The sequence below is a fragment of the Crinia signifera genome, unplaced genomic scaffold (genome assembly GCF_055691185.1).
Source record: "Crinia signifera unplaced genomic scaffold, ASM5569118v1 HAP2_SCAFFOLD_255, whole genome shotgun sequence".
Lineage (NCBI taxonomy): Eukaryota > Metazoa > Chordata > Amphibia > Anura > Myobatrachidae > Crinia > Crinia signifera.
In genome coordinates, this window is record NW_028142148.1 from 7271 (window position 1) to 151449 (window position 144179).

The window sequence follows — 144179 nt, forward strand, 5'->3', positions numbered from 1 at the left end:
GAGTGAGAAGAGATGCAGGTATAGATGTCAGGTGAGTAAGAGAGATGAGATGTAGGGAAGTGAGTGAGAAGAGATGCGGGCATAGATGGTAGGTGAGTAAGAGAGCTGAGATGTAGGGAAGTGAGTGAGAAGAGATGCGGGTATAGATGGTAGGTGAGTAAGAGAGCTGAGATGTAGGGAAGTGAGTGAGAAGAGATGCGGGTATAGATGGTAGGTGAGTAAGAGAGCTGAGATGTAGGGAAGTGAGTGAGAAGAGATGCTGGTATAGATGGCAGGTGAGTAAGATAGATGAGATGTAGGGAAGTGAGTGAGAAGAGATGCGGGTATAGATGGTAGGTGAGTAAGAGAGCTGAGATGTAGGGAAGTGAGTGAGAAGAGATGCTGGTATAGATGGCAGGTGAGTAAGATAGATGAGATGTAGGGAAGTGAGTGAGAAGAGATGCTGGTATAGATGGCAGGTGAGTAAGATAGATGAGATGTAGGGAAGTGAGTGAGAAGAGATGCGGGTATAGATGGTAGGTGAGTAAGAGAGCTGAGATGTAGGGAAGTGAGTGAGAAGAGATGCGGGTATAGATGGTAGGTGAGTAAGAGAGCTGAGATGTAGGGAAGTGAGTGAGAAGAGATGCTGGTATAGATGGCAGGTGAGTAAGATAGATGAGATGTAGGGAAGTGAGTGAGAAGAGATGCGGGTATAGATGGTAGGTGAGTAAGAGAGCTGAGATGTAGGGAAGTGAGTGAGAAGAGATGCAGGTATAGATGGCAGGAGAGTAAGAGAGCTGAGATGTAGGGAAGTGAGAGAGAAGAGATGAAGGTATAGATGGTAGGTGAGTAAGAGAGCTGAGATATAAGGACGTGAATGAGAAGAGATGTAGGGAAGTAAGTGAGAAGAGATGCGGGTATAGATGGTAGGTGAGTAAGAGAGCTGAGATGTAGGGAAGTGAGTGAGAAGAGATGCAGGTATAGATGGTAGGTGAGTAAGAGAGCTGAGATGTAGGGAAGTGAGTGAGAATAGATGCAGGTATAGATGGTAGGTGAGTAAGAGAGCTGAGATGTAGGGAGGTGAGTGAGAAGAGATGCGGGTATAGATGGTAGGTGAGTAAGAGAGATGAGATGTAGGGAAGTGAGTGAGAAGAGATGCGGGTATAGATGGTAGGTGAGTAAGAGAGCTGAGATGTAGGGAAGTGAGTGAGAAGAGATGTGGGTATAGATGGTAGGTGAGTAAGAGAGCTGAGATGTAGGGAAGTGAGTGAGAAGAGATGCGGGTATAGATGGTAGGTGAGTAAGAGAGCTGAGATGTAGGGAAGTGAGTGAGAATAGATGCGGGTATAGATGGTAGGTGAGTAAGAGAGCTGAGATGTAGGGAAGTGAGTGAGAAGAGATGCGGGTATAGATGGTAGGTGAGTAAGAGAGCTGAGATGTAGGGAAGTGAGTGAGAAGAGATACGGGTATAGATGGCAGGTGAGTAAGAGCTGAGATGTACGGAAGTGAGATAGAAGAGATGCAGATATAGATGGTAGGTGAGTAAGAGAGCTGAGATGTAGGGAAGTGAGTGAGAAGAGATGCAGGTATGGATGGTAGGTGAGTAAGAGAGCTGAGATGTAGGGAAGTGAGTGAGAAGAGATGCGGGTATGGATGGTAGGTGAGTAAGAGAGCTGAGATGTAGGGAAGTGAGTGAGAAGAGATGCAGGTATAGATGGTAGGTGAGTAAGAGAGCTGAGATGTAGGGAAGTGAGTGAGAAGAGATGCAGGTATAGATGGTAGGTGAGTAAGAGAGCTGAGATGTAGGGAAGTGAGTGAGAAGAGATGCGGGTATAGATGGTAGGTGAGTAAGAGAGCTGAGATGTAGGGAAGTGAGTGAGAAGAGATGCGGGTATAAATGGTAGGTGAGTAAGAGAGCTGAGATGTAGGGAAGTGAGTGAGAAGAGATGCTGGTATAGATGTCAGGTGAGTAAGAGAGATGAGATGTAGGGAAGTGAGTGAGAAGAGATGCGGGCATAGATGGTAGGTGAGTAAGAGAGCTGAGATGTAGGGAAGTGAGTGAGAAGAGATGCGGGTATAGATGGTAGGTGAGTAAGAGAGCTGAGATGTAGGGAAGTGAGTGAGAAGAGATGCTGGTATAGATGGCAGGTGAGTAAGATAGATGAGATGTAGGGAAGTGAGTGAGAAGAGATGCGGGTATAGATGGTAGGTGAGTAAGAGAGCTGAGATGTAGGGAAGTGAGTGAGAAGAGATGCTGGTATAGATGGCAGGTGAGTAAGATAGATGAGATGTAGGGAAGTGAGTGAGAAGAGATGCTGGTATAGATGGCAGGTGAGTAAGATAGATGAGATGTAGGGAAGTGAGTGAGAAGAGATGCGGGTATAGATGGTAGGTGAGTAAGAGAGCTGAGATGTAGGGAAGTGAGTGAGAAGAGATGCGGGTATAGATGGTAGGTGAGTAAGAGAGCTGAGATGTAGGGAAGTGAGTGAGAAGAGATGCTGGTATAGATGGCAGGTGAGTAAGATAGATGAGATGTAGGGAAGTGAGTGAGAAGAGATGCGGGTATAGATGGTAGGTGAGTAAGAGAGCTGAGATGTAGGGAAGTGAGTGAGAAGAGATGCAGGTATAGATGGCAGGAGAGTAAGAGAGCTGAGATGTAGGGAAGTGAGAGAGAAGAGATGAAGGTATAGATGGTAGGTGAGTAAGAGAGCTGAGATATAAGGACGTGAATGAGAAGAGATGTAGGGAAGTAAGTGAGAAGAGATGCGGGTATAGATGGTAGGTGAGTAAGAGAGCTGAGATGTAGGGAAGTGAGTGAGAAGAGATGCAGGTATAGATGGTAGGTGAGTAAGAGAGCTGAGATGTAGGGAAGTGAGTGAGAATAGATGCAGGTATAGATGGTAGGTGAGTAAGAGAGCTGAGATGTAGGGAGGTGAGTGAGAAGAGATGCGGGTATAGATGGTAGGTGAGTAAGAGAGATGAGATGTAGGGAAGTGAGTGAGAAGAGATGTGGGTATAGATGGTAGGTGAGTAAGAGAGCTGAGATGTAGGGAAGTGAGTGAGAAGAGATGTGGGTATAGATGGTAGGTGAGTAAGAGAGCTGAGATGTAGGGAAGTGAGTGAGAAGAGATGCGGGTATAGATGGTAGGTGAGTAAGAGAGCTGAGATGTAGGGAAGTAAGTGAGAAGAGATGCGGGTATAGATGGTAGGTGAGTAAGAGAGCTGAGATGTAGGGAAGTGAGTGAGAAGAGATGCAGGTATAGATGGTAGGTGAGTAAGAGAGCTGAGATGTAGGGAAGTGAGTGAGAATAGATGCAGGTATAGATGGTAGGTGAGTAAGAGAGCTGAGATGTAGGGAGGTGAGTGAGAAGAGATGCGGGTATAGATGGTAGGTGAGTAAGAGAGATGAGATGTAGGGAAGTGAGTGAGAAGAGATGCGGGTATAGATGGTAGGTGAGTAAGAGAGCTGAGATGTAGGGAAGTGAGTGAGAAGAGATGTGGGTATAGATGGTAGGTGAGTAAGAGAGCTGAGATGTAGGGAAGTGAGTGAGAAGAGATGCGGGTATAGATGGTAGGTGAGTAAGAGAGCTGAGATGTAGGGAAGTGAGTGAGAATAGATGCGGGTATAGATGGTAGGTGAGTAAGAGAGCTGAGATGTAGGGAAGTGAGTGAGAAGTGATGCAGGTATAGATGGTAGGTGAGTAAGAGCGGAGATGTAGGGAAGTGAGTGAGAAGAGATGTGGGTATAGATGGTAGGTGAGTAAGAGAGCTGAGATGTAGGGAAGTGAGTGAGAATAGATGCGGGTATAGATGGTAGGTGAGTAAGAGAGCTGAGATGTAGGGAAGTGAGTGAGAAGAGATACAGGTATAGATGGTAGGTGAGTAACAGAGCTGAGATGTAGGGAAGTGAGTGAGAAGAGATGCAGGTATAGATTGTAGGTGAGTAAGAGAGCTGAGATGTAGGGAAGTGAGTGAGAAGAGATGCGGGTATAGATGGTAGGTGAGCAAGAGAGCTGAGACGTAGGGAAGTGAGTGAGAAGAGATGCGGGTATAGATGGTAGGTGAGTAAGAGAGCTGAGATGTAGGGAAGTGAGAGAGAAGAGATGCGGGTATAGATGGTAGGTGAGTAAGAGAGCTGAAATGTAGGGAAGTGAGTGAGAAGAGATGCGGGTATAGATGGTAGGTGAGTAAGATAGCTGAGATGTAGGGAAGTGAGTGAGAAGAGATGCGGGTATAGATGGTAGGTGAGTAAGAGAGCTGAAATGTAGGGAAGTGAGTGAGAAGAGATGCAGGTATAGATGGTAGGTGAGTAAGAGAGCAGAGATGTAGGGAAGTGAGTAAGAAGATATGCGGGTATAGATGGTAGGTGAGTAAGAGAGCTGAGACGTAGGGAAGTGAGAGAAGAGATGCGGGTATAGATGGTAGGTGAGTAAGAGAGCTGAGACGTAGGGAAGTGAGAGAAGAGATGCAGGTATAGATGGTAGGTGAGCAAGAGAGCTGAGACGTAGGGAAGTGAGTGAGAAGAGATGCGGGTATAGATGGTAGGTGAGTAAGAGAGCTGAGATGTAGGGAAGTGAGAGAGAAGAGATGCGGGTATAGATGGTAGGTGAGTAAGAGAGCTGAAATGTAGGGAAGTGAGTGAGAAGAGATGCGGGTATAGATGGTAGGTGAGTAAGATAGCTGAGATGTAGGGAAGTGAGTGAGAAGAGATGCGGGTATAGATGGTAGGTGAGTAAGAGAGCTGAAATGTAGGGAAGTGAGTGAGAAGAGATGCAGGTATAGATGGTAGGTGAGTAAGAGAGCAGAGATGTAGGGAAGTGAGTAAGAAGATATGCGGGTATAGATGGTAGGTGAGTAAGAGAGCTGAGACGTAGGGAAGTGAGAGAAGAGATGCGGGTATAGATGGTAGGTGAGCAAGAGAGCTGAGACGTAGGGAAGTGAGTGAGAAGAGATGCAGGTATAGATGGTAGGTGAGTAAGAGAGCTGAAATGTAGGGAAGTGAGCGAGAAGAGATGCAGGTATAGATGGCAGGTGAGTAAGAGAGCTGAGATGTAGGGAAGTGAGCGAGAAGAGATGCGGGTATAGATGGTAGGTGAGTAAGAGAGCTGAGATGTAGGGAAGTGAGTGAGAAGAGATGCGGGTATAGATGGTAGGTGAGTAAGAGAGCGGAGATGTAGGGAAGCGAGTGAGAAGAGATGTAGGTATAGATGGTAGGTGAGTAAGAGAGATGAGGTGTAGGGAAGTGAGTGAGAAGAGATGCAGGTATAGATGGCAGGTGAGTAAGAGAGCTGAGATGTAGGGAAGTGAGTGAGAATAGATGCAGGTATAGATGGTAGGTGAGTAAGAGAGCTGAAATGTAGGGAAGTGAGTGAGAAGAGATGCGGGTATAGATGGTAGGTGAGTAAAAGAGCTGAGATGTAGGGAAGTGAGTGAGAAGAGATGCGGGTATAGATGGCAGGTGATTAAGAGAGCTGAGATGTAGGGAGGTGAGTGAGAAGAGATGCGGGTATAGATGGTAGGTGAGTAAGAGAGCTGAGATGTAGGGAAGTGAGAGAGAAGAGATGCGGGTATAGATGGTAGGTGAGTAAGAGAGCTGAGATGTAGGGAAGTGAGAGAGAAGAGATGCGGGTATAGATGGTAGGTGAGTAAGAGAGCTGAGATGTAGGGAAGTGAGTGAGAATAGATGCAGGTATAGATGGTAGGTGAGTAAGAGAGCTGAGATGTAGGGAGGTGAGTGAGAAGAGATGCGGGTATAGATGGTAGGTGAGTAAGAGAGATGAGATGTAGGGAAGTGAGTGAGAAGAGATGCGGGTATAGATGGTAGGTGAGTAAGAGAGCTGAGATGTAGGGAAGTGAGTGAGAAGAGATGCGGGTATAGATGGTAGGTGAGTAAGAGAGCTGAGATGTAGGGAAGTGAGTGAGAATAGATGCGGGTATAGATGGTAGGTGAGTAAGAGAGCTGAGATGTAGGGAAGTGAGTGAGAATAGATGCGGGTATAGATGGTAGGTGAGTAAGAGAGCTGTAATTAAAAGGCAAGAAGGGAACTTGGAGAACAGGAGGGAGGAGGGCCCTGCTCTAAGGAGCTTACAATCTAGAGGGAGGGGGAGACAGACAGGTGACACGAGGTGCAGGTAAGGAGACCTGAGGCAAGAAGTGAGGATGGTAGGGATGGTCAGGACATGAGGCAGCAGGTAAGGAGCATGGACAATGTAGTCCTCTACAGTTACATCTGCCCCCTGCAGTACAGCCTGGTGTTATCTAGGTGCTTAGTTACATCTACCCCGTGCAGTACAGCCTGGTGTTACCCAGGTGGGTTTGCTGCTGCCTTTTACAGGATACTCAACCTTTACAAACAAACAACAACAGTAATACACAATAAGGCAGCGGTATGAAGCACATATACATGTAAATGCTTTTTATTTTATTTTATATACTTGAAATGAATAACATATATTCCACAATAATCAACGGCCGGTGTCATATTAAAATTCAATAGAGCAGTGTAGTCATAATTCTCATTTATATTAATGACATAACCACATTCAGAAAATGATAACACATTAGTAGCCCACAAGGCAGGTTATTAGCTGCTGAGCCAGTGCTGTGAGGCTGTGTGCACACGGTGCGATATTAAGCACATATCGCTGAGCGACCACATTGCCAGTGATGTCATGTGCTGCGGGAGATAAATCCTTAATGGTCGCAGGAGCAGGCGCCTCCGATTATGGCTAAAAATTGCTAGTCGCTGGGGCAAAATGCACTGTGCACCACCTGACTACACCTGCGCACCACCTGACTACACCTGTGCACCACTGGCGCATCACCTGTCCGGGCACACCGCCCCCCTCACCTCTCTGCTCCGGCGATCATACACTGGAGCTCCCCTGCCACCATTAGTTGCGGGGAGTAGGCGGCAGGCTCGGTGATGTTCGGGGAGGCTCGGGAGCGGTCAGGAGCCTGCCGCCTGTGGTCAATGCTGACTGAGACAGGGGAACTCCGGCGTACAAACTCCGGAGGTGAGGGGAGGGCTCTGCTCACGTTCTGTGGTGGGTTTTGCTGGGGCAGGATAAACCTGCGCTGGTAGATTTATCCTGCCCCAGCAAAACACACCACTCAAGGGGTTAATACTTCAGTGTATAGCGCTCTGCCTTTGGGAGGTAATAGCTCGGTGCAGACTCCCAGCTGCGGGTGCGTTCCTCAATGCAGCCTGGTGTGGAAATCTGCCCCATAGCGCTGCCTTATAGTGTTTTACTGCTCAGTGTTGACTACTCCTGCGTGTAGCCCACACCTAAGTCTCTGCACATGTTACATCTGCCCCCCTGCAGTGCAGCATGGTGTTACCCAGGTGCTAAGCTACTGGCTACTCCTGCGTGTAGCTCACACCTAACTCTCTGCACATGTTACATCTGCCCCCTGCAGTGCAGCATGGTGTTACCCAGGTGCTAAGCTACTGGCTACTCCTGCGTGTAGCTCACACCTAACTCTCTGCACATGTTACATCTGCCCCCCATACCTCCCAGCATGCCCCTCTCCAGGAGGGACACAATGCTCTGCTCCTGGGCTTTCCACTTAATGCATGATTCTCTTCATCTGTGTTGAACAGGTTAATTGATAAGAAAGGTGCTTCCACGCTGGTGATGGCAATCCTACATTACCAGGGAAGTGCAGGAGCAGAGCAATGTGTCCCTTGTGTTGGGAGGTATGGCCCCCTGCAGTGCAGCATGGTGTTACCCAGGTACTCAGTTACTGTCTGCTTCTGCATGTAGCCCAAACATAACTCTCTGCACATGTTACATCTGCCCCTGCAGTGCAGCATGGTGTTACCCAGGTACTCAGTTACTGTCTGCTTCTGCATGTAGCCCAAACATAACTCTCTGCACATGTTACATCTGCCCCTGCAGTGCAGCATGGTGTTACCCAGGTACTCAGTTACTGTCTGCTTCTGCATGTAGCCCAAACATAACTCTCTGCACATGTTACATCTGCCCCTGCAGTGCAGCATGGTGTTACCCAGGTACTCAGTTACTGTCTGCTTCTGCATGTAGCCCACACATACTGGACAGCTTTACTCTCACACTGTAATGTAGCTCTGAACTGGTACACACCCCTCCCACACCTAACTAACACATTTTACTTCTACCCCCTGCAGTGCAGCAAGGTTTTAAGGCTCCCATACAGTAGGACAAGTCGGACCTAGGACCTTATTCTAGACCATATGCTCACCTGCGGATTTGCACAATAGAGCGATGATCTGTGACTGTGCGTACATGTATATTGGTGCGAGCAGGCATGGCGTCATCCGGCTCACACCTAGCAGGGTGCCCAGCATTTCATGGTAATGTGGCGATGGTGCGGAGGGTGGGCAGCGGATGTCAGCTTTCTTCCCATACAGGGAGCATGCATAGAGGTGTGACTGGATCTGTATGGTAAACACCCATTCGCGCGGGCAGTGCGTACATGACACACAAAGCTGGGAATTTCGCAGCATGTCTCCCAGAATAAGGTCCCTAATTTCCCCTGCAGCTCCCCGGGAGAGGTCAAATATGATTAGGCACTTGATGTGCCATTTTATCACAGGAGGCGGGAGTCGGGTGGGGGGACTGCGAGAGGGTGGGGGGACTGCAAGAGAATAAAATATTACCCACTGAGCTCATTCACCCAATCAGCGGCTGGCTATTCATTTGCATGTACTTTGCGTCCCCAATTCCGGCTCCCCCCCCCCCCGCCTCTTTGTGTCCCCAATCCACCCCCCCCCCACCGCCTCTTTGTGTCCCCAATCCACCCCCCCCCCCACCGCCTCTTTGTGTCCCCAATCAGCCCCCCACCGCCTCTTCGTGTCCCCAATCCCGGCTCCCCCCACGGCCTCTCTGTGTCCTTATTCCCGGCTCCCCCCAGGGCCGGGAATTGGGACACAAAAGGCAGCTGGGGGAGGTCCAACCTCCTGACTCCGATTTGATGCGCACGGGACCGCGCATCGGGTCGGACAGGATGTCACACACATGAGATTTGTTCTGATTTATCGTCTCAGGTCAAATCTCACTTATGTATGGGGGACTTTACTCGAGTGCTCAGTTACTGCCTCTTTCACTTCACCTCAGAATCAGCCCCATTGTCTGTATGCATATAATAGAGGGCTGGATATTATGTTGGTACTGGGTGGGCAGCTAAGGGCACTGAGTAATAGGGAGTTTTCCTTCTTTTAAGGCAGAAGCGTCCGCTGGATATAGAGGAGTTGGCGAGGACACTGCCGGGGAGACAAGAGACGGAGCATGGTGTTCAGGTATAACAGTACGGGCGCTCTTCACAACGGCGTAGGGGGCTGCGCCCCCTTAATTTGTTTGTATTGTGAGAAATATGGTTAGAATTGTATGAAAGATGCCTGTATTGCAACTTGAGTTATAGGTGAAATGTGTTAAATAGAGAGCATATGATTTGGAAGGGGGGTGTATTGTTTTGTTTGTACTTGTGTACTAGCACGGCGCCCCGATAATTAGTCGCCTGATTTTTTAATCGCATTGCATGCCATACACCCGATGGCATGCGATGCAATGCGATTTTAACGCATATACGATATAAAATTGTATAAGCACCCTAATGGGTGCTTTTAAGCACCCTAATGGGTGCTTACAATGCTTAAATGCACCCCCATGCCACCCCCCAAGTATAAACATAAACCCGAAGCGTGGCGAGCGGCGGCGGTACACGTCCTACGACCTTTTCATACCCCCACTATCCACGTCGGCGTGGAGTTGATTTTATAAAGTGTGGCGAGCGCAGCGAGCCACCGAGCCTGAAGCGTGGTGAGTGGACGCGGATACCTGTGAAGGTATCCATGTCGTCTCGCTGCGCTCGCCATGCTTCGGGCCCGGTGGCTCGCTGCGCTCGCCACACTTTATAAAATCAACTCCACGCCGACGTGGATAGTGGGGGTATAAAAAGGTCGTAGGACGCGCACCGCCTCCCCTCGCGGGCTCGCTTGTATGCCATTTACAATGGCATACAATTTTAAAATTGTATGCCATTGTAGAACATCGGCCGATATCGCATCGCATGCAATATGGTCTGCGATGCGATGGGCTCCGTGTTAGTACACAAGTACCGTTTTGTTTAATTAAAAAGCGGTTACAGAGTAAAATGTACATTGATAGTGTGGAGGGTACAGTGACATTTGTGGGTGTGGGGGGGGATGTGTGTGTTGTTTAGGTGTGTAATAGTATAGTAGGGTGTTTTTGAGTCAGCGGCTCCCCACTGGCGGATGTCACGACACAGGAAAACAGTAGGCTGGGTAGTTATAGGGGTGTGTGGGCATAAGGGGGACTAAAGAGGAGGGTTGGGGACACTGTGCAGCTTCTGCCAGTGGGTGAGGTTCCAGCGTGGCAGCACAGGAGTACAGGACGGTGGCCCTGAGTCAGTGTCTCCTCTTACTGGATGGGAGTTAGGGTGCATGAGAGCAGGAGGCTGGGCGGTAAAGCATGATAGGGGAATGTGGGCAACACAGGGTGAGCGGGTCCACACTGGCGGAAGTTACGGGGCAGGAGAACAGGAGGCAGGGCAGTGATAGAGGTGTGTGGGCATGAGGGGTAGTAAAGGTTTTTGGCTGTTGCAGAGTAGGTATGGCCATTGGTGCAGACGCCATCGATGGTTGGCATTGATGGTGATTTTGCACCCTGCCATCGATAGTAGTAAAATATTACTTGGATAACCATCGATTGTTGTAGCTATCGATGGTCATCCATTATATCTGACTGAATAGGCCGTGGGTTAATCAGAACTCGGTGGCGGGACTTCCGGGTGTGGGGGGCGGAGCTATGCTCCGTGTCCCGGCACCTTAAAAAAAATTTGAAACTTGATCGGTTCTCCTTTGCCATCGATGTAGGGCAACCATCTGGTCCTCCCACATAGATGGCAAAAGTATTCAACATCGGCCATAAACCATTGAGGTGTGAATTGTGGGAGGTGGGGGTCGCGGGGGTCCGCGAATCGCAGGAGGGGTGCCGTGAAACACACAGGGGGGAACCGAATCGCGGGAAGGGGGTCGAGTGGGTCCGCGAATTGCGGGAGGGTGGGTTGTGGGGGTCCGTGAATCGAGGGAGGGGGGGGGGGCGCGAATTGCTGGAGGGGGGGTGCTGGTTAGTGGACATTACACTGTATAATATTATACATGTACGTGGCGGTTAGCGGATATTACTGTGTATAATATTATACATGTATGTGCCGGTTAGGGGACATTACTGTGTATAATATTATACATGTATGTGCCGGTTAGTGGACATTACACTGTATAATATTATACATGTATGTGGCGGTTAGGGGACATTACAGTGTATAATATTATACATGTATGTGCCGGTTAGCGGACATTACTGTGTATAATATTATACATGTATGTGCCGGTTAGTGGACATTACTGTGTATAATATTATACATGTATGTGCCGGTTAGGGGACATTACTGTGTATAATATTATACATGTATGTGGCGGTTAGGGGACATTACTGTGTATAATATTATACATGTATGTGCCGGTTAGGGGACATTACTGTGTATAATATTATACATGTATGTGCCGGTTAGGGGACATTACTGTGTATAATATTATACATGTATGTGCCGGTTAGTGGACATTACAGTGTATAATATTATACATGTTTGTGTCGGTTAGTGGACATTACTGTGTATAATATTATACATGTATGTGCCGGTTAGTGGACATTACACTGTATAATATTATACATGTATGTGCCGGTTAGTGGACATTACACTGTATAATATTATACATGTACGTGGCGGTTAGCGGACATTACTGTGTATAATATTATACATGTATGTGCCGGTTAGTGGACATTACTGTGTATAATATTATACATGTATGTGGCGGTTAGTGGACATTACTGTGTATAATATTATACATGTATGTGGCGGTTAGCGGACATTACTGTGTATAATATTATACATGTACGTGGCGGTTAGCGGACATTACTGTGTATAATATTATACATGTATGTGCCGGTTAGTGGACATTACTGTGTATAATATTATACATGTATGTGGCGGTTAGTGGACATTACAGTGTATAATATTATACATGTATGTGCCGGTTAGTGGACATTACAGTGTATAATATTATACATGTATGTGCCGGTTAGCGGACATTACTGTGTATAATATTATACATGTACGTGGCGGTTAGCGGACATTACTGTGTATAATATTATACATGTATGTGGCGGTTAGCGGACATTACACTGTATAATATTATACATGTATGTGCCGGTTAGCGGACATTACACTGTATAATATTATACATGTATGTGCCGGTTAGTGGACATTACACTGTATAATATTATACATGTATGTGCCGGTTAGTGGACATTACCGTGTATAATATTATAAATGTATGTGCCGGTTAGTGGACATTACTCTGTATAATGTTATACATGTATGTGCCGGTTAGTGGACATTACCGTGTATAATATTATACATGTATGTGCCGGTTAGTGGACATTACTCTGTATAATATTATACATGTATGTGCCGGTTAGCGGACATTACTCTGTATAATATTATACATGTATGTGCCGGTTAGCGGACATTACTGTGTATAATATTATACATGTATGTGCCGGTTAGCGGACATTACTGTGTATAATATTATACATGTATGTGCCGGCTAGCGGACATTACTGTGTATAATATTATACATGTATGTGGCGGTTAGTGGACATTACAGTGTATAATATTATACATGTATGTGCCGGTTAGTGGACATTACAGTGTATAATATTATACATGTATGTGCCGGTTAGTGGACATTACAGTGTATAATATTATACATGTATGTGCCTGTTAGTGGACATTACTGTGTATAATATTATACATGTATGTGGCGATTAGTGGACATTACTGTGTATAATATTATACATGTATGTGGCGGTTAGTGGACATTACTGTGTATAATATTATACATGTATGTGGCGGTTAGTGGACATTACTGTGTATAATATTATACATGTATGTGCCTGTTAGTGGACATTACTGTGTATAATATTATACATGTATGTGCCGGTTAGTGGACATTACTGTGTATAATATTATACATGTATGTTCCGGTTAGTGGACATTACTGTGTATAATATTATACATGTATGTGGCGGTTAGTGGACATTACTGTGTATAATATTATACATGTATGTGCCGGTTAGCGGACATTACTGTGTATAATATTATACATATATGTGGCGGTTAGGGGACATTACTGTGTATAATATTATACATGTATGTGCCGGTTAGTGGACATTACACTGTATAATATTATACATGTATGTGGCGGTTAGCGGACATTACTGTGTATAATATTTTACATGTATGTGGCGGTTAGCGGACATTACTGTGTATAATATTATACATGTATGTGGCGGTTAGCGGACATTACTGTGTATAATATTATACATGTATGTGCCGGTTAGTGGACATTACACTGTATAATATTATACATGTATGTGGCGGTTAGCGGACATTACTGTGTATAATATTATACATGTATGTGCTGGTTAGCGGACATTACAGTGTATAATATTATACATGTATGTGGCGGTTAGTGGACATTACTGTGTATAATATTATACATGTATGTGCTGGTTAGCGGACATTACTGTGTATAATATTATACATGTATGTGCCGGTTAGCGGACATTACTGTGTATAATATTATACATGTATGTGCTGGTTAGCGGACATTACTGTGTATAATATTATACATGTATGTGGCGGTTAGCGGACATTACTGTGTATAATATTATACATGTATGTGCCGGTTAGTGGACATTACAGTGTATACTATTATACATGTATGTGCCGGTTAGTGGACATTACACTGTATAATATTATACATGTATGTGGCGGTTAGTGGACATTACTGTGTATAATATTATACATGTATGTGCCGGTTAGTGGACATTACTGTGTATAATATTATACATGTATGTGCCGGTTAGTGGACATTACAGTGTATAATATTATACATGTATGTGGCGGTTAGTGGACATTACAGTGTATAATATTATACATGTATGTGCCGGTTAGTGGACATTACAGTGTATAATATTATACATGTATGTGGCGGTTAGCGGACATTACTGTGTATAATATTATACATGTATGTGGCGGTTAGCGGACATTACTGTGTATAATATTATACATGTATGTGCCGGTTAGTGGACATTACTGTGTATAATATTATACATGTATGTGCCGGTTAGGGGACATTACAGTGTATAATATTATACATGTATGTGGCGGTTAGCGGACATTACTGTGTATAATATTATACACGTATGTGGCGGTTAGCGGACATTACTGTGTATAATATTATACATGTATGTGCCGGTTAGGGGACATTAAACCTCTGAGCGTTTGATGCTCCCGCCATACTTTTACCCCTAAAGAGACTAAGAAACCCCACCCCCTTAAACGTCCTCCATCCCTCCCTTCCCTTTCCACCTGCTCACCTTTTTCCTGGAATAACCAAACAGTCATTTATTTATGGCGAATTAAAGGTCACATTTATTAATCAGATTGCCAATATAATCTTAATCACTTAGGTGGCAAAGAAAGCACTGCGGTCCACCAGCCCTCGAACGTAACTGAATCAAGCCGACCGTGGGGGGGAGCCCATGGACCCTTTCTCGCAACTGAAACCGGTAACCGACCTGGGTCCCCAGCTTGCCCCCCTAACGCAAGGCCTTTGGAGATCTGCACCCCCTTTATTGGGTGCCTCCGCTTCCTGGCGCCACACTTTGGCTGGCCCGCAGGTACTTCCGCCAACGCTAGGTTCTCAGAACCGTAGCCCGCCACCTTACCATGACCTTCCCTCACCCTATGACTCAAACCTTCATAACGACCCTCTGCACACAAATTACATAAAATTACCAACCACAGGAGACCCTCCGCTCAGGCAGGGTGTTAGCTATGCATCAATTCCTTTCTCCCAGACCTGATGTACTTGTAGCTAGCTGAGCACCACCTCCCGATGCATTTTATCTCTTTCTCCGAACACCCTGCTTCGAACGCTGTGGTGGCTGCGCCAATTCTAAAAGAGTGCGTACCATACTCCTTTTCCTGCCAACCGTTAGCCTTCACACATCACTTAAGCAGGATTTTAAATTGGTATACCGTGAGTGGGGACTCATCCGCGTGCGCCAAAAAGCCTCAGACCCTCCGTTACCCTCGTTGGCTCTGAGCGCCAAGTATTCTTTTACCAACCTAACGGGGCAGGTCTCTGGGTTGCTTCCTTCCTGCAATGCCACCCATTTTCCTTTGCCTTGTTGGTCTGTCTTAGACCTGTGTCGCTTGCAGGCCACCATCGTTCCGCTCACTGATACATTGCCCGCCAACATACCTGACCCCTTGCAAGCTTTTGATGCAGCCACCAGCTCGCTAACCCTAAATGCCCCATGGAATGCCATTGCGAATGCTGCCATGACCAATGCTGTTTCAAACACCCCTTTGCACATGTCTTTTGCTGCCGCCATGAGCTGCCCCAGCATTGTCTCTGTAATGGGCCGGCTAGTATCAGGTTCCGTTGGGCTCCGCCTGCCCCAACCTTTCATCATTCAGCTGATGGTAAAGCTCTTTGTAATGTCCTCCTCCCCTGCTACTTTTGTAAAGAAAGCAATGGCTGCCAGGGGTACCCTCGCTTGCGCCCTAGACTTCTCGTCTTTGTACATTCCCCACAGGAATTCTTTTTGCGCTTCGCTTTCCCGCTTACCCTCCTTTGCTGCTGTTTTCTTATGTTTCCCCCATTCCTCCCAAGCTGCCCTGTAGCTTCTCCATGTCACAGGCGCTATCGAGTCTTTCACCAGCTTGTTCCCGCCATCTTGACAACCTGCCATAAATGAGGTGGACATGTTAAACCTTGCAGCTGCGCATGAGGTGCCGCTTCCCACTTTCCCCTTGAGAGGGCATCCGCTATGGTGTTATCTACCCCTGGGATGCGCTTGGCGCGAAAGTTAATGTTGTGCCGCAGGCAAACCAATACCAAATGCCTTATCAGGTTGATCGCTGGTGGGGAGGAGGCACTCTGCCTGTTGACTGCCTGGACCACCCCCAGGTTGTCACACCAGAAGGATATTTCCTTGTTGGCTAACCTGTTACCCCACAACTCCAACACTACTATGATCGGGAACAGCTCTAGCAGCAGCATGTTCCTGGTCAGCCCTGCTCCGACCCAGCTCTGCGGCCACTGGGATGCGCACCATTCTCCCTCGAGATATGCCCCGAATCCCCAAAAACCCTGCTGCGTCGGTGTACAGCTGCAGCCTCTTGCTCGACACAGGCGGTGCCGGCAAGATGCGAATACCATTGAATACCCTTAGAAATGTCTCCCACATCAACATGTCTTCTCTGATTTCTGTTGTCAGCTTAATCAGATGACGCAGCTTACTTACCCCTGCTGTGGCCCTTTCCAGTTTCTGGCAGAAGATTCTGCCCATAGGGATAACCCTGCATGTGAAATTCAGTGACCCCCACAACGATTGGAGCTGTTTTAGTGTAATCTTGTTCGCTCTGGCATGCTCCCCAATCTGCCTCCTAATGCCAGCAACCTTGTCCTCTGGTAATCTACACAGCCTGTTGGTGGTATCTATTTCAATTCCCAGATACGGCAGTTTGTTCATAGGCCCGTCTGTTTTTTCCCGTTGCTATGGGAACCCCAAAAGTGTGGAACAGCGCCTGCGTGGATTTTAACAGCCGCTCGCATGTATCAGTGTTCACCTGGCTGACCATTAGAAAGCCATCCAGATAGTGCGCAATTGTCCTGCAGCCCGTCCCTGCCTCAACGCACCAGTGCAGGAACGTGCTGAATTTTTTTTTATTTTAAGAATGCACATGAAATGGCGCAACCCATGGGTAAGCATAGAGCCACATAGTAACTGCCCTTGAACTTAAGTCCCATGAATCCGTGACTATGTAGGTGAAGGGGGAGGAGCCTAAATGCTGATTAGATACTATCTTCCCCAATTGGGCCCCTACCCCGCAGCTGCGCACTATTCTGAGCGCATCTTCAAAAGACTGGTAAGCGACGCTGCACTGTTGCTTTTCCAAGGCGTCATTCGCTGATTTTCCTGCTGGGTAAGACATGTGATGGATGAGCCTGAATTTCCCGTGACCTGGCCATTTGGCATGCGCTTTGGACTCCCTGGGCTAACTCATCTCCGGCTGACCTGCAGCTTCTCCGTGCCGCTGTCACTAATGCTTTCTTCGCTATGGCGAATGTAAGACTCTTGCTACTTTATGCACCTACTAACACAACATGGGGGGAAATGTATGGGCCATTGGAACCTGGTTATACCATCAGTTTGCCACCACAATAGAACTCATTCCTGTCAAGAAAGAGTACATTTGCATACTACGCTTTCGGCATTTCCGTAGCTCAGCGTCCGTCCAGGTCATCAGCCTTCCGATCATTAGGCATCTGCAGGTGGAAGAGGAAGGGTTGCACTGCGAGGTGACATAAAACATGTTAGTTTGTACTGTGTGTAAATACGTTGCACCATGCAGCCTCCCAAAACATGAGCAATAATCCTATAATGCCACCTCCATGCATTCTCCTTTTTTCGTTTCCTACCCTGCCTCTATCCGTATACAAGTGACTGAATAGCTACCCCCATGGAAATTTGTAACGTTCCATTAAACCCCGTTGGCATTAGACATTTCACTAAGCTTGTTCAGTAAATAGTGCATTACCTTTGTTCTACATGACCATGACCGAGAACTTGTACTAAGCTTCCAAAGAAGGGGCTGTTATCCCTTGTATTAGCATAAAGGTTGTAAGATATTGCCACCACATTGCTGGCAGGTGCCTGCGCATAGTTCTCCTTGTACCCTTCTGATTCCTATACATAATGTGATCTACACCCTGCTCATGCTATTGCACCTATGACTCTTTTCCACCCATGTTACACAAAATGATTTTGCTGTGATTATTCTGCTTTGCTTATTCCATTTCCGAATTTCCAGCACATTCCACCTAATTGGCAAGCTAATGCGCACTGAGCGGTTACCTGCCCTGTGTAGTTATGCGTCCATCCATTTATTTATAATGCATAATCTGTTAAAGGGCCCATCTACTTTGCACCCAGCGTCAGCAGAATTACTTCCCTGCTAAGGCCAAGCATGTAACCCTTAAAAACTTAACTTACAAACTTAGTTGCTGTGAGAACTATGGTTCCACCCCTGTGCCCTAATTATATTCATTACTTCTTATACAATTGCATGAATTGACTTCACAAAATTCTAACATTAACGGATTTTGTATAAAGCAGCGGATTACCCAGCGCTTTTCAGGAAGTAACGTAAGGTTGTTCTGGCCTGCCAAAGATATAACAGTCTAATGAAGTAAAATGCTTATCATGCACAAACGTAATAAATTCAATTATTGATATCCTGTATACTATTATTATTGTACATACTAATTTGTATGCGACACCATATTATATTACTGACTGCAGCTTAATCTAACCTGATACAATATATCACTCCCCCATTCAGCAACATCTTTTTAATACTGTCTATTATACCCCTATGATGCCTTGCACGCTGAAAATTGCACCATATAATTAATTTTCTCTTTCAATGGTCCTGGTGACACAGCTCAACATTGGGATGTAGGAGGGTCCGTAGGAGCCAGGCACCTATCCTAAAGCTTTAGAGGGTAGGCTGCTCCCCTTCTGCATCCCAGACTCTTCAGTTCGTGTTAGGTGCCCACTGGAGTGGGTGCTATTCTAAAGGGCTGCGGGAGCAGCCGAAGGATTAGAGTAGTTAGGGTTTTTTATTATTTTATTAACTTTTCACTCTAGCTAGGTAGGCACAGTGTGAGGATTCTCATTAGTGAATCCTCACACTGCTAGCGCAGCAGGAGCTGACAGAAGCGGGTCCTGTCAGCTCGCTGTGCACAGGGGAGACGCTGTCTGGCCTCCCTGTGCAGCGCTTACAGCTTCTTTTAAGAAGCTGCCTGGGCTCCGGAGCGCTCTGAAACCGGCTTCACGCTAGGTGGGGATCATGGGGGACAGGTGCTCCGTGATGGCGGCAGCCAATTTCTGCGGAGCTTACACACTGAGCTCCTATATGAGAGGACAGCAGTGTGTTACAGGCATGTTCCAAGTGGTCCCCAGCTGAGGGGGAGATACTGGAACTAGGAGATCCTACTAAGGGAGCGGCTGTCTGGGGGTGGTGGGCGCCAAAAGTCACGGACCCCGCAGCAGCAGGGACTTGGTCTCTTCCCTCACTCTGTTTTGGCGCCATTCGGAACGCTTGCAGCGGAGCTGAGCTGGCTGACAGATCCTGACAGAGTGATTGGATTTCCTGGGCATCGCTTTCCCCATTCTGAAGACTACAGACAGCTAAGTGACTGAGTACATTGGCTCTGTGTAAACGCCTGTACATTTTGCGCTGTGACTGTGTTATTTGTGAACATCATGTCTGTGCATCAGTCTGTGGTTTTGGGGGAGGGAGCCCCAGATACATTGAGCGCTTGCAGTGTTTGTACACTGAAATTTATCCCTGAGCAGATGGCCAAGGGGGGCTTGTGTATTGCTTGCGCTGCTGTGAAACCCATGGGGAGTGAACCCCAGAGGGTAGAGCAATTGGAACCCGCGTGGGCCAGTGCCCTGGGCAGGTCTGTAAATGCTTTAGTGCAATTTCTGGACAGACAGAGTGATGTCTTGGTAGATACTCAGAGACCTATGTCATCATCTCAGCAGTCCTCTGGCTCCTTGCCTCTTACCCAGGCAGACCCTGCTTTCCTACAGGTGATGCAGGATACTGCTAAGGGGATTAACAGGTTTAGTGAATTGCTAGACAAGATTGATGTTGATGCTGTGGGGACCCCTAAAAGGTCTTACTCAGTGCCTTTAATGGTTGATGAGGAAGAGGGAGCATATGCAGACATTCCCTGGGAGCAGGGTGATGATTCTGAGGATTCCTCAGCCGCAGGGGTGGAGGATTTGATTACTGCTGTTAAACAGGCTTTAAATTTGTCTGTGGAAGATAAAACTCCTGCAAAAGGTGTATTTAAACGGCAGCGTAAGGAAGCTGTTACCTTCCCTTCAGATGAAGGTTTACAGGATTTATTGGAAGGGGCTTGGAAAACGCCCGCTAAAAGGCTGCAGATGCCTAAGAGATTCTTAAGTCTGTACCCCATGCCTGAGTCTCATGCGGATCTCTGGGAGAAAGTTCCAGTGGTTGATGCTTCTGTGGCACAGTTGTCAAAAGCTACTGTTTTACCAGTGCAAGGGGGAGCAGCTTTTAAGGACCCTGTAGACAAAAAGCTGGAGGGTAACCTAAAAGCAATATTTGAAGGGGTGGTATACACCCTACGTCCTCTGATTGCTTCAGCCTGGGTCTCTAAGGCCATGATTGTATGGGCCAATGATTTGTGCACTATTTTACATGCTGACCCTTGTGTGTTATTGCTTGCGGAGAAGCTGAAAGCAGCAGCAGAGTATGTGCTAGAGGCTGAGGAGGAAGCTCTCAAAATGGCTGCCAGAGTTTCCACAGTGTCTGTCAATGCCAGGAGAGTGCTCTGGCTTAAGGCTTGGGAGGCAGATAACGGGTCTAAGAAGGCCTTAGAAGCATTAGCTTTTAAAGGAAAGCTGTTATTTGGCTCTGAACTGGAGAAGATTATTAAACAGGCCACAGGTGGCAAAAGTACTTTCCTGCCTGCCCCTGCAGCCAAGCAGACATCAAGATTTTCTGCTTTCAGGCCGTCCTTTCGGCCCTCCTCTAGAGGAGGTGTGTCCTTTCGAGGACAGTCTTTTAGGGGAAAGTTTCAGTCCTCCAGGGGTAAGGCCCCAAAGTCAAAATTTGGTTCCTTTCATAAGAAACCAAACACCAAAGGAGAGGACAAACCCTCCGCATGACTGCCAGGGGATTTGCCCGGCGGTGGTCAAGGTGGGGGGGGGGGGCGTCTGTCACAGTTCAGGGACGCATGGGCATTGTTAGACCAGGATTCCTGGGTATTAGATATTATATCCCAGGGTTACAGAATTCCCTTCAAAGGTCTTCCTCCGAGAAGATTCATTCCCACCCCACTACCAAAGGAGGCTCGGCTCCGTGCGGCTCTCTTGGGAGCGGCTCACTCTCTTTTAGAGAAGGGTGTGGTGATCCCGGTCCCCAGAGCGGAGTGGAAAAGAGGCTTTTATTCCACTCTGTTTCTGGTGCCCAAACCAGACGGGTCTTTCAGACCGATTCTGAATTTAAAGTCACTAAATGTCCATTTGTGGGTAGACCATTTCAAAATGGAGTCTCTACGGTCAGTGCTTCTAAGCCTGGACCAGGGAGAATTTTTGGCGTCCATGGATGTCCAGGACGCGTACCTTCATGTCCCTATACACCCAGAACATCAGGCTCTGTTGAGGTTTGCGATAGGAGACCTGCACTTGCAATTCCAGGCGTTGCCCTTCGGACTGGCCACAGCGCCAAGGGTATTCACCAAGATAATGTCTGTAATGGCGGCTGTGCTTCGACTGAGGGGAATCACGGTGATCCCATATTTGGACGACCTGCTGTTCAAAGCGGAGTCAGCAGACATGTTGCAGAGTCACTTGGCAGAAGCCATCAATTTTTTGCAGGCTCACGGCTGGCTTTTAAACTTACAAAAGTCTCAGTTGGTGCCGTCACAGAGACTCCAATTCCTGGGAGTGGTTCTGGATACCCACCTACATCGGGTATTTTTACCAGAGGCAAAGGCCAGGGATCTGGCTGCCTTGGTCCAGGAGATTCTCGGCTCTCGGAGCACATCAGTATGGAGGTGCCTCAAGCTGCTGGGGAAGATGGTGGCGTCTTTCGAGACGTTGCAGTTCGCCAGGTTCCACTCTCGAGTATTCCAGTGGAACATTTTGACGACTTGGTCAGGAAACACGCAAACCATGAAGTCGGTACAGATAGTGTTGTCTTCAGAAACTCGATCCTCCCTGAAATGGTGTACAGAGGTGTATTCCCTTCAGTGGGGTCGGTCCCTGCAGTCCTGGAGCTGGCTGGTAGTCACTACCGATGCCAGTCTCAGGGGCTGGGGGGCAGTAGTCTTGGACCTGCGTCTGCAAGGCTTGTGGACCCCAGAGGAGTCTGCCTTACCGATCAACATCTTGGAACTGAGAGCTGTGTGGAAGGTGATTTCTCTGACGGGAGAAAGGTTACAGAGGCTCCCTTTAAGGATTCAGACCGACAACGCCACAGCTGTAGCATATCTGAATCACCAGGGAGGCACACGCAGCAAGCTGGCTATGTGGGAGGTGTCCCGAATCTTCTTGTGGGCGGAACAGAATGTTCCAGCATTATCAGCAATATTCATACCAGGAGTGGGGAATATAGAGGCCGACTTCCTGAGCAGGGAGGAGCTGATGGAAGGGGAATGGAGCCTGAACCCACAAGTATTTCACCAGATTACAATGAGGTGGGGAACCCCGGATGTGGACCTGATGGCATCCAGGTTCAACCATCAGGTACCCAGGTTTTATGCCAGGACGAGGGATCCACGGGCAGAAGCAGTGGATGCCATGACTATACCCTGGGAGGGGAATCTTCTTTATGTTTTTCCACCAGTTCCAATGCTGGCAAGAGTGTTGAAAAAGATACAGGCCCAGACAATTTCAGTAATTTTAGTGGCCCCAGATTGGCCAAGGAGGTCCTGGAACTCGAGGCTTCAGAGATTGTCTGTGGACTCGTGGCGTCTACCTCTGAGGTCAGACCTTCTAAGACAAGGACCGATCAACCATCTGGATTCAGCTCTATTAATTTTGACGGCCTGGTTGTTGAAACCGCCATTTTGAGGAATAAAGGATTCTCAGAGGCGGTGGTTAACACAATGATTAAAGCCAGAAAGTCAGTGTCTTCGGCAAATTATTATAGAGTCTGGAAGACCTATATTCGATGGTGTGAAAGACAGAAGTCACACACATCACGCTTTAAATTGGCAAAATTGTTGGAGTTTTTGCAGGATGGCTTTTCCTCTGGGTTAAGCCTTCAGTCACTCAAAGTACAGATCTCGGCCTTGTCAATTTACTTCCAAAGAAGGATTGCATTATTACCGGAAGTACAGACCTTCCTGCAGGGGGTGTCCCGATTGAAACCTCCCTACAAACAACCAGTAGCACCATGGGATTTATCTCTGGTTTTGGAGTGTCTTCAGAAGGCACCTTTTGAACCATTAAGGTCGGCTGACCTTAAATTCCTTACATGGAAACTGGTATTTTTGTTGGCAGTGGCGTCAGCAAAAAGAGTATCGGAGTTGGGAGCATTGTCATGCAAGTCTCCCTTCCTTATATTTCATGATGATAGGGCTGTCCTTCGGACAGTACCCCAATTTTTACCAAAAGTAGTCTCTGCTTTTCATCTAAATCAGGAGATAGTTCTGCCTGTGTTTCAACCCCAGAGGGTTCAAGGAAAAGGGACAAATTGAGGAATTTGGATGTTGTGCGCGCCTTGCGCGTTTATGTGGACAGAGTTAAGAGTGTCAGAAAGACTGACACCTTGTTAGTTTTGTATGACATACACAAAATTGGTTGGCCTGCTTCTAAGCAGACCATTGCTAGGTGGTTGCGCTCTGTTATAGCGTTTGCATATACTAAAGTTGGTAGGCCTGTACCGGCCAGGATTAATGCGCATACCACCAGGTTGGTTGCCACCTCTTGGGCGGTTCGACATGGGGCAACAGCTGAGCAGGTTTGCAGGGCTGCCACTTGGTCATCTGTTCATACCTTTGCCAAATTCTATAGGTTCCATGAGTTCGCGTCGGAGGACGCATCATTCGGGCGAGCAGTGATGAGAGCTGCAGACCTGAGCGTACCCACCCAAAGGACCGGCTCTGGAACGTCCCAATGTTGAGCTGTGTCACCAGGACCATTGAAAGAGAAAAAGGGATTTTTGTAAGAACTTACCGTTCGAATCCCTTTCTCTGATATGGTCCTGGTGACACAGCGATCCCTCCCTTACGCTCAGTAAGTATGCCAGGTTCATGATGTTTCATGTTATATGGTTAAAAGTTATTTTTGAAAAATGTGCATATAATTTGTGCAGGCGTTTGTACTGAGTTAATGTATTCCAGTGGCTTTGAAAGATTGAACTGAAGAGTCTGGGATGCAGAAGGGGAGGAGCCTACCCTCTAAAGCTTTAGGATAGGTGCCTGGCTCCTACGGACCCTCCTACATTCCAATGTTGAGCTGTGTCACCAGGACCATATCAGAGAAAGGGATTCGAACGGTAAGTTCTTACAAAAATCCCTTTTTCCTGCATTATATTAACTTTAAAAAAACAAACAAACATGCGTTCCCATATTTGCATATCTAAACATATGCTTTGTCATATCCTAATAACACTGCTATGCAATATTGTATTATGTTACCGAAAACTGTATGTTATTCCCCAGGGCCTAGTACATATGATATGAAACAACTCAGCTCTACAAATGCTCATCTATAATCACACATTTCATGTATTTCATAATATTGCCCGAATTCTGCATTTGTTTATCATTGCTAGGCAGCCTGCTGACTCCATTGTATGCTCTGCCTGGTGGGAGGAGTAGATGAATGGATTGTAGTGAAAGGAGATCTTTATTAGGTGCTTTTATTCCTTAGGGCAGTGGTTCCCAAACTGTGTGCCGTGGCTCCCAGGTGTGCCGCGGAGCACTTGCAGGGGTGCCCTGGGTTGGTGGTCCAGGACAAATTCAAATGATATATGGTCAAAGTAATAAGGAAAATCAGTACTTGTGACTTCCAATTATAACATGTGGATAAACAGAAGTGAATCATGTTCCTCATTTCTCACATAACTGGACCTAAGGAGGACATATAAGCGCAACTTATTTAATTTAATATTTTTTTCTGAAGTTCTTGGTATCTCATTTTTTGCCTAGGGGTGCCATGAAAAATAATCTGATACTCTAGGGTGCCGTGATCCAAAAAAGTTTGGGAACCACTGCCTTAGGGGAAAGTCGCCCTGCATAATATAAAACATGTGATACAATTCTATCTACATTAAAGATTGAATTCATAAAATTACAGAGACATTGGGAGTTTGTAACAGCAGATTGCAGCAGGGTAGCAGGGTGCAGAATATGGAATTAAGTAAAAGAATAAGAAGGAATACTTACAAAAAATATTCCTAGATACTTATCAGAATATTTCTGTATCATTCCTCTGCTGCTTCCTGGATGTTCTTGCTGGACAATCCTTTGTGCATCACCAGTTGCTATTTCTGATGCTCCCCCCATACCTGTCCTATATGGGTATACGCCCCCGGGGAGGGGCCTCCTCCCAATAGCTCTATCCTACCTTCCCCCTACTTTACTCCCCCTATCTCTTCCCTGCTATCTTCTTGCCCCCTTCCTAATACCAGCAAGACAATGGGGCACACCTCCTGGCTTTGGGAGCCCAGACTAATAGTTTATGGTCTCTCCCGGCTAGTCGCTGCTCGCTCCTATTACAGTGTATAATATTATACATGTATGTGCCGGTTAGCGGACATTACAATGTATAAGCTTATTGAAGATTTATTTGTATGCCTTTCAGCGAATTTATGAAATAAACATTTTTATTTAACAAATGACCAGCGCATCGTGTAGTTTTTATGACGTGTCATTGGGAGCAGTAGAACGCGCTGATGTGGGGAACTTATATATCGCTATCCCAGCAGTTTACATGTTGTATAAAACACACAGACGCTGCTTCTTCGCATCATCGTTTACATCAAGTTCCTGCAGCTGAGGATTCAAGATGCACAGAACAGACTGATTCCACACAGCAGCCACAAGTGTAAGCGGGGCAATGTCACAGGGTGGGTGGAAAAGGGAAGTTATGTGATGATGAGAGGGGGGCAGTTATGTGATGTAGTGGGCGGAGGGGGTCAGTTATGTGACAGGATGGGCGGAAGGGGGGTAGTTATGTGATGCAGTGGGTGGAAAGGGGCAGTTTTGTGATGTAGTGGGTGGAGGGGGGCAGTTATGTGACAGGATGGGCGAAAGGTGGGTAGTTATGTGACAGGGTGGGCGGAGGGGGCAGTTATGTGACAGGGTGGGTGGAGGGGGTCATTTATGTGACGGGGTGGGCGGAAGGGGCAGTTATGTGACGGGGTGGGTGGAGGGGGCAGTTGTGTGACGGGTTTGGCGGAGGGGGCAGTTATGGGACTGGGTGGAGGGGGGCAGTAATGTGAGATAGTGGGTTGAGGAAGTTATGTGATGTTGTGAGATGAGAGGGGCAGTAATGTGACAGTGGGTGGAGAGAGGGACAGTTATGTGATGTGGAGGGGGGCAGTTATGTGATGTAGGGGGGGGCTTTTAAGTGACAGGGTGGGCAAAGGGGGGCAGTTATGTGACGGTGGGCTGAAGGGGCAGTTATGTGACAGTGGGTGGAGAGAGGGACAGTTATGTGATGTAGTGGGTGGAGGGGGGGCTTTTAAGTGACAGGGTGGGCAAAGGGGGGCAGTTATGTGACAGGGTGGGCTGAAGGGGCAGTTATGTGACAGGGTGGGAGGAGCGGGTCAGTTATGTGACGGTGGGCTGAAGGGCAATTCTGTGACGGGCGGAGAGGGGCAGTTATGTGGCGGGGTGGGTGGTGGGGTAGGGCAGTTATATCATAGGGTGGGTGTAGTTATGTTACAGGGTGGGCGGAGGGGGGCAGTTATGTGGCGGGGGGGGTGGTGGGGTAGGGCAGTTATATCATAGGGTGGGTGTAGTTATGTTACAGGGTGGGAGGAGGGGGGCAGTTATATCATAGGGTGGGTGTAGTTATGTTACAGGGTATGTTACAGGGTGGGCGGAGGGGGGCAGTTATGTGGCCGGGGGGTTGTGGGGTAGGGCAGTTATATCACAGGGTGGGTGTAGTTATGTTACAGGGTGGGCGGAGGGGGGCAGTTATGTGGCGGGGGGGGTGGTGGGGTAGGGCAGTTATATCATAGGGTGGGTGTAGTTATGTTACAGGGTGGGCGGAGGGGGGCAGTTATGTGACAGGTTGGGCTGAGAGGGGCAGTCAGTGCTTAGTTAGTGTGCACCAGGATTCGGGGAGTGACAGCGGATGGTGTGAGTGCAGGAGACAGTTGGGAGGGTGGTGGAGACTGTGATAATTAACTGTCCACACAACGCTAATATGTTGTATTATCACTGCAGCCTTCTTGCCCCTGTGGATCCCAAGATGTCCGGCTTATGTTACCCGCAAGCGAGGAAAGTGTCTCCCCAGACCCACTAAGAGATGTCGGCCACAGGGTGAGATGTCCATGTATTCCTGCTGTGTATATGAGACCCGGGGAATCCTGTGAGATGCCTGCGCCCATCTGGGCGTCTTTGTCCTCTAGGGATTTAGGAGCCCATTTATCATATTATATTTGCGTCAGATTCCCCGAAAACCCTAGTTTATGGGGAATCTCTGATACCCTGTCCCACTCACCGCCGCATCCCCCATAGGTATCTGTGTACCAATACCGGGAAGCATCAGGACCTGGGGCTACCATTGCAGTCTATGGGCTACTTACTGCAGAACCCCGGGCACCCGGCCTTTCGGAGCCCCAGTCCCTATGTCACCATTCAAGGCCTGAGAAACACTTACCATCCATCTCAGAGACTCTCTCCTGTGGTGTTGTGCCGGCTGCATGCGACAGCTCCGCAGTGTCATCCCGGTGGGTGTCGTGGACGCAGCCTCTCTGCCGGCGCTCTCCAGTATGTGTTTGCTCAGATAAGTTACAGGCCTATTCCAATTCCCAGCATGGGCGCAGCCATATTGGTTTTACCCACATGATATTTCTCAGTCAAGCCTGAACAAGCCATTCTGACATCACCCTGCAACAACCAATCCACTGCACTCCCTATAAATATGCTGAAGCTGGGCAATGGTGTTCTTAGGGTAACAGCGTCTCCAGTTGCTCCTGAGTGATTCCTACTTTCTACAGTACTTTCAGCCTGACGTCCTCCTGTGTCCAGACAGGGAATTGCCTTGGTCTCATCCAGGTTTATTGTGTCTAACATCGGTTCCTGTTCACCATCGTGATACCATCGCTCATAAGCCTTCACTGCTCAGTTCTATTGCTAGTTGCTCTTGTACCCTGTAGCCACCTGCTCATAGTGTCATCATCGATATTACCACCATCAGTGCATAACATCGGTTGTAGCCATCATCGGTGGACCTCTCATGTGTCTGAATTAGTGGTACTTGCTTGAGCCTTATACTTATCTGTGTTTCCTCTGTGTATCCTCCACCATCGAGGGCCAACATCGTTGAGGACGATTCCTATCTCCAACATTGTATTCATCATCTCACTTACCTGTTCCCTCCTGGTTCCAGTCCTCCATTGATTCCATCCGAGCTCCTGGCAGTCACACCTTCTCCAGTTCTCCATTCATGTGGTCCCAGCTTCCATTTCACTCCAGCCCCAGACCAGAGACACCCTGTGCCTGCTTCTTACTGCAGAGCACCGATAGGACCGCATGTGTACATGTGATCCTGGGTAGTAAGATCCTCAGTTGTTACAAAAGAAGAAGAAGGGACTGTTAACAGGAGCGCACAAACAATATTAAAATGTAACTTTTATTTTTCAATATTTTAAGACTCCCTTATAATATATCCTCTGGGGGATAACAGTGAAATCAGTAAGAATTAAAATCACATACATAGGCCCTTATTCTGATCGATGCGGATATTCCCGCTTGCGTACGGGCCGCCGATGTTTATCTTCTGCGCATGTGCAGAGGTCACTCTGCGCATGTGCAGGCGATTTCGCCGCAAGGATTCTCTATACGCCGCACAGGGGGCGTGAGGGGCTACTTATCCTCATTACCCTATGCATACGCCCCGCGTTTCATGGGCGTTCCCATGCAAACGCGGGGCGTATGCATGGTAATGAGGCCGTGACGCGTGGGTACGGGGCGGGCATCTGACATCGCCGGATGTCAGCTGCCCGCCCCCATACAAGATTTCACACGGACAAGTGTCCGTGTGGTCTTGTGTTGCGGGACCTGGTGGAGCGTGCGGCCCTGCATTCGATGTTCGGCGACCATCGAATGCAGGGGCTGCTCCCACCATGGAGGAGGCGTATCCCCGTACAATTTCATGCGGATCGCCACATATCCGCGTACGGACGGCCGTGGCGATCCGTATGGAAGGCGGGGATTCGCCTGCACGGTCGGAGCCGCATATGCGGCTCCGGCCGCACCAACCAGAATAAGGGCCATAGTTACACAGAATGTGTATCATAGTGAAATTAAGAGAAGGAAAATGTGTTAAAATACAAATGTCACTGAAAGATGTCTTAAATTATTCAGCATGGATTGGTGTCAGTAATGGAGTATTTAGTAGATCTGGGCTATTTGTGTAACCTGGATGCAAGGTTTTTGGGGCCTTCTACTGGCTAGATAACCAAGTATAGATCTCACCCCGTATACAGAGGTGTGTTTCGTTTCCTGGTAATCACTGCCCTCTACTTATATATGTCTCAGGACAATATTTGGGGCTTTACTGGTATATAGTAGATCCGGGCTAGTTATTACTGTGCGAGATACTACTGCGGTTTCTCCTGTAACAATAAAGGTTACAGCGCCCAGTAGGTGGCAATAAAGCCTGTATATTCCATATATGGTGTGAGACACACAGGAGTATAAATACCCAGTAGGTGGCAATAAAGCCTGTATATTCCATATATGGTGTGAGACACACAGGAGTATAAATACCCAGTAGGTGGCAATAAAGCCTGTATATTCCATATATGGTGTGAGACACACAGGAGTATAAATACCCAGTAGGTGGCAATAAAGCCTGTATATTCCATATATGGTGTGAGACACACAGGAGTATAAATACCCAGTAGGTGGCAATAAAGCCTGTATATTCCATATATGGTGTGAGACACACAGGAGTATAAATACCCAGTAGGTGGCAATAAAGCCTGTATATTCCATATATGGTGTGAGACACACAGGAGTATAAATACCCAGTAGGTGGCAATAAAGCCTGTATATTCCATATATGGTGTGAGACACACAGGAGTATAAATACCCAGTAGGTGGCAATAAAGCCCCTATATTCCATATATGGTGTGAGACACACAGGAGTATAAATACCCAGTAGGTGGCAATAAAGCCCGTATATTCCATATATGGTGTGAGACACACAGGAGTATAAATACCCAGTAGGTGGCAATAAAGCCCCTATATTCCATATATGGTGTGAGACACACAGGAGTATAAATACCCAGTAGGTGGCAATAAAGCCCGTATATTCCATATATGGTGTGAGACACACAGGAGTATAAATACCCAGTAGGTGGCATTTAAACCCCATATTTGTGTGGTGAATATCCAGTACTGTGGTTTCTCACCAAATGATAATTAGACGGAACCAAACACATACCAGTGTAAGGTCCACAGAAGCTGGAGCATTTAGTAGGTGGCAATAAAAAGCCTCTGTACTGTCCAGTGAATATAAAACACTGGTATCTCACACAGTAATAACTAGCCTGGATCTACTATAACGAAACGAAACACACCTCTGTATACGAGGTGAGATCTATACTTGGTTATCTATCCAGTAGCATCCAAATAGCCCAGATCTACTAAATACTCCATTACTGACACCAATCCATGCTGAATAATTTAAGACATCTTTCAGTGACATTTGTATTTTAACACATTTTCCTTCTCTTTATTTCACTATGATACACATTCTGTGTAACTATGTATGTGACTTTAATTCTTACTGATTTCACTGTTATCTCCTAGAGGATATATTATAAGGGAGTCTTAATATATTGAAAAATAAAAGTTAAATTTGAATATTGTTTGTGCGCTCCCGTTAACAGTCCCTTCTTCTTTTGTAACTCATGATAACCCCTGACTGTTGGGAACTGCACCCCATAACTGATAAAGAATTCACTTTGGGGAGCCAAACCTTTCTCAAATTTCAGTGTGCATATATCTAGCTCCCAAAAAGAGCAACTATCTTTTGTAGTAAGATCCTCCCCAGATAGCACCATATATGGGTTATTTTGTAAATGGACCCCTTTATCACTCACCTGCCCCACCTGCGGGGTGTAGGGTGAGATGCAGTACAGCATGTGTGACCGGGGACTGTGGCTATGTATGTGTAGCTGACACCTGGTTATATATGTAGTTATCCTCCGGTCACCTACATTACAGGTTAAGGGGAAATCCATCTTACACCAGGGTTGCCTACCCTCCGGGATTGGCCGGGAGGGTCACATAAATCGGGTCCACCCCTCCCAACCCCCCGGAAAGGTGGGCAAACCTCCCGGTTTCCCCCGTGCCCACCCATCCTGTTGTTTAAATACTATAACTGGGTGCTTAAATTCTGCAATTTGCGGCTTTTCGGGAGGGGCAGGGCTAAATTACACCATTTTAGCCCCATCCCCTCATCGGAGACCCGCAAATCCCAGTATTTGCTGGACTGGGGCGGATGCTTGATGATGTCGATATCAGGCCCCGCACTTCTGCTGACAGTCTCCTCTCTGAAGAAGAAACGCCTCAGGCTAAGCCATTATTCCTGTTGGATTGTGGAACATTTACATTGGATTATCCCACTTGCACCAGCTCTCCCCAAACCGACACGTGGTCACCACTGGATACATCAATTTGGGATACCATCACCAGGCCTAATTTCGGGAGCCTATCCCTAACGTGAGATATACCATCTGTCTTTCACGAGAGGATACAATAAGCACAAGACCTCCATTTTTTTATTGATACATTTATCTCAATATATGAGACTTATTAAAACTTTTTATGTGATACCCAATTGATCATAATAGATTGTATTTTAAACCAGTAACATAATTACATTTGAGCGCTCCACAAACCCACCGTCTCCTCTCCGGAAGAGGGGACTGTAAAAGTCGGCAACCCTGTCTTATACATGGGAATAACACCGAGGAGGGATATAGATAGTAGGCAGTGTACATGGGAATAACACCGAGGAGGGATATAGATAGTAGGCAGTGTACATGGGAATAACACCGAGGAGGGATATAGATAGTAGGCAGTGTACATGGGAATAACCCCGAGGAGGGATATAGATAGTAGGGAGTGTACATGGGAATAACACAGAGGAGGGATATAGATAGTAGGGAGTGTACATGGGAATAACACGAGGAGTGATATAGATAGTAGGCAGTGTACATGGGAATAACCCCGAGGAGGGATATAGATAGTAGGCAGTGTACATGGGAATAACACAGAGGAGAGATATAGATAGTAGGGAGTGTACATGGGAATAACACAGAGGAGGGATATAGATAGTAGGCAGTGTACATGGGAATAACACCGAGGAGGGATATAGATAGTAGGCAGTGTACATGGGAATAACACAGAGGAGGGATATTAATAGTAGGGAGTGTACATGGGAATAACCCAGAGAAGGGATATAGATAGTAGGGAGTGTACATGGGAATAACACAGAGGAGGGATATAGATAGTAGGCAGTGTATATGGGAACAACACCGAGGAGGGATATAGATAGTAGGCAGTGTATATGGGAATAACACCGAGGCGGTATATAGATAGTAGGCAGTGTACATAGGAATAACGCTGAGGAGGGATATAGATAGTAGGCAGTGTACATGGGAATAACACCGAGGAGTGATATAGATAGTAGGCAGTGTACATGGGAATAACACCGAGGAGTGATATAGATAATAGGCAGTGTACATGGGAATAACACCGAGGAGGGATATAGATAGTAGGGAGTGTACATGGGAATAACGCCGAGGAGGGATATAGATAGTAGGCAGTGTACATGGGAATAACGCCGAGGAGGGATATAGATAGTAGGCAGTGTACATGGGAATAACGCCGAGGAGGGATATAGATAGTAGGAAGTGTACATGGGAATAACACCGAGGAGGGATATAGATAGTAGGGAGTGTAATGGGAATAACACCGAGGAGGGATATAGATAGTAGGCAGTGTACATGGGAATAACGCCGAGGAGGGATATCGATAGTAGGGAGTGTACATGGGAATAACACCGAGGAGGGATATAGATAGTAGGGAGTGTACATGGGAATAACACCGAGGAGGGATATAGATAGTAGGGAGTGTACATGGGAATAACCCAGAGGAGGGATATAGATAGTAGGCAGTGTACATGGGAATAACACGAGGAGGGATATAGATAGTAGGCAGTGTACATGGGAATAACACGAGGAGGGATATAGATAGTAGGCAGTGTACATGGGAATAACCCCGAGGAGGGATATAGATAGTAGGCAGTGTACATGGAAATAACACAGAGGAGGGATATAGATAGTAGGCAGTGTATATGGGAATAACCCCGAGGAGGGATATAGATAGTAGGCAGTGTACATGGGAATAACACAGAGGAGGGATATAGATAGTAGGCAGTGTATATGGGAATAACACCGAGGAGGGATATAGATAGTAGGCAGTGTATATGGGAATAACACCGAGGCGGGATATAGATAGTAGGCAGTGTACATGGGAATAACGCTGAGGAGGGATATAGATAGTAGGCAGTGTACATGGGAATAACACCGAGGAGTGATATAGATAGTAGGCAGTGTACATGGGAATAACACCGAGGAGTGATATAGATAGTAGGCAGTGTACATGGGAATAACGCCGAGGAGGGATATAGATAGTAGGCAGTGTACATGGGAATAACGCCGAGGAGGGATATAGATAGTAGGCAGTGTACATGGGAATAACGCCGAGGAGGGATATAGATAGTAGGGAGTGTACATGGGAATAACACCGAGGAGGGATATAGATAGTAGGGAGTGTACATGGGAATAACCCAGAGGAGGGATATAGATAGTAGGGAGTGTACATGGGAATAACCCCGAGGAGGGATATAGATAGTAGGGAGTGTACATGGGAATAACCCAGAGGAGGGATATAGATAGTAGGCAGTGTACATGGGAATAACCCAGAGGAGGGATATAGATAGTAGGCAGTGTACATGGGAATAACCCCGAGGAGGGATATAGATAGTAGGCAGTGTACATGGGAATAACCCAGAGGAGGGATATAGATAGTAGGCAGTGTACATGGGAATAACACAGAGGAGGGATATAGATAGTAGGCAGTGTACATGGGAATAACACAGAGGAGGGATATAGATAGTAGGCAGTGTACATGGGAATAACCCCGAGGAGGGATATAGATAGTAGGCAGTGTACATGGGAATAACCCCGAGGAGGGATATAGATAGTAGGCAGTGTACATGGGAATAACACGAGGAGGGATATAGATAGTAGGCAGTGTACATGGGAATAACCCCGAGGAGGGATATAGATAGTAGGCAGTGTACATGGGAATAACACCGAGGAGGGATATAGATAGTAGGGAGTGTACATGGGAATAACAGAGGAGGGATATAGATAGTAGGCAGTGTACATGGGAATAACGCCGAGGAGGGATATAGATAGTAGGGAGTGTACATGGGAATAACCCCGAGGAGGGATATAGATAGTAGGGAGTGTACATGGGAATAACCCCGAGGAGGGATATAGATAGTAGGCAGTGTACATGGGAATAACACCGAGGAGGGATATAGATAGTAGGTAGTGTACATGGGAATAACACCGAGGAGGGATATAGATAGTAGGGAGTGTACATGGGAATAACACGAGGAGTGATATAGATAGTAGGCAGTGTACATGGGAATAACACCGAGGAGGGATATAGATAGTAGGGAGTGTACATGGGAATAACACGAGGAGTGATATAGATAGTAGGGAGTGTACATGGGAATAACACCGAGGAGGGATATAGATAGTAGGGAGTTTACATGGAAATAACACCGAGGAGGGATATAGATAGTAGGCAGTGTACATGGGAATAACACTGAGGAGGGATATAGATAGTAGGGAGTGTACATGGGAATAACACGAGGAGTGATATAGATAGTAGGCAGTGTACATGGGAATAACCCCGAGGAGGGATATAGATAGTAGGGAGTGTACATGGGAATAACACCGAGGAGGGATATAGATAGTAGGCAGTGTACATGGAAATAACACAGAGGAGGGATATAGATAGTAGGCAGTGTACATAGGAATAACCCCGAGGAGGGACATAGATAGTAGGCAGTGTACATGGGAATAACCCCGAGGAGGGATATAGATAGTAGGGAGTGTACATGGGAATAACACCGAGGAGGGATATAGATAGTAGGCAGTGTACATGGAAATAACACCGAGGAGGGATATAGATAGTAGGCAGTGTACATGGGAATAACACCGAGGAGGGATATAGATAGTAGGCAGTGTACATGGGAATAACCCCGAGGAGGGATATAGATAGTAGGCAGTGTACATGGGAATAACACCGAGGAGGGATATAGATAGTAGGCAGTGTACATGGGAATAACACGAGGAGGGATATAGATAGTAGGCAGTGTACATGGGAATAACCCCGAGGAGGGATATAGATAGTAGGCAGTGTACATGGGAATAACACAGAGGAGGGATATAGATAGTAGGCAGTGTACATGGGAATAACACCGAGGAGGGATATAGATAGTAGGCAGTGTACATGGAAATAACACCGAGGAGGGATATAGATAGTAGGCAGTGTACATGGGAATAACCCCGAGGATGGATATAGATAGTAGGCAGTGTACATGGGAATAACCCCGAGGAGGGATATAGATAGTAGGCAGTGTACATGGGAATAACCCCGAGGAGGGATATAGATAGTAGGCAGTGTACATGGGAATAACCCTGAGGAGGGATATAGATAGTAGGCAGTGTACATGGGAATAACACGAGGAGGGATATAGATAGTAGGGAGTGTACATGGGAATAACACCGAGGAGGGATATAGATAGTAGGCAGTGTACATGGGAATAACACCGAGGAGGGATATAGATGGTAGGCAGTGTACATGGGAATAACCCCGAGGAGGGATATAGATAGTAGGGAGTGTACATGGGAATAACCCAGAGGAGGGATATAGATAGTAGGCAGTGTACATGGGAATAACCCAGAGGAGGGATATAGATAGTAGGCAGTGTACATGGGAATAACACAGAGGAGGGATATAGATAGTAGGCAGTGTACATGGGAATAACACAGAGGAGGGATATAGATAGTAGGCAGTGTACATGGGAATAACCCCGAGGAGGGATATAGATAGTAGGCAGTGTACATGGGAATAACCCCGAGGAGGGATATAGATAGTAGGCAGTGTACATGGGAATAACACGAGGAGGGATATAGATAGTAGGCAGTGTACATGGGAATAACCCCGAGGAGGGATATAGATAGTAGGCAGTGTACATGGGAATAACACCGAGGAGGGATATAGATAGTAGGGAGTGTACATGGGAATAACACAGAGGAGGGATATAGATAGTAGGCAGTGTACATGGGAATAACGCCGAGGAGGGATATAGATAGTAGGGAGTGTACATGGGAATAACCCCGAGGAGGGATATAGATAGTAGGGAGTGTACATGGGAATAACCCCGAGGAGGGATATAGATAGTAGGCAGTGTACATGGGAATAACACTGAGGAGGGATATAGATAGTAGGTAGTGTACATGGGAATAACACCGAGGAGGGATATAGATAGTAGGGAGTGTACATGGGAATAACACGAGGAGTGATATAGATAGTAGGCAGTGTACATGGGAATAACACCGAGGAGGGATATAGATAGTAGGGAGTGTACATGGGAATAACACGAGGAGTGATATAGATAGTAGGGAGTGTACATGGGAATAACACCGAGGAGGGATATAGATAGTAGGGAGTTTACATGGAAATAACACCGAGGAGGGATATAGATAGTAGGCAGTGTACATGGGAATAACACTGAGGAGGGATATAGATAGTAGGGAGTGTACATGGGAATAACACGAGGAGTGATATAGATAGTAGGCAGTGTACATGGGAATAACCCCGAGGAGGGATATAGATAGTAGGGAGTGTACATGGGAATAACACCGAGGAGGGATATAGATAGTAGGCAGTGTACATGGGAATAACACGAGGAGGGATATAGATAGTAGGGAGTGTACATGGGAATAACACCGAGGAGGGATATAGATAGTAGGCAGTGTACATGGGAATAACACCGAGGAGGGATATAGATGGTAGGCAGTGTACATGGGAATAACCCCGAGGAGGGATATAGATAGTAGGGAGTGTACATGGGAATAACCCAGAGGAGGGATATAGATAGTAGGCAGTGTACATGGGAATAACCCAGAGGAGGGATATAGATAGTAGGGAGTGTACATGGGAATAACACCGAGGAGGGATATAGATAGTAGGGAGTTTACATGGAAATAACACCGAGGAGGGATATAGATAGTAGGCAGTGTACATGGAAATAACACCGAGGAGGGATATAGATAGTAGGCAGTGTACATGGGAATAACCCCGAGGATGGATATAGATAGTAGGCAGTGTACATGGGAATAACCCCGAGGAGGGATATAGATAGTAGGCAGTGTACATGGGAATAACCCCGAGGAGGGATATAGATAGTAGGCAGTGTACATGGGAATAACCCTGAGGAGGGATATAGATAGTAGGCAGTGTACATGGGAATAACACGAGGAGGGATATAGATAGTAGGGAGTGTACATGGGAATAACACCGAGGAGGGATATAGATAGTAGGCAGTGTACATGGGAATAACACCGAGGAGGGATATAGATGGTAGGCAGTGTACATGGGAATAACCCCGAGGAGGGATATAGATAGTAGGGAGTGTACATGGGAATAACCCAGAGGAGGGATATAGATAGTAGGCAGTGTACATGGGAATAACCCAGAGGAGGGATATAGATAGTAGGGAGTGTACATGGGAATAACACCGAGGAGGGATATAGATAGTAGGGAGTTTACATGGAAATAACACCGAGGAGGGATATAGATAGTAGGCAGTGTACATGGAAATAACACAGAGGAGGGATATAGATAGTAGGCAGTGTACATGGGAATAACCCCGAGGATGGATATAGATAGTAGGCAGTGTACATGGGAATAACCCCGAGGAGGGATATAGATAGTAGGCAGTGTACATGGGAATAACCCCGAGGAGGGATATAGATAGTAGGCAGTGTACATGGGAATAACCCTGAGGAGGGATATAGATAGTAGGCAGTGTACATGGGAATAACACGAGGAGGGATATAGATAGTAGGGAGTGTACATGGGAATAACACCGAGGAGGGATATAGATAGTAGGCAGTGTACATGGGAATAACACCGAGGAGGGATATAGATGGTAGGCAGTGTACATGGGAATAACCCCGAGGAGGGATATAGATAGTAGGGAGTGTACATGGGAATAACCCAGAGGAGGGATATAGATAGTAGGCAGTGTACATGGGAATAACCCAGAGGAGGGATATAGATAGTAGGCAGTGTACATGGGAATAACACAGAGGAGGGATATAGATAGTAGGCAGTGTACATGGGAATAACACGAGGAGGGATATAGATAGTAGGCAGTGTACATGGGAATAACCCCGAGGAGGGATATAGATAGTAGGCAGTGTACATGGGAATAACACCGAGGAGGGATATAGATAGTAGGGAGTGTACATGGGAATAACACAGAGGAGGGATATAGATAGTAGGCAGTGTACATGGGAATAACGCCGAGGAGGGATATAGATAGTAGGGAGTGTACATGGGAATAACCCCGAGGAGGGATATAGATAGTAGGGAGTGTACATGGGAATAACCCCGAGGAGGGATATAGATAGTAGGCAGTGTACATGGGAATAACACCGAGGAGGGATATAGATAGTAGGTAGTGTACATGGGAATAACACCGAGGAGGGATATAGATAGTAGGGAGTGTACATGGGAATAACACTGAGGAGGGATATAGATAGTAGGGAGTGTACATGGGAATAACACGAGGAGTGATATAGATAGTAGGCAGTGTACATGGGAATAACCCCGAGGAGGGATATAGATAGTAGGGAGTGTACATGGGAATAACACCGAGGAGGGATATAGATAGTAGGCAGTGTACATGGGAATAACACGAGGAGGGATATAGATAGTAGGGAGTGTACATGGGAATAACACCGAGGAGGGATATAGATAGTAGGCAGTGTACATGGGAATAACACCGAGGAGGGATATAGATGGTAGGCAGTGTACATGGGAATAACCCCGAGGAGGGATATAGATAGTAGGGAGTGTACATGGGAATAACCCAGAGGAGGGATATAGATAGTAGGCAGTGTACATGGGAATAACCCAGAGGAGGGATATAGATAGTAGGGAGTGTACATGGGAATAACACCGAGGAGGGATATAGATAGTAGGGAGTTTACATGGAAATAACACCGAGGAGGGATATAGATAGTAGGCAGTGTACATGGAAATAACACCGAGGAGGGATATAGATAGTAGGCAGTGTACATGGGAATAACCCCGAGGATGGATATAGATAGTAGGCAGTGTACATGGGAATAACCCCGAGGAGGGATATAGATAGTAGGCAGTGTACATGGGAATAACCCCGAGGAGGGATATAGATAGTAGGCAGTGTACATGGGAATAACCCTGAGGAGGGATATAGATAGTAGGCAGTGTACATGGGAATAACACGAGGAGGGATATAGATAGTAGGGAGTGTACATGGGAATAACACCGAGGAGGGATATAGATAGTAGGCAGTGTACATGGGAATAACACCGAGGAGGGATATAGATGGTAGGCAGTGTACATGGGAATAACCCCGAGGAGGGATATAGATAGTAGGGAGTGTACATGGGAATAACCCAGAGGAGGGATATAGATAGTAGGCAGTGTACATGGGAATAACCCAGAGGAGGGATATAGATAGTAGGCAGTGTACATGGGAATAACCCAGAGGAGGGATATAGATAGTAGGCAGTGTACATGGGAATAACACAGAGGAGGGATATAGATAGTAGGCAGTGTACATGGGAATAACCCCGAGGAGGGATATAGATAGTAGGCAGTGTACATGGGAATAACCCCGAGGAGGGATATAGATAGTAGGCAGTGTACATGGGAATAACACGAGGAGGGATATAGATAGTAGGCAGTGTACATGGGAATAACACCGAGGAGGGATATAGATGGTAGGCAGTGTACATGGGAATAACCCCGAGGAGGGATATAGATAGTAGGGAGTGTACATGGGAATAACCCAGAGGAGGGATATAGATAGTAGGCAGTGTACATGGGAATAACCCAGAGGAGGGATATAGATAGTAGGGAGTGTACATGGGAATAACACCGAGGAGGGATATAGATAGTAGGGAGTTTACATGGAAATAACACCGAGGAGGGATATAGATAGTAGGCAGTGTACATGGAAATAACACCGAGGAGGGATATAGATAGTAGGCAGTGTACATGGGAATAACCCCGAGGATGGATATAGATAGTAGGCAGTGTACATGGGAATAACCCCGAGGAGGGATATAGATAGTAGGCAGTGTACATGGGAATAACCCCGAGGAGGGATATAGATAGTAGGCAGTGTACATGGGAATAACCCTGAGGAGGGATATAGATAGTAGGCAGTGTACATGGGAATAACACGAGGAGGGATATAGATAGTAGGGAGTGTACATGGGAATAACACCGAGGAGGGATATAGATAGTAGGCAGTGTACATGGGAATAACACCGAGGAGGGATATAGATGGTAGGCAGTGTACATGGGAATAACCCCGAGGAGGGATATAGATAGTAGGGAGTGTACATGGGAATAACCCAGAGGAGGGATATAGATAGTAGGCAGTGTACATGGGAATAACCCAGAGGAGGGATATAGATAGTAGGGAGTGTACATGGGAATAACACCGAGGAGGGATATAGATAGTAGGGAGTTTACATGGAAATAACACCGAGGAGGGATATAGATAGTAGGCAGTGTACATGGAAATAACACAGAGGAGGGATATAGATAGTAGGCAGTGTACATGGGAATAACCCCGAGGATGGATATAGATAGTAGGCAGTGTACATGGGAATAACCCCGAGGAGGGATATAGATAGTAGGCAGTGTACATGGGAATAACCCCGAGGAGGGATATAGATAGTAGGCAGTGTACATGGGAATAACCCTGAGGAGGGATATAGATAGTAGGCAGTGTACATGGGAATAACACGAGGAGGGATATAGATAGTAGGGAGTGTACATGGGAATAACACCGAGGAGGGATATAGATAGTAGGCAGTGTACATGGGAATAACACCGAGGAGGGATATAGATGGTAGGCAGTGTACATGGGAATAACCCCGAGGAGGGATATAGATAGTAGGGAGTGTACATGGGAATAACCCAGAGGAGGGATATAGATAGTAGGCAGTGTACATGGGAATAACCCAGAGGAGGGATATAGATAGTAGGCAGTGTACATGGGAATAACACAGAGGAGGGATATAGATAGTAGGCAGTGTACATGGGAATAACACGAGGAGGGATATAGATAGTAGGCAGTGTACATGGGAATAACCCCGAGGAGGGATATAGATAGTAGGCAGTGTACATGGGAATAACACCGAGGAGGGATATAGATAGTAGGGAGTGTACATGGGAATAACACAGAGGAGGGATATAGATAGTAGGCAGTGTACATGGGAATAACGCCGAGGAGGGATATAGATAGTAGGGAGTGTACATGGGAATAACCCCGAGGAGGGATATAGATAGTAGGGAGTGTACATGGGAATAACCCCGAGGAGGGATATAGATAGTAGGCAGTGTACATGGGAATAACACCGAGGAGGGATATAGATAGTAGGTAGTGTACATGGGAATAACACCGAGGAGGGATATAGATAGTAGGGAGTGTACATGGGAATAACACTGAGGAGGGATATAGATAGTAGGGAGTGTACATGGGAATAACACGAGGAGTGATATAGATAGTAGGCAGTGTACATGGGAATAACCCCGAGGAGGGATATAGATAGTAGGGAGTGTACATGGGAATAACACCGAGGAGGGATATAGATAGTAGGCAGTGTACATGGGAATAACACGAGGAGGGATATAGATAGTAGGGAGTGTACATGGGAATAACACCGAGGAGGGATATAGATAGTAGGCAGTGTACATGGGAATAACACCGAGGAGGGATATAGATGGTAGGCAGTGTACATGGGAATAACCCCGAGGAGGGATATAGATAGTAGGGAGTGTACATGGGAATAACCCAGAGGAGGGATATAGATAGTAGGCAGTGTACATGGGAATAACCCAGAGGAGGGATATAGATAGTAGGGAGTGTACATGGGAATAACACCGAGGAGGGATATAGATAGTAGGGAGTTTACATGGAAATAACACCGAGGAGGGATATAGATAGTAGGCAGTGTACATGGAAATAACACCGAGGAGGGATATAGATAGTAGGCAGTGTACATGGGAATAACCCCGAGGATGGATATAGATAGTAGGCAGTGTACATGGGAATAACCCCGAGGAGGGATATAGATAGTAGGCAGTGTACATGGGAATAACCCCGAGGAGGGATATAGATAGTAGGCAGTGTACATGGGAATAACCCTGAGGAGGGATATAGATAGTAGGCAGTGTACATGGGAATAACACGAGGAGGGATATAGATAGTAGGGAGTGTACATGGGAATAACACCGAGGAGGGATATAGATAGTAGGCAGTGTACATGGGAATAACACCGAGGAGGGATATAGATGGTAGGCAGTGTACATGGGAATAACCCCGAGGAGGGATATAGATAGTAGGGAGTGTACATGGGAATAACCCAGAGGAGGGATATAGATAGTAGGCAGTGTACATGGGAATAACCCAGAGGAGGGATATAGATAGTAGGCAGTGTACATGGGAATAACACAGAGGAGGGATATAGATAGTAGGCAGTGTACATGGGAATAACACAGAGGAGGGATATAGATAGTAGGCAGTGTACATGGGAATAACCCCGAGGAGGGATATAGATAGTAGGCAGTGTACATGGGAATAACCCCGAGGAGGGATATAGATAGTAGGCAGTGTACATGGGAATAACACGAGGAGGGATATAGATAGTAGGCAGTGTACATGGGAATAACCCCGAGGAGGGATATAGATAGTAGGCAGTGTACATGGGAATAACACCGAGGAGGGATATAGATAGTAGGGAGTGTACATGGGAATAACACAGAGGAGGGATATAGATAGTAGGCAGTGTACATGGGAATAACGCCGAGGAGGGATATAGATAGTAGGGAGTGTACATGGGAATAACCCCGAGGAGGGATATAGATAGTAGGGAGTGTACATGGGAATAACCCCGAGGAGGGATATAGATAGTAGGCAGTGTACATGGGAATAACACCGAGGAGGGATATAGATAGTAGGTAGTGTACATGGGAATAACACCGAGGAGGGATATAGATAGTAGGGAGTGTACATGGGAATAACACGAGGAGTGATATAGATAGTAGGCAGTGTACATGGGAATAACACCGAGGAGGGATATAGATAGTAGGGAGTGTACATGGGAATAACACGAGGAGTGATATAGATAGTAGGGAGTGTACATGGGAATAACACCGAGGAGGGATATAGATAGTAGGGAGTTTACATGGAAATAACACCGAGGAGGGATATAGATAGTAGGCAGTGTACATGGGAATAACACTGAGGAGGGATATAGATAGTAGAGAGTGTATATGGGAATAACACGAGGAGTGATATAGATAGTAGGCAGTGTACATGGGAATAACCCCGAGGAGGGATATAGATAGTAGGGAGTGTACATGGGAATAACACCGAGGAGGGATATAGATAGTAGGCAGTGTACATGGAAATAACATCGAGGAGGGATATAGATAGTAGGCAGTGTACATAGGAATAACCCCGAGGAGGGATATAGATAGTAGGCAGTGTACATGGGAATAACCCCGAGGAGGGATATAGATAGTAGGGAGTGTACATGGGAATAACACCGAGGAGGGATATAGATAGTAGGCAGTGTACATGGAAATAACACCGAGGAGGGATATAGATAGTAGGCAGTGTACATGGGAATAACACTGAGGAGGGATATAGATAGTAGGCAGTGTACATGGGAATAACCCCGAGGAGGGATATAGATAGTAGGCAGTGTACATGGGAATAACACCGAGGAGGGATATAGATAGTAGGCAGTGTACATGGGAATAACACGAGGAGGGATATAGATAGTAGGCAGTGTACATGGGAATAACCCCGAGGAGGGATATAGATAGTAGGCAGTGTACATGGGAATAACACAGAGGAGGGATATAGATAGTAGGCAGTGTACATGGGAATAACACCGAGGAGGGATATAGATAGTAGGCAGTGTACATGGAAATAACACCGAGGAGGGATATAGATAGTAGGCAGCGTACATGGGAATAACCCCGAGGAGGGATATAGATAGTAGGCAGCGTACATGGGAATAACCCCGAGGAGGGATATAGATAGTAGGCAGTGTACATGGGAATAACCCCGAGGAGGGATATAGATAGTAGGCAGTGTACATGGGAATAACCCTGAGGAGGGATATAGATAGTAGGCAGTGTACATGGGAATAACACGAGGAGGGATATAGATAGTAGGGAGTGTACATGGGAATAACACCGAGGAGGGATATAGATGGTAGGCAGTGTACATGGGAATAACACCGAGGAGGGATATAGATGGTAGGCAGTGTACATGGGAATAACCCCGAGGAGGGATATAGATAGTAGGCAGTGTACATGGGAATAACACCGAGGAGGGATATAGATAGTAGGGAGTGTACATGGGAATAACACGAGGAGTGATATAGATAGTAGGCAGTGTACATGGGAATAACACCGAGGAGGGATATAGATAGTAGGCAGTGTACATGGAAATAACACCGAGGAGGGATATAGATAGTAGGCAGCGTACATGGGAATAACCCCGAGGAGGGATATAGATAGTAGGCAGCGTACATTGGAATAACCCCGAGGAGGGATATAGATAGTAGGCAGTGTACATGGGAATAACCCCGAGGAGGGATATAGATAGTAGGCAGTGTACATGGGAATAACCCTGAGGAGGGATATAGATAGTAGGCAGTGTACATGGGAATAACACGAGGAGGGATATAGATAGTAGGGAGTGTACATGGGAATAACACCGAGGAGGGATATAGATGGTAGGCAGTGTACATGGGAATAACACCGAGGAGGGATATAGATGGTAGGCAGTGTACATGGGAATAACCCCGAGGAGGGATATAGATAGTAGGCAGTGTACATGGGAATAACACCGAGGAGGGATATAGATAGTAGGCAGTGTACATGGGAATAACACCGAGGAGGGATATAGATAGTAGGGAGTGTACATGGGAATAACACCGAGGAGGGATATAGATAGTAGGCAGTGTACATGGGAATAACACCGAGGAGGGATATAGATAGTAGGCAGTGTACATGGGAATAACACGAGGAGGGATATAGATAGTAGGCAGTGTACATGGGAATAACACCGAGGAGGGATATAGATAGTAGGCAGTGTACATGGAAATAACACCGAGGAGGGATATAGATAGTAGGCAGTGTACATGGGAATAACCCCGAGGAGGGATATAGATAGTAGGCAGCGTACATGGGAATAACCCCGAGGAGGGATATAGATAGTAGGCAGTGTACATGGGAATAACCCCGAGGAGGGATATAGATAGTAGGCAGTGTACATGGGAATAACCCTGAGGAGGGATATAGATAGTAGGGAGTGTACATGGGAATAACACGAGGAGGGATATAGATAGTAGGGAGTGTACATGGGAATAACACCGAGGAGGGATATAGATGGTAGGCAGTGTACATGGGAATAACACCGAGGAGGGATATAGATGGTAGGCAGTGTACATGGGAATAACCCCGAGGAGGGATATAGATAGTAGGCAGTGTACATGGGAATAACACCGAGGAGGGATATAGATAGTAGGCAGTGTACATGGGAATAACACCGAGGAGGGATATAGATAGTAGGGAGTGTACATGGGAATAACACCGAGGAGGGATATAGATAGTAGGGAGTGTACATGGGAATAACACCGAGGAGGGATATAGATAGTAGGCAGTGTACATGGGAATAACACGAGGAGGGATATAGATAGTAGGCAGCGTACATGGGAATAACACCGAGGAGGGCTATAGATAGTAGGCAGTGTACATGGGAATAACACCGAGGAGGGATATAGATAGTAGGCAGTGTACATGGGAATAACACCGAGGAGGGATATAGATAGTAGGCAGTGTACATGGGAATAACACCGAGGAGGGATATAGATAGTAGGCAGTGTACATGGGAATAACCCCGAGGAGGGATATAGATAGTAGGCAGTGTACATGGGAATAACACAGAGGAGGGATATAGATAGTAGGGAGTGTACATGGGAATAACAGAGGAGGGATATAGATAGTAGGCAGTGTACATGGGAATAACACCGAGGAGGGATGTAGATAGTAGGCAGTGTACATGGGAATAACACCGAGGAGGGATATAGATAGTAGGCAGTGTACATGGGAATAACACAGAGGAGGGATATAGATAGTAGGCAGTGTACATGGGGATAACACCGAGGAGGGATATAGATAGTAGGCAGTGTACATGGGAATAACACAGAGGAGGGATATAGATAGTAGGCAGGGTACATGGGAATAACACCGAGGAGGGATATAGATAGTAGGCAGTGTACATGGGGATAACACCGAGGAGGGATATAGATAGTAGGCAGTGTACATGGGAATAACACAGAGGAGGGATATAGATAGTAGGCAGTGTACATGGGAATAACACCGAGGAGGGATATAGATAGTAGGCAGTGTACATGGGAATAACGCCGAGGAGGGATATAGATAGTAGGCAGTGTACATGGGAATAACACCGAGGAGGGATATAGATAGTAGGCAGTGTACATGGGGATAACACAGAGGAGGGATATAGATAGTAGGCAGTGTACATGGGAATAACACCGAGGAGGGATATAGATAGTAGGCAGTGTACATGGGAATAACGCCGAGGAGGGATATAGATAGTAGGCAGTGTACATGGAAATAACACGAGGAGGGATATAGATAGTAGGGAGTGTACATGGGAATAACACCGAGGAGGGATATAGATAGTAGGGAGTGTACATGGGAATAACACCGAGGAGGGATATAGATAGTAGGGAGTGTACATGGGAATAACACCGAGGAGGGATATAGATAGTAGGCAGTGTACATGGGAATAACACCGAGGAGGGATATAGATAGTAGGCAGTGTACATGGGAATAACGCCGAGGAGGGATATAGATAGTAGGCAGTGTACATGGAAATAACACGAGGAGGGATATAGATAGTAGGGAGTGTACATGGGAATAACACCGAGGAGGGATATAGATAGTAGGGAGTGTACATGGGAATAACACCGAGGAGGGATATAGATAGTAGGGAGTGTACATGGGAATAACACCGAGGAGGGATATAGATAGTAGGCAGTGTACATGGGAATAACGCCGAGGAGGGATATAGATAGTAGGCAGTGTACATGGAAATAACACGAGGAGGGATATAGATAGTAGGGAGTGTACATGGGAATAACACCGAGGAGGGATATAGATAGTAGGGAGTGTACATGGGAATAACACCGAGGAGGGATATAGATAGTAGGGAGTGTACATGGGAATAACACCGAGGAGGGATATAGATAGTAGGCAGTGTACATGGAAATAACACGAGGAGGGATATAGATAGTAGGGAGTGTACATGGGAATAACACCGAGGAGGGATATAGATAGTAGGGAGTGTACATGGAAATAACACGAGGAGGGATATAGATAGTAGGGAGTGTACATGGGAATAACACCGAGGAGGGATATAGATAGTAGGGAGTGTACATGGGAATAACACCGAGGAGGGATATAGATAGTAGGGAGTGTACATGGGAATAACACTGAGGAGGGATATAGATAGTAGGCAGTGTACATGGGAATAACACCGAGGAGGGATATAGATAGTAGGCAGTGTATATGGGAATAACACAGAGGAGGGATATAGATAGTAGGGAGTCTACATGGGAATAACACCGAGGAGGGATATAGATAGTAGGCAGTGTACATGGGAATAACGCCGAGGAGGGATATAGATAGTAGGGAGTGTACATGGGAATAACACAGAGGAGGGATATAGATAGTAGGGAGTGTACATGGGAATAACACCGAGGAGGGATATAGATAGTAGGCAGTGTACATGGGAATAACACCGAGGAGAGCTATAGATAGTAGGGAGTGTACATGGGAATAACACAAAGGAGAGATATAGATAGTAGGCAGTGTACATGGGAATAACGCAGAGGAGGGATATAGATAGTAGGCAGTGTACATGGGAATAACGCAGAGGAGGGATATAGATAGTAGGCAGTGTACATGGGAATAACGCCGAGGAGGGATATAGATAGTAGGCAGTGTACATGGGAATAACACAGAGGAGAGCTATAGATAGTAGGCAGTGTACATGGGAATAACACAGATTAGGGATATAGATAGTAGGCAGTGTACATGGGAATAACACCGAGGAGGGATATAGATAGTAGGCAGTGTACATGGGAATAACACCGAGGAGGGATATAGATAGTAGGCAGTGTACATGGGAATAACACAGAGGAGGGATATAGATAGTAGGGAGTGTACATGGGAATAACACCTAGGAGGGATATAGATAATAGGCAGTGTACATGGGAATAACACAGAGGAGGGATATAGATAGTAGGCAGTGTACATGGGAATAACACCGAGGAGGGATATAGATAGTAGGGAGTGTACATGGGAATAACACAGAGGAGAGCTATAGATAGTAGGCAGTGTACATGGGAATAACACCGAGGAGGGATATAGATAGTAGGGAGTGTACATGGGAATAACGCAGAGGAGGGATATAGATAGTAGGGAGTGTACATGGGAATAACGCCGAGGAGGGATATAGATAGTAGGCAGTGTACATGGGAATAACACCGAGGAGGGATATAGATAGTAGGGAGTGTACATGGGAATAACGCAGAGGAGGGATATAGATAGTAGGGAGTGTACATGGGAATAACACAGAGGAGAGATATAGATAGTAGGCAGTGTACATGGAAATAACACCGAGGAGGGATATAGATAGTAGGCAGTGTACATGGGAATAACACTGAGGAGGGATATAGATAGTAGGCAGTGTACATGGGAATAACCCCGAGGAGGGATATAGATAGTAGGCAGTGTACATGGGAATAACACCGAGGAGGGATATAGATAGTAGGCAGTGTACATGGGAATAACACGAGGAGGGATATAGATAGTAGGCAGTGTACATGGGAATAACCCCGAGGAGGGATATAGATAGTAGGCAGTGTACATGGGAATAACACAGAGGAGGGATATAGATAGTAGGCAGTGTACATGGGAATAACACCGAGGAGGGATATAGATAGTAGGCAGTGTACATGGAAATAACACCGAGGAGGGATATAGATAGTAGGCAGTGTACATGGGAATAACCCCGAGGAGGGATATAGATAGTAGGCAGCGTACATGGGAATAACCCCGAGGAGGGATATAGATAGTAGGCAGTGTACATGGGAATAACCCCGAGGAGGGATATAGATAGTAGGCAGTGTACATGGGAATAACCCTGAGGAGGGATATAGATAGTAGGCAGTGTACATGGGAATAACACGAGGAGGGATATAGATAGTAGGGAGTGTACATGGGAATAACACCGAGGAGGGATATAGATGGTAGGCAGTGTACATGGGAATAACACCGAGGAGGGATATAGATGGTAGGCAGTGTACATGGGAATAACCCCGAGGAGGGATATAGATAGTAGGCAGTGTACATGGGAATAACACCGAGGAGGGATATAGATAGTAGGGAGTGTACATGGGAATAACACGAGGAGTGATATAGATAGTAGGCAGTGTACATGGGAATAACACCGAGGAGGGATATAGATAGTAGGCAGTGTACATGGAAATAACACCGAGGAGGGATATAGATAGTAGGCAGTGTACATGGGAATAACCCCGAGGAGGGATATAGATAGTAGGCAGCGTACATGGGAATAACCCCGAGGAGGGATATAGATAGTAGGCAGTGTACATGGGAATAACCCCGAGGAGGGATATAGATAGTAGGCAGAGTACATGGGAATAACCCTGAGGAGGGATATAGATAGTAGGCAGTGTACATGGGAATAACACGAGGAGGGATATAGATAGTAGGGAGTGTACATGGGAATAACACCGAGGAGGGATATAGATGGTAGGCAGTGTACATGGGAATAACACCGAGGAGGGATATAGATGGTAGGCAGTGTACATGGGAATAACCCCGAGGAGGGATATAGATAGTAGGCAGTGTACATGGGAATAACACCGAGGAGGGATATAGATAGTAGGCAGTGTACATGGGAATAACACCGAGGAGGGATATAGATAGTAGGGAGTGTACATGGGAATAACACCGAGGAGGGATATAGATAGTAGGGAGTGTACATGGGAATAACACCGAGGAGGGATATAGATAGTAGGCAGTGTACATGGGAATAACACGAGGAGGGATATAGATAGTAGGCAGTGTACATGGGAATAACACCGAGGAGGGATATAGATAGTAGGCAGTGTACATGGAAATAACACCGAGGAGGGATATAGATAGTAGGCAGTGTACATGGGAATAACCCCGAGGAGGGATATAGATAGTAGGCAGCGTACATGGGAATAACCCCGAGGAGGGATATAGATAGTAGGCAGTGTACATGGGAATAACCCCGAGGAGGGATATAGATAGTAGGCAGTGTACATGGGAATAACCCTGAGGAGGGATATAGATAGTAGGCAGTGTACATGGGAATAACACGAGGAGGGATATAGATAGTAGGGAGTGTACATGGGAATAACACCGAGGAGGGATATAGATGGTAGGCAGTGTACATGGGAATAACACCGAGGAGGGATATAGATGGTAGGCAGTGTACATGGGAATAACCCCGAGGAGGGATATAGATAGTAGGCAGTGTACATGGGAATAACACCGAGGAGGGATATAGATAGTAGGCAGTGTACATGGGAATAACACCGAGGAGGGATATAGATAGTAGGGAGTGTACATGGGAATAACACCGAGGAGGGATATAGATAGTAGGCAGTGTACATGGGAATAACACGAGGAGGGATATAGATAGTAGGCAGTGTACATGGGAATAACACCGAGGAGGGATATAGATAGTAGGCAGTGTACATGGGAATAACACCGAGGAGGGATATAGATAGTAGGCAGCGTACATGGGAATAACACCGAGGAGGGATATAGATAGTAGGCAGTGTACATGGGAATAACACCGAGGAGGGATATAGATAGTAGGCAGTGTACATGGGAATAACACCGAGGAGGGATATAGATAGTAGGCAGTGTACATGGGAATAACCCCGAGGAGGGATATAGATAGTAGGCAGTGTACATGGGAATAACACCGAGGAGGGATATAGATAGTAGGGAGTGTACATGGGAATAACAGAGGAGGGATATAGATAGTAGGCAGTGTACATGGGAATAACACCGAGGAGGGATGTAGATAGTAGGCAGTGTACATGGGAATAACACCGAGGAGGGATATAGATAGTAGGCAGTGTACATGGGAATAACACAGAGGAGGGATATAGATAGTAGGCAGTGTACATGGGGATAACACCGAGGAGGGATATAGATAGTAGGCAGTGTACATGGGAATAACACAGAGGAGGGATATAGATAGTAGGCAGGGTACATGGGAATAACACCGAGGAGGGATATAGATAGTAGGCAGTGTACATGGGGATAACACCGAGGAGGGATATAGATAGTAGGCAGTGTACATGGGAATAACACAGAGGAGGGATATAGATAGTAGGCAGTGTACATGGGAATAACACCGAGGAGGGATATAGATAGTAGGCAGTGTACATGGGAATAACGCCGAGGAGGGATATAGATAGTAGGCAGTGTACATGGGAATAACACCGAGGAGGGATATAGATAGTAGGCAGTGTACATGGGGATAACACAGAGGAGGGATATAGATAGTAGGCAGTGTACATGGGAATAACACCGAGGAGGGATATAGATAGTAGGCAGTGTACATGGGAATAACGCCGAGGAGGGATATAGATAGTAGGCAGTGTACATGGAAATAACACGAGGAGGGATATAGATAGTAGGGAGTGTACATGGGAATAACACCGAGGAGGGATATAGATAGTAGGGAGTGTACATGGGAATAACACCGAGGAGGGATATAGATAGTAGGGAGTGTACATGGGAATAACACCGAGGAGGGATATAGATAGTAGGCAGTGTACATGGGAATAACACCGAGGAGGGATATAGATAGTAGGCAGTGTACATGGGAATAACGCCGAGGAGGGATATAGATAGTAGGCAGTGTACATGGAAATAACACGAGGAGGGATATAGATAGTAGGGAGTGTACATGGGAATAACACCGAGGAGGGATATAGATAGTAGGGAGTGTACATGGGAATAACACCGAGGAGGGATATAGATAGTAGGGAGTGTACATGGGAATAACACCGAGGAGGGATATAGATAGTAGGCAGTGTACATGGGAATAACGCCGAGGATGGATATAGATAGTAGGCAGTGTACATGGAAATAACACGAGGAGGGATATAGATAGTAGGGAGTGTACATGGGAATAACACCGAGGAGGGATATAGATAGTAGGGAGTGTACATGGGAATAACACCGAGGAGGGATATAGATAGTAGGGAGTGTACATGGGAATAACACCGAGGAGGGATATAGATAGTAGGCAGTGTACATGGAAATAACACGAGGAGGGATATAGATAGTAGGGAGTGTACATGGGAATAACACCGAGGAGGGATATAGATAGTAGGGAGTGTACATGGAAATAACACGAGGAGGGATATAGATAGTAGGGAGTGTACATGGGAATAACACCGAGGAGGGATATAGATAGTAGGGAGTGTACATGGGAATAACACCGAGGAGGGATATAGATAGTAGGGAGTGTACATGGGAATAACACTGAGGAGGGATATAGATAGTAGGCAGTGTACATGGGAATAACACCGAGGAGGGATATAGATAGTAGGCAGTGTATATGGGAATAACACAGAGGAGGGATATAGATAGTAGGGAGTCTACATGGGAATAACTCCGAGGAGGGATATAGATAGTAGGCAGTGTACATGGGAATAACGCCGAGGAGGGATATAGATAGTAGGGAGTGTACATGGGAATAACACAGAGGAGGGATATAGATAGTAGGGAGTGTACATGGGAATAACACCGAGGAGGGATATAGATAGTAGGCAGTGTACATGGGAATAACACCGAGGAGAGCTATAGATAGTAGGGAGTGTACATGGGAATAACACAAAGGAGAGATATAGATAGTAGGCAGTGTACATGGGAATAACGCAGAGGAGGGATATAGATAGTAGGCAGTGTACATGGGAATAACGCAGAGGAGGGATATAGATAGTAGGCAGTGTACATGGGAATAACGCCGAGGAGGGATATAGATAGTAGGCAGTGTACATGGGAATAACACAGAGGAGAGCTATAGATAGTAGGCAGTGTACATGGGAATAACACAGATTAGGGATATAGATAGTAGGCAGTGTACATGGGAATAACACCGAGGAGGGATATAGATAGTAGGCAGTGTACATGGGAATAACACCGAGGAGGGATATAGATAGTAGGCAGTGTACATGGGAATAACACAGAGGAGGGATATAGATAGTAGGGAGTGTACATGGGAATAACACCTAGGAGGGATATAGATAATAGGCAGTGTACATGGGAATAACACAGAGGAGGGATATAGATAGTAGGCAGTGTACATGGGAATAACACCGAGGAGGGATATAGATAGTAGGGAGTGTACATGGGAATAACACAGAGGAGAGCTATAGATAGTAGGCAGTGTACATGGGAATAACACCGAGGAGGGATATAGATAGTAGGGAGTGTACATGGGAATAACGCAGAGGAGGGATATAGATAGTAGGGAGTGTACATGGGAATAACGCCGAGGAGGGATATAGATAGTAGGCAGTGTACATGGGAATAACACCGAGGAGGGATATAGATAGTAGGGAGTGTACATGGGAATAACGCAGAGGAGGGATATAGATAGTAGGGAGTGTACATGGGAATAACACAGAGGAGAGATATAGATAGTAGGCAGTGTACATGGGAATAACACAGAGGAGGGATATAGATAGTAGGGAGTGTACATGGGAATAACACCGAGGAGGGATATAGATAGTAGGGAGTGTACATGGGAATAACACAGAGGAGAGATATAGATAGTAGGCAGTGTACATGGGAATAACACCGAGGAGGGATATAGATAGTAGGGAGTGTACATGGGAATAACACAGAGGAGGGATATAGATAGTAGGGAGTGTACATGGGAATAACACAGAGGAGGGATATAGATAGTAGGGAGTGTACATGGGAATAACACTGAGGAGGGATATAGATAGTAGGCAGTGTACATGGGAATAACACCGAGGAGGGATATAGATAGTAGGCAGTGTATATGGGAATAACACAGAGGAGGGATATAGATAGTAGGCAGTGTATATGGGAATAACACCGAGGAGGGATATAGATAGTAGGGAGTCTACATGGGAATAACACCGAGGAGGGATATAGATAGTAGGCAGTGTACATGGGAATAACGCCGAGGAGGGATATAGATAGTAGGCAGTGTACATGGGAATAACACCGAGGAGGGATATAGATAGTAGGCAGTGTACATGGGAATAACACCGAGGAGGGATATAGATAGTAGGGAGTGTACATGGGAATAACACCGAGGAGGGATATAGATAGTAGGCAGTGTACATGGGAATAACACCGAGGAGGGATATAGATAGTAGGCAGTGTACATGGGAATAACGCAGAGGAGGGATATAGATAGTAGGGAGTGTACATGGGAATAACGCCGAGGAGGGATATAGATAGTAGGCGGTGTACATGGGAATAACACCGAGGAGGGATATAGATAGTAGGCGGTGTACATGGGAATAACGCCGAGGAGGGATATAGATAGTAGGGAGTGTACATGGGAATAACGCCGAGGAGGGATATAGATAGTAGGCAGTGTACATGGGAATAACCCGAGGAGGGATATAGATAGTAGGCAGTGTACATGGGAATAACACCGAGGAGGGATATAGATAGTAGGGAGTGTACATGGGAATAACACAGAGGAGGGATATAGATAGTAGGGAGTGTACATGGGAATAACACTGAGGAGGGATATAGATAGTAGGCAGTGTACATGGGAATAACACCGAGGAGGGATATAGATAGTAGGCAGTGTATATGGGAATAACACAGAGGAGGGATATAGATAGTAGGCAGTGTATATGGGAATAACACCGAGGAGGGATATAGATAGTAGGGAGTCTACATGGGAATAACACCGAGGAGGGATATAGATAGTAGGCAGTGTACATGGGAATAACGCCGAGGAGGGATATAGATAGTAGGCAGTGTACATGGGAATAACACCGAGGAGGGATATAGATAGTAGGCAGTGTACATGGGAATAACACCGAGGAGGGATATAGATAGTAGGGAGTGTACATGGGAATAACACCGAGGAGGGATATAGATAGTAGGCAGTGTACATGGGAATAACACCGAGGAGGGATATAGATAGTAGGCAGTGTACATGGGAATAACGCATAGGAGGGATATAGATAGTAGGGAGTGTACATGGGAATAACGCCGAGGAGGGATATAGATAGTAGGCGGTGTACATGGGAATAACACCGAGGAGGGATATAGATAGTAGGCGGTGTACATGGGAATAACGCCGAGGAGGGATATAGATAGTAGGGAGTGTACATGGGAATAACGCCGAGGAGGGATATAGATAGTAGGCAGTGTACATGGGAATAACCCGAGGAGGGATATAGATAGTAGGCAGTGTACATGGGAATAACACCGAGGAGGGATATAGATAGTAGGGAGTGTACATGGGAATAACACCGAGGAGGGATATAGATAGTAGGCAGTGTACATGGGAATAACACAGAGGAGGGATATAGATAGTAGGCAGTGTACATGGGAATAACACCGAGGAGGGATATAGATAGTAGGCGGTGTACATGGGAATAACACCGAGGAGGGATATAGATAGTAGGCAGTGTACATGGGAATAACACCGAGGAGGGATATAGATAGTAGGGAGTGTACATGGGAATAACACCGAGGAGGGATATAGATAGTAGGCAGTGTACATGGGAATAACACCGAGGAGGGATATAGATAGTAGGCAGTGTATATGGGAATAACACAGAGGAGGGATATAGATAGTAGGCAGTGTATATGGGAATAACACCGAGGAGGGATATAGATAGTAGGGAGTCTACATGGGAATAACACCGAGGAGGGATATAGATAGTAGGCAGTGTACATGGGAATAACGCCGAGGAGGGATATAGATAGTAGGCAGTGTACATGGGAATAACACCGAGGAGGGATATAGATAGTCGGCAGTGTACATGGGAATAACACCGAGGAGGGATATAGATAGTAGGGAGTGTACATGGGAATAACACCGAGGAGGGATATAGATAGTAGGCAGTGTACATGGGAATAACACCGAGGAGGGATATAGATAGTAGGCAGTGTACATGGGAATAACGCAGAGGAGGGATATAGATAGTAGGGAGTGTACATGGGAATAACGCCGAGGAGGGATATAGATAGTAGGCGGTGTACATGGGAATAACACCGAGGAGGGATATAGATAGTAGGCGGTGTACATGGGAATAACGCCGAGGAGGGATATAGATAGTAGGGAGTGTACATGGGAATAACGCCGAGGAGGGATATAGATAGTAGGCAGTGTATATGGGAATAACCCGAGGAGGGATATAGATAGTAGGCAGTGTACATGGGAATAACACCGAGGAGGGATATAGATAGTAGGGAGTGTACATGGGAATAACACCGAGGAGGGATATAGATAGTAGGCAGTGTACATGGGAATAACACCGAGGAGGGATATTGATAGTAGGCAGTGTACATGGGAATAACACCGAGGAGGGATATAGATAGTAGGGAGTGTACATGGGAATAACACCGAGGAGGGATATAGATAGTAGGCGGTGTACATGGGAATAACACCGAGGAGGGATATAGATAGTAGGCAGTGTACATGGGAATAACACCGAGGAGGGATATAGATAGTAGGCAGTGTACATGGGAATAACACCGAGGAGGGATATAGATAGTAGGGAGTGTACATGGGAATAACACCGAGGAGGGATATAGATAGTAGGCAGTGTACATGGGAATAACACAGAGGAGGGATATAGATAGTAGGCAGTGTACATGGGAATAACGCCGAGGAGGGATATAGATAGTAGGGAGTGTACATGGGAATAACACCGAGGAGGGATATAGATAGTAGGGAGTGTACATGGGAATAACACCGAGGAGGGATATAGATAGTAGGCAGTGTACATGGGAATAACACTGAGGAGGGATATAGATAGTAGGCAGTGTACATGGGAATAACACCGAGGAGGGATATAGATAGTAGGCAGTGTACATGGGAATAACACCGAGGAGGGATATAGATAGTAGGCAGTGTACATGGGAATAACACAGAGGAGGGATATAGATAGTAGGCAGTGTACATGGGAATAACGCCGAGGAGGGATATAGATAGTAGGCAGTGTACATGGGAATAACACCGAGGAGGGATATAGATAGTAGGGAGTGTACATGGGAATAACACCGAGGAGGGATATAGATAGTAGGGAGTGTACATGGGAATAACACCGAGGAGGGATATAGATAGTAGGCAGTGTACATGGGAATAACACCGAGGAGGGATATAGATAGTAGGCAGTGTACATGGGAATAACGCCGAGGAGGGATATAGATAGTAGGGAGTGTACATGGGAATAACACCGAGGAGGGATATAGATAGTAGGCAGTGTACATGGGAATAACACCGAGGAGGGATATAGATAGTAGGCAGTGTACATGGGAATAACGCCGAGGAGGGATATAGATAGTAGGCAGTGTACATGGGAATAACACCGAGGAGGGATATAGATAGTAGGCAGTGTACATGGGAATAACACGAGGAGGGATATAGATAGTAGGCAGTGTACATGGGAATAACACAGAGGAGGGATATAGATAGTAGGGAGTGTACATGGGAATAACGCCGAGGAGGGATATAGATAGTAGGCAGTGTACATGGGAATAACACCGAGGAGGGATATAGATAGTAGGCAGTGTACATGGGAATAACAGCGAGGAGGGATATAGATAGTAGGGAGTGTACATGGGAATAACACCGAGGAGAGATATAGATAGTAGGGAGTGTACATGGGAATAACAGCGAGGAGGGATATAGATAGTAGGCAGTGTACATGGGAATAACACCGAGGAGGGATATAGATAGTAGGCAGTGTACATGGGAATAACGCCGAGGAGGGATATAGATAGTAGGCAGTGTACATGGGAATAACGCCGAGGAGGGATATAGATAGTAGGGAGTGTACATGGGAATAACACCGAGGAGGGATATAGATAGTAGGGAGTGTAGAGGTTTATATTGCATTGCTGAGATAGTGCTGCCCTCTTGTCCCTGCTCCAGGATGTGTGGGGTATGAGGCATGATGAAGAGATCGGTGGGATTTGATTGATCTGCAGCCAGTAATTCTCTGTGATACATTTTAGGTTCTGTGAAGAAACATTGGCCTCAGTCTGCAGAGAGGAAGAGGTAATGGCAGCTGTATGTTGTAGCTGTGTGTGTGGTGGTCTGTGCTCGGTGTCTGTCTGTCTTCTCCATACTGTCATCTAGTGAATCCGCAGCTTTAGGGAACATTCGTACAGGGGACAGGCTGCTGCATTGTGGGCCGGATCTAGGTCAGCACAGCCCCGCCAATACGGCCCCTTCTGTATTTAAGGGACAGAACAGCCGCAGTATCCTCCCAGCTGGACAATTAAACTCTGTTAGCAGCTGCGTTATTTGGCCTCTATTGGAGCCAGAGACATTGGCGAAACGCTCCAGTGTGGTCGTCTTTTTTCTTTTACTTTGTTACCTAAATATTATTGGTTTACTGCTTTGCTTCCACTCTTCGGGGAGTATTCAATTTTTTTTTCCTCCACGTGCAGCGAATTCTGCTGGCAGCGTTCGCTGCCAGCCCTCCCTGTCACCCTATTCAATGCCGCAGGGGCTTGCTGCCCCTGACGGCAAATTTTAAATTCGCCACAGGGAGCCGAAGCAGAAGCTGCCCCCCAGGAGAGTTGGCAGGGGACATGGTTAGGGAGCCGCTTCACTGGTCCCGCACGTAACAAGCCGGAACCAGTGTGCGGGGAGAGAAAACAGCCCAATTTGCTGAAAAAAATGGTGAATCGGAAGCATTGAATACTGGCCTTCATATCATAGATAGATACATAGAAGCAGTGGGGAAAGATAGAGCGGACGAAGCGTGGCCAGCGGACGCGGAATACATGTAAAGTAATCTGCGTCCCCTCGTGGGGCGTGCTGCGCTCGCCACGCTTCGGGCTCAGTGGCTCGCTGCGTTCGCCACACTATCTAAAATCAACTCCACGCCGAGGTGGATATGAAAAAGGTCGGAGGACACGTACTGCAGCCCCTCGCGGGCTCGCTGCGGTCGCCACGCTTCGGGTTGCCGTTGATTCTGGGGGTGGCGTTGACAATGGGGGGGTATTTCACATTGTAAGCACCCATCAGGGTGTTTGTACAATTAAAAATGCATTGCATTGTATGCTGCTATATTGCATGCGATGAGATGCTGTACGATCAACATCGGATGCGCCCAGATAATACACAATGACCGATATAAGATACATAGATCAATTTGAAATGGATTGATAGATGAGATAAATATTTACATAGTTACATAGTAGGTGAGGCTGAATAAAGACTTCCGTCCATCTAGTTCAACCTATGTTTATAGTAGCTAATCCCTTGTTGTATAATATGTTCTGATAATTTGAAGACAGATTATGCTTCTCATTTGTACCCATTAATATTTTTAACCAATAAATGTTTATCCAACCTTAATTTAAACGTATTTATAGTGTCTGCCGACACCACCTCTCCAGGAAGAGAGTTCCAAACTTTGGCCCTTATTCTGATCTGTGCGGAAATTCCCGCATTCTTACGGAGCGGTCCGCACGCCACGGCGTTTTGCCGCATGCGGCCATCGTCCGTCGAAACGCCCACGTGTCCTCCGCATTCGGACGGACTCACTCTTTAAGAACAGGGCGTGTTTACGGACGACATACAAAGCATGCGTGTGCGGGAGAAACACTCCGATTCGGCACGGTATTACAGAGTATTACAGGTATGCTCGGGAATACCGCATCCGAACGGGAGCCAAGCGGTGCTACCGCACGTAAGCGGAGTATTTACGCCAAACAACCCACTATGAAGTATCTTCTGCAATACATCACATGACCCACTTATTCAATTACCTATCCTCATAAAAAACTTCTTATTTGGAATTGGAATCAATTAGATGCCAATATATCCTTACAAGCATGCCTAACACATGCATTGCACACATTAACCCTTACAGCAATTGAAGTGCAATGGTTTCAATTAAAGCACTGACAAGCGTCCTATTAGTGAGTAATGAGTAAAGGAGTCGATTCTATTGGGTTCAGGTGTTAATGCTTGTAGTCATTAGGCGTACGTTCGCCTACCGCATGAACGAGTGGTGTCCGCAAAGCAATAGTACACTTGTGGACACCGCACATTTCTTCCCTTTTTGATCGCGTGCATTCGGAGTGGTATCCGAATGTACGCCCCCCAACATAAGTGTACTCCCCCGTGTCCGCCCATGTTTCCGCCCCGTTTTGCCCACTTTGAAACTACGCCCATGTGTCATTCCGCATGACGCCCATAATACGCCCCTATTTCCCGACTGATAGCGGTGAACAGTTTTGGACGGGATTTGGCCGAACTGGTACCGAGTCAAGGCGTGGCACATGCGCGTAGCGTTCTCCACGCATGCGCAGACGCCATAAAGACGCGATCCGTAAGTACGCGGTAAAGTCCGCGTCAATCAGAATAAGGGCCTTTGACTGCTCCGTAAAGAAAGTTTTTCTTCTAGATGAACAAAATATTTTTTCTTCTAATCTAAACTCGTGCCCTCGCGTCCTAGATTCCTGTCTAGCAGAAAAAAGGGTGTTTGACAGTTCCTTATATTGGCCCCTAATATATTTGTACATGTTGAGCATGTCCCCCCTTAATCGTCTCTTCTCTAATGTAAATAGTCCCAGATTGTTTAATCTTTCCTCGTAGCTTAAATATCTTTGTTGCTCTTTGGATGTTTTCTAATTCTATGATGTCCTTTTTATAGTGTGGGGCCCAGAACTGCACTGCGTATTCGAGGTGCGGTCTAACCAATGATTTGTACAGAGGCATAATTACTTTTGAGTCCCTAATTTCCATGCCCCTTTTAAGAATTTTGTTGGCTTTGTTTGTTGCTATATTACATTGAGCACTACACCCCAGTTTGTTGTCTATTTGGACTCCTAGATCCTTTTCAAGTACTGAATTTCCCAATTCCTCCCCGCATAAGGCCCCCATACATTAGGCCGACTTGTCATTAGGACAAGTCTGACCCAATTCTCCTGTGAGGCGCCCGGGAGCTCCCCGGGAGGCTCACACACAATTTGGCACTTGGGGCCTTATTTTGGTTCATTCTTTCTGACAAAATCCTTCTTAGATGGACAAAACCATGTGCACTGCAGGGGGGCAGATGTAACATGTGCAGAGAGAATTAGATTTGGGTGAGTAATTTTGTTTCTGTGCAGGGAAAATACTGATTGCTTTATTTTTACACTGCAATATAGATCTCACTTTGAAGTAAAACCCACCCAAATCTAATTCTCTCTGCACATGTTACATCTGCCCCACCTGCAGTGCACATGGTTTTGTCCATCTAAGAAGGATTTTGTCAGAAAGAATGAACCAAAATAAGGCCCTTGATGAGCCAAATTTGACATGTGATAAATCGCAGGGGGCGGGTGGTGAGGGTCAGGGGGCGGCGGTGCTCTTATCAGGGGGAGCAGTGGGGCGGGCAGCGGGTCCCTGAGTGCTAAGCTGGCGGCGCCGGGGAGTGCTGACCTGGCCGGGCGGTGATGATCATAGATATCAGCACAGCAGCTCTGCGGGACGGGACGCGCAGTGGTGGGTATTAGATTTTAAAATTCCTGTCAAATGACTAGCCGTTCTCTGATTGGCTGGCTGAGCTCAGCCAATCAGAGAACGGCTAGTCATTTGACAGGAATTTTAAAATCTAATACCCACCACTGCGCGTCCCGTCCCGCAGAGCTGCTGTGCTGATATCTATGATCATCACCGCCCGGCCAGGTCAGCACTCCCCAGCGCTCAGGGACCCGCTGCCCGCCCCACTGCTCCCCCAGTGTCTGCATGCATATGCCTGTCAGGTGGGCAGGCATATACATACAGGGAGGTCGGAGGTGATCGTATGTTCTGACCGTCCGACCTCCCTGATCCGGTCCGATGCGCACGGGACCGCGCATCGGATCAGATATCACACACCTGCGATTTTGGGCCGATTTCACCCGATTATCGGCACAAAGTGCCGAAATCAGATGAAAGCGTCCCAAAATCGCATAGTGTATGGGGGCCTTTAGGTTATAACTAGCACACTGGTTATGTCTCCCGAGGTGTATGACCTTACATTTGTTCACATTGAACCTAATCTTCCTCTATTTTGCCCACTCATCTAGATTGTCAAGATCATTTTGAAGCGTGGTGACATCTTCTGATGATTTAATAACTGTCACAATATGCGTGTATTTCAGTTACCTGCTGGTCAATCCTGCTGGCTTTGTCTCATGCTGCTGACAAGCTCTAATGTCACAATATGCGTGTATTTCAGTTACCTGCTGGTCAATCCTGCTGGCTTTGTCTCATGCTGCTGACAAGCTCTGTATAGTTGAACTGTGCTGTGAGATCTGAGCTCAGCTAATTAGTTACACCTGGTGAACCTCTCTTGCTGGGAAACTCTGTGTAAACTGAGCATGCTCAGCCTGTTGATTAATTCACCTGTGAGTTCCCTGTGCTTCCTATAAAAGGCAGTCTCTGGCAGACAGAAGCTGCCAGAGTATAGGTTCACACCAGCTCCAGCGTTCCAGTGCCTTGTACTATTCCAGACTTCTGATTATAGCATCTGACCTCGGCTTGTTCCTGACCATTCTCTTGCCTGATCCTCCGGTACCGTGTCCAGTTATTCCTGTGTATGACCTTGGCTTGTTCTGTGACCATCCTCCTGTCTGCTCCCTGTGTACCGAATCCTGTGCCTTCCTGTGTATGACCCGGCCTGACTCTGACTAATCATTGCTGCATCCATTGGTATCGTTTCTGTCCACCTGTTACTGACCCGGCTTGACGACCACGCTCCATATTTCACAAGCTACCACCACTCATACGGGGAACCTAACCAGGGGGCCGCGACCGACGTGTCGGGTGCCGCAGAAGCCCATATGCCACTTGGAGGGGTCACTGGCAGAAAACCCCCGGCACGGTTAGACTCCGCGCCCCTGTGTCAGGTCTAGCCAAGCCCCGAGTGGTAGTGCACCCCAAGTTTGTGACAATAACTCTGCTCAGTTTTGTGTCGTCTGCAAAAATGGATACATTGCTGAGTAACCCCATCCCAATATCGTTAATAAAAATGTTAAATAAAATGGGCCCAAGAACCGAACCCTGGGGCACTCCGCTTAGTACTGGTATCATATTAGATACGGCACTGTTCACGACCACTCTTTGTTCTCTGTTACACAGCCAGTTCCCTACCCATCTACAGATATTTGCCCCTAGTCCCAGGTCCTCCATTTTATTTATCAACCTCTTGTGTGGTACAGTGTCGAAGGCTTTAGCAAAATCTAGGAAAATCACATCTACAGCATTTCCATTATCGAGGTTTTTGCTAACCTCTTCATAGAAACCTAGTAGATTAGTTTGGCATGAACGATTTTTTACGAACCCATGCTGGTTATAACTGAGTAAACTATGAAGGTCTAAATATTCCTGGATCCCATCTCTTAAAAATCCTTCAAATGGTACTTGTTTCCTAGCACGGCCACAACGATCATGATCGTGGGCATCACGGCCATCGCATGCACTAAAAAATCGGGTGCGATGGTCGCGACGCGATGCCCGCGATTTCCCCATATTGAACATTGTTAAATGCCTCAATTTAGCCGCGATACCCCTGATTTCCCATAGGAAACAATGTTAAATGGGTCAATTTACCCAAATCATCATAGGGAACAATGTTAAATGGGCCATAAAGCCCCTAAAACACCCCTGAACAGTGAAATGTCCCCCCAAAAGTCTTTTACGCCACCCCACGATCAACGCGAACCCGAAGCGTGGCGAGCGCAGCGAGTCCGCGAGGGGCGGCGGTACGCGTCCTCCGACCTTTTCATACCCCCACTATCCACGTCGGCGTGGAGTTGAGAATAGAATAGTGTGGCGAGCGCAGCGAGCCACCGAGCCCGAAGCGTGGCGAGCGGACGCGGATACCTGTGAAGCCCGCGAAGGGACGCGTTTACCTGTGAAGGTATCCGCGTCCCCTCGCGGGGCTCGCTGCGCTCGCCACGCTTCGGGCTCGGTGGCTCGCTACGCTCGCTATTCTATTCTCAACTCCACGCCGACGTGGATAGTGGGGGTATGAAAAGGTCGGAGGACGCGTACCGCCACCCCTCGCGGGCTCGCTGCGCTCGCCACGCTTCGGGTTCGCGTTGATCGTGGGGTGGCGTAAACTACTTTTGGGGGGACATTTCACTGTTCTGGGGTGTTTTTGGGGCTTTCTGGCCCATTTACCATTGTTCCCTATGATGATTTGGTGAAATTGAGGCATTTAACATTGTTCCCTATGGGAAATTGGGGGCATCGCGGGTACATTGAGCCATTTAACATTGTTTCCTATGGGGAAATCGGGGGCATCGCGTCTGGACCATTTAAGCCTTTTTTAGCCGCATAAAATGCATTTCAATGGGAAAATCGGGGGCATCACGTCGGTCGCGTCGTATACCACTAAAAATGACACCCGATGCCCGCGATTGTGGCCGTGCTAGGAAACAAGTACCCTTCAAATATTTTACCCACTATTGATGTTAAACTAACAGGTCTGTAATTAGCGGGATCCTCCTTTTTTCCATTTTTGAATATTGGCACTACCTCTGCTATTCTCCAGTCTTTAGGTACCTTACCTGATGATAGTGAATTATCAAAGATGTAATGCAGAGGGGTCGCTAGTTCCTCCCTTAATTCCATTAGTACCCTAGGATGTATCTCATCTGGCCCTGGTGATTTATTTGTTTTGAGTTTGCTGAGCTTCAATTTTATTTACTCTGTCGTGAAATCAATATTTAGATCCAGCTTGTTCATCCCATTTGTGGTACTTGTGCGTTCCACAGTCTGCTCTCCCTTAGTAAATACTGATGAGAAGAACTCATTTAACAGTTCTGTCTTTTCCTTGTCTTCCGTAAAAATGTTTCCAGTGATATCGGTTAGTGGGCCTATGTTCTCCTTAATTATTCGCTCACTATTTATGTATTTGAAAAAGTTCTTAGGGTTGGTTTTGCTTTCAGTGGCTATGCACTCTTCATAATCCCTTTTAGCTACTTTGATTACCCGTTTACAAGTCTTGTTTGATTCTTTGTAATTGGTGAACGCCTCCTCATTTAAGTTATTTTTTATAGGATTTAAACGCTCTTGTTTTATTGTTGTTAGCTGACCTTACTTTTTTGTCCAACCATGGTGGCTTTTTTTTATTGAATTTACCCTTATTTACTTTGGGAATGTATTTAATAGTTAATGATTCAAGCTCATTTTTTAGAGTATCCCACATTTCCTCTGCATTTTCCCCTCAAAAACAGTTTCCCACACAATTCCTTTTAGGGCTTCTCTGAATAATTCAAAGTTCGCTTTTCTGAAGTTTAGTATTTTTGCTGATCCTTTATGATGTAATTTACTGAAGTTGATTTCCAGTGAAACCATATTGTGGTCACTGTTCCCTATGTGTTCAATTACTTTGGTGTTTGAGACTAGATCTATGTTATTTGTTAATACTAAGTCCAAGAGTGCCTTATTACAAGTTGGTGCTTCTACCGTTTGTGTGATAAACTGGTCTTTAAGTAAGCTTAAGAACCCATTGCTTCTTGCTGATTTACCTGTTTCGTTTTTCCAATCAATATCAGGTAAATTAAAATCCCCCATAATTAATACCTGACCCTGATCTGATGATTGTTTGATTTGGTTTAAAAGAAGAGACTCGTCCCCTTCGTTTATGTTTGGCGGTCTATAGCATACCCCTATTAAAATTTTGTTATTAGGTTTTTTGTTATTGTCGGTTATCTCTGCCCACACGGCCTCCGTGTAGTCTTCCTCTGTATCTGTGCTCATTTCTTTCTTACATGTTATTACATTATTTTGTACATATAGGCACCCCCCCCCCCGCCCTTTCTATTTTCCCTGTCTTTTCTGTAGAGTGTTTATCCCTCCATGTATAATGCCCAGTTGTGCGACTCATTACACCATGTTTCTGTAATACCAATAATGTCATAATCGTCCCTAGTGACCACAGTTTCTAGCTCCCCGATTTTACCTGCTATGCTTCTTGCATTAGCCAGTAAGCATTTTAGTTTATGTTTATTTTTAGTTACGTCCCTAACATTGTGCTTAATTTCTCCCCTAGACTTTGTATTCCTTACGAAATTCCTCGTTCCCACCTCCCCCTCAATAGACTCTCTACAGCCCTCCCAATATATATATATATATATGAGATATATGAGATAGATATATATGAGATAGATAGATAGATATGAGATAGATAGATACATATGAGATAGATAGATATGAGAGAGATAGATAGATAGATAGATAGATAGATAGATAGATAGATAGATAGATAGATAGATAGATATATATGAGATAGATAGATAGATAGATAGATACATATGAGATAGATACATATGAGATAGATAGATAGATATGACATAGATAGATATGACATAGATATGAGATAGATGATAGATATGAGAGAGTTATGACATAGACATGAGATAGATAGATAGATAGATAGATAGATAGATAGATAGATAGATAGATGATAGATATGAGATAGATAGATAGATACATACATATGAGATAGATACATATGAGATAGATAGATAGATATGACATAGATAGATATGACATAGACATGAGATAGATAGATAGATACATATGAGATAGATAGATAGATATGACATAGATAGATATGACATAGATATGAGATAGATGATAGATATGAGATAGATGATAGATATGAGAGAGATATGACATAGAAATGAGATAGATAGATAGATACATATGAGATAGATAGATATGAGATAGATAGATATGACATAGATATGAGATAGATGATAGATATGAGAGAGATATGACATAGACATGATAGATAGATAGATGGTAGGAGGAGGTGACACGTATGATCACTCCTGACTGATGCTGTCTCTGTGTCCTTGTTAGAGATGCAGGTTCCTCACCCACTGATCACAGACAGACGCTGGTTCCATATGTATCGTCCTCATCCTCTGATAATGGGGACACAGGTCCATGGTTGATCTCAGTGTCGGTCTCCCCAGGTTCTCCTCCGGGTGAGTAATGCTGCCGCTCACCCTCAGCGTGAGCCAGTAGAGTATATATATTGCACTATTCAGCTACCTTGTGATTGTCTCTGTGTTTGTGCCTGTGTGTGAGAGAATGAGATGTACTTTCACTTGCTGCCAACAGATGGCAGTATTTCTGAGACACACAAACAGACACTAGACATACATTGTATATACAGGATATATAGATGGTGTGGACTGATCTATCTGACACTGGCTCTGTGATGTTATATATATATATATATATATATATATATATATATATATATATATATATGCCCCTGATGAAAACCAGCAACGGCTTTTGGGTCTGCTGGTAACATGTTATTCTTCTAATATTGGGGCAGATGTATTAAGCCTGGAGAAGAGATACATTGGTGATAAAGTGGAGATAAAGCACCAGCCAATGAACTGTGTTTGAAAATGACTGTTGGGAGCTGATTGGCTGGTGCTTTATCTCCTTTTACCTTATCTCCACTTTATCTCCAGTTTATCTCTTCTCCAAGCTTAATACATCTGCCCCAAAACGCATTATGACGTCACCTCAGTCAACCGGTCCTTTAACCCAGGAGAGGAAGCGCTAGTGCTTGTGCCCACCACAGAAAGCAGATGTATACACAATGGTGGGGACTTATGAGATCATAGAGGCAGTAGGACTTCTCAATTACAGGGTCTGATAGGAGGGGAGAAGGAGGGAGGTACAAATCCACCATGTAAATCTGTTAAAACCCTGGAAGGAACCTGCCAGTCAGCCCTCTTTGGTAGCTAAAAAGGTCCTAGAATGCCAGGTGCCCATTGAAGTCACACTTCCTGAACAGAAACGGAAGTGGTGAACTTTTGAAGCGCTGACAAGATGTGTTTTCTGCCATTCCGGAAAAGACACAGATCATCCAGAGAGCTTATTCCAGTATACAGTGCTCCCATTTGGTTTACATGGTGCCCCAGCAACGTTCCAGAGCTATGAATAAGTTGCTGTGACCCCACAGGGAATATGCGGCTGCATATATAGATGACTGCTCTGACTGGGAGTCACACCTACCAAAGGTATAAGCCATTTTACAGTCTCTATGGGCACACCGGTTTACCGCCAACCCTGAGAAATGTGCCATTGGTATGATTGAGGCCAAGTATTTGGGGTAAATTGAGGACAGGTTAAACCTCAGCCTAGTAAGGTAGAAGCAGTCCTCAACTGGTCTAACCCAAATTGTAAGTCACAGCTTAGGACATTTCTCGGGCTGGTGGGATATTGTCGCAGGTTCATTCGAGATTTTGCCACTAGAGCGGCTCCACTAACTGAATGTCTTATAAAACAGACAAGATAACGTGGTCCAGACCAGTGGAAACGGCGTGGCAGGATTTAGGAGGAGCTTTGTGTACCGAGCCTGTCCTGCAAGCTCCTGTGTTACAGATGGATGTCTCTGGGACAGGATTAGGAGCAGTAGATAGAGAGGAGAAGCCCATCCTCTATCTCAGCCGTCAATGATTGCCCAGAGAGCGCAAGTACTCACCTGTACAGCAGGAGCGCTCGGCCATTAAGTGGGCAGTTGAGTCATTACGGTATTAGTTACTGGGAGGAGAGTTTTTGTTGGTCACAGACCATGCACCCTTACAATGGATGCATTCAAAGAAGTGAATGCTCGTGTGACCCGTTGGTTTTGGCCTTACAGCCATTTAAGTTTGAGGTTCGGCATTGTCTGGGGAAACAGCACCTCAATGCCGATGCCCTTTCCAGGAGGTTTGTAGGTCCTGATCCTCCATACAACCATATGGTGAAGCTAGGGTTGCAGGAAGAAGGCGAGGTGGGCGACCCCTGGAAAGTGGTGGAGGGCTGTGCGCCCACGGGGGAAATCACAAGAGGTGGGCAAGGCAAAGAGCTCACCTAAAAATTGTTTAGCTTCACCAGGGTGGTTGAAGCTAAGGGGGGAGGAGTGTGGCAGAGACAGCATTCCCCCACAGGAGAGGAATGTGGAGGATCCAGACCAGGTTTTGGAGCAGTAACAGAAGCCAGGGGCGAAATGTAATAGGCTGCGATTTTTGGACGAGTTCCAAACTCGCCAGAAATCGCACCTTTAAAAATCGCATTTTTAGACGCTAATTCGCATATGTAATGAGATGCGAATTAGCGGCAAAAAATGCGATTTGCCGCGATTTAGGTCGATTTTTAGTCCTGAAAATGTGCGCATTTTCAGTCCTGAAAATGTGCGCATTTTCATATATGCGATTTTGGTTGTAAAAAAAAAAAGGAAAAAAACGGCGTGCGGTCCCCCCCCTAAGCATAACCAGCCCCGGGCTCAAAAAGCCGGTGCTGGTATAATAAAATCAAAGGAACAATCAAGTTGGGGTTCCCTGGATTTTATAAAACCAGCACCAGGCTCAAGGTCCGGCGCTGGTTCCCAAAATACGGGGGACAAAATGACTAGGGGTCCCCCGTATTTTAAGAACCAGCACCGGACACAACCAGCCAGCAGGGTAATGCCACAGCCGGGGGGAGACTTTTTATACAAGTCCCCCCGGCCAAAGCATTAACCCCCTGGCTGGTCAGCATGGGCAGGGGTCCTGGGGAAGTGGGGACCCCCCCAATGAAGGGGTCCCCCCCCTCCAGGACTTACCAGCCCATGCTGATAGTCCGGGGCTGTCCTCCATGCCCCTGGGCTGTGGGCATGGAGCTGATGCTTTGTGTAAAAAAAAGAATGTAAACTATTGTTTTACACTGGCGAACTATCAGTCCCAGCAAGCCTACCCCGCATGCTGGGACTTGGGGAACCACAAGTCCCAGCATGCGGGGCATTAAAGTGCCCGCTGGCACTTGTAGTTCTGCAGTGTAAAAAATAGTGCACAAAATCACACTGACACCCTGTGAAATAAAACTTTAATACACACAAAACACACTGATACTTACCTACCTTGAGCCCGTAGGTCGGTCCCTGGATCCTGGGTCCGGGCTCCGGGGCTCCAGGGCAGAAGAGTCCGGTTCCGGGGCCTTGGTCCTGGTTCCGGGGCTGGTCCTGGGGTTCCGGGGCTCCTGGCGTGAAGAATCCGGGGTCCGGGATCCGTGGTAGTCCAGAGGGGTACCTAAGGAGGAAAATCCTACTCACCTGCTCCCCGGCGGCGACCTCCGGTGACAGCGCTGCTCCCGAATGGTACCCGGCTTCAAGGACTTTGCCCGGCGCTGAGATGTTTCCTCTTCGCCGTCTGTGAACAGAATGATTTCTCGGCCAATCAGGAGCCGAGAAACTCGGCTCCTGATTGGCCAGAAATCATTCTGAATATAGACGCCGACGGAGTAACATCTCTGCTCTGGATGCGCTGAGATGTTACTTCGTCGGCGTCTGTATTCAGAATGATTTCTGGCCAATCAGGAGCCGACTTTCTCGGCTCCTGATTGGCCGAGAAATCATTCTGTTCAGAGACGGCGAAGAGGAAACATCTCAGCGCCGGGCAAAGTCCTGCAAGCCGGGTACCAGTCGGGAGCAGCGCTGTCACCGGAGGTCGCCGCCGGGGAGCAGGTGAGTAGGATTTGCCTCCTTAGGTACCCCTCTGGACTACCACGGATCCCGGACCCCGGATTCTTCACGCCAGGAGCCCCGGAACCCCAGGACCAGCCCCGGAACCAGGACCAAGGCCCCGGAACCGGACTCTTCTGCCCTGGAGCCCCGGAGGACGAATCCAGGATCCAGGGACCGACCTACGGGCTCAAGGTAGGTAAGTATCAGTGTGTTTTGTGTGTATTAAAGTTTTATTTCACAGGGTGTCAGTGTGATTTTGTGCACTATTTTTTACACTGCAGAACTACAAGTGCCAGCGGGCACTTTAATGCCCCGCATGCTGGGACTTGTGGTTCCCCAAGTCCCAGCATGCGGGGTAGGCTTGCTGGGACTGATAGTTCGCCAGTGTAAAACAATAGTTTACATTCTTTTTTTTACACAAAGCATCAGCTCCATGCCCACAGCCCAGGGGCATGGAGGACAGCCCCGGACTATCAGCATGGGCTGGTTAATGCTTTGGCCGGGGGGACTTGTATAAAAAGTCTCCCCCCGGCTGTGGCATTACCCTGCTGGCTGGTTGTGTCTGGTGCTGGTTCTTAAAATACGGGGGACCCCTAGTCATTTTGTCCCCCGTATTTTGGGAACCAGCGCCGGACCTTGAGCCTGGTGCTGGTTTTATAAAATCCAGGGAACCCCAACTTGATTGTTCCTTTGATTTTATTATACCAGCACCGGCTTTTTGAGCCCGGGGCTGGTTATGCTTAGGGGGGGACCGCACGCCGTTTTTTTTCTTTTTTTTTGTTTTAACTATTTTTTTACAACAGAACCATGCACAGATCTCAATGATCTGTGCATGTTTCTGATAAAAGCGCCAGGCAGAACCTGGTCTATTTTTTTTGCGATTTTTAGAAAGCTTTACTAAAAATCGCAACCCATTAAATATGCGAGTTCTATCCTTTTTAATGGGAAAACATCTGGATGCGATTTTTAGTCTAACTAAAAATCGCACCTTTAAAAAATGCGATTTTTCCCGCAAATCGCACCCTATAAAATATGCGATTTTCGGGAAATGGGCGAAAACGGCATATTTTGCGGTAAAAATCGCAAAAAAAAAAAAACGCACCCTATTACATTTCGCCCCAGGTGTGTAATCAGCAGCACCTGTGCTCTCCTGATATAAGTGTTTCCAGGGCAGAGGGTAAATGCTCTTAATAGTGGATTAGCTGCTGAAGGGATAGGCCGGGGTGCTGTGATTACCTGTATGCTGCTGCCTGTGGAATTCATCTGGTATGCTGTGACCTGCTTAATAAAATTCAAAGTCTTATTTTGAATCCCCTGTTTGTGATCCGGTACTTGTTTCCTAGAACGGCCCCCACGATTTTGATCTTAGGCATCGCAAGGAAAAAAATTGCGTCGGTCGCATCGCATGCGGCCAAAAAATCGCATGCGATGCGACCAACGCGATTACCGTGATTTTACATAGGGAACAATGTTAAATGGCCCAATTGACCCGATTTCACATAGGGAACAATGTTAAATGGCCCACAGACCCCAAATACCCACCCTGAAGTGTGAAATGGCCCCCCAATTGTTAACGGCACCCCACGATCAACGTCAACCTGAAGCGTGGCGAGCGCAGCGGTACGCGTCCTCCGACCTTTTCATACCCCCACTATCCACGTCGGCGTGGAGTTGAGAATAGAAAGTGTGGCGAGCGGACGCGGAACACTCTCACGAAGAGTGGCGAGCGGACACGGATTACTTAACATGTATTCCGCGTCCCCTCATGGGGCTCGCTGCGCTCGCCACGCTTCGGGCTCGTATTCCGCGTCCCCTCGCGGGGCTTGCTGCGCTCGTCACGCTTCGGGCTCGGTGGCTCGCTGCGCTCGCACACTTTCTATTCTCAACTCCACGCCGACGTGGATAGTGGGGGTATGAAAAGGTCGGAGGACGCGTACCGCCGCCGCTCGCCACGCTTCAGGTTGACGTTGATCGTCGGGTGGCGTTAACAATTAGGGGAGCCATTTCACACTTCAGGGTGCCTATTTGGCCTCTGTGGCCCATTTAATATTGTTTCCTATGGAAAATCGGGTCAATTGGGCCATTTAACATTGTTCCCTATGTAAAATCAGTAATCGCGTCGGTCGCATCGCATGCGATTTTTTGGCCACATGCGATGCGACCGACGCGATTTACATTTTACCATGCCTTTCTATGTAAAATCGCGGCCATCGCATCGGTCGCATCGCATGCCATTATAATGGCATGCGATGTACATGCGATGCCCGCGATGGGTGCCGTTCTAGGAAACAAGTACCTGTGATCCTTGTCACTCACAATAGGTGTCATGGTCTAGTCGGCCAATTCTCCAGATATCTCAAGCTGAGAATTGCCACCAGAGACTTATGGATACCCCAGCACGTGCCAGTGCTCAAATTCATAAGCTAATTGCCACCAGCAAAAGGAAATTCAAAAATCACTAAAAATCTGGATATCAGATATTGCTTTTGTCATTTATCTGTATCCAGGCTTACTAATTGCAAACTCACTTACGTAGCGATTGGCCGCACAGGCGAATAGATTTGTTAAGGACACGGAGAATACACTAGAATTAATTATCCAAGGTATGATTACAGAACAATTACAACCAGACTGGAAATACAGTACAAAGAAATCTTCGGAATCGGTTGTGGAGGACTGCACAGGACACGCAGGGTCACTTTCAGCCTTCTCGCTGATCCCCAGGAAGTGTATAGAGAGAGAGAGATACAGTTATACCCTGCACATTTATGCCCCCACCCTTATGGTGTAACCAGCTCACTGCTGGACAATGGACAGTTAGTACCTCCTTACAGACTTTGGGCAACAGACAAGGTAGGGGGTTTAGGCTAGATGACACAGATCTCCATCAGTGATTGCAAAAACCCCCCAAAATAGTGGGTCCCTGGTACCCCTCACTTACAAAAATGGGATGGTGCAATGGTTAGCATTACTGCCTCACAGTGCTGAGGTCATGGGTTCTATCCCCACCATGTGTTATATATACGGGCAGCACGGACGGTGTAATGGTTACATTACTGCCTCACAGCGCTGAGGTCATGGGTTCTATCCCCACCATGTGTTATATATACAGGGCAGTACGGATGGTGTAATGGTTAAATTACTGCCTCACAGCACCGAGGTCATGGGTTCTATCCCCACCATGTGTTATATATACGGGGCAGTACGGATGGTGTAATGGTTACATTACTGCTCACAGCGCTGAGGTCATGGGTTCTATTCCCACCATGTGTTATATATACGGGGCAGTACGGATGGTGTAATGGTTAGCATTGCTGCCTCACAGCGCTGAGGTCGTGGGTTCTATCCCCACCATGTGTTATATATACGGGGCAGTACGGACGGTGTAATGGTTAGCATTACTTCCTCACAGCGCTGAGGTCATGGGTTCTATTCCCACCATGTGTTATATATACACGGGGCAGCACGGACGGTGTAATGGTTACATTACTGCCTCACAGCGCTGAGGTCATGGGTTCTATCCCCACCATGTGTTATATATATACGGGCAGTACGGACGGTGTAATGGTTACATTACTGCCTCACAGCGCTGAGGTCATGGGTTCTATCCCCACCATGTGTTATATATACCGGGCAGTACGGATGGTGTAATGGTTACATTACTGCCTCACAGCACTGAGGTCATGTGTTCTATCCCCACCATGTGTTATATATACGGGCAGCACGGACGGTGTAATGGTTACATTACTGCCTCACAGCGCTGAGGTCATGGGTTCTATCCCACCATGTGTTATATATATACGGGGCAGTACGGACGGTGTAATGGTTACATTACTGCCTCACAGTGCTGAGGTCATGGGTTCTATTCCCCTCATGTGTTATATATACGGGGCAGTACGGACGGTGTAATGGTTAGCATTACTGCCTCACAGCAATGAGGACATGGGTTCTATCCACACCATGTGTTATATATTCGGGGCAGTACGGATGGTGTAAGGTTAGTATTACTGCCTCACAGCGCTGAGGTCATGGGTCATAGTCCCACCATGTGTTATATATACAGGGCAGTACAGATGGTATAATGGTTAGCATTACTGCCTCACAGCGCTGAGGTCATGGGTTCTATCCCCACCATGGCCTTAACTGTGCGGAGTTTGTATATTCTCCCCGTACTTGCGTGGGTTTACTCAGGGAACTCCGGTTTCCTCCTACAATCCAAAGATATACTGGTAGGCTAATTGGCTGTGTGTGCATGTACGTGTGGTAAGGAATATAGATTGTAAGCTCCACTGGGGCAGGGACTGATGTGAATGTTCAACTGTACTCTGTAAAGCGCTGCGGAATATGTGTGCGCTATATAAGAGACTGTTAATAATAATGTAAGCCCCGAAATCAGGGGTTTTGCTAATGTGCTGTTAGTGGGTTTCCCGAAATAAATGATAATCGAGCAGGGTACCCAGTTTATGTCCAAACTCATGCAGAAGCTCTGTGAGAAGATGCAGATGGATCACCTCAGCTTATCACCCCAAAACCAATGGATCGTGACAATAGGTTAGAAACAAACTTAACAAGCTCAGAAGCTGTTACCTATGAGATGGATACCCAGGAGGTAAGTGATCACCTGCCACGTGTGTCTGTAATCTCATAGTCCTTTTATGCTGTAGGAGTGCGGATCCCACAGCTGTGTACACCACCGGCCCCACAGCTGTGTACACCACCGGCCCCACAGCTGGCACTAAGCCCATCGCTCCTATCCTCTCCTGCCGCTGATGTTCTGCTGGGGAAATGTTCACAAGCCCTGTGCATGGAGAGAGGTAATACATAACAGCCCATATGGGGGTCAGGCAGACAGTGGTATATGGGGCACTGGGATAGGAATACATGGAGGGGGGGGGTCAGGCAGACAGTGGTATATGGGGCACTGGGATAGGAATACATGGAGGGGGGGGTCAGGCAGACAGTGGTATATGGGGCACTGGGATAGTAATACATGGAGGGGGGGGGCCAGGCAGACAGTGGTATATGGGGCACTGGGATAGGAATACATGGAGGGGGGGGGGGTGGTCAGGCAGACAGTGGTATATGGGGCACTGGGATAGGAATACATGGAGGGGGGGGTCAGGCAGACAGTGGTATATGGGGCACTGGAATAGGAATACATGGAGGGGGGGTCAGGCAGACAGTGGTATATGGGGCACTGGGATAGGAATACATGGAGGGGGGGTGTCAGGCAGACAGTGGTATATGGGGCACTGGGATAGGAATACATGGAGGGGAGGGGGTCAGGCAGACAGTGGTATATGGGGCACTGGGATAGGAATACATGGAGGGGGGGTCAGGCAGACAGTGGTATATGGGGCACTGGGATAGTAATACATGAAGGGGGGGTCAGGCAGACAGTGGTATATGGGGCACTGGGATAGGAATACATGGAGGGGGGTCAGGCAGACAGTGGTATATGGGGCACTGGGATAGGAATACATGGAGGGGGGTCAGGCAGACAGTGGTATATGGGGCACTGGGATAGGAATACATGGAGGGGGGGGGGGTCAGGCAGACAGTGGTATATGGGGCACTGGGATAGGAATACATGGAGAGGGGGGCCAGGCAGATAGCAGTACATGGGGCACTGGGATAGGAATACATGGAGGGGGGGTGGTCAGGCAGACAGCAGTACATGGGGCACTGGGATAGGAATACATGGAGGGGGGGTGGTCAGGCAGACAGTGGTATATGGGGCACTGGGATAGGAATACATGGAGGGGGGGGGGGCAGGCAGACAGCGGTATATGGGGCACTGGGATAGGAATACATGGAGGGGGGGGCAGACAGCAGTACATGGGGCACTGGGATAGGAATACATGGAGGGGGGGGGTCAGGCAGACAGCAGTACATGGGGCACTGGGATAGGAATACATGGAGGGGGGGGGTCAGGCAGACTGCAGTATATGGGGCACTGGGATAGTAATACATGGAGGGGGGGGTCAGGCAGACAGCAGTACATGGGGCACTGGGATAGGAATACATGGAGGGGGGGGTCAGGCAGACAGCATTATATGGGGCACTGGGATAGTAATACATGGAGAGGGGGGTCAGGCAGACAGCAGTACATGGGGCACTGGGATAGTAATACATGGAGGGGGGGGTCAAGCAGACAGCAGTATATGGGGCACTGGGATAGTAATACATGGAGGGGGGGGGGGTCAGGCAGACTGCAGTATATGGGGCACTGGGATAGTAATACATGGAGGGGGGGTCATGCAGACAGTGGTATATGGGGCACTGGGATAGGAATACATGGGGGGGGGTCAGGCAGACAGTGGTATATGGGGCACTGGGATAGGAATACATGGAGGGGGGGGGGGGTCAGGCAGACAGTGGTATATGGGGCACTGGGATAGTAATACATGGAGGGGGGGGTCAGGCAGACAGCAGTATATGGGGCACTGGGATAGTAATACATGGAGGGGGGGCCAGGCAGACAGTGGTATATGGGGCACTGGGATAGGAATACATGGGGGGGGGGGTCAGGCAGACAGCAGTACATGGGGCACTGGGATAGTAATACATGGAGGGGGGGGTCAGGCAGACAGCAGTGTATGGGGCACTGGGATAGTAATACATGGAGGGGGGGGTCAGGCAGACTGCAGTATATGGGGCACTGGGATAGTAATACATGGAGGGGGGGTCAGGCAGACAGCAGTATATGGGGCACTGGGATAGTAATACATGGAGGGGGGGGTCAGGCAGACTGCAGTATATGGGGCACTGGGATAGTAATACATGGAGGGGGGGGGGGTCAGGCAGACTGCAGTATATGGGGCACTGGGATAGTAATACATGGGGGGGGGGTCAGGCAGACTGCAGTATATGGGGCACTGGGATAGTAATACATGGAGGGGGGGTCAGGCAGACTGCAGTATATGGGGCACTGGGATAGTAATACATGGGGGGGGGTCAGGCAGACTGCAGTATATGGGGCACTGGGATAGTAATACATGGGGGGGGGGTCAGGCAGACTGCAGTATATGGGGCACTGGGATAGTAATACATGGAGGGGGGGGGGGTCAGGCAGATAGCAGTACATGGGGCACTGGGATAGTAATACATGGAGGGGGGGGGGGGTCAGGCAGACTGCAGTATATGGGGCACTGGGATAGTAATACATGGAGGGGGGGGGGGTCAGGCAGACTGCAGTATATGGGGCACTGGGATAGTAATACATGGAGGGGGGGGGTCAGGCAGACTGCAGTATATGGGGCACTGGGATAGTAATACATGGAGAGGGGGGTCAGGCAGACAGTGGTATATGGGGCACTGGGATAGTAATACATGGAGGGGGGGGTCAGGCAGACAGCAGTGTATGGGGCACTGGGATAGTAATACATGGAGGGGGGGGGTCAGGCAGACTGCAGTATATGGGGCACTGGGATAGTAATACATGGAGAGGGGGGTCAGGCAGACAGTGGTATATGGGGCACTGGGATAGTAATACATGGAGGGGGGGGTCAGGCAGACAGCAGTGTATGGGGCACTGGGATAGTAATACATGGAGGGGGGGGGTCAGGCAGACTGCAGTATATGGGGCACTGGGATAGTAATACATGGAGAGGGGGGTCAGGCAGACTGTAGTATATGGGGCACTGGGATAGTAATACATGGAGGGGGGAGGATGGGTCATGCAGACAGCAGTGTATGGGGCACTGGAATAGTAATATATGGGGGAGAGTGGGTTAGGCATACAGCGGTATATTGGGGGTGGGGAGCAGGCAGCAGTATATGGGGCACTGGGATAGTAAAATATGGGGGAGACTGGGTTAGGCACACAGCGGTATATTGGTTGTGGGGGGCAGGTAGACAGTATTATATGCTGTGCTGGAATAGTAATATGTGGGGGGGGGGGGGCAGGGACAGGGACAGTGGTATATAGGCGACTAGGAGGCAGCATCTGGGTTAATGAATATGTGTAGAAATAACTGTGACTTTCTTATATCAGATTTATTTGAGGACGTACAGATCAGCTCCTGGTCTTTTAATCTTGAGGTAAAACTGGTGACACTATCCTGAAAATTAGCCTTTTACTCCTCCCAACCTAATTATCCTTGTCCCTATTCCTCCCAACCTAATTATCCTTGTCCCTATTCCTCCCATCTTCCCCATTCTTGTCCCTATTCCTCCCATCTCCCCCTATTCTTGTCCCTGTTCCTCCAGTCTTCCCCTATCCTTGTCCCTATTCCTCCCATCTCCCCCTATTCTTGTCCCTGTTCCTCCCGCCTCCCCCTATTCTTGTCCCTGTTCCTCCCGTCTTCCCTATTCTTGTCCCTATTCCTCCCATCTCCCCCTATCCTTGTCCCTATTCCTCCCATCTCCCCCTATTCTTGTCCCTGTTCCTCCCGCCTCCCCCTATTCTTGTCCCTGTTCCTCCCGTCTTCCCTTTTCTTGTCCCTGTTCCTCCCATCTTTTCCTATTCTTGTCCATGTTCCTCCCATCTCTCCCTATTCTTGTCCCTGTTCCTCCCGCCTCCCCCTATTCTTGTCCCTGTTCCTCCCATCTCCCTATTCTTGTCCCTGTTCCTCCCATCTTTCCCTATTCTTGTCCCTATTCCTCCCGTCTCCCCCTATTCTTGTCCCTATTCCTCCCATCTCCCTATTCTTGTCCCTGTTCCTCCCATCTCCCCCTATCCTTGTCCCTGTTCCTCCCATCTCCCCCTATCCTTGTCCCTGTTCCTCCCATCTCCCCCTATTCTTGTCCCTGTTCCTCCCATCTCCCCCTATTCTTGTCCCTGTTCCTCCCATCTTTCCCTATTCTTGTCCCTGTTCCTCCCACCTCCCCCTATTCTTGTCCCTGTTCCTCCCGCCTCCCCCTATCCTTGTCCCTGTTCCTCCCATCTCCCCCTATTCTTGTCCCTGTTCCTCCCATCTCCCCCTATTCTTGTCCCTGTTCCTCCCATCTCCCTATTCTTGTCCCTGTTCCTCCCATCTCCCCCTATTCTTGTCCCTGTTCCTCCCGCCTCCCCCTATTCTTGTCCCTGTTTCTCCCATCTCCCTATTCTTGTCCCTGTTCCTCCCATCTTTCCCTATTCTTGTCCCTGTTCCTCCCATCTCCCCCTATCCTTGTCCCTGTTCCTCCCATCTCCCCCTATTCTTGTCCCTGTTCCTCCCATCTCCCCCTATTCTTGTCCCTGTTCCTCCCATCTCCCCCTATTCTTGTCCCTGTTCCTCCCATCTCCCTATTCTTGTCCATGTTCCTCCCATCTTTCCCTATTCTTGTCCCTGTTCCTCCCATCTCCCCCTATCCTTGTCCCTGTTCCTCCCATCTCCCCCTATTCTTGTCCCTGTTCCTCCCATCTCCCCCTATTCTTGTCCCTGTTCCTCCCATCTCCCCCTATCCTTGTCCCTGTTCCTCCCATCTCCCCCTATCCTTGTCCCTGTTCCTCCCATCTCCCCCTATTCTTGTCCCTGTTCCTCCCATCTCCCCCTATTCTTGTCCCTGTTCCTCCCATCTCCCCCTATCCTTGTCCCTGTTCCTCCCATCTCCCCCTATTCTTGTCCCTGTTCCTCCCATCTCCCTATTCTTGTCCCTGTTCCTCCCATCTCCCCCTATTCTTGTCACTGTTCCTCTTGTCTCCCCCATTCTTGACATGAGTTTCTCACCTTTTTGTGTGTCAATAGGGCCCCCAATTACGGTAAAGCGTAACACTGAGCTGTGTTTGGATGCCCCCAGACTTCATAGCCTTGCTGCAATGGCAAGTGCACCACCACTATGTTTGGGGTCACTGTGGGTGAAGTACTGCAGCTTGCACCCCTAAATGCTGTGTTGATGCCTGCAGCTGCCGATCACCCTGCAATCTCATCCTTCTGAGATACAGACACTTTACGCACGCGAGCGCAGTGTGAAAACCTCCCGATTAGCCCCTATCTCCACGATATTTCCTCTGGCTGATGGCTTTCCTTTTGGCTCCTCATTTATTTAGGATCCTGGTCTGCCCCCGGCCTTCTCTCTGGATCACAGCTACCAGTCACAGGATAAGAGCAGGAATCTGAGCCAGCAGACACGGAATGAAGTCCACACAGTGGCCGCATCTAGGAGGCAGATACAATGGCCACCGGCTAGACTCAGCAGAAGCCCCCAAGTGTCTGCACCTAAAGGCAGGGTCAGGAGGCTGCTGGTAATTAGGAGTGCCCATTGCTGGTGTCATTGACAGAATGGAGACTGGCTGTGGCTGTGCTTGTTCCCATTGTCTGCCAATGATGCAACAACGCAGGTCGTACAATGGTCAGAAACATTCGCCACATGGCTCTATGTGGGAGGGGGAGCAGTCTGTATATGTACTGTATGTGCCATATATATTTATATATTATAGAAGGACTCCTCATCCAGCGATGACTCCGGTACGGAGAGTCCTTGTCATGGCTTTAGCGCAGGGCTCACACAGAAGCCTTGTGCAATTCTCCAGCTGCAGCGTGTCAGGAAGAAGTGTGTGAATGGATTCATTATGTTCTGTAGGATCAACAGACAGCCGTACCTCAGGTACATGGGGGGGCACCGGCATCAGCGTGGGGATGGTGTAAGAGGAGTGGGAGTCACTGAATACCATGCTTTGTGTTTAGTGCGCACCCTGGGAAAGCCTCTACCGCCGCCACCAAGGAGCTCGCCGAGCTGTGGAGAGCCATGTCACCTGCGGACAAGCGCCCCTACTGGTGAGAGGAGGGTTCTACATCTTACATGCCCATATAGTCTAATCCGGCTGCTGTTATTGTGCTCGTGGAATAGGATTCTGGTCCAAGGGGCTAATTCAGAGGTGGATGCTGATATAGTTTCTGTGCGAGGACTGCGCATGTGACAGAGACCAGTGCGTGTATTATATTTATTATTATTTACAGTGTCTTATATAGCACAGCAGATTCCGTTACAGCATCTTATATAGCGCAGCAGATTGTTACAGCGTCTTATATAGCGCAGCAGATTTCGTTACAGCGTCTTATATAGCGCAGCAGATTCCGTTACAGTGTCTTATATAGCGCAGCAGATTCCGTTACAGTGTCTTATATAGCGCAGCAGATTCCGTTACAGTGTCTTATATAGCGCAGCAGATTCCGTTACAGTGTCTTATATAGCGCAGCAGATTCCGTTACAGTGTCTTATATAGCGCAACAGATTCCGTTACAGTGTCTTATATAGTGCAGCAGATTCCGTTACAGTGTCTTATATAGCGCAGCAGATTCCGTTACAGTGTCTTATATAGCGCAGCAGATTCCGTTACAGTGTCTTATATAGAGCAGCAGATTCCGTTACAGTGTCTTATATAGCGCAGCAGATTCCGTTACAGTGTCTTATATAGAGCAGCAGATTCCGTTACAGCACCTTATATGGCGCTGCAGATTCCGTTACAGTGTCTTATATAGCGCAGCAGATTCCGTTACAGCGTCTTATATAGCGCAGCAGATTCCGTTACAGTGTCTTATATAGCGCAGCAGATTGTTACAGCGTCTTATATAGCACAGCAGATTCCGTTACAGTGTCTGATATAGCGCAGCAGATTCCGTTACAGTGTCTTATATAGCGCAGCAGATTCCGTTACAGCGTCTTATATAGCGATTCCGTTACAGCGTCTTATATAGCGCAGCAGATTCCGTTACAGTGTCTTATATAGCGCAGAAGATTCTGTTACAGCGTCTTATATAGCGCAGCAGATTCCGTTACAGGTTCTTATATAGCGCAGCAGATTCCGTTACATTGTCTTATATAGCGCAGCAGATTCCGGTACAGTGTCTTATATAGCGCAGCAGATTCTGTTACAGTGTCTTATATAGCGCAGCAGATTCCGTTACAGGGTCTTATATAGTGCAGCAGATTCCGTTACAGCGTCTTATAGAGCGCAGCAGATTCCGTTACAGTGTCTTATATAGCGCAGCAGATTCCGTTACAGTGTGTTATATAGCGCAGCAGATTCCGTTACAGAATCTTATATAGCGCAGCATATTCCGTTACAGCGTCTTATATAGCGCAGCAGATTCCGTTACAGTGTCTTATATAGCACAGCAGATTCCGTTTCCAGCATCTTATATAGCGCAGCAGATTCCGTTACAGTGTCTTATATAGCGCAGCAGATTCCGTTACAGCATCTTATATAGCGGCAGCAGATTATGTTACAGCATCTTATATAGCGCAGCAGATTCCGTTACAGCGTCTTATATAGCGCAGCAGATTCCGTTATAGTGTCTTATATAGCGCAGTAGATTCCGTCACAGTGTCTTATATAGCGCATCAGATTCCGTTACAGCGTCTTATATAGCGCAGCAGATTCCGTTACAGCGTCTTATATAGCGCAGCAGATTCCGTTACAGTGTCTTATATAGCGCAGCAGATTCCGTTACAGCGTCTTATATAGCGCAGCAGATTCCGTTACAGTGTCTTATATAGAGCAGCAGATTCCGTTACAGTGTCTTATATAGCGCAGCAGATTCCGTTACAGCGTCTTATATAGCGCAGCAGATTCCGTTACAGTGTCTTATATAGCGCAGTAGATTCCGTCACAGTGTCTTATATAGCGCATCAGATTCCGTTACAGCGTCTGCTGTTATCATGACTTCTCTTGTTCCCTCATAGTATGAAAGCTCTGCAGTACAGTCTGAGGAACAACCGCTTGGTGAAACACGGTTCCTGGGCAAATCCAATGGAAGCGGTCTCTCCACCCAAGCCCCTGTCTCTGCTGTTGGCGGAGAAGGCCGGACATTCCTTCACCAGCTAATCTCCTTGTTCTTCTGCTTTGTTATTTGCGTTACTCAATAAATGTTCCTGTCCGGTGTCCCGTTGTCTGTATGTTCATACTGCTCAGGTATACATACCATTACAGGCCATGAGGGCCCAGGCGTTGCAGGTTGTATCTCACACGGCCTGGGAGGTGGCTTGTGGGAAATCTCACTGATTATTTACAGTTTGTTATATAGCGCTGCAGATTCCGTGTCGCTTTACAATTGTACTCTAGCAGAACAGGAGGTTCACTGGCACCCCAACATTCCCTGCCTGGGGCTCCGATACAGGCCAGTCAAAGTGTGTGTGTGTGGGGGGGGGGGGGGTAGTTCTCCTAGATGGGGTCAAAGTCCAATGCTCCGGAGGGTATGCTCCACAGAGAGCAGCTTCCATTAACTAATTAACTGGCTAACATTAATTAGAAGAAAAACAAAACTAAGGAATTTGACTTTTTTAATTTGGTCGTAAAAAAGCACGAACATCGGCTAGATGCAAGCAACAATAAACTATTAGGATGTGGCCTCAGTGGAAAGGGGAGAGAGATAATATCACAGGTTCAGTATAATGGGAAGGAGGGATATTGGAGAGGGAGGAAGTAGAACGGAGAAGGTGAGGGCTGCCCCTCCTCAAGGCGGATCCCATTCTTAAGGAGAGAGCAGGCAGGGGGGGAAGGTCACACAGAAACAGTCAGCAGAACAAGGAGTTATCCCACCCGCCCATCACAATACGAAGAAAGAGTGAACACCAAGCAACATTCAGTATCAATAACATGTTGCAGACAGCAGAACTACTGCAGGCAAGGTAAGGCGCTAGGCCTGGCATCGGGGGCGGAAGTACTGCGGGCCAGCCAAGGTATGGCGCCAAGCCTGGCATCGGGGGCGGAAGTACTGCGGGACAGCCAAGGTATGGCGCCAGGCCTCGCGTTGGGGGCGGAAGTACTGCGGGCCAGCCAAGGTATGGCACCATGGCTCGCATCGGGGGCGGAAGTACTGCGGGCCAGCCAAGGTATGGCGCCAAGCCTGGCATCGGGGGCGGAAGTACTGCGGGACAGCCAAGGTATGGCGCCAGGCCTCGCGTTGGGGGCGGAAGTACTGCGGGCCAGCCAAGGTATGGCGCCAGGCCTCGCATCGGGGGGCAAAAACGGGATCCCCGGGCATTTACAGGTTTTCAGTTGCGCGAAGGGCTGGTGGACCGCAGTGCTATCTTAGTATAATGGGCGGAAGTTATCCCACCCGCCCATCCCAATACGAATAAAGAGTGAACACCAAGCAGCATGCAGTATCAACAGAACATGTCGCAGAAGGCCTAAGTACTGCGGGCCAGCCAAAATGGCACCAGGAAGCGGAGGCACCCCCCAGCAAAGGGGGTGAAGAGCTCCAAGGTCTGGCGTTGGGGGGGGGGGGGGCAAAAATGGGAACCCCCAGTGGTTACAGGTTTTCAGTTGCGAGAAGGGCCCCCCGGCCCCCCAGGAGGTTTACATGATTCCGTTACGATAAGGGCTGGTGGACCGCAGTGCTATCTTAGCCACACAATTAAGTAACATTGAATTTTGTTATCTGATTAATAAATTGTGACCTTTAATTCGCCATAATACATGACTCCGGTTGGTTACTTCAGGTACAAAGGACAGAGGGAAGAGGAGGAGTGGTGGGGGGGGGGGGGGGGGGGGGAAGCAGGGTGTTTGGGTTTTATAGGGTTGTTGAATGGTGGGGGCAACAGACAATCAGAAGTCTAAGCCCCCATCCACTACGCAGACATATCTGAAGCTACAAATCTCTTTAGATCTCCCATAGGGGCGCATTTATCATTATAAAGCGATGCCGGCGGGATGACATCGCCGGGCATCGCATTGCGGTATCATGTGATACCGCCGGGATTTATCAAATTGAGGGACAGGGCTCCGAAAGGAGCCCGTCCCTGCAAAGCCCTAACCCGGAAGCCGGGGGGGTCTGCGCATGCGCGGTTATGCGCTGACCCCTCCAACGACCCCGCTGACCGCACTGCCGCTCGGGCAGTGCGATGTGCACCTATAGGCTACAATGGGCTATCGCCATATCAGAATGGCGATAGTCCAGGGGTGCGAAGCCTGGCTGCCTGATGTTGATACATCGGCAGCTTTGCATCCCCCATAGAAACCTATGGGGGATGCGGCCGGCGGCGCTGCAAGGGGGATCGCAGCAGGTCCCCCTTTAATACATTTGGGGATACTAAATATTTGCGGTTAACCCCCGAAAACTGATGTTTTCGGGGATTTAACCGCAAATATTGCTTGATAAATGCGGCCCATAAACTCTCCCAGATAGCTGATCTGACTCTGGGCTACTTTTTTACTCTATACACCTCAGATACATCTGATCAGATCCTATATATAGACCCCTGGTGGCTTCAGATCAGATGGATCTTTGGTGCAGCTCAGATTTGGCCTTTTTTGTTTGGATCGGTCTGTGAGATCCATCTGAATCTGAAGATAACAGGCCACATCTGACTATTGGATGGGGCCTTATGAGTCTTCCCAATCGTTTTTATTTAAAAAGGGGCCTGTTCCTATCTTCAGCCTCTAGGGGGGGTGCTTTGTTACAGTTCCCCAGAGGCTGCTAATGTCTCCAGCCGTCTGGTGGGGGGTCTGCCGGGGGTCACAAGTGAGGTTTCCTGGACCCTGGGGACCCCAGAGCCCGCTCCCTGCATAGGGGGGGATCATGGGTTATGGGCACCCCGCAATGGCAGCCGCCATCTTGGATGGGTTCTTGGATGAACTCTGAGGAGATTGCAGCCTGTAACAGGAGCTCAGTGCTGCTGGGCGATTCCATGTGGTCCTCATTGAAGGGGAGACACAGGATATAGAAGAAACATTCAGTAGGAGCAGCTTACATGGGGGAAAAGGCACCAAAGAGCTTCCCACCCTGCTGTAGCAGGGACTTTGGTCTCTTCCTTCACTCTGCCCTGGCGCCCTTTCATCTCACACTGTGCGGAGCTGGAAGGTGATTTTCCCAGTGACAAGTTTCTTCTGAGGCGACGCCATCCCCGGTAACCACAGAGGGTCAGACAGCAGACAGATAAGTACACTGGTATTTATATTGCCTTAGTACAATCGCCTGACATAGTGCACTGTGATAAAATCATGACAGAAGGGTGTAATGCTGCTGTGTTGGGGGAAGGAGCGCCGGCCATGTTAATTAACTGCAAATTTTGCGGGCTAAAATTAACTCCTGAACAGATGTGTAATGGGGATATTTGCCCTACATGCAAATCTGTGCCCAGTGGGGTGCAAGCCCAGAGGGCTGAGCAACCAGAGCCTGCGTGGGCAGCTGCTCTGTGAAGGTCGGTGTATGCCTTAGTACAGGCTTTAAATAGACAGATGATTTGGTGAGATCCCCCAGGCCATTGTCATCCCCACAACCTTCTGTTGGCTCCATTCCACCCTCTCAGGGGGACACTGCATTTATACAGGCCATGCAGGACACTGCTCAGAGTGTACACATGATTAATGCTTTTATGGAGCAGTTTACTAAGGAGTCTGAGGTTTCACGCAGACATCCTTTATCCACCCCACCTATCCCTAATATAGACTCCGAGGAGGACGGAGAGTGTGTGGAAGACATGTCATGGGATCAGAGGGATGAGATTGAATCCTCTGTCCCTGGTGTTGATGATTTAATTTTGGCTGTTAAAGCAGGCATTGAATTTATCTGAGGTGGATAAGGCTCCCCAACAGGGAGTGTTCCAGAGACAGCACAGGGACGCAGTCACTTTTCCTCAAGGTGAAGGCATGCAGGAATTGCTAGGAGGGGCGTGGAAAACACCTGATAAGAGACTCCGTATGCCCAAGAGGTTTTAAGTCTGTACACCATGCCTGAAGAGCATATCAATTGTGGGAAAAAGACCCACTGGTAGTTGCCCCGGTCGCTAGGCTGTCTAAAACGACGGCTTTGCCTGTGAAAGGGGGTGCTGTATTTAAGGACTCGGTAGATAAAAAGTTAGAGGGTTGTTTAAAAGTAGTGTTTGAAGGTGTTGGGTTTACTCTCAGACCTATTATTGCTTCTGCCTGGGTCTCTAAGGCCATGATGGCTTGAGCTGATACCCTGTGTGCATTGCTCCAGCCGGATTCAGAAGCTTTTGCCTTGGCTGAATACACCTGTGAGGCTGGATAAAAGGGAGTCAAAATGGCTTCTACGGTGTCAGCCATTTCTGTGACGGCCAGGAGAGCCTTATGGCTTAAGACATGGGATCCAAGAAGTCTCTTGAGGCATTGGCTTTTAAAGGGGAGTTGCTTTTTGGTTCTGAAATGGAATCCCTCATTAAACAGGCAACTGGGGGGAAAGAGTACGTTTCTTCCCATGCTGGCAGCCAAACAGGGAACTTCCAGGTTTGCTGCTTTTCGCTCGTCCTTTCGTCCCTTCTTTAGAGGGGCTGCTTCCTCCAGAGGACAGTCAGGTAGAGGAAGATTTGTGGCTGAAAGGTGTAATGCTGCTGTGTTGGGGGAAGGAGCGTCGGCCATGTTAATTAACTGCAAATTTTTTGGGCTAAAATTAACTCCTGAACAGATGTGTAATGGGGATATTTTCCCTACATGCGAATCTGTGCCCAGTGGGGCGCAAGCCCAGAGGGCTGAGCAGCAAGAGCCTGCATGGGCAGCTGCTCTGGGAAGGTCTGTGTTTGCCTTAGTACAGGCTTTAAACAGAGATGAGTTGGTGAGATCTCTTAGGCCATTGTCATCCTCACAATCTTCAGTTGGTTCAGTTCCTCCTTCTCAGGGGGACCCTGCATTTATATCCTTTAGAGGGGGTGCTTCCTCCAGAGGACAGTCAGGTAGAGGAAGATTTGTGGCTGGAAAAGTTAAAGCTCCCAAGTCCCGTTTTGGTGCCTTCACAAAAAAAAGCAAGCTTCCAAGGGGGAGGAGAAGCCCTCCCCATGACAGGCCGGAGGCTCCCCGGTCTGGAATCAGAGTTGGGGGTCACCTCTTACTGTACCAGGACGCTTGGGCTCTATCCGCCCAGAATCCTTGGGTTCTCAATGTGGTTTCCCAGGGATACATGGTCAACCTGAGGGGCGTTCCCCCAAGGAGATTTCTGCCTACACCTCTACCCAGGGAGGCACGCTTAAGAAAGGCTCTTTTAGGGGCGGCAAGCTCTCTCCTGGAGAAGGGCGTTTTGGTTCCGGTACCGCAGGAGGAAAGGAAGAAGGGGTTTTACTCCATTCTTTTTTTGGTGCCCAAATCGGACAACTCATTCAGACCAATTATGAACTTAAAGTCTCTGAATCTCCACTTGTGGGTGGATCACTACAGAATGGAATCTTTGAGAACAGTTCTCTTGAGCCAGGAGAACTCCTAGCTTCGGTAGATATTCAAGATGCCTATTTGCACATGCCTATATGCGAAGAACATCAGTCTTTGCTGCGTTTTGCGATAGGTGATTTACATCTGCAGTTTTGGGCTCTCACCTTTGGGCTGACGACAGCTCCAAGGGTGTTCACAAAAATTATGGCGGTCATGGCAACAGCACTCAGGCTCCAGGGAATTGTAATCATCCCATATTTGGATGACCTTTTGTTCAAAGCTGAGTCAGCAGAGAAGCGATATTTGTCAGTTAGTTTTGACCATTCTGCAGTCGCCTGGTCCGTCAGTATGGCATTGTCTGAAGCTACTGGGCAAAATGGTGGCGACCTTCGAGACCCTTCAGTACGCCAGATTTCACTCAAGGCCGTTCCAATGGAACATCCTTGCATGTTGGTCGGGGAACCCAAAGTTCATGAAAATGGAGAAAGTTCTCCTAACTCCAGAAACTAAGAATTCCTTACTGTGGTGGACAGATGTGGAATCCCTCCAGTTGGGGCGTTCCCTTCGGTCATGGGATTGGTTGGTGGTCACCACGACGCCAGCCTCAGGGGCTGGGGAGCAGTTACCCTGAATTTGAGGTTGCAATGTCCTGGAGCTGTGGACAGTCTGGAAGATGCTTCTGCAGGCGCAAGAGGTTCTCAGAGAGATCTCCCATTCGAATCCAGTCAGACAATGCCACAGCTGTGGCTTATGTGAACCACCAAGGGGGCTCTCGCAGCAGGATGGCGAGGCAGGAAGTGTCTCGGATCTTCTATTGGGCAGAGGCCAATGTTCCGGCCTTATCTGCTGTTTTCATTCTGGGAATTCGGAATGTGGAAGCGGATTTTCTCAGCAGAGCAGATCTCCTGGAAGGAGAATGGCGTTACACCCAGAGGTGTTCCAGGAAATTGTGGCTCTTTGGGGACTCCCAGAAGTGGACTTAATGGCGTCCAGACACAATTGTCAGGTATCCAAGTTCTGTGCGAGGACCAGGGATCCATTGGCGTGGGTGGTGGATGCCATGATGGAGTCCTGGAATTTAAACATGGCATATGTCTTCCCATCATTTCCCATGCTGGCCCGGGTCCTCAAGAGAGTGAGGACGCAAGGAGCAACCATCATCCTCATAGCTCCGGATTGGTCAAGGAGATCTTGGCATTCCAACATTCTGAGCTTGTCGACAGCGTTGTGGCATCTTCCTCTTTAGCTGCACCTCCTCAGGCAAGGGCCTTTCCTTCATCAGGACCTAGCTTGGCTCAATTTAATGGCCTGGCTCTTGAAACCTCCATCTTTAAAAAGAAGGGTTTCTGTTTCCAACCTTTAAAAAATTTCCTTTTGCCTATATGCAGGCCAAACACTATGTGGCAACAGTCATCCGAGTTTTCTCGGAAGCTGACTAGAGTAACACGCTCAGCACCATGCTCTCCGCAGGTATTGCAGAGAGCAAAGCCATATCTGTTCATTATAATTACTTACGTCAAATTCTAGATTATGATCACATACGCTCTGGTATGAAAGCATGGACCTTAGCGATGCCCACATTAACATGCAATCAGCTGGTTAAGACTTTGCAAACATCTAGAAAATTGATACCAACCATGCAATACCAAGAGATGTTTCTGAATATCTTTCATAAAGCCTATTTTTCCCCTCACTGTCAATTCTTAGCTGGGATATCAGGGTCAGAGTCCTGCCCGCGTTGCCGTGACGAAGAAGCGGGCCTCTATCATTATTTTTGGAGCTGCCCTCTGTTAAAAAATGTCTGGCTTAAGGTCAGGAGATTTTCTCTTGACCACCTGGTAAACTACATTCCGTTCTCGGACCACTTGGCCATTTGCCGGAAGGCCAAAGAATAGCTAAGGCAGGGGTGGCCAACCAATCAGAGGCAAAGAGCCAAAAAATATGTTCTGGTAAGACAAAGAGCCGATACCATGCAAAAATGGGCGTAGCCTAGCTCCTTGGAGGCCATGCCCATTTTTAAATGGGATGTGGCCTATATACAGATCAAGCCAGCTTCATCTATCTGGCTGGAGCACCATATCTTTCTGTCTCGGTGCGCTGTTCACTGAGAATGGGATGCGTTTGAAACAATTGCGCATTTTCGTCTCTGCCACCGGCGCACTAAGACAGAAAGATGTGGCGCATCGGCCAGATAGATGAAACTGGCTCCATCTGTATGTGTAGATAGCTAGCGGGTGGTCAGGGTACACAGGGCGACACTCAATGGACTTCAATCATCAGAAATTGCAGACCACACCAGCAAGGAGTTCTATTGTTTTGGAAATTTAATACCGTTATCAAAGACAATCACAAGCAAAATGACACTTACCTATATAGAAAGAGACCGTGCAGGACAACAGCGCCACCCGGCTCGCTCTACAGCTGCGTCACAGAGTGACGTCATCAGACACTGTGCTCTGCACGTCACTCTCCGATGCCGCTGTGGTAATACCTATTACACGTCACACACACCCATTACATATATATAAAAGCACATGCCATAATTACATTACACGTTACGCCAAACACTGTAATGTCCATTACATATAATACCACACGCTGATGCCTATTACATATTTGCATATTATGCCACATAAATTCTGCTTACCTATATGCTCTGCCACACAGCGCCAGCCACAGGGGGGCATACACAGGGCTGACTAAACCCTGGAGCACTGCACAACACTTACTGTAATTACTGGGGGCAGCGGTAGTGGACTAGAACTGGCTGGACAAGTTAGACAGCCTGCAGCAGCCAGCCCCAACCTTATCATTAAAATGACACCAGGTCAGTTGCTACCCAGCCCCAGCGTCATTAAAGAGCTTGTGGGCGTGCGCTGGACAGAGCCTGCCTGGGCCGCACCTGCTGTGGATCATGGGTACTGATTACCTTGTGGCACACTGTGTACAGCTACAGTGCACACCTGACCAGGTCTGGCTCCAGATGGCTACACACACACATAGTGCGCGGCGCGTCCTCGTCTTCATCGCTCGACTCCCAGACTGTCTAGCTCACTCAGAGTCAAATGAGACTAGACTAGTCAACAACGGAGTGAGCAGCCAACCAGCAACGCGAGCCCAAGCCCCAGCCGAGCCAGTCTGTCTCCTGCAGCAATGGTATTAATGAGTGTCATTGCCGCCGCCACACTGCACCCAGGGTGAACGGACACTGACACAGAGGTGGACAAACGGCTGCGGCCGCGCACATTTAACACCTGAGCCACCGAGTCGCAGATAAAGGGGAGAAGAGCCGCATGCGTCTCGCGAGCTGCGGGTTGGCCACCCCTGAGCTAAGGGATGCAAGAGACTACTATTAATAATTATTAGTGCTGTAGCACGAAAAGCTGTACTGCAGTTATGGATCGACACCACACCCCCTACCCTGAAGCTTTTTCAAGAAAAACTGTACCATATATTCAATATGGACTGGATTGAGTGCCTTTTGGAGAAAGATCAGCGAGTAGCAAAATTATTTTAACACATGTGAGAGCTATATTACAACATTATCTCTCGAGATAAGAGTGAAGCTGCACAACTCCTTTAAGGGCACTCAATGGTATATCATGAGATTAATTGCTGGAGATCCACCCATTGATATTATCTCGTAACAGCGCTTCGGGAGAGGGGGACCCTTTTATTGGCTCCTGACCCCTGGGACGTTTTTTGAGACAAGGGGGGTATGGCCAAGGAAACCGTCAAACCTATATACAGAACGTGAGATGTATGGGATTCGGGACACTTTGCGAGATCTATTTGTTTGAATATAAACAACCACAAGTGGAATCTTTTATATAATATCTTTTATTGAGTTTACATATACTGTTTTTCTCACAAATAACATTTTTGTATTGTTTGAATATTTGATGTCTGTAATTTCAAAGCATGTTTCGATACAATGATGTATTGAATGGTATTTTAATAAAAACATTACTTTAAAAAAAAAGAAGGGTTTCTCAGACGCAGTTATCCAAACCATGATTAGTGCAAGAAAACCGGTTTCTGCAGCTAATTATAGGGTTTGGAAGACGTACATTTGATGGTGTGAGAGACAGAAAGTTCAAACTTCTCGATTTAAAGTCTCTAGACTTCTGGAGTTTCTGCAGGATGGATTTTGATCTGGATTAAGCCTTCAATCATTGAAGGTGCAGTTGTCGGCCTTGTCTATTTTCTTTCAAAATTAGGTGTCCTTGTTGCTGGAGTTGCAAACGTTCCTCCAAGGCGTTACCCATCTTAAGCCTCCTTATAGACAAAAAGTGGCCCCTTGGGATTTATCTCTGGTGTTATCTGTTCTACAGAAACCAGCATTTGAACCGTTAAGGTTGGCTGACCTTAAGTTTCTTACTTGGAAACTGACCTTTTTGTTGGCAATAGCGTCTGCTAGGCGTGTATCTGAATTAGAGACCTTGTCTTGCAAGTCTCCATTTTTGGTTTTCCATGATGATAGGGCTGTGTTGGGAACAGTTCCTAAGTTTTTGCCTAAGGTTTCCTGCTTTCATTTAAACCTGGAAATCATTATTCCGGTGTTTAGTCCTCCAGAGGAGGTCAGGAATAGGGACAAACTAAAGAAATCGGACGTTGTTCACGCCTTGTGCATTTACAGTAAGTGAACAGAGTGAAGGAGTTTCGTAAAACTGACTTGTTATTGGTTTTGTACGATTACACAAAAGAGGTTGGCCAGCTTCAAAGCTGACCATTGCTCGATGGTTAAGGTTGGTTATTGGCTTTGCCTACACAGAAGTAGGTAGACCAGTGCCCTCCAGAATTAATGCCTATACCACCAGGTCGGTTGCTCCCTCTTGGGCTGTGCGCCACGGGGCTACGGCGGAGCAAGTTTGCAGGGCTGCCACTTGGTCCTCTGTTCACACTTTCAACAAATTCTACAGGTTCCATGAATTCACGTCGGAGGACGCTTCATGTGGATAAGCAGTGCTGAGAACTGTGAGCCTGAGCGTACCCTCCCAAAGGACCGGCTCTTGAACGTCCCATGGTTGAGCTGTGTCACCAGGATGGATGAAAGAGAAAAGGGGATTTTTGTAAGAACTTACCGTTCTTACACCTTTCTTTGAATCCATCCTGGTGACACTGATCCCTACCTTACGCTCAGTAAGTAGTACCATGTCATGTTATGATGGTTATAATTACTTGATTGTGCATATTAATATGTTCAGGCGTTGTACTAAGTTAATGTATCCTAGTGTGCTCTGGAAGTTGAACTGAGGAATGCTGGGATGCAGAAGGGAGGAGCCTGCCTCTCAAAACTTTAAATTAGGTGCCTGGCTCCTTCAAACCCTCCTACATCCCAAGGTTGAGCTGTGTCCCAGGATGGATTCAGAAAAAGGGATTTGAACTGTAAGTTCTTACAAAAATCCCCTTTATTATAAAGAGTTGGTCACTACCAACCAACAGATTCTTAATAGGTTCGATTATACTTTCATGTGAAGCTCGACAGTCTTTTCTTGTTTTTCGAAATGAAGGCTATTCCATGCGAGAAATTTCAAAGAAATTTAACATTTCCTACAACGGTCTGTACTACTCCCTTTAGAGAACAGGCTCTAACCAGAGTAGAAAGAGAAGTGGGAGGTCCTGGTGCACAACTGAGCCAGAAGACAAGTACATTAGAGTCTCTAGATTGAGAAATAGATGCCCCAAAGGTCCTTAACTGGCAGTTTTATTAAATGGTACCTGCAAAACGCCAGTGTCAACGTCTACAGTGAAGGGGTAGCCTTCTAGGAAGTCCATAACACTTTTTTCCAATCTTCCTCTGTCCAATGTCTGTATTATTTTGCCCATATTAATCTTTGTCTTTTATTGGCCAGTCTCAGATATGGATTTTTCTTTGCCACTCTGCCTAGAAGGCCAGCATACCGGAGTCGCCTCTTTACTGTAGACAATGACACTGGCATTTTGCGGCTACCGAATGTATCTAATGTACTTTTTGCTCAGTTGTGCACCAGGGCCTCCCACTTCCCTTTCTACTCTGGTTAGAGCCTGTTTGTGCTGTTCTCTGATGGGAGTAGTAAACACCATTGTAGGAAATGTTCAGTTTCTTGGCAATTTCTCACATGATATAGCCTACATTTATAAGAAAAAGAATTGACTGTCGAGTTTCACATGCCTCAAAGGGTGGCCAGTTTTAAAGCTTCTCTAATGAGCAAACCCATGTTTCAGCTGTGCTAACATAATTGCACAAGGGTCTTCTAATCATTCATTAGTCTTCTAACGTGATTAGTAACCACAATGTGCACTGGATTGATGGTTGCTGGAAATGGGCCTCTATACACCTATGTAGATATTCCTTTAATAATCAGATGTTGCCGCCAATATAGTCATTTACCATATTAACAATGGACCTTATTCTGGTTCGTTTGCAGCAGCTGCTCGTTCACATGGGTAGCGATGTTATGCATATGCGCAGCTGCATTACTGCACATGTGCGTACGCCGTGTGTGTACGCCATGGCGAACAGACGGTTCGCCAGGTGCATGCACCCAAGATTGCGGGCGTGGGGTTCCGGCAGATAGTTGTGTCCATAGGAACACCCAGTGTTTCGGATATCAGCTGCCCGCCCACTACCTCCCGAATGTCCACGTAGATGTTTGATTAGCTAAGAGTAACCTTAGATGTGCGTTGGCAACCATTGAATGATGTGGGTGTTCCCCCAGTGCCTGTGAATGTAAAACAACCATGTGCAGCCCCTGTGAACGTACATAGCGTGCAATGGGGGAGGTGACGGCGTACCGGAATTTGCAGGGTGGGGTCTGGTGGGCTCGCACGGCTGCGTATTAACCACAATAACCCCTTATGCCAGGGGTGGGGTACCTTTTTTGTGGCAAGGGCCGTTTGTATGGGGGGGAAATCCTTCGGGGGCCATATGTAAAAAATTACTCTTACAAATTGTCCTGCTGCAGCCGTCCCACGCTCCGGCGGCTGCTGCTGAATAGGACCGACAGTCTCCGGCTGCAGCTGTCCCACGCTCCGGCGGCTGCTGCTGAATAGGACCGACAGTCTCCGGCTGCAGCTGTCCCACGCTCCGGCGGCTGCTGCTGAATAGGACTGACAGTCTCCGGCTGCAGCTGTCCCACGCTCCGGCGGCTGCTGCTGAATAGGACTGACAGTCTCCGGCTGCAGCCGTCCCACGCTCCGGCGGCTGCTGCTGAATAGGAATGACAGTCTCCGGCTGCAGCCGTCCCATGCTCCGGCGGCTGCTGCTGCATAGGACTGACAGTCTCCGGCTGCAGCCGTCCCACGCTCCGGCGGCTGCTGCTGAATAGGACCGACAGTCTCTAGCTGCAGCCGTCCCACGCTCCGGCGGCTGCTGCTGAATAGGACTGACAGTCTCCGGCTGCAGCTGTCCCACGCTCCGGCGGCTGCTGCTGCATAGGACTGACAGTCTCCGGCTGCAGCCGTCCCACGCTCCGGCGGCTGCTGCTGAATAGGACTGACAGTCTCCGGCTGCAGCCGTCCCACGCTCCGGCGGCTGCTGCTGAATAGGACTGACAGTCTCCGGCTGCTTTTGATTAAGAGGAATCTCGCGAGAACTACCGACCACTTGCGAGAATTCCCCTGTACTTGACTCCCAGCAAAGCGCGGGCGGGTGGGCCACTCAGACTGGCTACGGCCCCCGGGCCTGAGGTTCCCCACCCCTGCCCTATGCAGTGTATCTTTGGTTCATTGAAAAAAACACAGCGCTTTTCATTTATGAATAAGGACATTTTTAAGTGACCCCAATCTTGTGAACAGCAGTGTAGGTGTAGTATATACAGTATATATTATATGCACACAGGGCAGTATGCGTCCCACACAGGTTCGAATGCGCTCCATGATGCGCTCATGCGAATGCCTTCAGTGAGTTTTTCAGTCACCGGGGAATTCGCAAAATGAGTGACAGGCAGGGGGCAGGTTCTTGGGTATGCCCATAAAAATGGTGGCGTGGCCCTGCCTGCTCGGGGCCGGCGGATTACAGCACCCACCCCATGTCATACTTGTCTACTGGTCTACACCCCAGCACTTCCTGGGGTGGGGGCGGAGCTTGCCCATTACAGTAAATGCCGTGATTTGCGGCTCTTCGGGGAGGCTAAAATGGTACCATTTGCATAATTTTAGCCCGCCCCCTCCCTGAAGAGCTGTGAATGCTGGTATTTTACTGGGGGTGGGGGTGGCTGATGCGGCTGGCCAGGAAATACAGGGGGGCTGGGAGGGGGACTGGATTTTTTGGAGTCCAGGCTTACTTTTCATACCGAAAAACCATTTGATGGTGAGTAACTATCGAATCTGTGCAGGCGCATGCGAGTGAGTGTGTGAGCGTACATGTCCGCACAAGGACTCGGCTGGCCGGTGCGTTTCACCTGCTCGTTAGGCAGCGAATATACGCTGTGTAGCCAGCAGGTCTGAATCAGGCCCTATGGATGGTACATAGTTTCCTACTTTTGAAAACTAGTTTCAGGGAGATTATAGTTGGAAATATAATTTTTCACAGCGCCCCATTGAGGGGACGTGTCATGCTCCACCCAAAGGGCGTGTCTAGTTCCATATATGGAGAGATTGTGAACGTGGCACCTAGAAGCGTGGGTGTGTACAGCTACATCTGAGGGGAATCTTTTATAATGACTTATATCCAAATGTAGACGAGGCTGAAGTTAGCATCGTATTAACTTACATATGACCCAAGTGTATTTGGCCTCGAGTGTATTTGGCCTGGCCCAATGCAGGTTTGGGCATGAAATATACAGGCAAAATGGGCACATAGACATCATAAGGTCTCATTTTGAATAAGTAGCTGCAGTTTTACAAGGGTTAACAAGTCTTGGGCCACAAATTTGACATATGAATATCAATATGTGCTTCCCCCATGCAGTGTAGGGTCCCTTTGGTTGCTACTATTTTTACATGAGGAGGGAGTGGCCACGCCCTCCTGCTTTGGCCACTCCACCTCTCATTACCGGGGCCGGCAGAGCTGTCGGCTGCCCTGACTCCACCTCTCATTACCGGGCCCGGCAGAGCTGTCGGCTGCCCTGACTCCACCTCTCATTACCGGGGCCCTGCAGAGCTGTCGGCTGCCCTGACTCCACCTCTCATTACCGGGCCCGGCAGAGCTGTCGGCTGCCCTGACTCCACCTCTCATTACCGGGCCCGGCAGAGCTGTCGGCTGCCCTGACTCCACCTCTCATTACCGGGGCCGGCAGAGCTGTCGGCTGCCCTGACTCCACCTCTCATTACCGGGGCCGGCAGAGCTGTCTGCTGCCCTGACTCCACCTCTCATTACCGGGCCCGGCAGAGCTGTCGGCTGCCCTGACTCCACCTCTCATTACCGGGGCCCGGCAGAGCTGTCGGCTGCCCTGACTCCACCTCATTACCGGGGCCCGGCAGAGCTGTCGGCTGCCCTGACTCCAGCTCTCATTTCCGGGGCCCGGCAGAGCTGTCGGCTGCCCTGACTCCACCTCTCATTTCCGGGGCCCGGCAGAGCTGTCGGCTGCCCTGACTCCACCTCTCATTTCTGGGGCCCGGCAGAGCTGTCGGCTGCCCTGACTCCACCTCTCATTTCCGGGGCCCGACAAAGCTGTCGGCTGCCCTGACTCCACCTCTCATTACCGGGCCCTGCAGAGCTGTCGGCTGCCCTGACTCCACCTCTCATTTCCGGGGCCCGGAAGAGCTGTCGGCTGCCCTGACTCCACCTCTCATTACCGGGGCCCGGCAGAGCTGTCGGCTGCCCTGACTCCACCTCTCATTACCGGGGCCCGGCAGAGCTGTCGGCTGCCCTGACTCCACCTCTCATTACCGGGGCCCGGCAGAGCTGTCGGCTGCCCTGACTCAACCTCTCATTACCGGGCCCCGGCAGAGCTGTCGGCTGCCTTGACTCCACCTCTCATTACCGGGGCCCGGCAGAGCTGTCGGCTGCCCTGGCTCCACCTCATTACTGGGGCCCGGCAGAGCTGTCGGCTGCCCTGACTCCACCTCTCATTACCGGGGCCCGGCAGAGCTGTCGGCTGCCCTGACTCCAGCTCTCATTACCGGGGCCCGGCAGAGCTATCGGCTGCCCTGACTCCACCTCTCATTACCGGGGCCCGGCAGAGCTGTCGGCTGCCCTGACTCCAGCTCTCATTACCGGGGCCCGGCAGAACTGTCGGCTGCCCTGACTCCACCTCTCATTACCGGGGCCCGGCAGAGCTGTCGGCTGCCCTGACTCCACCTCTCATTTCCGGGGCCCGGCAGAGCTGTCGGCTGCCCTGACTCCACCTCTCATTTCCGGGGCCCGGCAGAGCTGTCGGCTGCCCTGACTCCACCTCTCATTACCGGGGCCCGGCAGAGCTGTCGGCTGCCCTGACTCCACCTCTCATTTCCGGGTCCCGGCAGAGCTGTCGGCTGCCCTGGCTCCACCTGTCATTTCCGGGGCCCAGCAGAGCTGTCGGCTGCCCTGATTCCACCTCTCATTACCGGGGCCCGGCAGAGCTGTCGGCTGCCCTGACTCCACCTCTCATTACCGGGGCCCGGCAGAGCTGTCGGCTGCCCTGACTCCAGCTCTCATTACCGGGGCCCGGCAGAGCTGTCGGCTGCCCTGACTCCAGCTCTCATTTCCGGGGCCCGGCAGAGTTGTCGGCTGCCCTGACTCCAGCTCTCATTTCCAGGGCCCAGCAGAGCTGTCGGCTGCCCTGACTCCACCTCTCATTACCGGGGCCCGGCAGAGCTGTCGGCTGGCCTGACTCCACCTCTCATTACCGGGGCCCGGCAGAGCTGTCGGCTGCCCTGACTCCACCTCTCATTACCGGGGCCCTGCAGAGCTGTCGGCTGGCCTGACTCCACCTCTCATTACCGGGGCCCGGCAGAGCTGTCGGCTGCCCTGACTCCACCTCTCATTACCGGGGCCCGGCAGAGCTGTCGGCTGCCCTGACTCCAGCTCTCATTACCGGGGCCCGGCAGAGCTATCGGCTGCCCTGACTCCACCTCTCATTACCGGGGCCCGGCAGAGCTGTCGGCTGCCCTGACTCCAGCTCTCATTACCGGGGCCCGGCAGAACTGTCGGCTGCCCTGACTCCACCTCTCATTACCGGGGCCCGGCAGAGCTGTCGGCTGCCCTGACTCCACCTCTCATTTCCGGGGCCCGGCAGAGCTGTCGGCTGCCCTGACTCCACCTCTCATTTCCGGGGCCCGGCAGAGCTGTCGGCTGCCCTGACTCCACCTCTCATTACCGGGGCCCGGCAGAGCTGTCGGCTGCCCTGACTCCACCTCTCATTTCTGGGTCCCGGCAGAGCTGTCGGCTGCCCTGGCTCCACCTGTCATTTCCGGGGCCCAGCAGAGCTGTCGGCTGCCCTGATTCCACCTCTCATTACCGGGGCCCGGCAGAGCTGTCGGCTGCCCTGACTCCACCTCTCATTACCGGGGCCCGGCAGAGCTGTCGGCTGCCCTGACTCCAGCTCTCATTACCGGGGCCCGGCAGAGCTGTCGGCTGCCCTGACTCCAGCTCTCATTTCCGGGGCCCGGCAGAGTTGTCGGCTGCCCTGACTCCAGCTCTCATTTCCAGGGCCCAGCAGAGCTGTCGGCTGCCCTGACTCCACCTCTCATTACCGGGGCCCGGCAGAGCTGTCGGCTGGCCTGACTCCACCTCTCATTACCGGGGCCCGGCAGAGCTGTCGGCTGCCCTGACTCCACCTCTCATTACCGGGGCCCTGCAGAGCTGTCGGCTGGCCTGACTCCACCTCTCATTACCGGGGCCCGGCAGAGCTGTCGGCTGCCCTGACTCCACCTCTTATTACCGGGGCCCGGCAGAGCTGTCGGCTGCCCTGACTCCAGCTCTCATTACCGGGGCCCGGCAGAGCTGTCGGCTGCCCTGACTCCAGCTCTCATTTCCGGGGCCCGGCAGAGCTGTCAGCTGCCCTGACTCCAGCTCTCATTTCCGGGGCCCAGCAGAGCTGTCGGCTGCCCTGACTCCAGCTCTCATTTCCAGGGCCCAGCAGAGCTGTCGGCTGCCCTGACTCCACCTCTCATTACCGGGGCCCGGCAGAGCTGTCGGCTGCCCTGACTCCACCTCTCATTACCGGGGCCCGGCAGAGCTGTCGGCTGCCCTGACTCCAGCTCTCATTACCGGGGCCCGGCAGAGCTGTCGGCTGCCCTGACTCCACCTCTCATTACCTGGGCCCGGCAGAGCTGTCGGCTGCCCTGACTCCACCTCTCATTACCGGGGCCCGGCAGAGCTGTCGGCTGCCCTGACTCCACCTCTAATTACCATACCCTCCAACTGTACCGTTTTAGCCGTTTTTTTATGGTCTGTACCTTTTTGTACCGATTTTCATTAATTTCCAGCAGGTGACAAATTGTCTGATTATTGCTATGCTTGTCCTGTGATTCGGCAGTCCCTGAGGCAGTGAATCCCTCTGTGTAATTGGCCAGTGCTTTGTCAGTCACCGCGCTGCTGCCTCTGACTGGACAGCAGCACTAACTGCTGTATGATGGTTGGTCAGTGTCACTGCCCCCCCGGTCCCGGTAATAGGAGGACTTCGAGGCGATGGCTGCCCGCATGCTGGCCGGGCTGTATACATCCACCGTGCACCGCTGGACATGGAAGCGCAGGATCTGGATGCTGCAGGGAGGGAGCTAGGTGAGAGGAGACCGAAGGAGGGGGGCTGCGGGCTGTGGTGAGCTGGGAAGGGCCTTGTGATAACGCAAAGATTTGATTGATTCGTTGATTTTCTGTATTAGCAGTTCCATCCTCAGAACTTTTTTCATATCTCCGAAGAAAGTTCTTTAATATACCATGTGTTACTTTCAAATCTTCATGTTGAATCACTACTGTATTAATTAGTAAAAGTAAAATTTATTACAATAGATCTTGTTTGTAACCATTTAGAAACCTTAAGTTTGTAAATATAATATAATCCTTGTGGTAATGTCCATATCTTAAGAGACAGTATGTTTGAGAAAACATCATAAGAAACAATTCAATGAGTACCCTTTTTTAGTTAGATTTTCTACTAGCTCACCCAACTCTGTCACATAACTACATGTTTTGTTGTATCTCCTGTTATTACACTCTTTACCAATTTTAAACCTAGGGAGAGTCAGTAACCTTATAAGATTCACTTGTGCAAATCCTACATAGAAAATGAAGTGTTGTTTGATTTGACTGCAAATATAAGTAGCCATTAACCCAACATTACCGGAGTGATACCGTAGATGACAATATAACCAACAATCAGTTTACCTTATTGTTCTTTCAATCAGCTCATGATGAGCGTCTAAAGAAGAAATGTCAGTTTGCATATAGATATTATGTTTGCACCATTGTTACCATCCTTACTTAGAATGCCTCTTCTTTACTGATACCTCACTAGATGTATTCTATCAATGGTTCTGGTGTGGGAGTTCTCAGTTACTTTTATGTTATTACTCATATATTTATTTTAAACCTTCTAATTAGTTTAACATATTGGCTATCAGTATTTTATTTACCATCCTCTGATGCATACCGAAACCTGGGAGCATCAGTAGTATGATGTATATGTGTGTCTGTTATGATTATTACTATACTTGTGGGATTAAAATTAAAATCAGAAGTAACATGTTCAATTTTGACTAAAACCTTTTAGTGTGTGGTGAGTGCAACCAAATTTTCATACCCATATGTTGACTTATTCCTTAGAATACCTTTCCTGTCAAATATGTACCTCTATGATTTTTTTTAATACCATATACCTTATGGGATACCATATCTGAACACAAATTTCTCAATAAATTTCTTTGCTGTAAAGGATGCTGTACATGGGACAGCTGGGATGTTCCTTATAATCAAAATAACATATCAGATACCATTTAAATATAATGACAATTTTGTATGCATGTAAATTCAATACATTTATTTTTAACCTTAGGAATGGACCTTGGTAGGGCGGATGTGAGATGGTTCTATAGGAATAATTTTCCTGAGTTCATTCTCTTGCAGATGAGTTTGGGGCTCCTTTTCTCTGCATAAGATGAAATCCAAATACATGCCCTCTCTCTCCTTACATGGGTCATCCCATGGGCAGCTTCTGTATATGCCAGGAGGAGGGGTTTGGGGAGCTACTGGTCTGCCCCCACCATCTTTACATAGGCCATTAGCCTTTTGACTGCATCCATTCATCATCCATTGGCACATTCCTGTTAAATACCCAACTCTTGATGCTTTATGAGCTTCTGCCAAAAAAACATTAAATTGTATAGTGGTGTGATTCACAACAGTGGTCATCCTGTTTTTGTTACCAAGTGAAACAAGATCACTTTATAACATGTGAGCTTGACACTTAACAACTACTGCCTTTGCAGGGTGTTGCACAGCCTCAATGAGCTCTTTACTTGCTGTGATATTAGCGTATTATATCATAGCAAAATCACGATGGAAAATGAGGATCTCTAAATCCAATACTACCGCATATCCCGTATATGGCCATCCTGAGTCTCCTTGTTGGTGACAACTACAATCTTTGTAGATGGCAGTGGCGTGTCAGAGATATCAGGTCTAATTGGAGAAATTTTGCTTTAAATATTCCTCACAATCATGTTCTAAATCCTGCCTCTTGTCCATCCTCCGGGACTCCCGGGTCCCACCAGGTAGCAGAGTAGCAGGATTTAGCGTACCAACCCTGACAATGGTCAGGTCATGTGGAGCTGGGAGCAAAAGTTCCCAATGAGAGAACCATGCACTGGAAAGTGTCTTGTCCGTGAGGAGTTCATTAGAAAAGATGTAGCATTAGAGACACATAGTGTGCAGTGTTCTGTAATTTCTATACAAGGGCTGCAGCAGCCGCCACAGTCCGTAAACATGTTGGTAAAGCAGATGCCACTCGGTCAAGTGTGCAACTGTAGCACCTGATGGGTCTATGTGAACCCCCATGTATATGTGTTCAAACTCCCAAGGCCGCTGCTTGTTGTTCATTACAGTAAAGACAGGTATATATCCGATATATCCAGTGCTGTGGCTTCTGTCAGTGTGTGTATCAGAGCCTCAAATGAAGCAATTATGCCAGTACAGGTTGAGTATCCCGTATACGAGTATCCGTTATCCGAATTATTCCGAAAACCATACATTCCAGAAAGTGAAAAAAAAATATTTTTTTTGCTAAAAACTCACTGGGGACATTTGTAACAGCACTACTGGTGACATGATATGTAACTGGCACTATATATGTGCAAGAAAATTATTGCTTGGCATTCAAATTCAATATTTGAGATAGTACACAAATTTTGTTTCATGTTTTGAAACCTTGTTTTTTGAACAAATAAAATATATTTGTGTGTATTTTATGTGGTAATAAAATATATTTGTGTGTATTTTATGTGTTTATACAGCAAACATGCAAGATACTTCAAAATACATAATTGAAATATTAAAATATTCCGAAATACGGAATAATCCATTATCCAAAATTCTCCTGGTCCCGAGCATTTTGGATACGGGATACTCAACCGGTATATTGTACTTTGTCAGCTCTGTGTCAGTTAGATTTAGTAGTAGTAATAGAAAAGGTGTCAGTAAGAGAATCCTGTAAAGAATTTAAACACATCATTAGATCATAAACATATTGAATCAGCATTGTGGTAGGAATCATGCAACTCATTGTGGGACATAGTGGGGCTGTCAATAAAACTTTGGCTTAATTGAGTCCACGTATATTGGACTGTGCTGTAAATAAATGTAGTAAGTCCTGACTATCTGCCATTTGATAGTAAGAGATATGCAGATCATAAATCAATGATTAGATGACGGTAATACTTCCATAACTGTAAAGTGAATTGATTTACACTAAAAAAATAATAAGAATAATCGCATTGGGCAGATAACCTGCAATAACGGAGTGTTGCAAATACTATGGGTGTTAAATAATATGCTTTGTTGTCAAATTTGAAAAAAAAACTATTTCTGCCTCAGATTTTAGAGGGCATTGTGGAATCCATGGAAGTTTTGGGCATCTCATTTCGGTTCAATATATATGTAACCTGCATGTCAGTGGTCCATAGATGTTCAGAAACTTGTGACATGATTAGTAATGAAAAACTCATCAAAATACTAATTGCTTAATGCCCTATGAGCATCACTCGTATCCTCTAACCCCGTGAGGGTCCTCATATCGGTTAGTGCCTTCTGACAACAGTCTCTCATGGATTCCTGATAATAATACACAATTTCTTCCAAACCACTCTGAGAAAAAACAATCATTAAATCATTACAAATATTTGAGAGAATATCATGATTAGTTGTGCAGTAAATGCGATTACTAGTAGCAGTACCCAGTTGTGCTGCGCCTAATTGTGACCTCCATTCCTTATTTGTGGGCTCATATGCATGACCAATGGATCTAGTAAAGTGGCAACATGCAATCAGATAAATCAGTAAGCATAAAAATGCAACTCAATATGCATCTTATAATAATCACTATAAAATCTGTATTTTTCAATAAGGGCTTTGATAAGGATTCTGCAGAGGTACCTGCAGACTCAATATTATTTTCTAAAGAATTTCTAGTGGCTCAGTAATAATAATAATAATAATAATTTTTAAAAAACATTTGCTTTTTCTGTGCAAAATTAAATGCATCAATTTGGAAATTAATCTTTTCTCTGGAATAGTCACACCTCTATTGGCTGGGATTTAATTTAAATAAAACAAGCAAAAGCAATAGCATTATTAAGCTCAGACATCATATTAGCATTTGTCATTTTGAAAAAAAAAATGGCAGTTTTTAAACAGATGTTGATAAAACAACATTATCACATGAGGGAAGCAAAGGGGAGGGGGCTGGAGGTCATCCTTGGGTATGGCTGATCACTGTCCCATACAAAACATTACAATATCTTAAATCTATTCATTGTGCTTTATCAAAAGGGAAAAAAAATATCTTTTTTTTTTTTTTTTAAATATCTTTATTGAGTTTTTATACCATTTTTTACACAATTACTGAAAAACATACACATTCCTTTTACATAAAAAAACATTCACATTCCTTTTGCATACAGAAACATTCACCCCTCCTCCCTTTCCCCCCACCCTCACCCCTTCTTCCATACTGTATAGTACTATATAGTTTTCCCTCATCATCACCTTGTCTCTTTCCCCTTATTTTAAACCAACTAGTACTGTTTCTTCCATATTTCCAAGTCTCCTCTATCTCTCTTTTTACTCTTCCAGGAGTGCCCTTATCTGTTGTTGTAGTTGTTGATCCAGCGTTTCTATATAACATATCCATTTTTTATAGAATCTCCTACTTCCTGTCACGATCCGAGCTCTCAGACAGACTTTCTTACCGGCTAAGTGCCTCCGCAGGTTCAGCTTGCGGTCCAGACGTCACCCCTGCCGGCGTCCTGTCTGCCGTGCGCCATCACCGCTGCCATCCTCCAGTCTGCTCAGCGCTGCTGAGTCCGCGGCTGCGCGGCGCACCGCTCTCCTTGTCCCCAGTGACGGTGCTCAGTGCACGGCAATCCACCTGTCCGCCGCCATTGCTCCCAGTATCCAGCATGGTGTGCGCAAACATACTTTCCCGCCATAGCCTGACATGGGGGCTGCCATGTTTTCCCAGTCACATGTCATTCCCGTCCAATCCTGTGTGATCTGATCTCCCAGTCATACCTGCCCGGCCAATCCTGGCCACCCAGTGGGTATAAGTATGCTGGGAGCTCTCAGATCAATGCTAGTGCTTCAGTTGTCTCCTGTATATGGTCAGCTGTCCTTGTCTCCGTGCAAGTGTCTTTCTCTGCTGGTGTTGTCTTCCATGCTGCAGTGTATTCCAGGTTATTCCATCTCCTGTTGAAGTCCAGGTTATTCCATCACCTGTGAGCCTGCCTCGTCAGCCCAGCGATCCAGCCTAGCTCCAGGACTCTGGTCCTCCGATGCTCCAGCATCATCCATCTCCGATGTTCCACCATCGATAGTCCGACACTCCGGACCCACAGTCAAGCTTCCGTCCGTCATTCCGGACCCACAGTCAAGCTCCTATCTTCCGTCCGTCATTCCGGACCCACAGTCTCCATATCCGTTACCCATCCGATGTTCCACCATCGATACTTCATTCATCATACCTGTAAAGTATTGCAATCTGCATGAACTGTCTTTACTCCTGCATACTTTACTGCCTGTATCATTACAACCTTCTGCATAATAAATCTGGTTGTACTTTTACCTCTGACTACTTATTGGCTCTGGGTGCACTGTCGCGCAGTTCATGCGCAGGGGTCCTCTCCAACCTCCCCGGTTCAGGTACCGGTCCAGGTCCCCACCAGAGGTCTCAGTCTCGTCGACTGAGTCCCCTGGTGTGACAGTAAGCACTAGCCAAATGGATCCAGCCGCAAACCAAGCTTCTCCACCCAGCCCTGTACAGCAACTGGCTGTTCGCTTGGATCAGCAAGAGGCTGCGCAGAGCCAAGTGATTCATTGCCTGCAAGATCTGTCTTCCCGGCTGGATAAGTTACAGACCACTCTCAGTGGCCCTGAGCCTGTCAGAGAACTTCCAAGTCCCGTTCATCCTCCTGTAATGGCTGCTGCACCTCGCCTTCATCTGTCTGTCCCCTCCAAGTATGATGGGAACCCCAAGACCTGTCGAGGCTTTCTCAATCAGTGTGAGATTCATTTCGAGCTGCAACCCAGTAACTTCCCTACTGAAAGGGTCAAGATCGCCTACATCATCTCCCTCCTGTGTGGAGCGGCACTAGAGTGGGCGTCTCCCTTATTGGAAAGATCTGATGCCATCCTGTCCAATTACAAGGACTTCGTGTCAACATTCCGGCGTATCTTCGATGAGCCTGGGCGATCAGCATCTGCCTCCACTGAACTCCTCCGTCTCAGACAAGGATCCCGCTCCGTCGGGCAATATCTGGTCCAGTTCCAGATTCTGGCGTCTGAACTCTCCTGGTGTGATGGGGCCTTATACGCAGCTTTCTGGCATGGCCTATCCGATCGTATCAAGGATGAACTCGCTACAAGAGACTTACCCTCAGGTCTAAGCGACCTTATTTCATTGTGTGTTAAAGTAGACCTACGCTTCCGAGAAAGGGCTATAGAACGTCACAAGAGCGCTCCAGTTAAAGTGCCAACTCCTCCGCCTTCTTTACCCACTGCTCCTGCGGTCCACTCCAAAGAAGAACCAATGGAGATAAATCGTTTCCGCTTGTCTCCAGGAGAACGTCGACGTCGACGGTTGGCACAGCTCTGCCTGTATTGTGCCGATCCTGCACATCAAATTTCTGCATGCCCAAAGCGTCAGGAAAACTCCTCCTCCTAGCCCGTCAAGGAGAGGGTAGGCTAGGAGTAATTAAGTCCTCTCCATCAGCAACCGATTGTGTCCTTCCAGTTTCCCTACAAGTTGGTCAGCATTTCAAGACTGTCTCCGCGCTTCTTGATTCCGGTGCCGCTGGCAACTTTGTTACTTCAGAACTGGTCCGCAAGTGGGGGTTGCCCACTGAAAGTCTTTCCAAGACTGTCTTCCTTACTGCTGTGGATGGCAGTAGGATTCCTGATGCGACAGTCTCCCGCAGAACTTTGCCACTTACAGTAAAAGTGGGAGTCCTGCACACTGAACTTTTGTCCTTCCTGGTTTTACCCCGAGCCACTCATGCTCTGGTTCTGGGTTTACCCTGGCTCCGTCTTCACAATCCTCGTCTTGATTGGAAGACATCTGAAATCCTTTCCTGGGATCCTTCCTGCTCCGGTACCTGTCTCCAAAAGGTACTCCCAGCTCGTCATTCTTCAGCCGATGCAGCAGACCTTCCGCCTCTTCCCTACCAAGAGTACTCAGATGTATTCAGCAAGTCTGGCGCTGATGTCCTACCTCCTCACAGACCGTGGGATTGCCCTATTGAACTTATCCCAGGCAAAGAACCACCCAGAGGTAGAACCTATCCTCTCTCTCTTCCAGAGACTCAAGCCATGACCAGTTACATCAAGGAAAATCTGGCAAAGGGATTCATCCGTCCTTCGACTTCTCCTGCTGGCGCAGGATTCTTCTTCGTCAAAAAGAAGGATGGAGGCCTACGTCCCTGCATTGATTATCGCGGCCTTAATGACATTACAGTAAAGAACCGATATCCGTTGCCTCTCATCACCGAGCTGTTTGACCGTGTCAGCGGTGCAACCATCTTTACAAAACTCGATCTGAGAGGTGCATACAATCTCATCCGCATACGAGAGGGCGACGAGTGGAAGACGGCGTTTAATACCAGAGACGGCCACTATGAGTACCTCGTCATGCCCTTTGGGCTCAGCAATGCCCCAGCCGTGTTCCAGCACTATGTCAATGAGATCTTTCGGGACATTCTGTACAGTCATGTAGTTGTATATCTCGATGACATTTTAATCTACGCCAATAACATCACAGAACATCGTTATTGGGTCAAAGAGGTTCTGTCCCGGCTGCGAGCTAATCATCTCTACTGTAAACTGGAGAAGTGTGTCTTCGAGGTGAAGTCTATACCCTTCCTAGGGTACATTGTCTCCGGTTCCGGTCTTCAAATGGATCCAGGAAAACTGCAGGCCATCCAAGATTGGCCAATTCCCTCTTCGCTGAAAGGTATTCAACGTTTCCTGGGTTTTGCCAATTATTACAGAAAATTCATTCGTAACTTCTCTTCTATTGTGGCTCCCATCACTGCCTTGACTAAAAAGGGGTCTAATCCAGCGAAGTGGCCGGCAGAAGCCATCGAAGCCTTCCATCTGTTGAAACAGAGGTTCACTTCCGCTCCTGTTTTAAGACAACCTGATATCACCTTGCCCTTTATTCTCGAGGTTGATGCCTCCTCCGTGGGTGTTGGGGCAGTCCTCTCGCAGAAAGCGCCCGATGGTCGTCTTCATCCCTGTGGGTTCTACTCCCGTAAGTTCCTGCCTGCAGAGCGTAACTATGCCATCGGTGACCAAGAGCTTCTCGCCATCAAGTTGGCATTAGAAGAGTGGAGATATCTTCTAGAGGGCGCTGTTCATGAGATCACAATTATCACAGACCATAAGAATCTTCTGTATCTTAAGTCTGCTCAATGTTTAAATCCCCGTCAAGCCAGATGGACACTTTTCTTTTCCAGGTTCCGTTTCAAGCTGTCGTTCTGTCCAGGGACACAAAACCGAAAAGCTGATGCCCTTTCCCGCTCATGGGAGCAAGAAAGTGAGTCAAAGTCCACACATCAACATTTTATTATTGATCCAGTGGCCTTCTCCGCAACGAGAGTTTCAAATCTCACGCCCCCTACAGGGAAAAGATATGTAAAGCCAGCTCTAAGAAAGAAGTTGCTCTGTTGGGCGCATGCTTCAAAATTCGCTGGCCATGCAGGCATTCAGAAAACTTACGAGTTTATCACCAGGTCCTACTGGTGGCCGTCCCTCAAACAGGATGTACAGGACTTTGTTTCCTCTTGTGCTAAATGTGCTCAGCACAAGACCAGTCGTCAGTCTCCTCCTGGGCAATTGATGCCACTGTCAGTGCCACATCGTCCTTGGACGCATATTTCTATGGACTTTGTAACTGATCTTCCAGAGTCTGACAAATTCACCACCATCTGGGTGATTGTTGATCGGTTCACCAAGATGGCTCACTTCGTTCCCCTCACCGGTCTTTCGTCAGCTTCCAAGCTGTCCCAGCTCTTCATCAAAGAGATATTCAAGCTTCATGGACTGCCTCTCGAAATCATCTCCGATAGAGGAGTCCAATTCGTAGCCAAATTCTGGCGAAGCCTGTGCTCCCTGCTTCAAATCAAGCTAAAGTTTTCCACAGCCTACCACCCTCAAACCAATGGCCAAACGGAGAGGGTGAATCAGGACCTTGAAGCATTTCTCCGCACATATGTCTCTTCTTCCCAAGATGACTGGGCTCAACTCCTTCCATGGGCAGAGTTCTGCCATAATAACCAATATCATTCTTCATCTAATGTCACTCCATTCCTTGCCAACTATGGGTTTCATCCTCGAGTTCCTGACTTCACTCTGCAACCTGTGTCCTCTGTTCCAGCGGTCGACACGACCATCCGGCAATTCGTCAAATCCTGGAAGCTTATTCGTTCTTCACTCCTGAAAGCTTCAAGCAGGTACAAAAAATTTGCCGACAGGAAACGCAGAGCTGTGCCAGCCCTCCGTCCCGGAGATCGTGTCTGGTTGTCAACCAAGAATCTTCGATTGAGAGTGCCATCGATGAAGTTCGCTCCCCGATATATTGGTCCTTTCCCAGTTGAGCGAGTCGTCAATCCAGTAGCTTACAAGCTCAAGTTGCCGCCCTATTTGAAAGTGCCAGCTACATTCCACATTTCGCTGCTCAAGCCGCTGGTTCTGAATCGCTTTCATTCCAAGCTCCCCAAGGCTCCTAAGGTTTGCACCCAGCGTGGAACAGAATATGAGGTCAGTAAGATCTTGGACTCTCGCATCCGATATGGTCGTCTGCAATATCTGATCGATTGGAAGGGCTACGGCCCCGAAGAGCGATCATGGACCAATGCCATCGATGTCCATGCTCCCAGACTCATCCGGGCGTTCCACTCCAAGTTTCCCCGCAAGCCTAAAAGGTGTCCTGGGGCCACCCTTAAAGGGGGGGGTGCTGTCACGATCCGAGCTCTCAGACAGACTTTCTTACCGGCTAAGTGCCTCCGCAGGTTCAGCTTGCGGTCCAGACGTCACCCCTGCCGGCGTCCTGTCTGCCGTGCGCCATCACCGCTGCCATCCTCCAGTCTGCTCAGCGCTGCTGAGTCCGCGGCTGCGCGGCGCACCGCTCTCCTTGTCCCCAGTGACGGTGCTCAGTGCACGGCAATCCACCTGTCCGCCGCCATTGCTCCCAGTATCCAGCATGGTGTGCGCAAACATACTTTCCCGCCATAGCCTGACATGGGGGCTGCCATGTTTTCCCAGTCACATGTCATTCCCGTCCAATCCTGTGTGATCTGATCTCCCAGTCATACCTGCCCGGCCAATCCTGGCCACCCAGTGGGTATAAGTATGCTGGGAGCTCTCAGATCAATGCTAGTGCTTCAGTTGTCTCCTGTATATGGTCAGCTGTCCTTGTCTCCGTGCAAGTGTCTTTCTCTGCTGGTGTTGTCTTCCATGCTGCAGTGTATTCCAGGTTATTCCATCTCCTGTTGAAGTCCAGGTTATTCCATCACCTGTGAGCCTGCCTCGTCAGCCCAGCGATCCAGCCTAGCTCCAGGACTCTGGTCCTCCGATGCTCCAGCATCATCCATCTCCGATGTTCCACCATCGATAGTCCGACACTCCGGACCCACAGTCAAGCTTCCGTCCGTCATTCCGGACCCACAGTCAAGCTCCTATCTTCCGTCCGTCATTCCGGACCCACAGTCTCCATATCCGTTACCCATCCGATGTTCCACCATCGATACTTCATTCATCATACCTGTAAAGTATTGCAATCTGCATGAACTGTCTTTACTCCTGCATACTTTACTGCCTGTATCATTACAACCTTCTGCATAATAAATCTGGTTGTACTTTTACCTCTGACTACTTATTGGCTCTGGGTGCACTGTCGCGCAGTTCATGCGCAGGGGTCCTCTCCAACCTCCCCGGTTCAGGTACCGGTCCAGGTCCCCACCAGAGGTCTCAGTCTCGTCGACTGAGTCCCCTGGTGTGACACTTCCCCCCTCACTATCCAGTATCGCAGTTTGTTTTTCGAAATGAAGCGTTTTCATCATGGACAGATTCACTTTTTCCACTCTTGGGGCCCTCCCCTCCGTCCAGTTCCTCAATATCTCTTTTCTCGCTATCGTAATTAAGATGGTTAATATCGAGATTAATCCATATCCCCTAGTATCGAGATCCCATACCGAGAAATCTGCAAAAAGTAGTGCCTTTATGTTCATGGTTGCTTTAACCTTGAACCTGTCATTGATGAAAGCCACCATCTTATACCAAAAGCGCTGGATTTTTGGGCAGTGCCAGAAATTATGTTTAAAGAGTGCGTTTTGCTTCTTACATTTGGGGCATATGCCCAGTTCATCTTGTGTCATATGTTTGCGTTGGCCCTGTGCTATATAGGCTCTATGTATGGTGCGTATATGTACTTCTTGAAGCATTGCGGACGGTAAGTGTTTCATAACTGTTTCCGTGTGTTTAAGTGCATTTAAAATAGTGGTTTGGTGTACCTGGTCTTTTTCCCAGGCTGTGCATAGTGAGGCCCATAATTTAAAATTTTGAGGTGACGTTAATAACCAATATAGTTGCTTTATCTTGTATGTGTTATTTTTACTATATTCCAATAAAGTGAATAAAGTGCTAGTCTCTTTACTATTCTCTGTGTGTGAGGTGATATTTTGAGCATAGTGTCTCAATTGGAGGTACATAAAAAACTGTGATTTTGGCACTCCATACTTCTCTGAAAGTGCTGTAAATGTATACATTATTCCCCCTGGGTCATATATGTCTTTAATTTCCATTATACCTTTGATATGCCATTGTTGGAAATTTACATTATTCCATGCTGGAGAAAACATGGGGTTGCCGCATATCGTTATATATTTGGACGCAGTATACGGGGCTTTAATGTTCTTATGGATTTTTATCCATGATATATAGGTGTGCATAAATAAAGTGTTCGATTGAATATTTACTGGTATTAGTTTCTTAGGTGTGTGTAATAGTGCTCTTAATGTGTACGGGCTTACTAGTGATTCTTCTATTTCAAAGTTTGAATATTTTGAAGTCTGGTATATCCAATCTATTATATATCTAAGGGATGTAGAGTGTATATAGTTTTCTATGTTGGGTGCTGCCAATCCTCCTTCTTTTCGTTGTAGGGTTAATTTGCCATACGCAATTCTTGTTTTTTTTCCTTGCCAAAGAAACTTTGTAAAGGCTTTGTTACATTTAGCAATATCCCCTTTAGAAATCCTTATCGGTAACATTTGAATCAGGTACAAAAGTTTCGGGAATATCACACTCTTCAGTACCGCCACCCGACCCAAAAGGGATAAGGGAAAATTTATCCAATCTGTCAATTGTGTGACTTCCGGTTCCTGCACCATGGAATAGGTTGCAGGGAGAGCGAGCTCCGTTACCTATCCCTCATAAACCATGCGTATATCTGAACTGATGTAATTTATCACCAAGAAAAGGCACCGTCTCCCCAAAGAGCAAACCCGTTAAACCTGCACTGATCGGGCGGCGTATCTCACTGTGATGTCGGGAGCCTGGAGCCGGTGACGGAACGGAGGAACAGAGAGCGAGGTGGCATCCAGATGGAGATACTCGCTGCACAGTCCGGAAGCAGACGCGAGACCCTGTGACGCGGTATACACTCAGTCGGAGTGAAACCGCGCGTCACCTCAGGGAGTGGGAGACATACCGCCCGATATACCACATACTGCCGTGGACGAGAAGGGACCCAGAGCCCAGGACGGCAGGCGGTTGTTCGCACGCTGATAACAGGGGACCTGTGGTGTACACAGTGTGACCAGCCCTGGGTCTTCATCCCTCAGGGACCAGTTAAAGAGCTAGAAATCCGACGATCTCAGTGCTCCAGAACGTGGTGTACAGAGGCAATCGAGACAGACACCTGGCTATGAGGAGATTGCAGCATATATGGTAAAACTGGATGCAGGAGGAGAGCCGGCTGATAAAGATTTATACGGGCTGCAGTGATTCACAGGAATCCAGGAAAATTGTCCGGAGCCAATTCTTGGCTGGTGGGAAAGGAGACACAGACTGAGGAACACTTCTTCCTGAAACTGGCTACTTACCATCCAGTGTATGGGGTAAGAACATACGATTTCTATACATATAGCATTCTCTCAGACCAAAAAGTGTACCCTATTCTGGCTCTCTTCTTATATATTGCATTTGGCACAACTATTACTATTACCTTGTGATAAGCCCACCAGCTGAAGGGGACTGGACAGACAGTAAAATTGTCACAGGTTTAGCAACTCACCCTCCAGGTGGAGACTAGAGCAAGCCCCAATAAAGGAGATATTAGCCCAAAATAGAGACTGCAAACCATAAACTACATCCCTGGGCAATGGCAAGTCAAGTGGAAGAAATATCGTGCTAAGAGATATTAACGGCTAAGAAATAACCTCCTAAATCACACTGAAAATCAGATAAAGAACTTCCTAATTAAATAAAAAAAAAAAAAAAAAGAGGGCGTTTAGCTGGGTCCCCTCTCTCGCGGAGAAGTGAGAACGGTTCAGTATAAAAGCTTGTTAAAGACGATTTGATTATGACCAGAGAGACAATGAGTGAAAAGCGCGGGTTACGTAATGTGTCCGTAACCTGCTTACCCTTTATACCTAACTACGTGCGAACAAAACGTAGCGCAGCGCAGTGTACCTTTTATTTAGTATTTTGCACCAAGAAACAATACCTTAATACGAGATCCTTTCGCAGTACTTTGTCTCTATTCTGCGAATATACCTTAAAGGACAGTGTCCGTAATATACCTTATCGCTATTATGCGAATAAACAGACACGACCACTGAATAGGAATAAGGAGATTAGAACTCCGTAAAAGGTTTGTATTTAAGTCCCTAATGGACAAAAGGGGGTTACAGAAATAAGAATAAACAGGTATAACAGGTGATACAATATACTAACAATGAATACTAAACAGACTTTACTAAGGGGAAAGAATACAGTTACAAGACACAATCAGCCAACAATACTTATAAGAATAAATACCGTGAAAATGCAACCGTTTACCCGTCTCATCAAGTATGCAAAGCGCAGTCCGGTCAGAGCTCACTATCGTTCAGGAATGAACTATAGTCCGGTAGGAAGGTCCAGGGAAAGTAGATGTGCCGAAGAGAGCGAGCCTGCTCCGGGTCGCCTATCTTATAGGGTCAGAAGGGGGAGGTCAAAGGCCATTCTCATTGGTCAGAGATCATATGTCCGGTCCACTGTGATTGGAGGTTAGACGCTGTACCTGGTCTGACCAGGTGCAGGGGAGTGAACTTTAAGAGTCCTTTGTTTGGTGGTTTCGGCGTCAGCAAGGATAAGAACCGGTTTGAGCTAGTTTCCTTTGTTAACTACTTACAACAGAAACTGTCTCTGGAATATGGATTATGTCCATAACTATCGGGCAATGTACATTGCGACATATTCGCAATGACCGGAATACTTCGCATAATGAACTGAGCGGAACGGTACTAAACACGATACAGACAGGTGTGTGCAGGGCTAACTAAGCTATGTGTGGCGTTCTAAACCTTTTAACTATATTTCATTTCGTGTAAGTGTGTTATTATGAATTTATGTGTGATAGTATGTCTACTCTTCTGGTCCACATTGTCACACATACTCGGGTATGGAAACTTTATTTGCGCAACTCTGCGAACCAAAATGGCGGCCATACTATCACAAAATGGCGTGTGTGCACCTAGACTTTCACAGTCCACCCTTTAACAGTAAATATAAAACTGTTACATTACAAAACATTTCACACGACAAAACAGAAATTCATAATCCTAACAGAGAAATTGGGATACATGAAATAAACATATAAGGGGAGTAAACCATCTGCTCTCGGCCGATCCAGGATCATGGATAAACGATGGGCCGCATTTATCGAACAATCTACTCAGGGTCACGAAGGATAATGTACAATTTTGGGATAAAAATAAAAACAGGGGTGGTTACAACATATACACATTCACAAATATGGCATCCTTTGGTAGGTATTGTTTGTGACAACAGACCCTTGAACTCTTTGTTGTCTCTCTTTTTGGTATGCTTTTAAGTATGATGGTATTATCACTATCAAACATCCAGTCCTGGGTAAGGTGTCAAGTTTATAGATTCTACCTTGACCTAAGCTGGGACGGGTAACACACTCTCAGAACTCTGTATCGTCCGTCCAATGCCTGGCAGCAGTGTGGCGGCGGTATCCTTGCTTTTGAAGATAACGGATAGTGGGGGGGAAAGACAAGAATAGGACCCACAACAATAGAGAAAACTGAGAAAGGAAAAATTTTGTTAGTGATCCTTCCAACCTATTACCAGTGGGGTGTGTCACAGTCCCTTATGTAGCTTGTACAGGTTGCTTGACCTTAGCTGCTCTCCAGTCCTCCCGAAATGGTGCCTCTTAGCGATTTCTTTCTTTCGCCCTCGAGTGTAAGGACCTTTTGGTTTTCTGTTCCTTTGGCAGTAGGACGAACGTACCCGAATCTCTCTCTCTGCGACTTTGTTATTGAGGTAGTGCTGGTCAACAAGATCTGGGGTGGTCCTTTCCAAAGGTCTATCAAGCAACCTGTATATGGCAAAGCAGGGGAAACAACAACAACATCTCCTGGTTCATGGTTATGACAGTTCACAACAGGTGTCAACAAAGTCCTTTTGCTGCAGTTTTCCAGGTGTGGATACGTCACTTGCATTTGTGGTCTAGGATCTCCTTGTGGGATTACCATAACCTGTGGCTGCCTGCCAAGCAATGTTTCGATGGGGACCAATGAGGTGGAGTTCTGAGAGTGATTTTACTACTACAAAAAGAGATTATGGGGTGTACCATCAGTCCCTGAAGGTTAACACATGACTTAAACCTTTCATATATATTTTTGCATACTCAAGGGTGCTTCTGGGCTGCCATATCTATACACACAAACGTCAACACATACATGTATATATATATATATATATATAAAAAAATAATAAATAAATAACTATAATGCTTCTAGAGTGGACAGTACAAAGCCAATTTTGTATTACCTGCAGAGGATCCTGCTGGAGGAGGGATGTGGAGATGGCTCTGTGGGAACAGCCGTTGCAGTTTCTTTCCCCCAGACAAGTAAGGCATGATTCTGTCGTCTTACCTGTCTGTGGGCACACCAGTAATTTCGGACTAATTTTCCCACATACCTTCCCTGTCAAGACAAGTCAGGCCATGGGCTATCTCTGTCCTGACAGTTTGGCATGTTCTTAGAGTCACTGGTTTACCTTGTCCATCTTTCTATTCCTGTCCACATCCCTTCGGCTTCCAGACTGCTTCTCCTGCAGGGGACACAAATCTTGTATTACTATGTGAATATACTGACATTTATAGGGGGAACACAAACATTATCCGCAGAGCGCATGGCTCACCCAGCTGTCTTGCCAGCATGTTCATCATCAAGTGACACTGAATCCTCATTGAAGATGTGGTTTTTACACTTGATAACAGCCACTCTGTCCGGCAGCTGTGTGACTGTCAAGAATCTTTTAAACTTACAACGCTTGCGCCACTGGAGTGCCAGCTACTGAAACAAAACATCTGAGGCGCCATAGGGCCTAAGATCTTCTGTATTACCCCAACAAACATACTTGGAGTCGGCATGAATATTGGCTGTTTTTCTCTCAGTTCGCAGTACTATTAATGAGACTGCTGTTGCTGAGTGAGACGTCCAATGGGTTCAGCCTCTACTATGCCTTTTCCATCTATTACGGTATAGCCAGTGTACAATTTTCCCTCTCGGTGTTGTGGAAAGAACGGAAAAAAATGAATTACCTCTTCCAATGGGTTGTTACCACCCTTTGGGGGCATGCTGCAAAAGGTCTGACTCAAACATGTCATGCAATCATATTCGTCTCGGCTCCCACTAAATTCCACTATTCCAGCAACCTCAGCACCACTCCACCCTTTGTGCCTTTGGCGGGCACACCTGGTAAGAGTGTTGCTGGGTTTACAATATTACCCATTTTACATGGTAACATCAATGCAAGTTCCCATTTAGTGAACTTGGCTGATGAATATCTTTCACATGTTTAGGCAGAATTTTAGGAGTGTCCAGACTATATGAAGAGCATAAACAGTTAAAACACACCCCAACACCACATTCTCAGTTTTGTTTACCAGTAGTGCTATGGCAACTACACTGTGTAGACAAGTATGAAGTGCTTAAGTAATAGGGTTTAATTGCACACTGCAGTACGACATTGGTCAGGCTGGCATCACCAGGTTTCTTACGTCACTATATCTGTCGCCCCCTCAGCAGGTCTAATATTCTAAATCACATGGTCTCTTGTGTCAGTTTTACCCATGGCAAAAGGCTGTAATCAGGCCTGTTTCTCCTTCTTTATTATCCACATCTGTCTGTGAAGACATGGGTATTGTGATTGCACCTATTTATATGTAAATGCGTTTTACAACCCTTTTCATTCTTTGTAGAAGGGGAATGCTTTGTGCATTACTTGGACTGCTTTTCACAAGATGGTGGCTGTGGTTGCCCTGGGTAACATTAGGAGTAATGCTTAAAGTTATTGGGACTTTGTTCAAGATTTACTGAAAAATATCTATATTGTGACTACTCGCTTTACAGGGTACCGCATATTCACAATGGTATTTCTCTGCTGGGAGTGCGACAGATTCTTCGAACTATTTATCTATGATTTGTGGGTTTCTGGAACAGAAGGGTAGGGGAAGGAGAAAAAAATTGGAAAAAGAGAGAGAGAAAAACTCAAAAAGGGTAGAAAATATTAATGACAGTAATGTGTACATTTATTTTCAACATAAACATTTTTCTTTTATTTTGATGACGCCAGGATTTAGCACTATGGGGGAAATTGGCTCTCAACTATTTGGTTCTTACCCTTTTCAACTCCTGTTCTGATTCGTAAGCCCTCCCTTTCTTTCTGTTTCCCAGTGTGGTTGTGACTATGGGCTGTGTCTAGGGGTATTTAGCTAAAAGTTCTCTTTTGGGAACCTTGTTATTTCACTGGGTATTTTTCCAGCTCAACCTCAGATTTCGAATGGTGAGGCTGTACTTTGGGGCGCTATACTTTCTGTTTTTAACAGGGTTTCTATTGAAGCTATGGTTGCCATTGATCCTGTGTCCTTCCCATCTTTAGTTCAAAGGGAACTCGGTATTTGTGCTGTAGTTTTCAGCTACCTTAGATGGATTTGACTCTATAACAGTGGAATACAACATTTGCCTCTGAGGACTGTCCAGCATATCTTGCACTTCTTGTGTAAGATTTCTAGGAGTGTCCAGGAATACCCCATCGGGGGTGTAATAGATGACACATCCCATTTTGCATAGTAAATCTCTACCCAGGAGGTTAGTCGGGACCGCTGCAGCCAACAGAAAAGAGTGTTTGGTATGCAGAGGCCCGCTTGTAACATCTGCTGGTTTCGTCAGTGGGTAATGCTGTATTTTTCCTGTTACCCCAATTGCTGCTACTAATTTCTTGGCACAACCTAGACCAGGAGGGAATGTTGTTAAACGGGTTTGATACCAAAAAAAAACTTTATATTTAAACTATTCCACTTACCCATATCTGAGGCTCCTCCCTCAGATATTGTCTTATGTTACCTGGATGTGGGGTGTACGTGTGTCCTACTCCCTGTTTGCATATGTGTGTCATGCTTAGGGCAGCGTTGGCTACTAGGTGGGGCTATGGCTATGTGTTGAGACCTACCTGTCTTCCCTCATCGTGTCTCCCAGTTACTTACATGTGTGTTATGTTTTCTATGGTTACTTACCCTGCAATGTCTGGCTATGTGTCCTTTGTTTCCACATTTGAAACATACCATTTGGTTTTGTTTTTCTGTCATAAGTTGTTTGTCCAGATCAACAGCAGATTTCTTTAAAGTGCGTACTGACATCTGTCTGCAGTTGGGGTGAATGGTTTCTATGTTGGTTCTCAGATTTTCCCTAGGACCTTGTATCAGCACAGAGACAATCCCTCCCTTAAGATGTATGTTGTCCCTGGGGCTGTGGATACCAGAGTGTTTTGGCAACGCCTGTAAAGCATGGTTGAAATATCCGCTGGTGGACTCACCATCTTTCTGTGTGATGGTGAACCCTAGGGTATTTTCAACTGTCCCTGGGAAATATACACCCAATTGTATATTTATTAGGCGTATATTTTCCTGGTTGCCCTGTTCAGTTAAGATCTTATCGCCCTCCACACCACTGTCTCGAATGAACTTCTGGACATCTATATGTGAAGGGAGGCAAGCTCTCAACATGTATCGCCAATCCTTATTGGTGGGCTCATCTGAATTTCCTCGCTCCCTTACAAATTTCTGACACTTTGCCAGATCTTTGCTGGGATCAGGAAAATTTTTGATGATTGAATGACGTTCCAATCGCGTCCATGTATTGTGCATGTCACTATCCTTTACAGGCATTACCTCATCCCCGTCTCCCCGTCCACAAGGAGGTTCCACTGTGTGCAGAGGGTGGATCTGTATCCCCCCTGCACCATTGGACAACATCCCAGGAGCAACTATCTCTGTGCTGTGTTGTGTGTACTTACCTGTGTCTAATACTATGCTGTTGACATCAGCCGTCTCCTCCTCCTGTGCTGGGACCCCAGCAGTGGGTTGCGCCTTTCCCTCAAGCATGTTAAGGGCATGGGAGACGGCCAGTGCCAACAGCTGCTCGTTCTCCTCTCGGGTTTCCTTATAAGGGGGTAAGACAGGGTACAAGTTAGTAACGGATACATTATTACTCATGTCTTTCTTATGAGTCATTAACCCCTTCGGCACATATGGGGGTGGGGGAGTTGATTCTATTGCGGCAACGGTTGCATTTTTATTGTGGCTGATTGTGTCCGGTATTGCCAGACCTCTGGTTCCCCATTGTTCCTGTCCTTCCTTCTGCCACAATTTAAGAATATCTATATGCTTCACTCTCTCCTTACGACTGGAGAGTAGGCATATTTCATCTTTTACTGCCGATAAGATTTCTGGATCGAAGCTACCAACACTGGGAAATTCTAACTTGCTGCCTTGTGTCATTTTTCTCCATTTATTTTGGTAAACAACTGCGAGTTCACCGTGCTTCCTGCACATAATAAAAGCAGCCGATCCTTTTGGCTGGCTTGCTTCCTCCCTAACATGCACGTTATCACAGCGTGACCCGTTATTACCCATAGTTACAGGAATAAACGTTCACAGCTTAATAGATAATCGGTGGGTTATTTAAGTTGAGAGCTCCCCAACCACTCACTTCTCCACACAGCGACACTTCAACGCAATCAAGCGAAGAGCCCACAATGCGAGGTAACGTACTCAATCACCAAGTCTTTCAACTAGCAGCGAACTTCTAGCCAACTTGCTTGATGCGGCACAATTTTTCCAGGGTATAACAAACTTGCTTTCCTATACCCCCAAAAATCGGATTTCTAAAGTAGCTAATCGGAAACAAGTGCGTTCCGATATATCTTCTTGTACCCTCCTAGCGGAATCAATTCCACTGAAGGGGCAGTTCCTATGGGCACGTCGTCACGTGAACCCGGTCCTAACTGGACTGTCCTACACTGGACTACACTGCGCTGAGTCGTGCCGTCACACACCCGTTCGCCTCAGTTATTTTTCACACTGGGCGCTAGTTACACCTTGGTCTTATGCGTATTTTTGAAATATTTCTGTACAGAAAATTTTTCCCAGGCTGGTAGCTTGTCACTAGATACTTATGCAGGTATAAATCCCTTATAATAAACTATAGGAATCTATTAAAATAATGCTTGAGTTGCTTGCTTATGAAAAATGAACAAAAAGAAAAAAACTTATTTTCTTTTATTAATCACCGCCTTATTCGCAGTATATTACTATACTGTTTAAATAAAGCTGATGGTTTAATACTGTTCACCTTTGAGTTCCTATGTGTGCTGCATGTGCAGTACCAATGAACAGCCACGTGTGTACGTGCGTTGTTCACAGGCCGCCGATGAATCGGCCACCCACGTGTTCTATAGTGTATTTGCAAGGTTGCGCTCGGGTTTCGCTATACGCAGTAATTGCGCCTAAATGTGGAATAAATCCCTTAACTCTGTCCGAGAGTTACGTATCAAGATGCGAAATAAATCCCGTACTTAATCCGTAAACCACGTACAAAGATGCGAAACTTTCCCTATGTGGGCACGTGCGCGCGCACCTTGCGTAATATACAATAGACGCTTTACGTTACTGCAAAAGGCCCAGGACTTGTCGCCACGTGGCGTGGTCCCTGTTTTTGCGGTAACTAACAATAAACAATTATAGTTTTGCACAGAGGGGATCCTCTATGTACTATAATAAACACAGATTCCACGTGTGCGAACCTTATCGCACGTGGTACATATACTGTAATAAACAAGCAGCCCAAGACACTATACCCCGTTAAACTACTTGTGGCAGGCAGAAGTACAGTTTACTAAACACTTAGGTATGATATGCTTTAAAACATGTGGCTTTCACTCATTGTACTCCGGGTTCAGCGCTAGCACTTCCCGAACCCCGCACTGCCGTGGACTCGGCCTATCCAGCAATGGAAACAAATAAATACTTCCACCCTTTTGCTGGTATAGGTCGAGCCGCACGCCTGGTACTGAGTTCTGGACTGTGGAGCGGACGGACGAGCCCTCAATTGTTAAAGACGATTTGATTATGACCAGAGAGACAATGAGTGAAAAGCGCGGGTTACGTAATGTGTCCGTAACCTGCTTACCCTTTATACCTAACTACGTGCGAACAAAACGTAGCGCAGCGCAGTGTACCTTTTATTTAGTATTTTGCACCAAGAAACAATACCTTAATACGAGATCCTTTCGCAGTACTTTGTCTCTATTCTGCGAATATACCTTAAAGGACAGTGTCCGTAATATACCTTATCGCTATTATGCGAATAAACAGACACGACCACTGAATAGGAATAAGGAGATTAGAACTCCGTAAAAGGTTTGTATTTAAGTCCCTAATGGACAAAAGGGGGTTACAGAAATAAGAATAAACAGGTATAACAGGTGATACAATATACTAACAATGAATACTAAACAGACTTTACTAAGGGGAAAGAATACAGTTACAAGACACAATCAGCCAACAATACTTATAAGAATAAATACCGTGAAAATGCAACCGTTTACCCGTCTCATCAAGTATGCAAAGCGCAGTCCGGTCAGAGCTCACTATCGTTCAGGAATGAACTATAGTCCGGTAGGAAGGTCCAGGGAAAGTAGATGTGCCGAAGAGAGCGAGCCTGCTCCGGGTCGCCTATCTTATAGGGTCAGAAGGGGGAGGTCAAAGGCCATTCTCATTGGTCAGAGATCATATGTCCGGTCCACTGTGATTGGAGGTTAGACGCTGTACCTGGTCTGACCAGGTGCAGGGGAGTGAACTTTAAGAGTCCTTTGTTTGGTGGTTTCGGCGTCAGCAAGGATAAGAACCGGTTTGAGCTAGTTTCCTTTGTTAACTACTTACAACAGAAACTGTCTCTGGAATATGGATTATGTCCATAACTATCGGGCAATGTACATTGCGACATATTCGCAATGACCGGAATACTTCGCATAATGAACTGAGCGGAACGGTACTAAACACGATACAGACAGGTGTGTGCAGGGCTAACTAAGCTATGTGTGGCGTTCTAAACCTTTTAACTATATTTCATTTCGTGTAAGTGTGTTATTATGAATTTATGTGTGATAGTATGTCTACTCTTCTGGTCCACATTGTCACACATACTCGGGTATGGAAACTTTATTTGCGCAACTCTGCGAACCAAAATGGCGGCCATACTATCACAAAATGGCGTGTGTGCACCTAGACTTTCACAAGCTTATATCTGGACATAGATTTCTTTTATGGCCTTAGAATCTGAGTAATCCATCAGCCCTTGGAGCTTGTTTTGATTGCCCCCTTAAACCAAGGAATTGGAAAAATTAGCACTCATTAAAAAAGCAACAATTCTGAGAAGTCGGTATACCAAGCAAAGTATCGACGGGAAAAGTAAGGGATACAAGGCCAGATTAGAGTCGGGGGTTAAGCTGAAGAAAACCGCAGATAAGTTCATATAAGCAGGTGAGACATAAAACTCCTAAAACCTATAGGAGGGAGACAAAGAAGACAAAATAAAATCAGTTTGTCCAGGGCCAGGATATTTAAAGGAAACAAAAAGTAATTAAGGGGGATCCACGCTGTATGGAGAAATTTCTCTCCCCAATAATGCCCCCTAAAGCTCAAAAAGAAAAAGATCGGGCTGAAAAAGAACGCTCACGTATTATATCAACCACAACTGGCCCAAACACCTCCAAAACATCAAGGAAATCAGAAACCCTGGCTAATACCAGCAGCCAGAGAGACGAAAATATAGTCCCTGCAATAAGATCTATGGAGATGGAGGATTATCAAATGATGACCCAAATAATTAAACAAACGCTTGAACCACTGCTACAAACACAAGCGGAAGTGATGAAACAAGCTGTGGAAGAAATTAAAGGACAGATAAAACAGATTTCAGATAGAACCCAGGAGATGGAACAAAAAGTAGGCATAATCTTTCAAGACAATGAGCAATTGAAATCACAAGTAACAGATCTTCAGAAGAACCAAAAACAGATGCTGGAAAAAATCGAGGAAATGGGAAATAGAGCAAGGAGAAACAATCTGAGAGTAGTGGGCCTACCAGAATCTCTCAAGGGACCGGCACTGAATCTATTTCTACGGAGCACTTTACCTGCAATGTTAAACATCCAGGCCTCATGCGCGGACTTGACAATAGAGAGAGCACATAGGATGGGCAGATTAAGAGATATAGAAGGAAACCAAGAAATACGCCCCAGAGCCGTTATCTTTAGATGTCTAAACTTCCTTCATAAAGAAGCAATATGGAAGGCATCTAGAAAGACCAGAGACTTAACATGGGAAGGAAATCATATTCTGATCTTTCAGGACTATTCCGTGGAGGTCTCAAGGGCAAGAAGAGAATACGCCCCCATCTGTTCAGAATTAATAAGAAAGGAAAAAAAATTTGCCTTGTTATACCCAGCACGCCTGAGACTGTTTGAAAAGGATTCTTATAAAGACTTTTCTGACCCCGTAGCTGCCAAAGCCTATTTGGAGCAATAGAAACAATAGTTAATGGGTTAAACCCACCCTGATCAGATACATCTTGCAGGATTAAGAGAGGGGAGCCTAGAACTAAGTGTTCAGTTTAAAAAAAAAAAAAAAAAAATATATATATATATATACTTGAAAGGATAAAAGGAAACAAGAGATTAAGGGGGAAACTATAAGGCATCAGGTGAATAGAAACTAGAGAGGGAAGGTTTGGAGCTCTAACTCCAAAGATCAATGGCCGTGAGAAAGTGCGGGGACACCAATCAGAGGATTGTGAATTACAACTACCCCCGCTTCTCTCGCGGCTATCGGATCCCAAGGAAGTCAAGTAAGGAAATGTATCCGAATAACGAGGAAACCCGGGAGCCAAGAAAAGGCATCAGGGCCCTCGTTCTATTCTTGGTTGTGTGTGGGAATGTATGTTTTGATTGTCCCTGGGAGGTGGAGATATCTACCACAGGGGAATCCAAGTATGACACTAAGTATAGTAAATTAAAGTCTTGTAGCCCATGTCGTCGCCCAAAACAAATTGTACTAATAACTAATCCCCAAGGGAATAGAAGGTATGCTAGGAGAACAATTCACAGAGCACACGCGTCCCCTTGACCCGAAATTAAGCCCATCTAGCTTAAACAAATTTGAGCAAATATGTCAGACCTTAAACTAGCAACATGGAATGTGGGAGGTATAAACTCCCCAATAAAAAGGAAAAAGGTCTTGACATATTTGAACAAATTACGAATAGATTTGGCATTGATACAGGAGACCCACTTGACAGAAAAAGAGATTATGAAGTTAAATACGATGGGGAGAAAAGTGCTGGCCGCAGCAACCTTTAATTCAAAAGCTAGAGGAGTAGCTATCCTCATCTCCTCGAGGGTACAATATGAGATTAATACAATTATCTCAGATAAACAAGGAAGATATGTAATAGCGGATATATGTATAAATGGAATGAGATATGTTATAGCTAATATATATGCTCCCAATGTGTACAAAAAGAAATTCTTCTTGAAAATCCTGAAGATTCTAAGGCCCTTTTTCTCCTGTACTCTATTGGTGGGGGGAGATTTCAATTTGGCCACCTCTAAATATCTAGATAGAAGCAGTAAAAATAGATCCCAGCCCCAATCTCCCAAAAGCGGAATGAAATGGTTTTGTGAACAGCTGAAGATGGTGGACATCTGGAGAGCTACCCATCCAACGGAAAGGGAATACACTTGCTATTCAGGGGCACACAAATCATTCTCTAGGATCGACTACCTGCTGCTTTCAGAATTCATACAAGGGAGGGTAGCTGAAAACCAAATTGAACCAATATCTGTTTCCGATCATGCCCTAGTTTGGGCGAAAATAACTCTAAAACAAGACAGAGGAAATTATAGGCAATGGAGATTCCCGACCCATCTAGCAAGCTCCTTAGCCTTTAAAAAGAAGTTGGAAACGAGCTAGGTAGAATTTGAGAAAAACAACAATACAAGAGAAAACCCACAAAATTATTGGCAAGCGGCAAAAGCAGTAATAAGGGGAGAGTTGATAGCTTATGAAGCCCAAAACAAAAAAACAAGAATAGCAAACTATAATAAAGCCCAACAAAAAATTAACTATGTCATATCAGGCGTTTAAAAAGAAACCGAACCCCCAGAACAAAGAGATGTACACCTTGGCCAAACAACAGTTTGAAAATATTCTCCAAACCATAGGGGATAGATATAGTTTTCAAAAGGAATATAGATTCCACAAATTGGGAAACCGCTCCGGCCGTATCCTCTCAAATTTGCTTAGAAGCTCTCAACCATCAAACCAGATCCCGAACCTTAAAAAGAAGGATGGCTCAAAAACATCGAACAGTGTCCAGATAGTTGAAGTGTTGAGGGAATATTATGAAAAAATCTATAAAGAGGAAACCCTAAACAAAGAAGCAAAAAATAATTTCTGGGAAAACATAAAGCTAACCCAAATCCCCCAAGAATTAGTCACGGCAATTTGCGCGCCAATAACATCTATAGAGATCAAAAATGGAATTAAAAATCTAAAACCCAACAAGGCCCCTGGCCCAGATGGGTTTTCGGGGGAATTTTATAAAATTCTGCTACCTTATATCCTAGAAACTTTAACAGAAGTCCTTAACAGTATTATAACAACTGATCAGATCCCCCAGTACTTCAATGCCGCACTGATAAGAGTAATCCTAAAAAAAGGCAAAGATCCATCATCCGCAGCATCATACCGCCCAATATCGTTGTTAAACGTGGATTACAAAATTATGACTAAAATCTTAGCTAATAGAATAGCAAAACTAATCCCAAAGTTAATAAAGGAAGACCAAACAGGATTTATAAGCGGTAGGCATTCAACATGTAATATCAGAAAAACACTAGCAGTAATACAAGAAATAGAACAAAAAAAAAAAAATACAGCTAATATATTAATAGGGATCGATGCCGAGAAAGCATTCAATCTATTAGCTTGGGATCACTTGCTGGAGACCTTAAGAAACTTTGGGTTCCCAGACAAGTTCCTTAGCATATTGAGGACCTTATATTTCGGAGCAACATCTCAAATTTTGGGGAATGGATGCCTTTCGGGGCATATCAAAATAGAGAGGGGTACACGACAGGGGTGTCCGATATCCCCCTTGTTATTCGCCCTAGCGCTAGAACCACTAGCAATAGCGATAAGACAGGATACGAATATCCAAGGCATAAAAATAGGATCAAATGAAATAAAAATCTCGCTTTTCGCAGATGATGTTCTCCTATTTATATCGAATCCTGAAACATCCCTCCCACATGTTATTAGGAATCTAGCCCACTTTGAGTCCTTCGCCGGGTACAAGGTAAATCAAAATAAATCAGAGATACTGATTCTCAATCAGACCCCAGCATCACAGAATCTGGCGGAAAAATACACCAATTTCCAGTATATATCAGGCCCAATGAAATATCTGGGAATTAAATTCTCGGCCAGAAACCAGGACCTTTATAAATATAATTACACCCCAGTAATTAAACATATAATCACGGAAAAAATATCTTTAATTCTAAGATCTTTCAACACATAATTGTTTAATGTCCTTGTTATGGAAAACAGTTCTGTAACACTCCTTGGATATTTCACATCATTTAGGAATAAAACTTTACTCTCTTATCAATCTCATTAACCATTTCCTGCCTTTAATCTCCTACAGAGTTATTTCTGATGTTACTCTCACCTCATCACTGAAAAAAACTTCTTCCCTTCTGCTTTTTCAAAAATAAACAAAAATTTCAAAATTATTCTTTTTTTTCCCCATTTTTCTTTTTCTTCCCTAGGGCTCTAAAAGAGATATCACCTCTCCTCACTTCTCACTGAACAGAATTAACCCCTCAGTGGGACAGTACAATCTTTCCAAACATATGTGGGTTAGTGGGATATACTATCTCAATTCTTGGAGCTTTCACCACCTGTCACCAGACCATTGCGCGTTCACTCTCATCAAATAATCATTACCTCGCAGGTGCATCATCATCGCCAATTCCAACTAACTATGACCAGCATAGTATTTTCTATTCCTTCTCACTTGCTCACACCAGTCACATACTCAGAGTACTTTCTGTGATCCCATACAAATGCTTAAAACAGTGTTACCTCTTTCAAAGACAAAAATGTAAATAAAATAAATGAAAAATTTCCCCAAAAAACCTAACCTAGCGTTATATGTCACCCAAATGTTATCATACCTACGCTGCGTTATGTGTCGCCCAATGTTATCACACCTACGCTTTCCACGCTGCGTTATGTGTCGCCCAATGTTATCACACCTACGCTTTCCACGCTGCGTTATGTGTCACCCAATGTTATCACACCTACGCTTCCACGTGTCCCACCCCCACCCTGTCTTCTCTTGTTATTTTTTTCCCCCCATATATTCTACCTTGTACGTAGGTGGCAGATACCCCCTGTGAATCTCCCTACCAGTCAGCACTCTCACAGGAAAAATCAACTCGTCAAATCAAAAAAATTATATGCAATATGTCAGTCTTTGTTACCATATCTGCACATTGTCTAAGCGATCATTACATGTTTAGATCACTATCTCCCCTGGTTACCTAGCTAACTGTGGCCACAGTATTAACCCCTTACGATACTCTATCAATTTAGTACCCTCCCCCTTTCAAAACAAACAAAATTAAATTAACACAAATAAACAAAAAATGGCTTAAAAAAAAACAACCTAAGACTTATCTGCGCATTACTCAAGGTATATCTGATTCAATATATGTATCCAGATCAAGCAAATAAGCAATAGAAATTGCCAACAGAAAACACGGTCTAATATGTCAATATGAACCTTTAAGAATAGATGTTATATTGGACTTATATCTCATCGATATATATCACTTTTCTTATCCAAAATGTATTACTCATTAAATGAAAAAAAAACATTGAATTCACATGATCATTTCCTGTTACTTCACCTAACATGGACAACTCCTTATCTCGCATTACATCAACTGAATCCATCACTTTAGAGTTTCCAACTCACAGCTGCTTTGTTTAACCCCTTCACGACATTTGACGTATATATACGTCATGGCCGGGAAGTACTTCCCGACCGTTGACGTATATATACGTCATGGCTTAAAACTGTCACTGCGTCTAGAGACGCAGTGACAGAGGGACGATGTCTGCTGTCCCTGACAGCAGACATGTCCGTGCATGCCCAGGGGGGGCGGCGATGCCGCCCCCCCGTCGGCGATCGCTGTGATTGGCTGTTCATTGTGAACAGCCATTCACAGCGTTTTCTGTGTCACCGGCGAATAACGTTCGCCGGTGACACGGGATCGGAGGTGATTGGTGCTGTAAAGTACAGCACCAATCACCGCGGGGTGTAAGGGTGACACTGGTGTCACCCCACCTCACCCCTCCCGCCCCCAAAGGCCGTGATTGGTTCGTCGGACCGACGGACCAATCACAGCCATGGAGGGGGGTTTAAACTAACGGTGACTGCACTGCAGACGCCATTCCGGTCTGGAATAGCGTGCAGTGCGGTCACCGTGCCCAGCTGCCGCCTATACTGACCAGAACCCATCCAAAATACTTACCTGATCATTGATATTGCTTATGCTTGTGACATCTTGTGACATCCTGTGACATCTTGTGCTGCTGCGATTTATTAGATAGAGAGAGAGTTAGAGAGAGAGAGATAGAGAGAGATAGAGAGAGATAGAGAGGCCTAGTGCTATATTTTGTGCTGCTGCAGTGTGATAGAGCTATAGATAGAGAGATAGAGAGAGATAGAGAGAGATAGAGAGAGAGAGAGAGAGATAGAGAGAGAGATAGTGACAGATTGTGCTATATATTTTTTATATAACTGAAAGAGATAGAGAGAGATAGAGAGAGATAGAGAGGCCTAGTGCTATATTTTGTGCTGCTGCAGTGTGATAGAGCTATAGATAGATAGAGAGAGATAGAGAGAGATAGAGAGAGAGAGATAGAGAGATAGTGACAGATTGTGCTATATATTTTTTATATAACTGACTGCTGCCCCCCCTTTTGTGCTGATCAGTATAAATTAACTGATCAGCAACTTTTTGGGGGCGCAGGTTTTTTTTTATATATAGATATACCTGTCAGTGCTGCTGCTGCAGTGTCATAGAGTGATAGATAGTGAGAGATAGAGAGATAGAGAGAGATAGTGACAGAGAGTGATAGAGAGTGCTAAATTTTGTGTCTGCTGCCCCCGCCTTTTGTGCTGATCACTATATCTGAGGTGATCAGCAACTTTTTGGGGGTACAGAGGTTTTTTTTTATATATATACCTGTCAGTACCACCAAAGGTTGTGCACCTGCTGCCCCTCACTGGTAATCAGTGTCGCATCACTGATCACCTTTTTTTATTTTTTGTGAGTGCTGTGGGGTCTTTTTTACATTTTTTTTTTTACACACACTGTGATTTTGTGTGTGTCCTGTGGCCACTGTGCGCTGATCAGTGACGTACATCACTGATCAGCTTTTTCGGCACAGGGTTGATCTATTTTTTTTTTTTTTTGGATCAAATTCCTGTTGCCTTTGAGCGCTGTTCAGTGACGGACGTTACTGACCAACATCTGTGCTCAATTTTTGGCGCAGGACCTTTTTTTTTTTTTAACCCCTTCCATTTTTTTAACCCCTTCCATTTTTTTTTTTAACCCCTTCCATTTTTTTTTTTTAACCCCTTCCATTTTTTTTTTTTTGAACCCTTCAATTTTTTTTTTTTTGTATTTTTTTTTTCTGCACTACATACATACACACTACACACTACATACCCCCCGGGTTGAAATAAAGTTTGTACCCCCCCCTACACTATACACGTGTTGAAACATTTCACTACCAGTAACACAAAAATATAAATGGCATCCCAAATGTCATCCCAAATGTCGTCCCAGTCATCCAGGAGAATGTATTCGGTGGAGGAGGCATATGCCATGCTTGCCTCTGACTCTGACACAGCCAGTGAGGCAAGCGGGGAATTTGAAGGATTTGTCTTAAGCTCCTCTTCCTCCTCTGATGATGAGGGACCCCCTCAAAGACGCCCCCGTAGAGCAGCTGAGACCCCCCCCCAATAATTGATCTCGTATGGACCCCACCACCAGACAATTTTGAGCCCCAGGTTCCTGAGTTTTTGGCCATCCCAGGAATCCAATTTGATTCAACAGGTCTCAGAGAAATTGACTTTTTCAAATTATTTTTCTCTGATGATTTTATAAATTTAATGGTGGACCAAACTAATTTATATGCCCAGCAGTTTATTGCTCAAAACCCCACGTCATCATTTGCTAGGTGGACCCCTGTAGATGCAGTAGAGATGATGACGTTTTGGGGTCTGGTGTTACATATGGGCATAGTAAAAAAGCCACAAATTAGGCAATATTGGAGTACAGATGTTCTGTACAGCACCCCATTTCACCGTATGGCCATGCCCCGGGCTCGTTTTGAGGCAATCCATAAATTTATACATTACACCGATAATGCACAGTGCCCACCCAGAGATGATCCCACCTTTGACAGGCTATTCAAAGTCAGGCCGGTCATTGATCATTTCAGTGCCAAATTTGCAGAGCTATACATCCCTGATAAATGTATTAGTATCGACGAGTCCCTTATACATTTTAAAGGAAGGGTTAAATTCCGCCAGTACCTTCCCAGTAAGAGGGCAAGGTATGGCATAAAAATGTATAAGCTGTGTGAAAGCACCACAGGGTACACCCACAAGTTTAGGGTATATGAAGGGAAGGATTCAAGAATTGAACCACCAGAATGCCCCCCCTCCCTCGTAGGTGTTAGTGGAAAAATTGTCTGGGATTTAATGCACCCCTTCCTGGATAAGGGTTATCACCTCTATGTGGATAACTTTTACACCAGCATCCCCCTGTTTAAGGCCCTTGGTTCAAGAGGTACAGCAGCTTGCGGTACTGTGCGCAAGAACCAAAGAGGCCTCCCCAAAACGCACATTGCCCAAGTAATGAGAAGGGGTGAAAGCAGGGGAATATGCACCGAAAATATGTTGTTGGTCAAATATAAGGACAAGAGGGATGTCCTTATACTGACAACAATTCATGGAGACAGTACCACCTCCATCCCTGTACGAGGTACCAGTACCCACACCTCAAAACCAAATTGTATCCTAGATTACAATAAGTACATGGGCGGAGTGGATCTTTCAGATCAGGTACTGAAGCCGTACAGTGCCCTGCGGAAAACAAATATCTGGTACAAGAAGCTGGCCGTGTATATCATCCAGATGGCACTGTATAACGCTTACGTGCTATTCCGTTCTACCGGCCAGAGGGGGACATTTATGCACTTTCAAGAGGAAGTCATAAAGAGCCTAACATTTGGGAATCAGCAGGCAGAGGGCCCCAGTACTTCTAGTACTGGCCCCCGTATTGTACCAGGGCAGCATTTTCCCAACGAAATCCCCTCCACTGCAAGAAAGGGCAGGACACAAAAAAGGTGCAAAGTTTGCTATAAAAAGGGAATAAGAAAGGAAACTATTTTCCACTGTGAAACTTGCCCCGACAAACCCGGCCTATGTATAAAGGAGTGTTTCAAAATATACCACACATCTATGGATTATTAGGTTCATCATTTCACCGTGCTTCGGGGGTCTTGCTAATGCCACATAGCACCCACCATTCATTCCACCAGAATCTGAGCTGCAAAAACCAAAAATCACTCCTTCCCTTCTGAGTCCTGCCATGCACCCAACTGGTATTTTTTGGTCACATGTGAGGCATTGCCGTACTCTGGAGAAATTGGGGCACAGATTTTGGGGTGCTTTGTCTCCTTCATTCCTTGTGAAAATGAAAAATTTTGAGCCAGAAGTACATTTTTGTGTAAAAAAATGTATTTTTTTCATTTTCACTGCCCAGTTGTACCAAAATTGATGAAACCCCTGGGGGTTTGAAATGTACACTATACCCCTAGATGAATTCCCTGAGGGGTGTAGTTTGCAAAATGGGGTCACTTGTGGGGGGGTTCCACTGTATTGGTAATGCAACATAGCACCCACCATTCATTCCACCAAAATCTGTGCTGCAAAATCCAAAAATCACTCCTTCCCTTCTGAGTCCTGCCATGCACCCAACTGGTATTTTTTGGTCACATGTGAGGCATTGCCGTACTCTGGAGAAATGGGGGCACAGATTTTGGGGTGCTTTGTCTCCTTCATTCCTTGTGAAAATGAAAAATTTTGAGCCAGAAGTACATTTTTGTGTAAAAAAATGTATTTTTTTCATTTTCACTGCCCAGTTGTACCAAAATTGATGAAACCCCTGGGGGTTTGAAATGTACACTATACCCCTAGATGAATTCCCTGAGGGGTGTAGTTTGCAAAATGGGGTCACTTGTGGGGGGGTTCCACTGTATTGGTAATGCAACATAGCACCCACCATTCATTCCACCAAAATCTGTGCTGCAAAATCCAAAAATCACTCCTTCCCTTCTGAGTCCTGCCATGCACCCAACTGGTATTTTTTGGTCACATGTGAGGCATTGCCGTACTCTGGAGAAATGGGGGCACAGATTTTGGGGTGCTTTGTCTCCTTCATTCCTTGTGAAAATGAAAAATTTTGAGCCAGAAGTACATTTTTGTGTAAAAAAATGTATTTTTTTCATTTTCACTGCCCAGTTGTACCAAAATTGATGAAACCCCTGGGGCTTTGAAATGTACACTATACCCCTAGATGAATTCCCTGAGGGGTGTAGTTTGCAAAATGGGGTCACTTGTGGGGGGGTTCCACTGTATTGGTGCTTGGGGGGTCTTGCTAATGCGACATAGCACCCACCAAAATTCCACCAGAATCTGAGCTGCAAAATCCAAAAATCACTCCTTCCCTTCTAAGTCCTGCCATGCACCCAACTGGTATTTTTTGGTCACATGTGAGGCATTGCCGTACTCGGGAGAAATTGGGGCACAGATTTTGGGGTGCTTTGTCTCCTTCATTCCTTGTGAAAATGAAAAATTTTGAGCCAGAACTGCATGTTTGTGTAAAAAAATGTAATTTTCCATTTTCACATCCCAGTTGTACCAAAATTGGTGAAACCCCTGGGGGTTTGAAATGTACACTATACCCCTAGATGAATTCCCTGAGGGGTGTACTTTGCAAAATGGGGTGACTTGTGGGGGGGTTCCACTGTATTGGTGCTTTGGGAGTCTTGCTAATGCAACATAGCACCCACCATTCATTCCACCAAAATCTTTGCTGCAAAATCCAAAAATCACTCCTTCCCTTCTGAGTCCTGCCATGCACCCAACTGGTATTTTTTGGTCACATGTGAGGCATTGCCGTACTCGGGAGAAATTGGGGCACAGATTTTGGGGTGCTTTGTCTCCTTCATTCCTTGTGAAAATGGAAAATTTTGAGCCAGAACTGCATGTTTGTGTAAAAAAATTTAATTTTCCATTTTCACATCCCAGTTGTACCAAAATTGGTGAAACCCCTGGGGGTTTGAAATGTACACTATACCCCTAGATGAATTCCCTGAGGGGTGTACTTTGCAAAATGGGGTGACTTGTGGGGGGGTTCCACTGTATTGGTGCTTTGGGAGTCTTGCTAATGCAACATAGCACCCACCATTCATTCCACCAAAATCTTTGCTGCAAAATCCAAAAATCACTCCTTCCCTTCTGAGTCCTGCCATGCACGCAACTGGTATTTTTTGGTCACATGTGAGGCATTGCCGTACTCGGGAGAAATTGGGGCACAGATTTTGGGGTGCTTTGTCTCCTTCATTCCTTGTGAAAATGAAAAATTTTGAGCCAGAACTGCATGTTTGTGTAAAAAAATGTAATTTTCCATTTTCACATCCCAGTTGTACCAAAATTGGTGAAACCCCTGGGGGTTTGAAATGTACACTATACCCCTAGATGAATTCCCTGAGGGGTGTACTTTGCAAAATGGGGTGACTTGTGGGGGGGTTCCACTGTATTGGTGCTTTGGGAGTCTTGCTAATGCAACATAGCACCCACCATTCATTCCACCAAAATCTTTGCTGCAAAATCCAAAAATCACTCCTTCCCTTCTGAGTCCTGCCATGCACCCAACTGGTATTTTTTGGTCACATGTGAGGCATTGCCGTACTCGGGAGAAATTGGGGCACAGATTTTGGGGTGCTTTGTCTCCTTCATTCCTTGTGAAAATGAAAAATTTTGAGCCAGAACTGCATGTTTGTGTAAAAAAATGTAATTTTCCATTTTCACATCCCAGTTGTACCAAAATTGGTGAAACCCCTGGGGGTTTGAAATGTACACTATACCCCTAGATGAATTCCCTGAGGGGTGTACTTTGCAAAATGGGGTGACTTGTGGGGGGGTTCCACTGTATTGGTGCTTTGGGAGTCTTGCTAATGCAACATAGCACCCACCATTCATTCCACCAAAATCTTTGCTGCAAAATCCAAAAATCACTCCTTCCCTTCTGAGTCCTGCCATGCACCCAACTGGTATTTTTTGGTCACATGTGAGGCATTGCCGTACTCGGGAGAAATTGGGGCACAGATTTTGGGGTGCTTTGTCTCCTTCATTCCTTGTGAAAATGAAAAATTTTGAGCCAGAACTGCATGTTTGTGTAAAAAAATGTAATTTTCCATTTTCACATCCCAGTTATACCAAAATTGGTGAAACCCCTGGGGGTTTGAAATGTACACTATACCCCTAGATGAATTCCCTGAGGGGTGTAGTTTGCAAAATGGGGTCACTTGTGGGGGGGTTCCACTGTCTTGGTGCTTGGGGGGTCTTGCTAATGCGACATAGCACCCACCAAAATTCCACCAGAATCTGAGCTGCAAAATCCAAAAATCACTCCTTCCCTTCTAAGTCCTGCCATGCACCCAACTGGTATTTTTTGGTCACATGTGAGGCATTGCCGTACTCGGGAGAAATTGGGGCACAGATTTTGGGGTGCTTTGTCTCCTTCATTCCTTGTGAAAATGAAAAATTTTGAGCCAGAACTGCATGTTTGTGTAAAAAAATGTAATTTTCCATTTTCACATCCCAGTTGTACCAAAATTGGTGAAACCCCTGGGGGTTTGAAATGTACACTATACCCCTAGATGAATTCCCTGAGGGGTGTAGATTGCAAAATGGGGTGACTTGTGGGGGAGGTTCCTAACTTTTAGCACTTATGGTGCCTAGAAACCTACATGGTGCCTAAAAAAAAATCTCATAAAAAGGAGGCTCCAAAATCAAGTAGGTGCTCCTTCTATTATGAAGCCTGTGGTTTGGTCAACGTGCACACTAGGGCCACATATAGGATATTTTTGAAAACAAAAGAATTGGGGGAATCAATTTTTAGTCACATTTATCTAGTAAAATCTACTGTATTCGTTAGAAAAATGTATTAAAATTGAAACTCTGCAAAAAAAAAAGAAATTTTGAAATTTCACCTACACTTTGTTTTAATTCCTGTGAAACACCTAAAGGGTTAACAAACTTCCAAAATGCTGTTTTGAATACTGTGAGGGGTGCAGTTTTTGAAATGGCATCATTTATGGGGGTGTCTCACATACAAGTCCCTCAAAGTCACATCAGAACTGAACTGGTCCCTAAAAAAATCAGTGTTTGAAATTTTCATGAAAATTTGAGAATTTGCTATTCATATTGTAAGCCTCCTAGTGTCCAAAAAAATTAAAAGGAAGTTGAAATAATGATGGAAACATAAAGTAGACATATGGTCTATGTTAGTTATTAACTATTTTGAGTGGTATGATTATTTGTCTCACAAGCAGAAAATTTAACATTTTGCAAATTGCTAAATTTTCCATTTTTTCACGATATTTTGGTATTTTTCACAAAAAAACACAGACTGTATCGACGAAAATTTACCACTAACTTGAAGTACAATGTGTCACGAGAAAACAATCTCAAAATCACTGGGATAAGTAAAAGCAAAAAAAAGTTATCCCCACTTAAGTGAGACATGTCAGATTTGAAAAAAAGGGCTCTGTCATGAAGGCACAAACTGGCTCTGTCATGAAGGGGTTAATAAACCAAAAAAATTAAATCAAAAACCCATAGCAGAAAAACATCAGTCCTACATTACGTACTTCATCTCCACAAAAAACTTTACAATGAGATAAACTCGATCTTACTTTCTTTGTTATAAACAATATTCCAATTAAATTTATTTATTCTGGTGGTAAAAATGAACTGTTACTTGGCTTACAATATTAGCATCAGCTCCTTTAAACTCTGTATTTTAACGGACCTCTTTCTATGGATATAAAGAAATTAGCTCAAACTGTTCCATTGTAATCAGACTACTTGCTGGATCTAACACTGCAAAGTACAGTGCAAGTGCATATACAGTAGACATGTTTAACTGGTCCTTTCCAATCCCCCTTCAATCCGGGGGTTTCCAAACAATACAGGGTATAGATAAATCATGCATTCCATTTCTTCCACATGTTGCTGGCCAGTCAACCAGAAAGAAGCTTTAATGCACAACCTCGTCTCTATAGTCACCAAATTATAAGCACGGGAAAACCTACAACAAATATATGCAACTTCTTTCAAATTTATAGATTGGACAAACAAAGAACTCTAATTATCAAAACAACCGCTACAGATTAGTTACTTCAGCAATATCCTCAGCAGACAATATACACCAAACAATCCAACCGCGGTCAAAAAATAAAAACAAACAAAAAATACTGTCATTTAAAGAAATTTAAAAAAGTAGAAAATCATTGCCAGCATAACCTTTAAATCAATATGCTTGTTATAGTCTGCACGCTTTGCAAATAAACAAAAGAAATATTCTTCCTAATTCAAGCAAGGTTGTTTAAAACTTCTTGCCAAGTTTCTCGCATTCCTTATCTATTCTCTGACACAGAGAAAAAATGGGCGATGCGGGGGGGGGGGGGGTTTGCAAGCTGACAGTCTGCAAAATGCAGCGTTGTCTTTCCATATGTTAAATTACGATCTATTTGTTTTATAGTTTATTGCTTCAAGTAATCTGGATTACCACACTTTAACAGAGATTTGAAAGAAAGATAAGGGGGGGGGAAAACTGCACCGACTTTTTTTTTTTTTTTTTTTAAATAGCTAATTTTTTTCCCCCTCAAACTTTGATTTTCTCAATTACTGATAAAATGTGGACACCAATATTATTGATCTCGCTGGGGCCTCCAATTGATAACGCAAAGATTTGATTGAGTCGTTGATTTTCTGTATTAACACTTGGTAATGCTTGGAGAGGGTTCTCTGCACAGTCCCTGTTGGTGGCTTCCCCTCTCTCCCCCGACGCCTGGAGACAGCGTGGCACTACCACTGCCTCCTGCCTTTGGCACGCCAGGGGTTAACAGTCCTTCTTGCTGCAGTTGCCAAAGCTGACCCGGAGCTGCAGCACACCAATGCCCGTGGCCGGCTCCCCGTCTCCCCCCGGCTGCCGGAGGTACACAGCACTGCCTCCCGCCTTTGGTGTGCCAGAGGTTAAGTGTGCCTCTGCTCCCCCCCACTGGTGCCACACGCCGGGAGCAGGAGGATCGGGACTCCCAGCCGCTGCACCCAACCAGCCCGGCCACCTGTCCTGCTGCAGCTCCCTGTTGGCGGAGCTGTGATGCATTGGGATGCCAGGCAGCACCTGTCGGAACCTGGCTTACCCGCTGCGGCTTCCAGCGCCCTGCAGCCTCCAGCCTAGGGGCACTGGTGATGAGTACATAGGGCGGCCACGGCCTCGTAGGAAGTTGGGTTTACTCCCTGATATTTGGACTTTCCTTCAGGGGTTTATTCATATACAACCACCATTTGCCCCTCCGGTAGCTCCATAGGATTTGTCTTTGGTTCTATGGGCTTTGGAAGCTTCTCCTTTCGAGCTTTTGCATTCTGTTGATCTGCCTTGGAGGAGATGGTGAAAGGGAGGGAGAGAGGTAGAAAGACAAAGCGAGAGGGTAAGAGGAAGAGAGGAAAAGAGTGGTAGAGGGAGGGTGAAAGAAGAGGATGGGTTTGAGAGAGAGAAAGGGTGAGAGGAGAGGGGATAAGGCGGAGAGCTAGAGAATGAATAAATGTTGGACAAGGAAGGCTCCTCTCTTCTGAGTTTCACGCCAAGGTCAGTCACCTAGATTGTGATGTTGGGCATGGGCAACAACAGTTTAACCCTAAATCCCCCCCCCCACACGCAAACACACAGTCAGCCTAACCCCTGTACCCTGTTGCCCTAACCCCTAGTCATTCCCTGCAGCTTTGCCCTAACCACCCCTTCTAAGTGCCTAACCTTCCACCCCCCACAGCATATACACATTATGCCAAAATTGATATTACGCCACCCGGATTGAGCCAACATTTACATTATGCTACCTGGATTGAGCCAATTTTAACATTATACCACATGGAATAAGCCAAAATTCACTTTATGCCACACAAAATATGACAAAATTCACATTATGCCACATGGCAGGGACAGAGATGGTGGGGTGATGCAGGGACAGAGACTGTGGGGTGATGCAAGGACAGTGATGGAGGGGACACAGGGACAGTGATGGAGGGGACACAGGGACAGTGAAGCATTATAGCAGGCTATTTACTATGAAAACCTACCAGGGGTCCAGCAGGGAGTTCAGTGGTGGTGCCCGGTGGGTCACCAGTGGCAGCGGCACCCAAGAGCAGCATCCTGTAAGTGCAGCAGTACACTGCACAACTTTTCAATGAAAATCTGGTACGAAACGCATTGGGCGTGGCCTTTACGGTGGATGTGGTGACGTCATCTTGGTGAAGTGAGCGGAGACGGGCAGCGGCGACTTGTGTGAGTGCAGCGTGAGAGGCTGCTGAGACGGAAGATCCCCTGAGCCGCGTTGGAATCCCATCCGTTCCTGTTTCACTTTGGCCGGGCAAGCTGATATATTTTAACCCCGATGTATGTGAGCATATGTTACCAGTAAAAGAACTATGTTTTTCTTTGCTTTTGGTGCGCTTCTCTTTTCTTCATTTGCAAGTACACCATTAGACTGTGGTAAAGTCCAGGAGGAAGCAACACACTACGGGGACCTGTATTCACATCTCTTGTATAGAGAGGTTTTGCGCAGTGGTATTGTGTTTGTATATGTATATATATATCATTCTGTGTGGCCTGGCACTCCTGCCCTTATAGAGGATGTAGCTTTACCCGGTGCCCTCTCTTAGAAAAAGTATATCGTCGCTGGATGAGCTGCACTCTCAGGATTTCAAATAAAGACGCGACACTTGTATTAAGTGCAGATTTCTACGTTTTCGGTTTATTTCAATAAACCTTCATCAGGAATACAGATATACAGTGTACAACTTGTGGATGGGGGGGGGGGGGGTGTCCCGCCAAGTGATGACATCATCGCCAGTGAGCCGCCTCACAGCCGATACATCATCATTCCTAGCCACCACAAAGTGTTAAAAAATTAACCTGTGCAGAGGGTCAAAATACATAAAAATAATATATACCTGTGCCGTTCAAATGGAGTGAAAAAGATACAATATATAATGCATATTGACATATCGGGTGAGATTTAATGGGATGAGAGATTCAGAAAATGAGAGATTTGGGGTGACATTCTATGGGATGAGATAAATGCGCGTTTTTTTTATCGCACCACTTCGCACTTTTTCAAATCGCAAGACTGGCCTGTTTTTCCGCATATTTAATGAGATGCGAAAAACGAGCCAAATATTGCGAATAGGTGCGAGGTGGTGCGATGTCTTTAGTCCTGAAAATGTGCGATTTTCATGTCTGAAAATCGCACGTTTGCAGGAAAGCGCAAATAAAAAAAAAAAACGAGCGCGGGGTCCCCCGCCAGAGCATAACCAGCCCCGGGCTCATTGGGCCGGTGCTGGTGACATAAAATCAGGGTCCCCGACAAATAGGGGTTCCCTTGATTTCATGAAACCAGCACCAGGCTCAAGGTCCGGCGCTGGTTCCCAATATACGGGGGACAAAATGACTAGGGGTCCCCCGTATTTTAAGAACCAGCACCAGACCCAACCAGCCAGCGGGGTAATGCCACAGCCGGGGGACACTTATTATATAAGGTCCCGCGGCCAAAGCATTATCCCCGTGGCTGGTCAGCATGGGCAGGGGTCCTGGGGAAGTGGGGACCCCCCAATGAAGGGGTCCCCCCCCCCTCCAGGACTTACCAGCCCATGCTAAAAGTCCGGGGCTGTCCCCGATGCCCCTGGGCGGTGGGCATCGGGCTGATGGATTGTGTAAAAAAAAGCAGAAAAACTATTGTTTTCTACTGGCGAACTATGAGTCCCAGCAAGCCTCCCCCGCATGCTGGGACTTGGAGAACCACAAGTCCCAGCATGCGGGGCATTAAAGGGCCCGCTGGCACTTGTAGTTCTACAGTACAAAAAATAGTGAAATAAAACACACTGACACCCTAAAAAATAAAAGTTTAATACACACATAACACACACATACTGATACTTACCTACCTTGAGCCCGTAGGTCGGTCCCTGGATCCGGGGCTCCAGGGCAGAAGAGTCCGGTTCCGGGGCCTTGGTCCTGGTTCCGGGGCTGGTCCTGGGGTTCCGGGGCTGGTCCTGGGGTTCCGGGGCTGGTCCTGGGGTTCCGGGGCTCCAGGGCTGAAGAGTCCGGTTCCGGGGCCTTGGTCCTGGTTCCGGGGCTGGTCCTGGGGTTCCGGGGCTGGTCCTGGGGGTCCACGGCTGAAGAGTCCAGTTCCGGGGCCTTGGTCCTGGTTCCGGGGCTGGTCCTGGGGTTCCGGGGCTGGTCCGGGGTCCAGGATCCGATGAAGTCCACAGGGGTACCTGAGGAAGGAAATCCTACTCAACTGGTCCCCGGCGATGACATCGGCATCCTCTCCGGCAGACGCGCTGCTCCCGGCTGCTGTGGTACCCGCTCTCGGACTGAAGAGGCGAAGAGATTTTCATTTTCCGCGCCTCTTCTCAGAATGATTCCATTGGCCGGCTAGCGGCCAATCAGGAGCCGAGAAAGTCCGCTCCTGATTGGCCGCTAGCCGGCCAATAGAATCATCTGGAGGAAAGGCGCGGAAGATGAAAATCTCTTCGCCTCTTCAGTCCGAGAGCGGGTACCACAGCAGCCGGGAGCAGCGCGTCTGCCGGAGAGGATGCCGATGTCGTCGCCGGGGACCAGGTGAGTAGGATTTCCTTCCTCAGGTACCCCTGTGGACTTTATCGGATCCTGGACTCCGGACGAGCCCCGGAACCCCAGGACCAGCCCCGGAACAAGGCCCCGGAACCGGACTCTTCAGCCCTGGAGCCCTGGAACCCCAGGACCAGTCCCGAAACCCCAGGACCAGCCCCGGAACCAGGACCAAGGCCCCGGAACCGGACTCTTCTGCCCTGGAGCCCCGGAGCCCGGACCCAGGATCCAGGGACCGACCTACGGGCTCAAGGTAGGTAAGTATCAGTATGTGTGTGTTATGTGTGTATTAAACTTTTATTTTTCAGGGTGTCATTGTGTTTTATTTCACTATTTTTTGTACTGTAGAACTACAAGTGCCAGCGGGCCCTTTAATGCCCCGCATGCTGGGACTTGTGGTTCTCCAAGTCCCAGCATGCGGGGGAGGCTTGCTGGGACTCATAGTTCGCCAGTAGAAAACAATAGTTTTTCTGCTTTTTTTTACACAATCCATCAGCCCGATGCCCACCGCCCAGGGGCATCGGGGACAGCCCCGGACT

The 144179-nt window shown here is 46.8% G+C and overlaps 1 protein-coding gene across 1 annotated transcript; it reads left to right on the forward strand.

The window, feature by feature from the left end:
* Positions 1–9188: 9188 nt before the first annotated feature.
* Positions 9189–84044, forward strand: LOC146054581 (uncharacterized). The gene is made up of 11 exons (XM_083168074.1): positions 9189–9260; positions 25692–25785; positions 27135–27230; positions 58746–58788; positions 67591–67718; positions 75901–76050; positions 79233–79279; positions 81210–81404; positions 81600–81766; positions 81847–81936; positions 83846–84044. Exons 6-11 carry the CDS (start codon positions 76041–76043, stop codon positions 83985–83987), a joined length of 651 nt encoding a protein of 216 aa, XP_083024200.1. The 5' UTR covers positions 9189–9260; positions 25692–25785; positions 27135–27230; positions 58746–58788; positions 67591–67718; positions 75901–76040; the 3' UTR covers positions 83988–84044.
* Positions 84045–144179: the final 60135 nt, after the last annotated feature.

What these genes read in the sequence shown, in the direction of transcription:
- LOC146054581 (XM_083168074.1), top strand. An exon ending in GCAGGGTCAGGAGGCTGCTG is followed by an intron (nt 81,405 to 81,599) that starts GTAATTAGGAGT and finishes TATATATTATAG; the next exon opens with AAGGACTCCTCATCCAGCGA. An exon ending in GCGGACAAGCGCCCCTACTG is followed by an intron (nt 81,937 to 83,845) that starts GTGAGAGGAGGG and finishes GTTCCCTCATAG; the next exon opens with TATGAAAGCTCTGCAGTACA.